General features: G+C 46.3%; 2 protein-coding genes across 4 annotated transcripts; one reads left to right on the plus strand and one right to left on the minus strand.

The window, feature by feature from the left end:
- Positions 1-8202: 8202 nt before the first annotated feature.
- On the minus strand, positions 8203-52393 carry RNF169 (ring finger protein 169). Of its 3 annotated transcripts, none has more exons than XM_068264668.1 (5): positions 52353-52393; positions 20479-20607; positions 17613-17725; positions 15360-15462; positions 8203-11657 (listed from the first exon to the last, which is right to left on the minus strand). In XM_068264668.1, exons 1-5 carry the CDS (start codon positions 52365-52367, stop codon positions 10542-10544), a joined length of 1476 nt encoding a protein of 491 aa, XP_068120769.1. In that variant the 5' UTR covers positions 52368-52393; the 3' UTR covers positions 8203-10541. The 3 variants fall into 3 exon arrangements, with proteins under 3 accessions (XP_068120769.1, XP_068120771.1, XP_068120770.1); XM_068264670.1 differs by lacking the exon at positions 52353-52393 and adding an exon at positions 24232-24270; XM_068264669.1 differs by lacking the exon at positions 52353-52393 and adding an exon at positions 23994-24221.
- A 67331-nt stretch (positions 52394-119724) lies between these two features.
- Positions 119725-127619, plus strand: LOC137543275 (protein kinase C theta type-like). Its single transcript, XM_068264671.1, has 4 exons — positions 119725-119930; positions 123283-123371; positions 124608-124873; positions 126955-127619. The coding sequence occupies exons 3-4, from the start codon at positions 124656-124658 to the stop codon at positions 127616-127618; spliced, it is 882 nt and encodes a 293-aa protein (XP_068120772.1). The 5' UTR covers positions 119725-119930; positions 123283-123371; positions 124608-124655; the 3' UTR covers position 127619.
- The last annotated feature ends 16560 nt before the right edge of the window (positions 127620-144179 follow it).

The raw sequence follows: 144179 nt of genomic DNA on the forward strand, positions 1-144179 counted from the left end.
TGGCCCATACTCACGGGCTACAAATGTCGCCGCAACACGTGGCGCGCGCGTGTTGCAGCGACAGGTCGCCCGTGAGTATGCGGCGTTGCACGGGCGTGCACCCTGAACCGTCGCTGATGTCAGGCGATTGAACCGCTCAATCGCCTGGCGACAGTCGCCGCCGCAACTGTCGCTAGTCCGCGTGAGTACGCGGACTAGCGACAGCAACAAGATAAGTAATCCATTGGGCTTCCGGCGGGGGGAGGCGCAACAGCGACAGCTTCCGCCGCATCAGTTGCCAGGTCCCTCCGCTGTGTGTATGCGGAGGGACCTGGCGACGAGCTGTTGCCGGCCTGTCGCGCACACGCTCACGTGTGCTGGCGACAGGCCACTTTTATGGCCCATACTCAGGAGGGACAAAGGTAAATGGGAAGAATATTTTATATGCATCAGCCAGTAAAGTGTTTCACAGAATGGTGTACCCCTCCTCATCTTTACTTCTGGGAGACTCCGCCTCTCTGGGATGCTTTTTTTCCCTCCCAATCATGTTGCTAATAAATTCAATTAGCGTAAGATGTTCCAAAAGTGTTTATCTGAAGCATTACACAACTTTTATACACCTGAACAGAGAAGATGCTTGGTGCAGGTTTCTACAATAATCACCACAGGAAGCAGGTTTATTTGTGTGCAATTCAGGTAAGATTTATTAACCTCACAAAGAAAAATGAAACCATATAAAAATAACAGTTCAAACATTGAGATCTCTTATCGTTCAGCCAACACCCCACCTCGATTAGTGTTCCGAAATCTGCTAAATAAGAGGACTTTACAGAATATCCGCATCAGACTTTCAGTTATAAAAACACATCCATGGCACTCCGAGGAAATGATGAACTGGGCAGTATACATTCAAAAGTCAGTTTATTCTGATACCGCTAAACAAAAAACACAAGCCACAAACCTCAGATCTGCAATGCTACCTCCCTGAATGGCTTCTGCTGGTCTTCAGAACAGCGCTGGAAATGGACCAATCGGGCAGCCTTACCAGAGGCCACGCCTCTGCAAACCATGAGCACTATTAACGGACCTACGTAACGGGACGGGAAGAGGAGGAGCTACTTTTGTCATCCACTTCTTGCCGCAGCAGTATTGCCAAGCAGTTGCACAATAATATTAGCCAGAGAAAGCAAAACAAAAAAAATGGAATAAAACAACCTATCCAGAGACAAAGCTGTAGTATGAAAACCAGCAGTAAACTGTGAAAATTCTCATTCCACAAATATGCTGTCATGGATAACGGAAGTAAAGTGTGGATTTGGTGCTTAGATAACCCTTTTTGGATCAAGAATGGCTTAAAGCAGGGGTCCCCAACCTGGGGGCCGCGGCCCCCTTGGTGGTCCCTGGGCAGTTTTTCTAAGGGGCCGAGTGTATATACTACACTCACAATCGGGGGAAAAAAGGCAGGAGGGGGACTGCCGCCGCCACTAACCACGACCCCCAAATCCCCGCCCCCCTCCCCCGGGCCCCAGAGAAAAGTTTGGTCGGTATAGGGGGCCCCGGGCTCAAAAAGGTTGGGGACCCCTGGCTTAAAGGACCACTATGGCGAAAAAAGGAGGCAGTTCTGACAGAACCGACAGGTTTTGGGCCAGTCCATTTCCTCATGGGGGATTCGCAGGGTTCTCGGTTTTTAACAGCATTTCCTGAACAGCAGTTGCTAAGTCTAACCGACAAAATCGTATGCAAGTGATTAGGGAGGCTGGCTGGTATCTTACTATTTTGGCGTTTAACCACTTGAGGACCACAGGCTTACACCCCCTAGTGACCAGGCTATTTTTTACAATTCTGGCCACTGTAGAATTAAGAGCTTGCTGCAGGGCCGTACGAATTAGCACACAAATGAATCTCCTCCCCCCCCCCCCCCATTTCTGCCCACCAACAGAGCTTGGACTCTGATTACTGCTTTAATGTTTTTTTTTCTGTTTTGTTGTCTTTTTTAAATAAAAATAAATTTGGCTATTTTTTTACTAACTCCCTTCCTCCCTCCCCCCGCCAGCCAATCACAGCGATCGGCTCTCCTAAACATCAGCCTATGAGAGCCGATTGCTCTCTGAGCCTCAGAGGGGGACAGCCGAGTGTCACGGCTATAGATCGCAGCGCTGTACAGTACCAGTCTCCTAGCTGCAATCGCCGCAGGCAGACTGATAACGGAGCTCTGCTCAGTCATTCAATCGGGGATGCGCACGCATCAGAACGCGCAATTCCCTGCAATCGCCGCCCCCAGGACTTGACGCCAATTGGCGTTAGGCGGACGTTAGGTAGTTAAACTGCTTTTCAGGAAATGCTGTTGAAAAAGAAAATCCTGAGAATCTCCCATGAGGAGATGGACTAGCCCTAAGTCTTTTTTTTCACATTTTAACTGCCTACTTTTTTTGTGGAAGTGGTCCTTTAAAGTTCAACATAGAAAATAAAACTGACGCCCCCAAGCCTGTCTCTTTCTGCACATAAATTAAAGCAGGGCTAGGCAAGGCTCCTTAAAGTGAACCTCCGGACTAAAAATCTACTCAGCAGCACTGAAAAGGCTTGGTGTTTCTTTAATAGATTCACAGCATCAGAACTTTGTTTTTCTTACCAAAGCATCATTTTTAGCTGCATTTTAGCTAAGCTCCACCCATCAAAGAAAAAAAAAGCCCAGGCTTTTTTCCCCTGATGCTGTGCAGAGCATGATGGGATTTCCTATGTTGTTATTCACGTTGCCTAGCAACTGGGAGAGGTGCTCAGCACACAGGACAGTTGGAACTGTGTCTCATGCTCCCTGTCGCCTCCTTCCAACCAAAAAGATGGCTGCCCTCATGAAAACAAACATTTGCCTGTTCTTTTAAAACAGGGTGGGTAAGAGATTATATTACCTATTTTAATTAACATAACTAATGTAACTTAATGACAGTATGTTTGTTTAGGCTGGAGTTCCCCTTTAAAAAGTACCCAGGAACAGAAGTGACCAGCACTCAGGCATAGAGGCATTACCCTCAATCGGCATATAGCGGTGTATCCACTACCGTGCAACCGCCATACAGATGCACTGAAATGTCCAAGAAGAAGAACAACAGGGTGGGCACTGGTCTAGCATCACCATGAAAATGTAGTGCATGAGGTTGAGTAACATCAGAGGAGGCCCCCGGTGGAAACCGCTCCTCCCTACTTTAGAGTGGTTATCCAACCTCATACAAATACATATTCAAGATGATGCTAGACCAGTGCCCGCCCGGTTGTTCTTGGACATTCCTTAAAAAGTACATCTGGCACTTAAATGTCACCTGACCTGAGGCAAGGCTACTTAAAGTGGACCTGAACTATTGAACAAGAAAGAAGGAAAACAAGAAATGCATCCTGCATGTTTTTAGAGAGAAGAGCCTGTTTAATTTACCCTCATCTTCAAGCAATCACAATAATTAGTAACTTGATTTCACAGCTGTGTCAGCACAGAAATTCAGCAGTGCTAGGCACACACGGCTAATATGTAAACACAGGGTGTTAACCCATTGTCTGCTTCCATCAAAGCATGAAGTAGATACACTGCAGATTTATTGCAGGATTTGTATCAAGCTGTAACAAAAATGTTTTTCTTTAAAGGTGATTATGCCGTTGCTTATCTTTTAGAGCAGAGAGGAAGTTCTGAGTTCAGGTCCACTTTAAAGTGGATCCGAGATGAACTTTTACTCATTACATAATTGTGTTCCTTTCATATAGTTTATAGGGCATTCCTCAAGCCAAATACTTTTTTTTTTCGTTTTAATACTCTAATTCCCTATAAACTAAACAAGCCTTGCCCACAGCTTCTCCAAAACGCCAAGGCACTCAGACCCATGTAGCAAGGGCTTATGGGAGCTCAGTCTGAGCAGGAGGAGGAGGAGGTTACTAGCCAGAGATTTCAGAGGCAGAGGGGAGGGGGGAGTGAAATTTTCACAGGCTGAGGGGTGGAGATACAGTTGCAGATTACCTGTGTAATGATGACAAACAGAACATGGCTGCTCTCATTGTCTCACAGGATTAGAACACCATAAACTATTAAAGCTGTTTGCAGCCAGATTTGCTGTGTAATCTAAACTTTAGATAAGATATATAGACAAGTTACTTGTTATAGTTAAGGGGCCCATACACTTATACCATTTCCCGCCGATATACAGCAGATTCAATCACTGTGATCATATCTACTGTGAAATCGTTGCGCAAACGCCGACCGAACGATTTCCATCCAAAATCGATAGTTCCCGTCCATCCGTTCGGAAGATTTCGCTCGACCGCTGGCGGGTCGGGAGTGCGCCGATAGCGGCATTCAAATGTCCGACGCTAGCAGCAATACATTACCCGATCCGGCCGGCGCGTGAGACACTGTCACTGCTGCTTCTTCTCCGCTGGGTTCTGGCAGGTTTCACTTCTTCCTGTCCCGGAGCCCTGGAGCTGAGTGCGCAGAAGAGGACAGCGGAGACCGGGGGAGTTGCGCCGGCCGGATCAGGTAATGTATGCGGGCAGGGGGGGGGAGCGGCGTCAGCTCCACAGATTGTGATTTGGTTTCATGCTGAAATCGATTCACAATCGGTTTGCGGTAAAGGCAGCCACACGATCCCTCTCTGATCAGATTGGATCAGAGAGGGATCTATCTGTTGGTCGATCTGATTGCAAATAGACCAGTGTATGGCCACCTTTAGTTTTTCATCTCGGATCCGCTTTAAAGGAGTCATCAGGGAATATTTAAGAAAATGAGTGCTACTTACCGGGGGCTTCCTCCAGCCCCAAGCTCCCAGGACGTCCCTCGCTGCAGCTCTGCCTTCAGCAGTTCACCGCAGCTCCGTCCCGGTCCCCAGCGATGACGTCAGGGCGACGTCTAGGTCGGCCTGTACTGCGCCTGCGCGAGCGGCGCTGTCAATCACCGCCATGTGGGCCGGAGCGGACTGCGCAGACGCCGGGGACCGGGAGCGAGCTGCGGCAAATGGCTGCGGGGAGAGCTGCGGCGTATGACATGCTGGAAGCTGGAGGAAGCCCCCGGTAAGTAGCACTCATTTTCTTAAAGATCCCCTAATGACTCCTTTAAAGTAAATAAATATGTTCACGATGGATTGGCAAACCTCTGTGGGTTGTCCGTTCTTCCTTTCCCCCGTAATCACTCCTTGAAAAAGGTTACTTTTTGCTAAAGTTTTCAGACAGGAAGCAGCGGGCTTTCTGTGATGTTCCCTCCTATTCCCACCTCTTACGGGGGAGTGGAGGGTGATGGGAGGAAAAATGACTGCCAGCCTGCTGCTTCCTGTCTGGAAACTGGACTTTAGCCAAAATTAACATTTTTCAAGGAGTGATTACAGAGACTGGAGGGAACGAGGAGAGCAAAGGATAACGCCCAAAGATAGGTGGATCCAGCATGTGCTTAGCTCAGGTCAGATATGCTTTACACCGTGAACTATACAATGGACCATGCTTCTAAAAATGCCATACTGACTCCTGAATTCCATATTCATTTGTCCAGCTCGGATTTCAAGGATTCGTATACATCAGAAAAAGCAGGGAAAAGGGGATTGAGACTGGGATAAAACACTTATGTGACCCAATGGGCCCGAGGCTCAGAAACGATAGGATTTATATACATCATTACTGGTTAAAAAAAGTTCTAAATGAGGAGCTGATCATTAATGCAAAATACAAAGGTTTTAAAATACGGGGCAAATGATTAACATTGTCTCCCAGTAAGAAGACTCAGCATTAGTCCGGTGCTGAGTGTAAGTGCTACCGAGATCTGCAAAGAGCTACAACATTCAAGCAAGAAAAGAGAAGGTAAGGAAGCCGGCCTCCTACCTGCAAAGCCCAGCATATCCGTATGGGCCGCTCCTATATAGCTCATATGCAGCTAGTTTACCATCACTGCAAGCACATAGTAACATACATCGGATATACTGAGTGCGACATGCCTGAATTATAAATGAGGGCAAAAGAAATAACACAAGTATGTTGCATGACTGATCAGAGCCCCGTTTTATGCACACCAGTAAAAGGACTCCAAGCCAGGAGAAACTCTAGTGAGGCCGAAGACCCACTAGGAATCGCTGCAGCGCTTTTTAATTGTGCTAACGCTATGTGCAGAGATTCCGATTCCTGGTGTTTTGAAGCATTGTACAGTAAACTGTACCATCTAATTAAACTTTATTATACTTAAAGGGGCACTACAGCGAAAAATTGTAAAATTTAAAATATGTGCAAACAGACAAATGGGAAGTACATTTCTTCCAGAGTAAAATGAGCCATAAGTTACTTTTCTCCTATGTTGCTGTCACTTTCAGTAGGCAGTAGAAATCTGACAGAAGTGACAGGTTTTGGACTAGTCCATCTCTTCATAGGGGGTTCTCAGCAAGACTTTTATTCTTTATAAAGATACTCCCTAAAAAGGATTTAAACAATGATGCTGGCCAGCCTCCCTGCTCGCTACACATTTTTTTTTTGGCAGTTGGACAGAGCAACTGCCATTCACTAAGTGCTTTTGAAAATAAATATATCCCTGAGAATCCCCTATAAAGAGATGGACTAGTCCAAAGCCTGTCACTTCTGCCAGATTTCTACTACCTACTGTAAGTGACAGCAACATAGGAGAAAAGTATTTTGTATGTTTGCACATTTTTTAAATTTTACAGGTTTTCGCTGTAGTCCCCCTTTAACCCCCTTGGCGGTATGAAAAATACCGCCAGGGGGCAGCGCAGCAGTTTTTTTTTTTTTTTTTTTTTTAAATCATGTAGCGAGCCGAGGGCTCGCTACATGATAGCCGCTGCTCAGCGGCATCCCCCCAGCCCCCCGATCGCCTCCGGCGATAGGCGATCAGGAAATCCCGTTCAAAGAACGGGATTTCCTGGAGGGCTTCCCCCGTCGCCATGGCGACGGGGCGGAATGACGTCGGGACGTCATTGGGAGACCCGATCCACCCCTTGGCGCTGCCTGGCACTGATTGGCCAGGCAGCGCAGGGGTCTGGGGGGGGGGGGCGCGCGCCGCACCGGATAGCGGCGATCGGGCGCGCGGCGGCGGCGATCGAGGTGCTGGCGCAGCTAGCAAAGTGCTAGCTGCGTCCAGCAAAAAAAAAAATTACGTAAATTGGCCCAGCAGGGCCTGAGCGGCACCCTCCGGCGGCTTACCCCGTGTCACACACGGGGTTACCGCTAAGGAGGTTAACAGATGTCTGGTTTCCGCCTGTAGCCCCACCCCAGCACAAGAGATCATAAGGTCAAGAGGTCATAAGCGATTCTCTAGCTCCAATCAGTGATGACTAGGGGATGGGAAGTCAGATGTTAGAACACTTGCAAAGTATAAAACTTACACACACAAAAAAAATAAATTAAAAATCGCTGCAAAATTGCTTTGAAAAGAGTTTCAAAGTTTGATTTTGCAGCACGTCTACATCGCGTTATCGTGCAGTCACACTACTGGGTTCTCCACCACTCAAATTACACTGGCAAAGTATTTTTTGGGGGAGGGAATCTCCGGTGATCCAAAAATGCGGCCAAAATTGCTCTTGTGGATCCCAGCCCTCAAAAAGTCAGATCACGCAACAGCCAAAGATCATCAGTTCAGGGCCCTGCTGGCTGCCAGTGGTAAAAATGAGACACTTGTGTGCATAATTTACTAAAGCAAACCCACGCTGGATAGAACATTTACGTTCTAAGGAAGAAATCCACACTTAAAAAAATGGGAACAGGCACAGAACATATGCGGCCGTTATCACACAGGGTCAGCAGCTAATGCTTTAATTTTAGCTTTCAGAATATTACTGGTTTATTTGCTAAAAAAATACCTTGTTAAAAAGGTAATGCATTTTTTTTTTCTATTTTATGAAAGGGAACCAGAGATGAACGAGGGGTGAAAAAAGGCAAGGATTTTATACATACCTGGGGCTTCTTCCAGCCCCATAAGCCTGCATCGCTCCCACGCCGCCGTCCTCTGCTTCCTGGATCGGCGGTTCCGTGTCCCGTCACTTCCGGCGGATGCGGCCAATTGTCCGCATCACAGGGGCTCCCTCCATACATGTATGCATGCGGCTGCGCAGTAAGCAGCCACAGGCGTATCTGTATGGGGAGAGCACCCTGTGATGCGGAGAATTGGCCGCGTCCGCCGGCCGACTTGCGGCAATGACGGGACCCGGTGGCGGCGGATCCAGGCAGCGGAGGACGGCGGCGTGGGAGCGATCCGTGCGTATGGGGCTGGAGGAAGCCCCAGGTATGTATAGTTCATCCTCTCTGGTTCCCTTTAAGCTTTGTATTAAAAATAAAAGTTCTTTTAAAAAGCCTTTTTTGGCACAGAGAAAATATGAAGTATCACCAATGAAAAATGTGCCTGTTTAGAGTCGCACCTGCTAGTTTTGCACGTCTGAGGCCTGTTTTTTTTCTTTTTTTCTCTGCAGTGCAGTAAAGAGAAAATCGCTCCATGAAGAATGGTGAGACATAGCTATGAAAGTCTAGGGAGTTTGCTTTTAAGATGTTAACCTCCCTGGCAGTAACCCTGAGCTGTGTTCGGGCTAGCCGCCAGGAGCTCAATGCACAGCAGGCATTTTTACTCACCTCCCAGGGGATCCAGACACAGGCAACCATTCTACTTCCTCTCCACGGAGGCTCTGAATCACTCCGAAGAGATCACCGTCAGCGATCTCACTACAGAGTTACAGCGCCACCCGAAGTACGTAGGGAAAATTGCAGCGCTGGAGCCCAGGGAGGTGAGTGAGTGCTGGGGCTGCTGCAGTCATTCTGGCGGCATGATTTTTCCCTGGTTTTAGGGTCTCAATCGTTCGGAAGAGAGACCCCAATACCTGGAAATAATCACACCGCCAGGAGGTTAAGAAATCTTTTTTTCGGTTTTCAAAAAACAAAACAAAAAAAGATAGACTATGAACCACCTTCATACGACAATAGTCAGTAGGGTGTCACACTAGCCAGCTGTGTCTTTCAACCCAATGCTTTAATCATTCATTTTTTTCCACAGCTGCTGCTTTCTGCAGCCACTAAAGACCCTCCCAGTATATAAGCTATTCTATGGGACACCTAGCCTGTCTACCGACTGGTGACCTCTACAGGCTGGGGAAAGCCACCTAATTATACAAAAAGTTCCTAAGGATTGCACACCTTCAGCAAAGAACCCACTGATGCTGGACCTTGAGAATGGCCACACGTGCAGTAGCAATAACCTGCTCGTGCACAAGCCGCTATATGGTTTACTGCGCAGGCACAGCCGTACACTTGCACAGACGCAGTCAAGTCGCGCTCGTGCGTGAAGCGGGCCGCGATTAGAAATACAACAAGCTCTTGTTGACTTCTTTAAGGTGGGCCAGAGGATGGTGCGGGAAGGCCCTGCAGGATTCTGAGGCTGCCCTTTTCCTAGGTAAGGATTGATTTTTCCACCCTTAGCTTTGCCTCGGATACACTTTAAAAGGTAACCCAAGACGAAGGATATAAAAGACTTTATACTTACCTGGGGCTTCCTCCAGTCCCACGACCACTGATGCCTCCCTCGCCATCCTCCCGCTATAGGCCCCGGTAATAGTCTTTCAGTTGTGTCAGTCAGGCTCTTCTGCCACGCCCATTGCGTTCTGCGCCTGCGCAGTACGCCCGTTGACATGAACACGATGGGGTTGCACGGATGCAGAGAAGAGCCTGATTGAAAGAAGATTACCAGGCTGATAGCGGGCAAATGGAGCCACCTGGGAGGACAGCAATGGTGGTCATGGGGCTGGAGGAAGACCTAGGCAAGTATAAATTCTTTTACATCCTTCGTCAGAGGGTCTTTTTATGGCAGAGGTCTAGAAACCACCACCTGTTAGTGACCACCAATAACCAGACTGAGAAGCAGACCTACATGTTCAGTGAGTGAATAAGTGAATGTTCTTGTGCAAGTCTTAAACATACTGCTGCAAGTAAAACATTTTTTAGCGAACCTTAGTTAAAAAAAAAAAAAAGTTATAGTGGCTTGTATTTAAAGTTTAGCGGCCTTTGAACACCACAAATAATAATCCTTAAGCCGAAAAGTTGAAGCAGAGGAACATACTAGAGCAGGCAGAAGCAACGCGAGGCCCTCTTTTCCCAAGAGCTGTAGAGGAAGTCAAGTTCTTCAACACTGTATTAACCCCTCTCCCTCCCGAAAAGCAGTGACACCTTAAATAGTTGGAAGATGAACCGTGAGAAAGAAGCATTATACATAGAAACACTGCATAGTAATGTAAGAAGCCCTTCTTAGTGAAACGGGAAGAAGACTCAGCAGCTATAAAACAGCAGCTATTGGAGGAGATCTAGCACAAGCGTCCGGTAGCGGTTCAGCATCTTATTTGCCATCCCATGTTCCCATCAGGAATGGCCTCTCTCTCTCCCGCCCGTTCCACCAAAGTTTCACTCTTGCAAAAAACACGATTACCTCATCCAATCCTGGTAGTTCAAAAATAGAAAAAAAATTAGAGGAAAAAAAAAATAATTCTCTGGTTATAGAGGAATTTTGATATTTTACAGTCTAAAAAATGAAAACAAAAAGGAAACCAAAAAGGCAGAAGGAAGAGCTAGTTTACACCAGCTGTGCTTTTCGAACGCAATGGATATTCGTCCCTGCTGCCCTTGCAGCGGTTGACCGCCCGGCTCTCTTTGTCGAATATCTGTTGAAGCTTCATGGCTAGTTTTCGATCCTCCTCCTCCTGGTACAGCTTCTTCTTTGCTTCCCGCCAGAGCCTTTCGAATCTGGCCTGGCCGCTCCGACAGGTCACCCTCAGCCGCTTGAGGTTGCCATTCTGTTCCACGTGTTTGGTTTTACAACGTCTCTTTTGTCCTCTGCGCGGAGGGAATGGCAAGCCCGGTTCTTTGAAGATGGAGCCGTTCTGTAGACCAGAGGACTGGGATGTCTTCTTGTGAACGCGTTTCAAAGAAGGTTTCAAAGAAGGTTTCACAGGCTTGGCTACCAAACACTTGCACTGGGACATAGTCTTTCTGCTAGAGGTTAGGCGAGCAGTCAGCCTGGTGGTTGCGCCAATGTGTGAATTGGTGTCTGCAAGGCCCGTGACTGTTACAGGTGCTGAGTTTTGGCCTGAGTTCTGGATACAATCACTGCAAGGAATGGGCTGATTTTTAGAATCACAAACACCTGGCAAGGCTTCCTCTTTACTGCAAGATGGTGGCAGTGCAAAATCTCCAGCTATTTGACGGATAGCTGGTTCTTTGCCAGCAGTCTCCTGTTTTTTGAAAGACAGGCCATCTTCAGCAGAGGTCGTCAGCGTGCCCTTGGAAAGAGTCCTCTTCATCTGGCGATCTTGGAAGACCTGTTCCCATTTCTTTAATATCATGGGGCTGGCCTCGTAGGAGGTAGGCTTCTGCAGGTTTCTCCTCAGATTTCTGGGCGTGGATTTGACGATGACAGGACTCAGGACTCTCCCATCTGGGAGCCTCTTGGGCGGCGTGCAAGGTGAACAGACGATTGGCTTGAAGTGGTTGAGCTCCTCTGAAATGCTGTCGTTGCTTTCTGGGCTGATGGATCGTTCGGGTTTATGCAAAGGCGTGAAGTAGTTGAGGGAGCTGATGACGAGACGTTTTTCTGAAGTGAGGATGGGGGCGGAGAAAGAACGGCTATTCTCTGTAGATGACAATACACCAGCGATGCCTGCCAAGCTCCCGACACAAGGGGGCACCTAGAAACATCAAAAATATGGTGTTAGTAAGGCAGTTTCTTAAAGCTTCATTCTAATGGGGTGTAATGAAGAGAAAATACAAGGGGAAACTGCACCCGGAATATTACTTGCTGACTTTTGTATAAAGTGTATAGACAAGTTTACCAATTTTTTCCTACTTCTGCTCTGCTGTGTACATTTTATATAAAACAAAGAGAAGGCAAAAGGTTGGCACTACAGCGGTATAACATGCACTTCTCAGCTTCAAAGACATGCAGTATGCACAGGAGGACTACAAGTACACCTCTTCTCTGGAACCTCTCCAGCGTGCTCAAGCAGAGAAATCAAACAGCAAGCGAATGAATAAAGCAGGAGAGCTGGCACTGCTGCAAGTGTTCAATTTATTGTAGCATTAGTAAAGTGCAAACATGCAACATCTAACAAAATTGCATAAAGTGAAACACACCCTTATGAGAGGAGGCGTGGGTGGTGGTGGGTGCTGGGCACAGGATGCATATAGGCATCATGTGCCCAGCACCCACCCACGCCTCCTCTCATAAGGGTGTGTTTCACTTTATGCAATTTTGTTAGATGTTAAATGCTACAATAAATTGAACACGTATATTTTATATAGTTTGGCGGGAGATATGCTAATAGTAATAGTATTGATAATATCACATTATACTATCTAGTGCTCATAAAATACATACCCAGCCTTGGCTATACTTGGTTGGAAATCTGTTCTGTGAAACATGCACCCCAAATACTATTCTAAGTTTCTGGTACCATATACGATCACACTAACCCACTACCCCTACGCCCAACGCTAACCTTCCTACCCCTACGCCCAACGCTAACCTTCCTACCCCTACGCCCAACGCTATCCTTCCTACCCCTACGCCCAACGCTAACCTTCCTACCCCTACGCCCAACGCTAACCTTCCTACCCCTACGCCCAAGGCTAACCTTCCTTCCCCTACGCCCAAGGCTAACCTTCCTTCCCCTACGCCCAACGCTAACCTTCCTTCCCCTACGCCCAACGCTAACCTTCCTTCCCCTACGCCCAACGCTAACCTTCCTTCCCCTACGCCCAACGCTAACCTTCCTTCCCCTACGCCCAACGCTAACCTTCCTTCCCCTACGCCCAACGCTAACCTTCCTTCCCCTACGCCCAACGCTAACCTTCCTTCCCCGCTAACCTTCCTTTCCCTACGCCCAACGCTAACCTTCCTTCCCCTACGCCCAACGCTAACCTTCCTTCCCCTACGCCCAACGCTAACCTTCCTTCCCCTACGCCCAACGCTAACCTTCCTTCCCCTACGCCCAACGCTAACCTTCCTTCCCCTACGCCCAACGCTAACCTTCCTTCCCCGCTAACCTTCCTTCCCCGCTAACCTTCCTTCCCCTACGCCCAACGCTAACCTTCCTTCCCCGCTAACCTTCCTTTCCCTACGCCCAACGCTAACCTTCCTTCCCCTACGCCCAACGCTAACCTTCCTTTCCCTACGCCCAACGCTAACCTTCCTTCCCCTACGCCCAACGCTAACCTTCCTTTCCCTACGCCCAACGCTAACCTTCCTTCCCCGCTAACATTCCTCTCCCTACGCCAAACGCTAACCTTCCTACCCCTAAGCCAAACGCTAACCTTCCTACCCCTAAGCAACCTTCCTACCCCTAAGCAACCTTCCTACCCCTAAGCAACCTTCCTACCGCTTTGCGCAACGCTAACCTTCCTACCCCTACGCCCAACACTAATCTTCGTACGGCTATGCCTAACACTAACCTAACTATATTTACACATAAGCGATCGCCGCACCAAATCTTAATTCGCCTACACAGTAAACACTGATCGTGTTATACCACTGCAGCAGGCAGCAGGTCTGGTCTCTTTGCCATGGTCAGCTCAACTGCTTGTTTGTCAAGCAGTTCAGCCACAAGCTCCATGCAGCCGAATACATGAAGCCGACTTACACGTGGCGGCAAAAAAGTCTCACAACGCATCTGAGCATGGCAGCCACCCTAGGGTACATGAGAGTTGCAGCAACAAGTGTGTAGCTGCCGGTAGTAGAACTCATCAAGGAGAGGTTCAGAATTCTTGCATTCTTGCAAATTTAAAACTAAGTGTATGCAGCTCGGAAATGGGCCAATCGGATGTACTTCCTGGTGATTTTGATTGTCCCAATCAGAAGCAGCATACAATTTGTATTACACTCGCATGTGAGCCAGAATTATTTCAGCGTCTACTTGACTACATCAGAGTCCCCGTTATCCAGAACTTAGGCAACCGAAGTCTCAACTAACCGGCATGCCTGATGAATAACAGGGACTTTCTTTTTGGGGTGTGGGGTGGGTGTTTGGTGCATTTAAAATACTAACCGAGCCTCCAGCGACATGCAGCAGCCTTCCCTTTGCTCCTAGCAGCTTCTGTGCATGCAAGAAGGCGTGTCGCATGATCCGATGCAGGTCAGGTGACACGCCGGCTTCTGTGCACAGGGGAAGCCGGAAAGCCGCTAGGACCAAGAAGAAGGCTGCCGCACGTCGCTGGAGTATTCATTGAGTATTTCAGGGGGGGGGGGGGGGGGAGGTGTGTGCTATTTTAGCGAGTTGCTCAAGCAACCTGGTAACACGTTTCCGGTAAATTGTGCTGGATATTGGGGACGGTGCTGTATTTCTAGTCAGCAGGTGTAGCAGAGAATATTAGCTGCAACTGCTGGGTAACTTACACCAGAAACAAGTCACAGCTGTCACATGGGCTCTACGACTGACTGTGAACACTGAAAGCACATGACCTAAATGGGCGTAACTAATCGATTAGCATGGTCCCGCCCGCCGTCTTTATAAAACGTCCCTGAAGGTGACTCTGTGCTAGAGAAGGATCATCAGTTAAAAAACGTTGTTTACAGAAAGTAATGCTGCACTTTCTAAATGATAATGAAACAAATGGGTTTCTTTATCAAGCTGGAATTTCCCTGCATTCCCGGCAAAGCCTTCATTGAGGGAAAGAGAAAGGATTAAAGCGGACCTGAACTCAGAACTTCTTCTCTGCTCTATAAGATAAGCAAAAGCATAATAACCTTTAGGGCCCATTCACACTAGAAATCGCTAAACGCAATCACAAACGCTGGGCGATTTTCTGGAGTTTTCCAGCAATTTTTTCCTTGAGATTTTCCAGCAATTTTTCACTGTACAGAAAGCGTTTTTTCAGCTATTAGCGTTTTGCGATTCCTAGCTTAATAAGCTGTGTCTAAGTCTTCCATAAACAGGAAATGACATCTGCACAGGAAAAAGAGGTGTTTTGTGGGTAGGTAAACTGCAAGGTTTGATGGGTAAAAAAAAAAAAAAAATGTGGATTGTGACCAGGCCAGCGTTTCCAGAGCTATTTACCGGCGCTCCTATACTTAACATTGAAACGCGAATCGCTCATAAAATGCTGCAGGCAACGTGTTTGCGTTTCAGAGGGTTAGAAAGGTTAAAAGACAACTGACGTGAGAGGGATACGGAGGCTGCCATATTTATTTGCTTTTAAACAATACCAGCTCCCTGGCAGCTCTGCTGCTCTATTTGCCTGTGGACATGTCTGAATTAGGCCAGAAATAAGCATGGGGGGGGGGATCCAGAAAAGTGATTGGAAAAGGTGATAGAAATGCTGGTTGAAGCTTCGCTGATCACTCCTCTTCTTGCTGAGACATTCTCACTGGGTAGGTTACACACAGGACTTCTCACCTTGGCTTTTGTGAGTTGAGCAGCTCTGCGTCTGCCCAGGGGGAGGGCCTCGTTCACGGTATCGCTGCAGCTCTGGCTGCGCTCCAGCTTGGACTGGATGCTCCTGGAAGACACAAAGTCACAGTGGAAGGTAAACCATGTCCTGGGCATCAGAGCTCAGTCACAACAACATTGTTGCAGGAACACTTCTCGGCAGTTTACCCTGAAGAAAGCATCTAACTCTTTCTAATGCTACATCGGACTATCTCCACCATTGGCCTTTCCCTGCGGCTTCAACTAAATGGCGCGGTTGCCATATAAAATTCCAGCATGGCGTCAGCCCCCATAGATCCAAGTGTCACGCGAAGGCCTCGTTCACATCTTCTGCGCTGAGGAACGTGTGAAAGCGCGCGGTAAATATGCATGAGCTTGTGCGTGCTTTAGTGCACGTTTCTGTGCGTTGCACTGCGCTTCTTTAAAGCACGTTTTGCTTAATGTAGCAGTAGTCAATAAATCTTTGTTTTTCTATGTAAATACACGCACGCGCTTCTACGCGCTAGAAAAGCGCACCCCTTCACTTGCATTGATGTGCGCTTTACAGTTCAGCACACAGAAATGCATGCAACCCTACGTGTTTGTAACTCTGCTCAGCGTAGCGCATAGATGTGAACCAGCTACATGGGAAAATAAATACCTTGCTGACCGCACAGGGCAGTGCGCTGAGAAAAGCGCACAGAAACGTCCCTGATGTGAACGAGGCCTTTAACCTCCCTGGCGGTAAGCCCGAGCTGAGCTCGGGCTATGCCGCGCAGGGGGAGATCTCAGTCCCTGGTGGGGCGATTTATGTGCTGTAAATTGCTGTGCGCGCAGCCAGCACTTTGCTAGCCGCGCGCACAGCTTGATCGCCGACGCTCTGCGGCGATCGGCCGCACGCAGCGGCTGAAGAGGGCCCCCGCCAGAGCCCTGCGCTGCCCGGATCAATGAGTTCCGGGCAGCGCTATGGGCTGGATCGGGTGTGCCTGACGTCAGGACGTCGGCTGACGTCATCCCGATCGTCGCCATGGCGACAGGAGAAGCCAAACAGGGGAACGCGTTATATACGCGTTCCCCTGTTTGCTATAGATGGCGGCGACGATCGGACTAGAGGGCCACATGCGCCCTCTAGTGGTGTTTCATGTAGCTACCACTCTGGTAGCTTTACATGAAACAAAAAATAAAAATAAAAAAAAAAAAAGGATTTTTTTAATAAGGAAAAAAAAAATTAACCGCCAAGGAGGTTAAGTCAGACACTTTGATAGTCACCGACCCCATCCTCTGATCACTGATGAGCATGGCAATTGCCTCTGGAATGAAACCCTCAGGGCCCTTTTCCACTTGCAATCGCTAGTGTTCACGCTGAACGCTAGCGATTGCTGAATCGCAATTACCGGCGATTCCCCGACGTTCGCCGCCGCGATTTTGCTATGCTATGCACTGCATAGCAAAATCGCGGCAAATATCGCTCCGCCGCGCGTTCGCGTTCCTGACAAAAACGAATCGCGGTAGTGGAAATGACCTACCGCGATTCCTATGTTAAAAAGCAAGCTGTAGCGATTGTAAAATCGCTAGCGGTTTGCGTTTTTGCGATTCAGCCAGCGCAAACGCGCTGGTGGAAAAGGGCCCTTAGGGTTATATCATTGCCTCTCAGTGTTGCGCACCTCCGAGCAGCCCCCCCCCCCCCCCATAACCCAAACAACAACAAGAAAATTAAAGGATTAGCCGTTAGGGCTGGTTCACACTCGGAACAAAAACCACCAATTGCAACCGCGAGGTTGTATTGAGATTTTGCTGCAATTGGCGTGATTCTTGGTCAATTGAACAACAATCCCATCACAATCACCCCTAAAATGCTGCTCAGAAAACCTTCACTTTGAGGGGCTCTTCGGTTGTTTTTTCCCCGCTCTGGACGACCTGCAGGTATCTCAGACTCTCACCACTATGTACCTAAGCCTGGTAGACACTTTCAATTACGACTGTCCAATCACTGACCAATTTTACCGCCACCATGTACTATGAGGCACAACACATATGGAATCCTGTGATCAGATCGTGCAGGTAAACCCTCATACTACATGGAAGTGGTAAAATTGGACAGTGAATGGCCATTCGAAAGTGGTGTAGCAGGCTTTATAGTTTATTTAGTATATTGAGTTCAACAGAGCAATACAATTAAAGCTTAGTCAACAATAAATGCGTATTTCTGGGTGGAGTAGCCTTTTAATAAAATGACCTTACCATGTAAGAGACGTGAAGGAACTTGCGTTGTTCTTCGAGACAAAAGCGGACCTGTAAGGTGCTTTCCCCAGGAACGGCTCCTCGTTCTCAGAGTCCGACAGAGGCTGTGGGTGCTGAACAGAGATACGGCAGCATTAGACAGGAATTCTCACCCACGTGCAATCGCACTATTAGCGGCTGAAAGACCAACCAAGTCCCAAACTGACCAAGGCAAATATAGCAACCGGAAGACTGACAAGCAAATAGAAAACAGCGCACTGAGGCAAGGTGGTTTACTGAAGTGGACAGCACTGTCGCCTTCCAGTGATACAGATTGCCCAGCAAGCTCATGGTGAACCAGAAGTCCCTTTCAGCCCCTCACACTAGAGTTGGGCGAACTGTTAGCGCAACTGCAGCCGAACTGTTCGGCTGCCCAACCTGTCATGTGGCTGTGGCTATTACTACTTCCGGGTCGCAATGACACGGAGTAGTACGTCTGCGCTGGCCCGGCGGCCCCTCACTCATGACATCACACACATGCGCAGAGAGTGCCCGGCAGCGGGAGCGCGATCTAGGACGCGCTCCGCCGGGCCAGCGCAGACGTACTACTCCGGGTCATTGCGACCTGGAAGTAGTAAGAGCCACAGCCACATGACAGGTTGGGCAGCCGAACAGTTTGGCTGCAGTTGCGCTAACAGTTCGCCCAACTCTACCTCACACACTCCTAAGATTGTGTGAGGGGCTGAAAGGGACTTCTGGTTCAATGCGTCATGCAGACGCGCTTTATGGCTCTTAACGACGGGGAATGCAAAAGAAGATGACGCTTTGCCCGAGGACGACTGGCAGTCGGCCGAAAACAAAACTTAGCCGCGGAGGGAGACCGGAGGGCACCGAAGGACCGGCGCGGGCACAGGACGGCTGCAGGAGGCTTGGGAAAGCCCCCAGGTAAGGGAATTTTTTTCCCCCCACAGTTAAGGTTCCCTTTAAGCATCAGGCGTGTGGCAGTTCGTGTTTTGCAATGCTAATAAAACATGAATGAACTTGGCAAGTGTGAACCCTGTCTGGGCTTTCCTCCCTTGCAGTTTGAACAATGGAGATGATCCAGGTATCAACATAACATGAATTAAGGTGGCCATACACTTATAGATTTGCAGCAGATTCGATCATCAGACCGATTTCTTTCAGATGTCTGTTAAGTCGAATCTGACAGGAATCTGATGTGTGCCACACACTAGGAATAGATTGCCAGTAGATTCCAGAATGAAATCTATTGGAAATTATCTAAATGCATTACTGGACCATTAGATCCAATGCAACTCTATGGGCCATTGATCTGCTGCCAGCAGCCGATCCACCTAGATTTTCCATCCTGTCAGATAGATCAAATCCATTGAAATCGATCGAAATCGGCCACAAATTAATCAAGATTTGAAAGAATCGATTTCTGATCGATCGAGATCGATTCTATAGAATCGATCGATGGCTGAAATCAACCAGTGTATGGGCCACTTAAAGCTGGCCATACACTTGCCCGATTTACAGCCGTTTCGACAGCAGATTCGATCACTGGGATCGAATCTGCTGCCAATCGTTCGCGCTACACGCCGAATTTCGATCCATTTCGTCCGATCCCGTCAATCGCGCCGTGCGGAAAATAACCGTCGATCGCCCGCGGGTAAAGAGCGCATCGCTAGCGGCGTTCGAGTGCCCGACGACCGACGCAATAGAGCCGCATACATTACCTGCTCCGCCGGCGCGACTGCCCTCGCTCGTCTCCGCTCTGGTCTCCGGCATGCCTTCACTTCTTCCTGCCCGGCAGGAAGTTTAAACAGTAGAGGGCAGTTTACGGCGGCAGCAGCACCACCACCACAGATTGTGATCGGTTTCAGGCTGAGATCGGTTCACAATCTGTTTGCAGTAAAGGTGGCCATACAATCCCTCTCTGATCAGATTTGATCAGAGAGGGATCTATCTGTTGGTCGAATCTGATGGCAAATCGACCAGTGTATGGCTACCTTAACACTCATCTGTCTCTGGCCATATGATCAAAATCTCAAGGCCAGATTTTGAGCTGCAGAGTTGTAATTTAACACAAAAAGGCAACATATAAGCAAAAAACTATTAGATGGTATTTGAGATCTGTAAAGTGAGGACAGCTATAGGTTTCTGAAACCAGGGAGTTGAAATGAAGCTACACAAACAAGGGTAGCCATGATCATCCTACTAGGGCAGTGATGGCTAACCTTGGCACTCCAGCTGTGACAAAACTACAAATCCCATCATGCCTCTGCCTCCCCGAGTTATGCTTAGAGCTGTCAAAGTATTGCAATGCCTTATGGGACTTGTAGTTCCACCACAGCTGGAGTGCCAAGGTTAGCCATCACTGTACTAGGGCATGGAAAAGGTAAAAACAGGTGATGTGGGCATTTTACATGCAAACGATCATTAACCATCACGCAAAACACTTGCTTACAACAAGCTGCAGCAACTACGGTAAGTAGTCAAAATAGAGGATTTTTTTAGCTTCGAAAATGGACTGCAGTGTTTCTGAGCTAAGCTAACTCACCACAAGGCAGTCCCTGACGATAGTCTAGTTTGGGGACTCAGCAGGAAACCTCATAGGGAAATTCAGCTAATGGGATTGGGTGAACAGCACCCTCTAGAACTGCTCAGTTTCAGATAGGCTGTTGTAAACCACGCCCACACTATTCAGCCAATCACAATGCTTTGTGCTGTAGAGGGTGCTGTGATTGGAGAACTTCTCTCTATGACGTTTCCTGCTGGGTCCCCTAAAGTAGACTAGCGCCCAGACCCCTCCTTAGGTTGGGAGCGGGTGTTTTAAATAAAGCTTATTGAAAGACCAATGAAAGGCAAACGTATCACCTACCTCCATAGGACACGCTTTATTAGACAATCTGTCATCCACCTCTGTAGTCCCCTCCACCACATCCCCAATTGGGAGCAGTCTTTGACTCATTTGTTCAGGTACCTTGCCCTGTGGTTGGTCACCATCTCCCTGCAGGAGAGAAAAGCATCACGTATATGGCCAATGTCTGCACCACTAACACCAGCATTAGTGACTCTACAGAAAGCTATTCTCAATCAGCCCTATAGCACATCAGTAGAAAGTTGTAGGAAAGTGGTCTATGGCTCAAATAGAACAGTCTGTTACAGTGTACTGGTTACAGGCACTGGCCTATGACATGGGAGACCAGGGTTCAAATCCTGGCTAAGGAGTCCTTGGGCAAGACTTCCTAACACTGCAGGGTGGTCTCGAGTGCTATAGGCCCAACAGTAGAAAAGCACTATACTAATGTTAGGCTTTTTTTATTATTATGGGGAATCGGAAGTGAGAGAAATATGGAGACTGCCATATTTCTTTTCTCTTAAACATTACCAGTTGCCTGGCAGTCTTGCAGATCTCATTGGCTGCAGTAGTGTCTGTATCACACATCTGACACAAGCATGCAGATAATCTAGTTAGACACCTCTGATCTGCATGCTTGCTCAGCATCTATAGATTAGTACACACTGTTGACTGATGCTGCCGTTGGGGGATCTGGACCAGATCCCTTCGTTGACATCGCTGGACCGGGAAGAACAGATGCAAAATCAGCTGTATAGCTGACAATGCACTCTGTTACTATGCAAGGAGGCAGAGGGACGCAGGAATCAGAATCATCTTTATTATCGCCAAGCACACCAGAGGTGTACCCGGAATTGCTTGTGGTTCACATGGCAAGAGTAAAACCGGAACATATAACAGCACGTTTGCAAACATAGCGGAGGCAAGCAGGACATACATACATTTAAAGCATCTTAGTTTCAATTAGAGTCCTGGGGGGGGGGGGGGGGGGACAGGGATTGCTGCTGTGGGGGTCCATGTTTCAGTCCGAGTTTACAGCTGGGAGGAGGGAATGCCTGGGGCTAAAGTGTCCCAGGCTTGCAGGGATGGAATCGATGACATACAAACAGCGAGTCATGCAGAGGGTTGCAGGTTCACCTGACCGCTGGCACACGTCTTGTGCGTTTCTCCATTGCTGCCAGGGGTGCCTTTACCCTGTGACCTTGCCGCATGTACTGATGTCAGGTACACGCAGTGAGGTCATGGGGTATGGGGAGGGGCCTATAGTAATTACTGTAGCAACAGAGAAAGACGCAGGACACAAGAGGGGGCATGCTAGTGGACAGCTGAGCCTGCAACATTCACCACAGGGCCCCCCAGGGGTACATGGAGGGAGACCTGCATGGGGTCCGTTTCACACCTGACCAAGCAATTTCGAACGAAATCTTTCCAGCATGCCGAGTCAATCGATTTCGGACAGGGTTAGTTATCAACTCTGTGTCTACCGGCAGGGAACAAACTTGTTGAAAATTGCATGCGATGGCACACATTTAAAGGATACCCGAACTGAAATGTGACATAATGAGATAGACATGTGTATGTACAGTGCCTAGCACACAAATAACTATGCTGTGTTCCTTTTTTTCTTTCTCTGCCTGAAAGAGTAAAAATATCAGGTATGTAAGTGGCTGACTCAGTCCTGACTCAGACAGGAAGTGACCACAGTGTGACCCTCACTGATAATAAATTCCCCTTTTTTACCTCTTTCTTGCTCTCAGAAGCCATTTTCTGCTAGGAAAGTGTTTTATAGTTGGAATTTCTTATCATATTAAAAAAAAAAGCTCAAGGGGGAAGGGGAAAGTCGGGGAAGAGGAAAGTGGGGCACAGTCTTGGAGTCAAGAAGCCTCTGGGTGAGGGGGAAGGAAAAGGGGCACAGTTACAGTATTTACACATCAGGGGGGGGGGGGGAAGAGCAGAGGTCACAATCAGGGTAAATACGCCTGGGGAGGTTGCAGGGGCCACAGTCAGGGGGTAAATACACCTCTGGGGGAGAAAGCCTGGTAAGGGGTACATATCAGGGTAAATAAGCAACCTGCGGGAAGGACAGGGGACCCAGTCAGGAGTAATTAAGTATCTGGGGGAGGAAGAAGGGCAGGGCACAATCAGGGTAAATAAGCCCGTGGGGGGAGGGCAGGGGGGCACAGTCAGGGTACATGAGCCTGGAGGGGGGGGGGCACAGCCAGGGTACATGAGCCTGTGGGGGGAGGGCAGGGGGCACAGTCAGGGTACATGAGCCGGGGGGGGGGGGGCAGTCAGGGTACATGAGCCGGGGGGGGGCACAGTCAGGGTACATGAGCCTGTGGGGGAGGGCAGGGGGCACAGTCAGGGTACATGAGCCTGTGGGGGAGGGCAGGGGGCACAGTCAGGGTACATGAGCCTGTGGGGGAGGGCAGGGGGCACAGTCAGGGTACATGAGCCTGTGGGGGAGGGCAGGGGGCACAGTCAGGGTACATGAGCCTGTGGGGGAGGGCAGGGGGCACAGTCAGGGTACATGAGCCTGTAGGGGGGGGAGGGCTGGGGGCACAGTCAGGGTACATGAGCCTGTAGGGGGGAGGGCAGGGGGCACAGTCAGGGTACATGAGCCTGTGGGGAGAGGGCAGGGGGCACAGTCAGGGTACATGAGCCTGTGGGGAGAGGGCAGGGGGCACAGTCAGGGTACATGAGCCTGTGAGGAGGAGGGCAGGGGGGCACAGTCAGGGTACATGAGCCTGTGGGGAGGAGGGCACAGTCATGGTACATGAGCCTGTGGGGGAGGGGGGAGGGCAGGGGACACAGTCACGGTACATGAGCCTGTGGGGGGAGGGCAGGGGGACACAGTCAGGGTACATGAGCCTGGAGGGGGGGGGGGGCACAGCCAGGGTACATGAGCCTGTGGGGGGGGGCACAGTCAGGGTACATGAGCCTGTGGGGGGAGGGCACAGTCAGGGTACATGAGCCTGTGGGGGGAGGGCAGGGGGCACAGTCAGGGTACATGAGCCTGTGGGGGGAGGGCAGGGGACACAGTCAGGGTACATGAGCCTGTAGGGGGGAGGGCAGGGGGCACAGTCAGGGTACATGAGCCTGTGGGGGGGGGGGGGCACAGTCAGGGTACATGAGCCTGTGGGGGGGGGGGGGGGCACATGAGCCTGTGGGGAGGAGGGCAGGGGGCACAGTCAGGGTACATGAGCCTGTGGGGAGGAGGGCAGGGGGCACAGTCAGGGTACGTCAGCCTGTGGGGGGAGGGCAGGGGGCAGTCAGGGTACATGAGCCTGTGGGGGGAGGGCAGGGGGCAGTCAGGGTACGTCAGCCTGTGGGGGGAGGGCAGGGGGCAGTCAGGGTACATGAGCCTGTGGGGGGAGGGCAGGGGGCAAAGTCAGGGAAAGGGGGCGTGGCACCAGTCAGACTCTCCGGTGGTCAGTAATAGGAAGCAGCGGCTGTCGGTAGACGTGTCGGACGGGACGGGCAACGTAAGAAGGGGCGGGTCAGCAGCACTCGGTCAGACTTTGCCCGTTACTCACCGAGCGGGAATCGCCGCCGCAGATCACAACGGATATCCGCCCGCACCACCCGTGACGTCACCCCGGCAACCGGACGTCCGTTACTCGATGTGCAGCGTCACCAACACCCCAATCTTCATGGCAAATCGATCGCCCGTGACGTCACGCTCGCCACACGGACCGTCACGTAAAGGGGCGTGTCGGGGCGGTGACGACGCGAAAGAAGGAAGCTTCGGTGGAGATTCCCGCCTTTCCTCACCTCGGGCCACGCCCACCTGGCATTCTTGGCTTTTTGGCGCGCCGCGGCCATCATGTGACAGCTTGACCACGCCCCCTTCGAAGACAAGGGCGTATTATAGTCACGTGGTGCTCGTACATGTGTCGCTTTCATGTACCCCGCCCTACATTGCTACACGTGCTGGATGTGCGCCTAGCTGTCTGCGGGAAACATGGGCGCCTGCGGCCAACTATTATTATTTCGTATTTATATGGCGCTGGCATCTTCTGCAGCGCTGTACAGAGTATATTGTGTTATTTGTTCCTCAGAGAGACTCACGATCTAATCCCTACCATAGTCGGGCATAGCAGAGGTAGCCACCATAATGAGGCCAGAGGGAGACCGCAGTTCCCTCCCTCAACTACAGTATTAGCTCTCTATTGGTCCTGTGCTCATAATCACTTCTATAGATACTTTGACTAGTGGTAATCATTAACAAACTGTTCCCCATTCCCTTCTTGCACCTCCCCTCCCCCCCCCCCCCCCCCATTGTAAAACTTACATCGGGGCCCACAGCGCCTTAGCTATCCACTGGCCATAGTCATGCTGTGCTGTCCATAATTATTCATACCCCTGACAAATTTTACTTATATTCAACCAGAAAGTAATTTTTTTTGAGGGGAAATGACACAGGTGTCTCCCAAAAGATAATAAGACGGTGTACAAGAGACAGTGGCGTAGCTACGAACCTCTGGGTCCCGATGCGGAATGTGGATGTGGCCCCCCCGCAACACCCGCAGCACACATATCCAAATACCTATACCTGTGCATGGCATGGCTATATTCAATTCAGCTTTGAAGCAGCATGGGTGCCATGTTCAATTTGCAAACATACTCAGCACCCAGAGGAAATAGGGCAATTAGTAGCAAGATGCCAGTCAGAAAGAAAATAATCGCTATGTGCGCAGCATTCACCAGAAAATAATCGCTATGCGCAACATTCACCAGAAAATAATCGCTATGTGGGCAACATTCAACAGAAAATAATCGCTATGTGTGCAACATTCACCAGAAAATAATCGTTATGTGCGCAGCATTCACCAGAAAATAATCGTTATGTAGGCAACAGTAACCAGAAAATAATTGTTATGTGGGGAGCATTCACCAGAAAATAATCGCTATGTGAGCAGCATTCATCAGAAAATAATCATTATGTGAGCAGCATTCATCAGAAAATAATCATTATGTGCGCAGCATTCACCAGAAAATGATCGCTATGTGCTCAGCATTCACCAGAAAATAATCGCTATGTGCGCAGCATTCACCAGAAAATAATCGTTATGTGCGCAGTATTCACCAGAAAAGAATCGCTATGTGCGCAGCATACACTAGAAAATATACCTGTACAAAAAAAAAATTCACTCACCTGCCAGCCTCTGACCTGCAGCTCCCCGACGATCCTCCTGCAGCCAGTTTCTCCCACGCTGACAGGCAGAGCAGGGCTGCGGGAAGATGGCGACCGAAGCCCTGTACTGGAGATAATCGTTATGTGCGCAGCATTCACCAGAAAATAATCGTTATGTAGGCTACAGTCACCAGAAAATAATCGTTATTTGGGGAGCATTCAACAGAAAATAATTGCTATGTGCGCAGCATTCACCAGAAAATAATCGCTATGTGAACAGCATTTACTAGAAAATAATCATTATGTGCACAGCATTCACCAGAAAATAATCGTTATGTGCGCTGCATTCACCAGAAAATAATCGTTATGTGCGCAAGCAGTCACCAGAAAATAATCGTTATGTGCGCAGCATTCACCAGAAAATAATCGTTATGTAGGCTACAGTCACCAGAAAATAATCGTTATGTGGGGAGCATTCACCAGAAAATAATTGCTATGTGCGCAGCATTCACCAGAAAATAATCGCTATGTGAACAGCATTTACTAGAAAATAATCTTCATGTGCGCAGCATTCACCAGAAAATAATCGTTATGTGTGCTGCATTCACCAGAAAATAATCGTTATGTGCGCAAGCAGTCACCAGAAAATAATCGTTATGTGCGCAGCATTCACCAGAAAATAATCGTTATGTAGGCAACAGTCACCAGAAAATAATCGATACGTGGGGAGCATTCACCAGAAAATAATTGCTATGTGCGCAGCATTCACCAGAAAATAATCGCTATGTGAGCAGCATTTACTAGAAAATAATCATTATGTGTGCAGCATTCACCAGAAAATAATCGTTATGTGCGCTGCATTCACCAGAAAATAATCGTTATGTGCGCAAGCATTCACCAGAAAATAATCGTTATGTGCGCAGTATTCACCATAAATTAATCGCTATGTGGGGAGCATTCACCAGAAAATAATCGCTATGTGCGCAGCATTCACCGGAAAATAATCATTATGTGCGCAGCATTCACCAGAAAATAAACTTGTACAAAAAAGAGTTTCTCCCGCGCTGACAAGTAGAGCAGGGCTACGGGAAGATGGCGACCGAAGCCCTATACTGGAGATAATCGTTATGTGCGCAGCATTCACCAGAAAATAATAGTTATGTAGGCAACAGTCACCAGAAAATAATCGTTATGTGGGGAGCATTCACTAGAAAATGATCGCTATGTGCTCAGCATTCACCAGAAAATAATCGCTATGTGCGCAGCATTCACCAGAAAATAATCGTTATGTGCGCAGTATTCACCAGAAAAGAATCGCTATGTGCGCAGCATACACTAGAAAATATACCTGTACAAAAAAAAAATTCACTCACCTGCCAGCCTCTGACCTGCAGCTCCCCGACGATCCTCCTGCAGCCAGTTTCTCCCACGCTGACAGGCAGAGCAGGGCTGCGGGAAGATGGCGACCGAAGCCCTGTACTGGAGATAATCGTTATGTGCGCAGCATTCACCAGAAAATAATCGTTATGTAGGCTACAGTCACCAGAAAATAATCGTTATGTGGGGAGCATTCACCAGAAAATAATTGCTATGTGCGCAGCATTCACCAGAAAATAATCGCTATGTGAACAGCATTTACTAGAAAATAATCATTATGTGCGCAGCATTCACCAGAAAATAATCGTTATGTGCGCTGCATTCACCAGAAAATAATCGTTATGTGCGCAAGCAGTCACCAGAAAATAATCGTTATGTGCGCAGCATTCACCAGAAAATAATCGTTATGTAGGCAACAGTCACCAGAAAATAATCGATACGTGGGGAGCATTCACCAGAAAATAATTGCTATGTGCGCAGCATTCACCAGAAAATAATCGCTATGTGAGCAGCATTTACTAGAAAATAATCATTATGTGTGCAGCATTCACTAGAAAATAATCGTTATGTGCGCTGCATTCACCAGAAAATAATCGTTATGTGCGCAAGCATTCACCAGAAAATAATCGTTATGTGCGCAGTATTCACCATAAAATAATCGCTATGTGGGGAGCATTCACCAGAAAATAGTCGCTATGTGCGCAGCATTCACCGGAAAATAATCATTATGTGCGCAGCATTCACCAGAAAATAAACTTGTACAAAAAAGAGTTTCTCCCGCGCTGACAAGTAGAGCAGGGCTACGGGAAGATGGCGACCGAAGCCCTATACTGGAGATAATCGTTATGTGCGCAGCATTCACCAGAAAATAATAGTTATGTAGGCAACAGTCACCAGAAAATAATCGTTATGTGGGGAGCATTCACTAGAAAATAATCGCTATGTGCACAGCATTCACCAGAAAATAATCGTTATGTGCGCAAGCATTCACCAGAAAATAATCGTTATGTAGGCAACAGTCACCAGAAAATAATCGTTATGTGGGGAGCATTCATTAGAAACTAATCGCTATGTGAGCAGCATTCACCAGAAAATAATCATTATGTGCGCAGCATTCACCAGAAAATAATCGTTATGTGCGCAGCATTCACCAGAAAATAATCGCTATGTGCGCAGCATTCACCAGAAAATAATCGTTATGTGCGCAGCATTCACCAGAAAATTATCGCTATGTGCGCAGCATTCACCAGAAAATAATCGTTATGTGCGCAGCATTCACCAGAAAATAATCGTTATGTGCGCAGCATTCACCAGAAAATAATCGCTTTGTGTGCAGCATTCACCAAAAAATAATCATTTTCGCAGAATTCACCAGAAAATAATCGTTATGTGCGCAGCATTCACCAGAAAATAATCGTTATGTGCGCAGCATTCACCAGAAAATGATCGCTATGTGCTCAGCATTCACCAGAAAATAATCGTTATGTGCGCAGTATTCACCAGAAAATAATCGCTATGTGGGGAGCATTCACCAGAAAATAATCGCTATGTGCGCAGCATTCACCGGAAAATAATCATTATGTGCGCAGCATTCACCAGAAAATAATCGCTATGTGCGCAGCATACACCAGGAAATGAACCTGTACAAAAAAAAAATTTCGCTCACCTGCCAGCCTCTGACGTGCAGCTCCCCAACGATCCTCCTGCAACAATCCTCCTGCAGCCAGTTTCTCCCGCGCTGACAGGCAGAGCAGGGCTACGGGAAGATGGCGCCCGAAGCCCTGTACTGGAGATAATCGTTATGTGCGCAGCATTCACCAGAAAATAATCGTTATGTTGGCAACATTCACCAGAAAAGAGTCGTTATGTGGGGAGCATTCACTAGAAAATAATCATGTGCGCAGCATTCACCAGAAAATAATCGCTACGTGCGCAGCATTCACCAGAAAATAATCGCTATGTGAGCAGCATTCACTAGAAAATAATCATTATGTACGCAGCATTCACCAGAAAATAATCGCTACGTGCGCAGCATTCACCAGAAAATAATCGCTATGTGAGCAGCATTCACTAGAAAATAATTATGTGCGCAGCATTCACCAGAAAATTATCGCTATGTGCGCAGTATTTACCAGAAAATAATCATGTGCGCAGCACTCACCAGAAAATAATCGTTATGTGCGCAGCATTCACCAGAAAATAATCGCTATGTGCACAGCATTCACCAAAAAATAATCGTTATGTGCGCAGCATTCACCAGAAAATAATCGTTATGTGTGCAGTATTCACCAGAAAATAATCGTTATGTGCGCAGCATTCACCAGAAAATAATCGCTATGTGCACAGCATTCACCAGAAAATAATCGTTATGTGCGCAGCATTCACCAGAAAATAATCGCTATGTGCGCAGCATTCACCGGAATATAATCATTATGTGCGCAGCATTCACCAGAAAATAATCGCTATGTGCGCAGCATTCACTAGAAAATAATCGCTATGTGCGCAGTATTCACCAGAAAATAATCGCTATGTGGGGAGCATTCACCAAAAAATAATCGCTATGTGCGCAGCATTCACCGGAAAATTATCATGTGCGCAGCATTCACCAGAAAATAATCGCTATGTGTGCAGCATTCACCAGAAAATTATCCCTATGTGCGCAGTATTCACCAGAAAATAATCATTATGTGCGCAGCATTCACCAGAAAATAATCGTTATGTGCGCAGCATTCACCAGAAAATAATTGTTATGTGCGCAGCATTCACCAGAAAATAATCGCTATGTGCTCAGCATTCACCAGAAAATAATCGTTATGAGCGCAGTATTCACCAGAAAATAATCGCTATGTGGGGAGCATTCACCAGAAAATAATCGCTATGTGGGGAGCATTCACCAGAAAATAATCGCTATGTGCGCAGCATTCACCGGAAAATAATCATTATGTGTGCAGCATTCACCAGAAAATGATCGTTATGTGCGCAGCATTCACCAGAAAATAATCGTTATGTGCGCAGCATTCACCAGAAAATAATCGTTATGTGGGGAGCATTCACCAGAAAATAATCGCTATGTGCGCAAGCATTCACCAGAAAATAATCGTTATGTGCGCAGCATTCACCAGAAAATAATCGTTATGTAGGCAACAGTCACCAGAAAATAATCGTTATGTGGGGAGCATTCATTAGAAACTAATCGCTATGTGAGCAGCATTCACCAGAAAATAATCATTATGTGCGCTGCATTCACCAGGAAATAATCGTTATGTGCGCAGCATTCACCGAAAATAATCGCTATGTGCGCAGCATTCACCAGAAAATAATCGTTATGTGTGCAGCATTCACCAGAAAATAGCGCTATGTGCACAGCATTCACCAGAAAATTATTGCTATGTGCGCAGTATTCACCAGAAAATAATCATTATGTGTGCAGTATTCACCAGAAAATAATCGCTATGTGGGGAGCATTCACCAGAAAATAATTGCTATGTGCGCAGCATACACCAGGAAATGAACCTGTACAAAAAAAAAATTTCGCTAACCTGCCAGCCTCTGACGTGCAGCTCCCCAACGATCCTCCTGCAACAATCCTCCTGCAGCCAGTTTCTTCCGCGCTGACAGGCAGAGCAGGGCTACGGGAAGATGGCGCCCGAAGCCCTCTACTGGAGATAATCGTTATGTGCGCAGCATTCACCAGAAAATAATCGTTATGTAGGCAACATTCACCAGAAAAGAGTCGTTATGTGGGGAGCATTCACTAGAAAATAATCATGTGCGCAGCATTCACCAGAAAATAATCGCTATGTGAGCAGCATTCACTAGAAAATAATCATTATGTACGCAGCATTCACCAGAAAATAATCGCTATGTGCGCAGCATTCACCAGAAAATAATCGCTATGTGCGCAGCATTCACCGGAAAATAATCATTATGTGCGCAGCATTCACCAGAAAATAATCGTTATGTGCGCAGCATTCACCAGAAAATAATCGTTATGTGCGCAGCATTCACCAGAAAATAATCGCTATGTGTGCAGCATTCACCAAAAAATATTCGTTATGTGCGCAGCATTCACCAGAAAATAATCGTTATGTGCACAGCATTCACCAGAAAATGATCGCTATGTGCTCAGCATTCACCAGAAAATAATCGCTATGTGCGTAGCATTCACCAGAAAATAATCGTTATGAGCGCAGTATTCACCAGAAAATAATTGCTATGTGGGGAGCATTCACCAGAAAATAATCGCTATGTGCGCAGCATTCACCGGAAAATAATCATTATGTGCGCTGCATTCACCAGGAAATAATCGTTATGTGCGCAGCATTCACCGAAAATAATCGCTATGTGCGCAGCATTCACCAGAAAATAATCGTTATGTGTGCAGCATTCACCAGAAAATAAGCGCTATGTGCGCAGCATTCACCAGAAAATTATTGCTATGTGCGCAGTATTCACCAGAAAATAATCATAATGTGCACAGCATTCACCAGAAAATAATCGTTATGTGCGCAGTATTCACCAGAAAATAATCGCTATGTGGGGAGCATTCACCAGAAAATAATCGCTATGTGCGCAGCATACACCAGGAAATGAACCTGTACAAAAAAAAAATTTCGCTCACCTGCCAGCCTCTGACGTGCAGCTCCCCAACGATCCTCCTGCAACAATCCTCCTGCAGCCAGTTTCTCCCGCGGCAGACAGGCAGAGCAGGGCTACGGGAAGATGGCGCCCGAAGCCCTCTACTGGAGATAATCGTTATGTGCGCAGCATTCACCAGAAAATAATCGTTATGTAGGCAACATTCACCAGAAAAGAGTCGTTATGTGGGGAGCATTCACTAGAAAATAATCATGTGCGCAGCATTCACCAGAAAATTATCGCTAAGTGCGCAGCATTCACCAGAAAATAATCGCTATGTGAGCAGCATTCACTAGAAAATAATCATTATGTACGCAGCATTCACCAGAAAATAATCGCTATGTGCGCAGCATTCACCAGAAAATTATCGCTATGTGCGCAGTATTTACCAGAAAATAATCATGTGCGCAGCACTCACCTGAAAATAATCGTTATGTGCGCAGCATTCACCAGAAAATAATCGCTATGTGCACAGCATTCACCAAAAAATAATCGATATGTGCGCAGCATTCACCAGAAAATAATAGTTATGTGTGCAGTATTCACCAGAAAATAATCGTTATGTGCGCAGCACTCACCAGAAAATAATCGCTATGTGCGCAGCATTCCCCAGAAAATTATCGCTATGTGCGCAGCATTCACCAGAAAATAATCGCTATGTGCGCAGCATTCACCAGAAAATAATCGTTATGTGCGCAGCATTCACCAGAAAATAATCGTTATGTGCGCAGCATTCACCAGAAAATGATCGCTATGTGCTCAGCATTCACCAGAAAATAATCGCTATGTGCTCAGCATTCACCAGAAAATAATCGCTATGTGCTCAGCATTCACCAGAAAATAATCGTTATGTGCGTAGTATTCACCAGAAAATATCGCTATGTGGGGAGCATTCACCAGAAAATAATCACTATGTGCGCAGCATTCACCGGAAAATAATCGCTATGTGCGCAGCATACACCAGGAAATGAACCTGTACAAAAAAATTTTTTCGCCTCACCTGCCAGCCTCTGACGTGCTGCTCCCCAATGATCCTCCTGCAACAATCCTCCTGCAGCCAGTTTCTCCCGCGCTGACAGGCAGAGCAGGGCTACGGGAAGATGGCGCCCAAAGCCCTGTACTGGAGATAATCGTTATGTGCGCAGCATTCCCCAGAAAATTATCGCTATGTGCGCAGCATTCACCAGAAAGTAATCGCTATGTGCGCAGCATTCACCAGAAAATAATCGCTATGTGCGCAGCATTCACCAGAAAATAATCGTTATGTGCGCAGTATTCACCAGAAAATTATCGCTATGTGAGCAGCATTAACTAGAAAATAATCATTATGTGCGCAGCATTCACCAGAAAATAATCGCTACGTGCGCAGCATTCACCAGAAAATTATCGCTATGCTCAGCATTCACCAGAAAATCACTATGTGTGCAGCATTCACCAGAAAATAATCGTTATGTGCGCAGTATTCACCAGAAAATAATCGCTATGTGGGGAGCATTCACCAGAAGATAATTGCTATGTGCGCAGCATTCACCGGAAAATAATCATTATGTGCGCAGCATTCACCAGAAAATAATCGCTATGTGTGCAGCATTCACCAGAAAATTATCCCTATGTGCGCAGTATTCACCAGAAAATAATCATTATGTGCGCAGCATTCACCAGAAAATAATCGTTATGTGCGCAGCATTCACCAGAAAATAATTGTTATGTGCGCAGCATTCACCAGAAAATAATCGCTATGTGCTCAGCATTCACCAGAAAATAATCGTTATGAGCGCAGTATTCACCAGAAAATAATCGCTATGTGGGGAGCATTCACCAGAAAATAATCGCTATGTGCGCAGCATTCACCGGAAAATAATCATTATGTGCGCAGCATTCACCAGAAAATAATCGTTATGTGCGCAGCATTCACCAGAAAATAATCGTTATGTGCGCAGCATTCACCAGAAAATAATCGTTATGTGGGGAGCATTCACCAGAAAATAATCGCTATGTGCGCAAGCATTCACCAGAAAATAATCGTTATGTGCGCAGCATTCACCAGAAAATAATCGTTATGTAGGCAACAGTCACCAGAAAATAATCGTTATGTGGGGAGCATTCATTAGAAACTAATCGCTATGTGAGCAGCATTCACCAGAAAATAATCATTATGTGCGCTGCATTCACCAGGAAATAATCGTTATGTGCGCAGCATTCACCGAAAATAATCGCTATGTGCGCAGCATTCACCAGAAAATAATCGTTATGTGTGCAGCATTCACCAGAAAATAGCGCTATGTGCACAGCATTCACCAGAAAATTATTGCTATGTGCGCAGTATTCACCAGAAAATAATCATTATGTGCGCAGTATTCACCAGAAAATAATCGCTATGTGGGGAGCATTCACCAGAAAATAATCGCTATGTGCGCAGCATACACCAGGAAATGAACCTGTACAAAAAAAAAATTTCGCTAACCTGCCAGCCTCTGACGTGCAGCTCCCCAACGATCCTCCTGCAACAATCCTCCTGCAGCCAGTTTCTTCCGCGCTGACAGGCAGAGCAGGGCTACGGGAAGATGGCGCCCGAAGCCCTCTACTGGAGATAATCGTTATGTGCGCAGCATTCACCAGAAAATAATCGTTATGTAGGCAACATTCACCAGAAAAGAGTCGTTATGTGGGGAGCATTCACTAGAAAATAATCATGTGCGCAGCATTCACCAGAAAATAATCGCTATGTGAGCAGCATTCACTAGAAAATAATCATTATGTACGCAGCATTCACCAGAAAATAATCGCTATGTGCGCAGCATTCACCAGAAAATAATCGCTATGTGCGCAGCATTCACCGGAAAATAATCATTATGTGCGCAGCATTCACCAGAAAATAATCGTTATGTGCGCAGCATTCACCAGAAAATAATCGTTATGTGCGCAGCATTCACCAGAAAATAATCGCTATGTGTGCAGCATTCACCAAAAAATAATCGTTATGTGCGCAGCATTCACCAGAAAATAATCGTTATGTGCACAGCATTCACCAGAAAATGATCGCTATGTGCTCAGCATTCACCAGAAAATAATCGCTATGTGCGTAGCATTCACCAGAAAATAATCGTTATGAGCGCAGTATTCACCAGAAAATAATTGCTATGTGGGGAGCATTCACCAGAAAATAATCGCTATGTGCGCAGCATTCACCGGAAAATAATCATTATGTGCGCTGCATTCACCAGGAAATAATCGTTATGTGCGCAGCATTCACCGAAAATAATCGCTATGTGCGCAGCATTCACCAGAAAATAATCGTTATGTGTGCAGCATTCACCAGAAAATAAGCGCTATGTGCGCAGCATTCACCAGAAAATTATTGCTATGTGCGCAGTATTCACCAGAAAATAATCATGTGCACAGCATTCACCAGAAAATAATCGTTATGTGCGCAGTATTCACCAGAAAATAATTGCTATGTGGGGAGCATTCACCAGAAAATAATCGCTATGTGCGCAGCATACACCAGGAAATAAACCTGTACAAAAAAAAAATTTCGCTCACCTGCCAGCCTCTGACGTGCAGCTCCCCAACGATCCTCCTGCAACAATCCTCCTGCAGCCAGTTTCTCCCGCGGCAGACAGGCAGAGCAGGGCTACGGGAAGATGGCGCCCGAAGCCCTCTACTGGAGATAATCGTTATGTGCGCAGCATTCACCAGAAAATAATCGTTATGTAGGCAACATTCACCAGAAAAGAGTCGTTATGTGGGGAGCATTCACTAGAAAATAATCATGTGCGCAGCATTCACCAGAAAATTATCGCTAAGTGCGCAGCATTCACCAGAAAATAATCGCTATGTGAGCAGCATTCACTAGAAAATAATCATTATGTACGCAGCATTCACCAGAAAATAATCGCTATGTGCGCAGCATTCACCAGAAAATTATCGCTATGTGCGCAGTATTTACCAGAAAATAATCATGTGCGCAGCACTCACCTGAAAATAATCGTTATGTGCGCAGCATTCACCAGAAAATAATCGCTATGTGCACAGCATTCACCAAAAAATAATCGATATGTGCGCAGCATTCACCAGAAAATAATAGTTATGTGTGCAGTATTCACCAGAAAATAATCGTTATGTGCGCAGCACTCACCAGAAAATAATCGCTATGTGCGCAGTATTCACCAGAAAATAATCGCTATGTGCGCAGTATTCACCGGAAAATAATCGCTATGTGCACAGCATTCACCGGAAAATAATTGTTATATGCGCAGCATTCCCCAGAAAATTATCGCTATGTGCGCAGCATTCACCAGAAAATAATCGCTATGTGCGCAGCATTCACCAGAAAATAATCGTTATGTGCGCAGCATTCACCAGAAAATAATCGTTATGTGCGCAGCATTCACCAGAAAATGATCGCTATGTGCTCAGCATTCACCAGAAAATAATCGCTATGTGCTCAGCATTCACCAGAAAATAATCGCTATGTGCTCAGCATTCACCAGAAAATAATCGTTATGTGCGTAGTATTCACCAGAAAATATCGCTATGTGGGGAGCATTCACCAGAAAATAATCACTATGTGCGCAGCATTCACCGGAAAATAATCGCTATGTGCGCAGCATACACCAGGAAATGAACCTGTACAAAAAAATTTTTTCGCTCACCTGCCAGCCTCTGACGTGCTGCTCCCCAATGATCCTCCTGCAACAATCCTCCTGCAGCCAGTTTCTCCCGCGCTGACAGGCAGAGCAGGGCTACGGGAAGATGGCGCCCAAAGCCCTGTACTGGAGATAATCGTTATGTGCGCAGCATTCCCCAGAAAATTATCGCTATGTGCGCAGCATTCACCAGAAAGTAATCGCTATGTGCGCAGCATTCACCAGAAAATAATCGCTATGTGCGCAGCATTCACCAGAAAATAATCGTTATGTGCGCAGTATTCACCAGAAAATTATCGCTATGTGAGCAGCATTAACTAGAAAATAATCATTATGTGCGCAGCATTCACCAGAAAATAATCGCTACGTGCGCAGCATTCACCAGAAAATTATCGCTATGCTCAGCATTCACCAGAAAATCACTATGTGTGCAGCATTCACCAGAAAATCACTATGTGTGCAGCATTCACCAGAAAATAATTGCTATGTGCGCAGCATTCACCGGAAAATAATCATTATGTGCGCAGCATTCACCAGAAAATAATCGCTACGTGCGCAGCATTCACCAGAAAAATATCGCTATGTGCGCAGTATTTACCAAAAAATAATCATGTGCGCAGCATTCACCAGAAAATAATCGTTATGTGCGCAGCATTCACCAGAAAATAAACGCTATGTGCGCAGCATTCACCAAAAAATAATTGTTATGTGCGCAGCATTCACCAGAAAATAATCGTTATGTGCGCAGCATTCACCAGAAAATAATCGCTACGTGCGCAGCATTCACCAGAAAAATATCGCCATGTGCGCAGTATTTACCAGAAAATAATCATGTGCGCAGCATTCACCAGAAAATAATCATTATGTGCGCAGCATTCACCAGAAAATAACCGCTATGTGCGCAGCATACACCCGAAAATGAACCTGTACAAAAAAAAAATTTGCTCGCCTACCAGCCTCTGACGTGCAGCTCCCCAACAATCCTCCTGCAACAATCCTGCAGCCAGTTTCTCCCGCGCTGACAGGCAGAGCAGGGCTACAGGAAGATGGCGCCCGAAGCCCTGTACTGGAGATAATCATTATGTGCGCAGCATTCACCAGAAAATAATCGTTATGTGCGCAGCATTCACCAGAAAATAATCGCTATGTGCGTAGCATTCACCAGAAAATAATCGTTTTGTGCGCAGTATTCACCAGAAAATAATCGCTATGTGGGCGCATTCACCAGAAAATAATCGCTATGTGCGCAGCATTCACCAGAAAATAATAGTTATGTGCGCAGCATTCACCAGAAAATAATAGTTATGTGCGCAGCATTCACCAGAAAATAATCGCTATGTGCGCAGCATTCACCAGAAAATAATCGCTATGTGCGCAGCATTCACCAGAAAATAATCGCTATGTGCGCAGCATTCACCAGAAAATTATCGCTATGTGCGCAGTATTCACCAGAAAATAATCATTATGTGCGCAGCATTCACCAGAAAATAATCATTATGTGCGCAGCATTCACCAGAAAATAATCGTTATGTGCGCAGCATTCACCAGAAAATGATCGCTATGTGCTCAGCATTCACCAGAAAATAATCATTATGTGTGCAGCATTCACCAGAAAATAATCGCTATGTGCGTAGCATTCACCAGAAAATAATCGTTTTGTGCGCAGTATTCACCAGAAAATAATCGCTATGTGGGCGCATTTACCAGAAAATAATCGCTATGTGCGCAGCATTCACCGGAAAATAATCATTATGTGCGCAGCATTCACCAGAAAATAATCGTTATGTGTGCAGCATTCACCAGAAAATAATCATTATGTGCGCAGCATTCACCAGAAAATAATCATTATGTGCGCAGCATTCACCTGAAAATAATCATTATGTGCGCAGCATTCACCAGAAAATAATCACTATGTGCGCAGCATACACCAGAAAATAAACCTGTACAAAAAAAAAAATTTGCTCACCTGCCAGCCTCTGACGTCCAACTCCCCAACGATCCTCCTGCAACAATCCTCCTGCAGCCAGTTTCTCCCGCGCTAACAGGCAGAGCAGGGCTACGGGAAGATGGCGCCCGAAGCCCTGTACTGGAGATAGTCTCCAGTGCAGGGCTTCGGCAGCCATCTTCCCGTAGCCCTGCTCTGCCTCCAGGAGGCAGTCCCCGCAGTGGGCTGCGGGGATTTCAACACCTGGTGGGTCCAGTCCCTCGGCCCCTCCCCCCGCCTCTTCAGGAGCCAGGCCCAGTTGTGACGGCGACCTTTGCGACCACGGGCCCTACGCCCATGACAAGAGGCATTGTTGTGGAGAAAAAAAACCACGTCTCAGCTTTTATTTACATTTGATCAAAAAGTGTCCAGTCCAAAAGTATTCATACCCGTCTCAATAATCAATAGAAAAGACTATATTGGATACTAGCTGATGACCCGGCGTTGCCCGTGTAGGTATTTACCAAGTTTGTGAGCTTTGGGGTCTTTGGCATCAATAATGTGTATATTCCCACTGAAATTAAATCAGATTGGCTGTTTGTGGCTCCTCCCCTCTCCAGCATTTGAACCCCAGTCACGCAATGACCAACTGTAGCAGGTTTGAGGCATTTGCTATTAACAGTGTAAAAATGGCAGCAATTTACATATTCCCCCTGAAAATCAACAGGTTAATTTTGATTGACTATTATAGGCTCCACCCACTTCCCTGAATTATAATCTCAGTCACCCAGTGACCATCTGGGCAAAGTTTGAGGACGCTGCCATTAACAGAGTAAGAATGGCTGCAGTTTATATTTTCCCAGTGAAATGTTTGGCTCCGCCCACTTTTTGTAACCTGGACACACAGTCACTCAATGACCAATTTTGTGAGCTTTGGGATCCTTAGCTTCATAATTTGTATTTTCCCAGTGAAATGAATCAAATCTGATTGCCTGTTTGTGGCTCCGTCTCCTTTTCTGAATTTGAACCCCAGTGACCCAATGACCAACTGTAGCAGGTTTGAGGCTTGTGCCATTAACAGTGCAAGAATGGCAGCAATTTTAATTTTCACCTTGAAAATCAACAGGTGAATTTTGATTGTTTTTTTTTGGGTCCACCCCCTTTTCTGAATATTAATCCCAGTCACCCAGTAACCATCTGGGCAAAGTTTGAGATCCTTGCCATTAACAGTGAAGAAGGGCTGCAGTTTACATTTTCCCAAGGACATTTGTATTTGATTCCACCCAGTTTGTGTGACCTTGACCCACAGTCACTCAATGACCAAGTTTGTGAGCTTTCAGATTCCTGGCATCAACATTGTGTGAATGGAAGCAGTTTATCCAGCAAAGAAATATGATTGGCTGTTTGTGGCTCCTTTAGTGAATTTGAACCCCAGTCACATAATGACCGACTTTAAGGTTTGAAGCCTCTGCCATTAACAGTGTAAGAATGGCTGCAGTTTCAATATTCCCCTTGAAAATCAATAGGTGAATTTTGATTGGCTGTTGTAGGCTCCACCCACTTTTCTGAATATTAAACCCAGTCACCCAGTGACCAACTGTGTCAAGTTTAGGAACCCTGCCATTAACAATGTAAGAATAGCTGCAGTTTATATTTTTCCATCTAAAAAGTTAGTTGTTTTTGGCTCCACCCACTATTTCTAACCTTGACATACAGTCACTCAATGACCAAGTTTGAGCTTTGGGGTCCTTGCCATCAATAAGTTGCATTTCCCATTGAGAATAAACAAATCTAATGTGTTTGTTCCCCGCCCCCTTTTCAGAATTTAAGCCCCAGTCTCCCAGTGACTGGCTGTACCAGATTTGAGGCCTCTGATACTAAGAGTGTAAGAATGGCAGCAATGTAAATATTCCCTTTGAAAATCAATTGGTGGATTTTGATTGGCTGTTGTAGGCTCCACCCACTTTTCTGATTATTAAGCCCAGACATCCAGTGACCAACTGTCAAGTTTGAGAACCCTGCCAGAATGGCTGAAATCAATCTAACAAATCGAATTAGCTGTTTGTGGCTCCACCCCTTTAGTAAATTTGGACCCCAGTCACCCAATGACTGACTATGAGTTTTGAGGCCTCTGCCATTAACAGTGTAATAATAGTAGCAATGTAAATATTCCCCTTGAAAATCAATAGGTGGATTTTCTTTTGCTGCTGTAGGCTCCACCCACATTTCAGAATATTAACCACTTGCCGACCGCCCACAGCCCATGGGCGGCGGCAAAGTGGACGCCTAAAGGACCGCAATACGCCTTCAGGCGGCGCGTCCTTTAGGCATGCCGGGGGAGCGATCGCGTCATTGATGACGCGCGCTTCCCCCGGCAACTGGCTCCGCCCACCCGCCGTAACATCCCGCCGGCCATACGGAAGCGCCGGCGGGATGTTAACCCCGCGATCGCCGCTACAAAGTGTATAATACACTTTGTAATGTATACAAAGTGTATTATACAGGCTGCCTCCTGCCCTGGTGATCCCAGTGTCCGAGGGACCACCAGGGCAGGCTGCAGCCACCCTAGTCTGCACCCAAACACACTGATCTGCCCCCCCCCGCCCACTGATCGCCCACAGCACCCCTCAGACCCCCCCCCTGCCCACCCCCCAGACCCCTGTTTGCACCCAATCACCCCCCTAATAACCCATCAATCACTCCCTGTCACTATCTGTCAACGCTATTTTTTTTTTTATCCCCCCCCTGCCCCCTGCCCCCTCCTGATCACCCCCCCACCCCTCAGATTCTCCCCAGACCCCCCCCCCCCTGTGTACTGTATGCATCTATCTTCCCTGATAACCTGTCAATCACCCGTCAATCACCCATCAATCACCCATCAATCACCCCCTGTCACTGCCACCCAACAATCAGCCTCTAACCTGCCCCTTGCGGGCAATCTGATCACCCACCCACACCAATAGATCGCCCGCAGATCCGACATCAGATCACCTCCCAAATCCATTGTTTACATCTATTCTCTCCTCTAAACACCCACTAATTACCCATCAATCACCCATCAATCACCCCCTATCACCACCTGTCACTTTTACCTATCAGATCAGACCCTAATCTGCCCCTTGCGGGCACCCAATCACCCGCCAACACGCTCAGATTGCCCTCTGACCCCCCCTTATCAATTCGCCAGTGCATTAATTACATCTGTTCCTCCCTGTAATAACCCACTGATCACCTGTCAATCACCTGCCAATCACCTATCACCCATCAATCACCCCCTGTCACCCCCTGTCACTGCCACCCATCAATCAGCCCCTAACCTGCCCCTTGCGGGCAATCTGATCACCCACCCACACCATTAGATCGCCCGCAAACCCGCCGTCAGATTACCTCCCAAATGTATTGTTTACATCTGTTATCTTCTCTAAACACCCACTAATTACCCATCAATCACCCATCAATCACCCCCTATCACCACCTGTCACTGTTACCTATCAGATCAGACACTAAGCTGCCCCTTGCGGGCACCCAATCACCCGCCCACACGCTCAGATTGCCCTCAGACCCCCCCCCCCCTTATCAATTCACCAGTGCATTAATTACATCTGTCCTTCCCTGTAATAACCCACTGATCACCTGTCAATCACCTGCCAATCACCTATCACCCATCAATCACCCCCTGTCACTGCCACCCAACAATCAGCCCCTAACCCGCCCTTGCGGGCAAACTGATCACCCACCCACACCAATAGATCGCCCGCAGATCCGACATCAGATCACCACCCAAGCGCAGTGTTTCCATCTATTCTCTCCTCTAAACACCCACTAATTACCCATCAATCACCCCCTATCACCACCTGTCACTGTTACCCATCAGATCAGACCCTAATCTGCCCCTTGCGGGCACCCAATCACCCGCCTACACGCTCAGATTGCCCTCAGACCCCCCCTTATCAATTCGCCAGGGCATTATTTACATCTGTCCTTCCCTGTAATAACCCACTGATCACCTGTCGATCACCTATCAATCACCCATCAATCACCCCCTGTCACTGCCACCCATCAATCACCCGCTGTCACTGCCACCCATCAATCAGCCCCTAACCTGCCCCTTGCGGGCAATCTGATCACCCACCCACACCAATAGATCGCCCGCAGATCCGACGTCCGATCACCTCCCAAGTGCAGTGTTCACATCTGTTCTCTACCCTAAACACCCACTAATTACCCATCAATCACCCCCTGTCACTGCTACCTATCAGATTAGACCCCTATCTGCCCCTAGGGCACTCAATCACCCGCCCACACCCTCAGAATGCCCTCAGACCCCAGCCCTGATCACCTCGCCAGTGCATTGCTTGCATCTATTCCCCCCTCTAATCACACCTTGAGACACCCATCAATCACCTCCTGTCACCCCCTAGCACACCTACCCATCAGATCAGGCCCTAATTTGCCCCGTGTGGGCTCCTGATCACTCGGCCAAACCCTCAGATCCCCCTCAGACCCCCTTCCGATCACCTCCCCAGTGCATTGATTGCATCTATTTTCCCCTCTAACCACCCCCTGAGACACCCATCAATCACCTCCTGTCACCCCCCTAGCACTCCTATCCATCAGATCAGGCCCAATACAACCTGTCATCTAAAAGGCCACCCTGCTTATGACCGGTTCCACAAAATTCGCCCCCTCATAGACCACCTGTCATCAAAATTTGCAGATGCTTATACCCCTGAACAGTCATTTTGAGACATTTGGTTTCCAGACTACTCACGGTTTTGGGCCCGTAAAATGCCAGGGCGGTATAGGAACCCCACAAGTGACCCCATTTTAGAAAAAAAGACACCCCAAGGTATTCTGTTAGGTGTATGACGAGTTCATAGAAGATTTTATTTTTTGTCAAAAGTTAGCGGAAATTGATTTTTATTGGGTTTTTTTTCACAAAGTGTCATTTTTCACTAACTTGTGACAAAAAATAAAATCTTCTATGAACTCGCCATACACCTAACGGAATACCTTGGGGTGTCTTCTTTCTAAAATGGGGTCACTTGTGGGGTTCCTATACTGCCCTGGCATTTTAGGGGCCCTAAACCGCGAGGAGTAGTCTAGAAAACAAATGCCTCAAAATGACCCGTGAATAGGACGTTGGGCCCCTTAGCGCACCTAGGCTGCAAAAAAGTGTCACACATGTGGTACCGCCGTACTCAGGAAAAGTAGTATAATGTGTTTTGGGGTGTATTTTTACACATACCCATGCTGGGTGGGAGAAATTTCTATGTAAATGGTCAATTGTGTGTAAAACAAATCAAACAATTGTCATTTACAGAGATATTTCTCCCACTTAGCATGGGTATGTGTAAAAATACACCCCAAAACACATTATACTACTTCTCCTGAGTACGGCGGTACCACATGTGTAGCACTTTTTTACACCCTAAGTACGCTAAGGGGCCCAAAGTCCAATGAGTACCTGAGTACCTTTAGGATTTCACAGGTAATTTTGCGACATTTGGTTTCAAGACTACTCCTCACGGTTTAGGGCCCCTAAAATGCCAGGGCAGTATAGTAACCCCACAAATGACCCCATTCTAGAAAGAAGACACCCAAAGTTAGTGGAAAATGACACTTTGTGAAAAAAACAATAAAAATCAATTTTCCGCTAACTTTTGACAAAAAATAAAATCTTCTATGAACTCACCATACTCCTAACGGAATACCTTGGGGTGTCTTCTTTCTAAAATGGGGTCATTTGTGGGGTTCCTATACTGCCCTGGCATTTTAGGGGCCCTAAACCGTGAGGAGTAGTCTGGAAATCAAATTCCGCAAAATGACTTGTGAAATCCTAAAGGTACTCATTGGACTTTGGGCCCTTTAGCGCAGTTAGGGTGCAAAAAAGTGCCACACATGTGGTATCGCCGTACTCGGGAGAAGTAGTACAATGTGTTTTGGGGTGTATTTTTACACATACCCATGCTGGGTGGGAGAAATAACTCTGTAAATGGACAATTGTGTGTAAAAAAAATGAAAAAATTGTCATTTACAGAGATATTTCTCCCACCCAGCATGGGTATGTGTAAAAATACACCCCAAAACACATTCTACTACTTCTCTTGAGTACGGCAATACCACATGTGTGGCACTTTTTTGCAGCCTAACTGCGCTAAGGGGCCCAAAGTCCAATGAGCACCTTTAGGCTTTACAGGGGTGCTTACAAATTAGCACCCCCCAAAATGCGAGGACAGTAAACACACCCCACAAATGACCCCATTTTGGAAAGTAGACACTTCAAGGTATTCAGAGAGGGGCATGGTGAGTCCGTGGCAGATTTCATTTTTTTTTGTCGCAAGTTAGAAGAAATGGATTCTTTTTTTTTTTCTTTTTTTTTGTCACAAAGTGTCATTTTCCGCTTACTTGTGACAAAAAATAATATCTTCTATGAACTCACTATGCCTCTCAGTGAATACTTTGGGATGTCTTCTTTCCAAAATGGGGTCATTTGGGGGGTATTTATACTATCCTGGAATTCTAGCCCCTCATGAAACATGACAGGGGGTCAGAAAAGTCATAGATGCTTGAAAATGGCAAAATTCACTTTTTGCACCATAGTTTGTAAACGCTATAACTTTTACCCAAACCAATAAATATACACTGAATGGTTTTTTTTTTATCAAAAACATGTTTGTCCACATTTTTCGCGCTGCATGTATACAGAAATTTTACTTTATTTGAAAATTGTCAGCACAGAAAGTTAAAAAAATCATTTTTTTGCCAAAATTCATGTCTTTTTTGATGAATATAATAAAAAGTAAAAATCGCAGGAGCAATCAAATAGCACCAAAAGAAAGCTTTATTAGTGACAAGAAAAGGAGCCAAAATTCATTTAGGTGGTAGGTTGTATGAGCGAGCAATAAACCGTGAAAGCTGCAGTGGTCTGAATGGAAAAAAAGTGGCCGGTCCTTAAGGGGTAGAAAGACTGTGGTCCTCAAGTGGTTAATCCCAGTTACCCAATGGCCAACTGTGCCAAGTTTGAGAACCCTGCCATTAACAGTGTAAGAATGGTTGCAGTTTATATTTTCCCATGTAAAAAATGTAGTTGTTGGCGCTGCCCACTTTTTCTAACCTTGGCATACAGTCACTCAGTTATCAAGTTTATGAGCTTTGGGGTCCTTGGTATCAATAATTTGTATCTTCCCATTGAAATTAAACAAATGTGATTGTCTGTTTGTTTCTCCGCCCCCTTTCTGCACTTGAACCCCAGTCACAGAGTGACCAACTTTACCAGGTTTGAGGCTTCTGCTATTAATAGTGTAAGAATAGCAGCAATTTAAATATTCCCCTTGAAAATCAACAGGGGAATTTTGATTGGCTGTTGTGGGCTCCACCCATTTCCTTATTATTAATCCCAGTCACCTAGTGACCAACTGGGCAAAGTTTGAGAACCCTGCCATTAACAGTAAAGAATGGCTTCAGTTTATATTTTCCCAGTGAAATGTGTTTTTGGCTCCACCCACTTTTTGTGACCTTGACATACAGTCACTCAATGACCAAGTTTGTCAGCTGTCAGGTTCCTGGCATCAAAAATGTGGGAATGGAAGCAGTTTATCCAGCAAGGAAATCTGATTGGCTGTTTGTGGCCCGCCCCTTTAGTGAATTTGGACCCCAGTCACCCATTGACCGACTGTAGCAAATTTGAAGCTTCTGCCATTAACGGTATAAGAATGGCAACAGTTTAAATATTCCCCTTGAAAATCATTAGGTGAATTTTGATTAGCTGTTGTAGGCTCCACCCACTGAATATTAATCTCATTCACCCAGTGACCAAGTGTGGCAAGTTTGAAAACTCTGCCATTAACAGTGTAAGAATAGCTGCAGTTTACATTTTCCCATTTAACCACTTTGTCCTCCTTGACATATAAAAACGTCAAGGAGGACAGGCACGCTCCCGCGGCCGATCGCGCGCGTGCACGCGCACTCCCGGCCGCGGAGTCGGTAGCCACGGAATCAATGTATCGGGCTGGGGAGCCCGATCATTGATTCCTCTCCCCCGCTGAAAAAGCGACAGCTTCTCTCGGAAGCTTCGCTCTTTCTGAAGCTGTGTCTCTCTAAGCGTACATTGTACGCTTAGAGTGACGTCGTGTAAAAAAAATCGAGATTGCCATCTTGTGGCCAAAAAGTAAAACTACAAGTAAATTCCCAAAAACATTACAATACACCAATATTTCCCCAAATAAAACACTTTTATATCCCACCCTCCCAAAAATGCCCACATAAAATGTTTAATAAAAAAAAACAAAAAAACATTACTATAAAAAAAAAAAACATAAATATTTACCTAAGGGTCTAAACTTTTTAAATATCTATGTAAAGATGAAATATTTCTCTCTATTTTTTTTTTATAAGCTTGTAAATAGTGATGTATGCAAAACGGAAAAAATGCTCTTTTATTTCCAAATAAAATATTGTCGCGATACATTGTGATAGGGACATAATTTAAATGGTGAAATAACCGTGACAAATGGGCAATAACAATACGTGGGTTTTAATTATGGAGGCATGTATTATTTTAAAACTATAATGGCCGAAAACTGACAAATAATGAATTTTTTCATTTTTTTTCTTATTCTTCCTGTTAAAATGCATTTACAGTAAAGTGGCTCTTAGCAAAATGTACCCCCCAAAAAAAGCCGAATTGGTGGCGGAAAAAACAAGATATAGATCAGTTCATTGTGATAAGTAGTGATAAAGTTATAGGCTAATGAATGGGAGGTGAACATTGCTCGGATGCATAAGCTGAAAACGACTGAGATTTTAAGTGGTTAAAATGAATGGCTGAAATTTGAATCTGTTTCATGCTTCGCCCACTTTTCCTGGATTTGTAACCTCTGTCACCAAGTGACCAAGTGTGCCAAGTGTGGGGACTCTGGCTTGATTACTGGGAGAATGGCAGCCTTTTACATTTTTTCCGTTGACATGAATGGGTGAAATCTGATTTGCTGTTTGTAGCTCCATCCAGGTGTGCAGGGGGGACACGAAACCCCCAGAACATATCCCAGGTAGTAAGGGATCTGTATACCAAGTTCAGTTCAAATCGGTCAAGCCGTTTTTGAGTGACACACACACACACACACACACACACACACACACACACACACACACACACACACACACACACACACACACACACACACACACACACACTTCCGATTTTATATATATACAGTGGGTTGCAAAAGTATTCGGCCCCCTTGAAGTTTTCCACATTTTGTCATATTACTGCCACAAACATGAATCAATTTTATTGGAATTCCACATGAAAGACCAACACAAAGTGGTGTACACATGAGAAGTGGAATGAAAATCATACATGATTCCAAACATTTTTTAAAATCAATAACTGCAAAGTGGTGTGTGCATAATTATTCGGCCCCCTTTGATCTGAGTGCAGTCAGTTGCCTATAGACATTGCCTGATGAGTGCTAATGACTAAATAGAGTTCACCTGTGTGTAATCTAATGTCAGTACAAATACAGCTGCTCTGTGAGGGCCTAAGAGGTTGTCTGATGGCCCATACTCATGGGCTACAAATTGTTGCTGTCGCTAGCACACGGGAGCGTGTGCGCGACAGATAGGCGACAGCTCGTCGCCAGGTCCCTCCGCATACACATGGCGGAGGGACCTGGCAACTGATGCGACGGAAGCTGTCGCTGATGTTCCTCCCCCCGCCGGAAGCTCAGGGTATTCCCTGCTGGTTGCTGCTGCTAGTCCGCATATACATGCGGACTAGCGACAGTTGCGGCGAAGTTGCGTGGCAACTGTCGCCAGGCGATTGACCGCGCCAACCGCCTGGCGCCCCGAGCGACGGTACGGGGTTTGCGCCCGTGTTGCGCCTCATACTCACGGGCGACCTGTCGCCGCAACACGCGCGCACCACGTGGTTGCGGTGACAATTGTAGCCCGTGTGTATGGGCCATAAGAGAATACTGGGAGCAACAACACCGTGAAGTCCAAAGAACGCACAAGACAGGTCAGGGATCAAGTTATTGAGAAATTTAAAGCAGGCTTAGGCTACAAAAAGATTTCCAAAGCCTTGAACATCCCACGGAGCACTGTTCAAGCGATAATTCAGAAATGGAAGGAGTATGGCACAACTGTAAACCTACCAAGACAAGGCCATCCACCTAAACTCACAGGCCGAACAAGGAGAGCGCTGATCAAAAATGCAGTCAAAAGGCCCATGGTGACTCTGGACGAGCTGCAGAGATCTACAGCTCAGGTGGGAGACTTTGTCCATAGGACAACTATTAGTCATGCACTGTACAAAGTTGGCCTTTATGGAAGAGTGACAAGAAGAAAGGCATTGTTAACGGAAAGCATAAGAAGTCCCATTTGCAGTTTGCCACAAGCCATTGTGGGGGACACAGCAACCATGTGGAAGAAGGTGCTCTGGTCAGGTGAGACCAAAATGGAACTTTTTGGCCAAAATGCAAAACGCTATGTGTGGCGGAAAACTAACACTGCACATCACTCTGAACACACCATCCCAACTGTCAAATATGGTGGTGGCAGCATCATGCTCGGGGGGTGCATCTCTTCAGCAGGGACAGGGAAGCTGGTCAGAGTTCATGGGAAGATGGATGGAGCCAAACACAGGACAAACTTGGAAGAAAACCTCTTGGAGACTGCAAAAGACTTGAGACTGGGGCGGAGGTTCACCTTCCAGCAGGACAATGACCCTAAACATAAAGCCAGGGCAACAATGCAATGGTTTAAAACAAAACATATCTATGTGTTAGAATGGCCCAGTCAAAGTCCAGATCTAAATCCAATCGATAATCTGTGGCAAGATGTGAAAACTGCTGTTCACAAACGCTGTCCATCTAATCTGACTGAGCTGGAGCTGTTTTGCAAAGAAGAATGGGCAAGGCTTTCAGTCTCTAGATGTGCAAAGCTGGTAGAGACATACCCTACAAGATTGGCAGCTGTAATTGCAGCAAAAGGTGGTTCTACAAATTATTTACTCGGGGGGCGAATAATTACGCACACCCCACTTTGCAGTTATTTATTTGTAAAAAATGGAATGATGTATGATTTTCGTTCCACTTCTCACATGTACACCACTTTGTATTGGTCTTTCACGTGGAATTCCAATAACATTGATGCATGTTTGTGGCAGTAATGTGACAAAATGTGGAAAACTTCAAGCGGGCCGAATACTTTTGCAACCCACTGTAGATAAAAGTGCATTTTTCCATTTTGCATCCATCACTATTATTAAACATTTTATTTGGGTATTTTTGGGAGGGTGGGATGTAAATAGTAATTTTTTAATGTGAATATGTGTTTGTTTTATTTATTTTTTTACATGTAGATGTAGTTTTACTTTTTGGCCACAAGATGGCAACCTTTAGTTTGTTTACATGACATCATTTTAAGCGTAAGATGTACGCTTAGGGGGACGTAAGAGGCAGAAAAAGCGAGGTTTCCGAGAGAATGGGTCGCTTTTTGTACCGGGGAAATGAATCCGTGATCAGGCACCATGTCCCGATTCATTGATTCCTGGGGTATCGATCCACGTCCTGGAGCACGCGTGCACGCACACGTTCGGCCACCGGAGCGCACATGGCCTTCTGGACGTAGCCTTTACGTCCAGAAGACTTAAATGGTTATTCAGTATAGTAACTGCTTCAGCTGTGAAAAATGAGAATGATATGCTAGTATCTTAAAATGGAACTAAAATAAATAACTCAAGTATATTGCATGATGAGTCAGGGTCTCACTTTAAGGGCTCGTTCAAACTAGAGGTGTTTTGGGGATTTTTTAAGCGCAGGCGCTGACAAAAGCTCTGCATGTACCATTTTCAGGACGATTTGCCCTGAATGGAAAGTATAGGGAAATCACAAAGCCCGGGAAAAAGCGATTTGTATAGCGATTTCCCCAGCGCTTTAACGAATAAATACATTGTATTTATTCATTCCCGGGGGGGGGGGGGGGAGGAAGTAAATAATTGCTCTGCTAAAGCGCTTATAAAAGTGCCTATAACACGCAGAGCAGAGTGATTTGAATAAAAAAAAGTTTGCTCAGTGCGGGCGGTAGCGCAAGCGCAACACAATGTGAATGAGGCCTAAGAGCATCTGAGTACCAGTAACACTTTAAGATTACACTCACAATGAAATGTTTGCCCTAATGCATTATACACAGTAAAAAATGAATCCGAAACACTACGTATATGGCTGCTCTGTCATTTCAATACATATTTACACCTCACTGAAGCTCACGGATATGATTGCTGTTTCCAGGGTAAATTATCAGACACCTCATTAAGGAATTGATGAGCAAATAAAGTAGAGAAAGTTATCTGCTTCCCCCCTGGATACAACAGGAACTTTTCTATCTTGCTAACTTCCAAAACAATCTGAAAATGCTGGTTGGCAGGTTTTAACCCTTCCAATGCCTTGAAATATAGTTTTAGCGGTTATTTTTGTTTTTTATGTGTTTTAAGGTGGCCACACATGATACAATAAAATGATCGATTTTACAGCAATTCGATAAATATGATCGGGTCTCCCAAAAAAATCAAAAGCTTTTTTTTTTCATTCGACTGAAAAATCCAATTGGATTTCCCATATTTTTTTTCGATTGTTAGCAATCCGGAATGCTGGAAATGTTTCTTCAATTTTTCTAAAGATTGTATGGTGTGTGCTAGATCGTCAATTTATTATTATACACCCCCTAGCAATTTTCTCAGAGTTTTTAATCATTTTTATCATAACTGGAGAAAAATTGAACATAGGTGTGTGGTACATTGGTCATATTTATAAAATGTTACAATCAGGCAGAAAAATTGATTGCAATTCTTAAATTGAACAGATATTTAAAAAATTGTATGGTGTGTGCTCACCTTAAGACCATTGATGAAAATTAAGTATAATACCATTTTAAAGCAGGGAATACACTAACTGCGATTGTGCGCTTTTTGCCGCAGATGGCAAAACTCGCACCACTCCACAGACTATTGAAGTCAATAGCTTCACCCGGTAGATGCTCGTTGTGACCGTTCGTTTGCATTCTGCGTTCGTGATATTCTGAGCATTTTTAGATCTCACAGCTTACCGCGTTTTCCCGCACAAGGCGGGCGTTTGCAGTTACAGTATTCTACCATTAGTAAAACATACCTCCCAACTTTTGGGATGAGAAAGAGGGACACTTAAAGAGAACCCGAGGTGTGTTTAAAGAATGTTATCTGCATACAGAGGCTGGATCTGCCTATACAGCCCAGCCTCTGTTGCTATCCCAAACCCCACTAAGGTCCCCCTGCACTCTGCAATCCCTCATATATCACAGCCGTGCTGTGAGGCTGTGTTTACATCTGTAGTGTCAGTCTCAGCTGCTCCCCCACCTCCTGCGCAACCTTTAGAACGCCTCCAGCCGCGCCCGACGTACGCTTCAGGAGGATGCCAGGAAGCACTACGCGGCTGGAGGCGGGCTAAAGGCTGCGCAGTCGCACTCGCGTCAAAGTGTACTGCGCAGCCGCGGATCAAGGCAGCGGCCATCTTAGTGGTGGAATGGATGCGACCCGTTCGGTGGGGTCGGGCAAAGCCCTGGGGGAAGTGAAAGCTCTAGATTGACGGCGGAAGGGAGCGGAGGACGAGCAGGGCGTCCTCCGTGGATTCTGATAATAAAAAGGTAAAGTGTCATTTTAGTAATTTTGGCCTCGGAAGTCCTTTAAGCCATGCTCCTGCCACACCCCTGATCACACCCCCGTCGCAACCCTAATCACGCATACCATAAAGATTTCATAAGAAAAATATGTTGTTTTATAATTCAAACCACACTGGTCCTTTCTATCCTGCTTCATTTTCCTTCATATTAACATTTTAAAATTAGTAATATATCAATTTAAAGGATGGGAATAAAGCTAGAGTCAATCAAACACATTTTTCAGAAGAGAAATATATATATTTACATAGAAAGAGGGACAAAGTCCTGAAAGTTGGGACAAATGAGGAGGAAAGAGGGACAGTGTGTCCCTCTGTCCCTCTTTCCTCCTCATTTGACCCAACTTTCAGGACCAAAGAGGGACTGTCCCTCCAAAAGAGGGGCAGTTAGCTATGTTAAAGTGACACAATCAGGCTGAACTATCAGTTCCAGTGAAACACACAAGAGAGCGACTTACCTGCAGTAGTGTCATAGTGCTGAGAGTCGCAGGCAGACAGAGCAGCTGAGGCTACTGCAGCGAGTCTATGTTAGTAAGGAGAGGTACATGCCAGCACATGTCCAGCAGGGGAAATCCATAGTCTCAGTCCTGTCACTCATTTCCTGCGCTGCCGATATCCTCCCATGTGCAGCACATCACCGCTTTCTGCACTGGAATAGAGGGGAACCTTTACAATGCCAGTGCACACACCCTTGCCTTGCCACAGATTTCATCATACAGTACAATTCATCATCCTCGAGTTTTACTGCAATTCAATGAAAACAGTCGGGTGTACAGGCATTTTCTTAATCAGCTGCCCGACCAAGTTTCATCTAGCATGTGTATGGAGCGTAAAGGACCTCTGTGGCGAAAATCTTACAATGTAATATATAAGTAAACACATACAATTAAGGAGTATGTTTCTTCCAGAGTAAAATGAGCCATAAATTGCTTTTCTCCTATGTTGCTGTCACTTACAGTAGGTAGTAGAAATCTGACAGAACCAACAGGTTTAGGACTAGCCCCTCTCCTCATGGGGGTTCACAGGGATATCTTTATTTTCAAAATGCACTAAGGCTGGTTTCACACCAGGACGTTGCGTTTTAGGGGACGTTAAGGTCGCACAACGTGCCCCTAATGCAACGCCTGGTGCTCTCTGCTTTGGACATCAGAGTGAGCCGCGTTGTGCAGCTCACTCTGGCGTCAGTGATGCCGTGATGCGTACTCTTGGACACATGCGGCATCACGTGGTCCCGCCGGCCAATCGCCGCACAGAGCGGCCGCTCCAGGAAGTAAACACTGCACGTCACTGAGTGCAGTGAATATTAATTAGCCATGTGCCTGGCCGCTCTCGGCTCCTCCCCAACGTTACTGAGCATGTGCAAACAGTATAACGCGGCTCTGCCGCTTACAAAGTACTGCATGCAGTACGTTATATTATGGCGCAGCGTTACTAAGTAACGCAACGTGGGCACTGTGAACAGCCCATTGATTTTTCATTGCTGTGCGGTGGGGTGCGTTACAGGCTGCTCTAATGTGCGCCTGTAACGTCCCACTGTGAAACCAGCCTTAGTGAATGGCAGTTGCTCCATCCAAGTGCCAAAAAAGTGTGCAGCAAGCAGGGAGGCTGGCCAGCATCTGTGTATAAATCTTTTTCAGGGAGTGTCTTTTTATAGGCCTCGTTCACATCTAGCTAGCGCAGGTGGCCGTGCGATCCGAATGCAACGCATACGATCGCACGCCATCTGCGCCGCTGTGCTGCTGATCCCATCCATTGACAGTGATGGGTCAGCTCTGCGCTTCCGGGCAAAATGCAGGCAGCAGTACGTAAGCGCTTCCTAGTGCATCGTACTGTGCAGCGCAGCGCAGTAGATGTGAACAGTAGAAGGGCTGTCTATGCCCTTCTGCCATTCCTGCTTTTCAGCACATCATACCCGCTTCCATATGCGCACGGAAGCGCGTATGATGTGAACGAGGCCTAAAGGCCATGCTGAGAATCCCCTATGGAGAGATGGACTAGCCAGAAATCTGTCAGTAATTTCAGATTTCTACTACTAACTGTAAGTGACAGCAACATAGGAATTAAGTAATTTATGGCTCATTTTGCTGAGGAAGAAACGTACTTCTTATTTGTATGTTTTAAATTTTAAGATTTTCGCAACAGTTTCTCTTTAAAGGACATCCGAGGTGAAAATGAACCTATGAGAAAAACAATTGTATCTGTTCTCCTTCTCCTAAAAATGACTTTTTTAGATATCCCACAGTTTTATTTTATATTTAAATCTAGTTTTTAAGTTTTTACTGCTTCATTGTCTCTGCTTAATGACATTTTCATTGAAGTATGCCAGAGCTCAAATCTATGAATTATTGACCCTTTTTATCTCTTTTCTGCTTCCAGAACCCATTTACTGACAGGAAAGTGTTTTATGGCTGTAATTACTTATCAGTGAGGATTATGCTATAGTCTGACCCCGTCCCAACCCGGACAGAAACTGTCACTTTGTTACCTGATATTTAACTCTTTCAGGCAGAGAAAGGAAAAAAAAGAACACAGTATAGTTATTTGTGTGCTAGGCACTGTACATACCCATGTCTATCTCATCATGTCACATGTCAGTTCGGGTGTCCTTTAAGGTTGTTGAATATGAAATAGACCTCTAATCAGTAAAAAAAAGTTATTCTTTAGGTGATTGACCTTTCTGTGCTTCTGTATCAGAAAATGCAACCCAATCAAACCCTATCCTCACACAGGGCCCCCCTCCCTTGCTGAACTAATAACCCCCCCTGGAGGGAAGAATCCCCCCATGTTGCTCAACTAATAACCCCCCTTCTTGCTCAACTAAGAACCCCCCCCCCCTCCCTGGAGGGAACAATTCCCCCTTCTAGCGCAATGCGATCATGGTTGCAAAAAAATGACAGGCGTGTTAACAGAGAGGAGCCACGCCTACACAGTCATACACTGTGCTCTATGGCAAGTTGCAAAATATGATGGGTTGCAAAATCTTTCATTACACCAGCATTGAACGATGAGGACGGATACCGGCAGCCGTCTGTCTGAACCGGCCCATGGAGATTACTCTAAGTATTTGTAGTTATTTAATATATATATATATATTCTTAGCGGTATGGATAAGCCTGACATAAAAAACTAGCTAGTAGCAGTAAGGATGAGTCAGGCTTGTCCAGCAATTACTATTACTCACCTGTGGTGTCGCTGGCGTGCGCAATCCCTCACCACCACCTCGCGGCTTTCCTGCCAGCGCATTCCATGCATCTTCTCAGCGATCCTCGCCGGTGATCTCTGTTCTTCAGCGTTCTTCACTTCCTGTCCCTCTGCGATCACATGACCCCGGCATGTCCATCTGATGACGCAGCATCATCAAATTTACATTTTTTTTGTATTGTTTGCAATAAAAAGATCTGATTAGGATCCAATATGAAAAATTATTCGTAGCACATTAACCACTTAAAGGGGAACTGAAGAGAGAGGTATATGGAGGCTGTCATGTTTATTTCCTTTTAGACCATACCAGTTGCCTGGCAGCCCTGCTGATCCTCTGCCTCTAATGCTATTAGCCATAGCCACTGAACAAGCATGCAGCAGATCAGGTGTTTCAGTGGTTCAGACTTATAAGTCTGATCTGACAAGACTAGCTGCATGCTTGTTTCTGGTTTTAATCAGATACTACTGCAGAGAAATAGACCAGCAGGGCTGCCAGGCAACTGGTATTGATTAAAAGGAAATAAACAGGACAGCCTCCATATACCTCTCTCTCCAGTTCCCCTTTAAAGAGGAACTCCAGTGAAAATAATGTAATAAAAAAGTTCTTCATTTTTACAATAATTATGTATAAATGATTAAGTCAGTGTTTGCCCATTGTAAAATCTTTCCGCTCCCTGGTTTACATTCTGACATTTATTACATGGTGACATTTTTACTGTTGGCAGGTAATGTAGCTGCTGCATGCTTTTTTGGCAGTTGGAAACAGCTGTAAACAGCTATTTCCCACAATGCAGCAAGGTTCACACACAGTTAACTGCCAAGAGTACGTACTTTTCTTGTTTCTTGTGGGAGGGGTTTCACCACAATATCAGCCATACAGCGCCCCCTGATGGTCTGTTTGTGAAAAGGAATAGATTTCTCATGTAAAACGGGGGATTAGCTACTGATTGGGATAAAGTTCAATTCTTGGTCGGAGTTTCTCTTTAAAGGATACCTGAAGTGACGTGTGACATAATGAGATAGACATGTTTATGTACAGTGCCTAGCACACAAATAACTATGCTGTGTTCCTTTTTTCTTCCTCTGCCTGAAAGAGTTAAATATCAGGTATGTAAGTGGCTGACTCAGTCCTAACTCAGACAGGAAGTGACTACAGTGTGACCCTCACTGATAAGAAATTCCAACTATAAACACTTTCCTAGCAGAAAGTGGCTTCTGAGAGCAGGAAAGAGATAAATAGGGTCAATAGTTCATAGATTTTACCTCTGGCATACTTCAATGTATGTGTCATTGAGCAAAAACAATAAAACAGTTACAACCTAAAAAGTAGATTTAAACATAAAATAAAACTGTGGAATATCTTAAAAAGTCATTTTTAGGAGAAGGAAAATAGACACAATCATTTCATTTGTTTATTATCACTTCGGGTGTCAAAAAGTAAAGATCCTGTCCACATTGTATAAAGTAAAAATTATTCCGGTTCACCATGAGCTTGCTGGGTAGTCTGCCTGACAGCTGTAATGTGTGATCCTCACCACACCCTCTGCAGCCAGAGGGAATCCTCCTGGGGGAAACCCCATCCCTATACAAGTCTGGACATGCCACACAGTGCTGCTCAGCACAGCTGCCTATGCCATGCTGCAGAACCCTGACCAGAGCATGTGTTAAGGCAGAACTCTAGAGACTAAACTCTGGTACACACCTTCAATTGAGATTGGCCGATGTTACCACTTCCATGTAGCATGAGGGTCAAGAGATTTTGAGTAGAATGAAGAGATTGTGCAGGTAAACTCTCAGGCCTGGAAGCTCTCAGCACTAGAGCGCTTTTTTGAACATTTAGGGAGCTCTTTATATCGCTATCGATTTCCCTAAACGCTCTGCCAATATAAATCAATGTAACAAATTCCACAGTAGCGATTGGAATTAGCAAAATTGCAATCGCCGGACATGCAGCATTTGGGGAGCTTTTGTAAAGTATTGAAGCGCTGGCAAATCGCTTAGGAATCGCTACACATAGTAATTTGTGTGCGATTTTAAATTACTGCACAACTGTAAAAAAATTAAAAAAATGAAAGGACCAATCAGAATTAAAAACGCTAATCGCAAATCACTATCACAATCGCTGCCAAAAAGTTTACACTTTTTAAAATCGCTCCCAAAATCTCTAAAAAACGCTCATGAAATCACTTACAAAACACTAATTAAAAACGCTAGCGATTTTGTAGTGGGTTTCATGCCTCATACTGTATTGAGATGGTAAAATTGGTCAGTCATTGGCCAATCAAAATTGGATGCGTGTACCGGGCTGTTGTTTATCAATATATAGTACATGTTACCTTAGGGGGTACTTTTGTTGGGCTCAGGCGATGCTTAAACTTTTTGCAGTCAATTTACTACAGCACGTTTGCAAGTAACAAAAAAAACAAAAAACAAAAAATCCAAAAACAAATCATATGAAATAGTAAAAATTATATTTCATGTTTGTAAAAAGAGAATGTTTGAAAAGCGTTAACATAAAAGTATGGAAAATTCCTTTTAACAAAAATATATGTGTCAGTGGGTACTTGAGATGATGGTACATGCAATAGCCCACTCTGTGCGTGTCATATGAATGTTAAAGAGCACCGCCCAAAACCTTACAGTGACACTGTAGTAACATATAGTAGAATGCAGTAAATTACAAATTATTCAGGATACACAATTTTCCAAGTTTCAGTATCACAAACACTTCCTACATATCCCCCCCCCTCCGCCTTCCTGAGCATTCTGCAAAAACTGGTATATTGTCTACTGGCTTTAGAACTCTCAGTAAGGGCTGGTGCACACCAAAACCCGCTAGCAGATCCGCAAAATGCTAGCAGATTTTTAAACGCTTTTTTAAATTTTTATGAGGCGTTTTGCTAGCGTTTTGCGGATTGCTGCTGCGGTTTTCAGTATAGTAGATTTCATATATTGTTACAGTAAAGCTGTTACTGAACAGCTTCTGTAACAAAAACGCCTGCAAAACCGCTCTGAAGTGCCGTTTTTCAGAGCGGTTTGCGTTTTTCCTATACTTAACATTGAGGCAGAAACGCATCCGCAATCCAAAAAATGCCTCACCCAGGCATTTTTCGTTTCTGCAAAACGCCTGCCGCTCTGGTGTGCACCACCCCATTGAGATACATTGACCAAGCAGATCCGCAGCCGCAAGCGGATCTGAAAACGCCCAAAAAGCCGCTCGGTGTGCACCAGCCCTAAATGAACATTCCACAGAGATCACCTGCCAGTACTAGAAATATTGCTGTCTGTGATACATTTCAGAAAGTAAATTGGGGTGAGGAAAGATTTTGCAATGGGCAAACATTGACTAAGTATTTTAGGAGGGCTTGTGCACACCTAGGGCATTTTAATGTTTTTTTTTTAAAATGCCGCGATTTTCTAAATCGCCCTGAAAGCGCTACAATGATTCCCTATGAGAGAGTTCACATCTAGGCAGTTCATTTCCAATCCGCTCAGCAAAACGCTGCCTGTGCCATTTTATGAGCGTTTTGGCTCAATGGAAGGTATAGGGAAATCGCGAAGCGCTTTGTATAGTGATTTCCCCAGCACTTAACCACCTGATGACCCAGCCTTTACCCCCCCTTAAGGACCAGCACTGATTTCTAAGATCTGTGCTGGGTGGGCTCTAATGCCCCCAGCACAGATCAAATACCAGGCAGAGCGACCAGATCACCCCCCTTTTTTCCCCACTAGGGGGATGATGTGCTGGGGGGGGGGGGTCTAATCGCTCCTGCCTGCGTGTGGCTGGCGGGGGGGTGGGGCACTTCAAAGCCCCCTCCACTGCAGGATTCCCCCTCTCCCTCTCCTCCCTCCCTGCCCCGGAGATCGGAGGCTGCACAGGAACGGATCTGTCCTGTGCAGCCTCTAACAGGCTCCTGGATGTCATGTGACAGCGATCCCCGGCCGCTGATTGGCCGGGGATCGCTGATCTAGTACAACGCTGCTACTGTTAGCAGCGTTGTAAAAATGTAAACAAAGCGGATTATTTCCGCTTGTGTTTACATTTAGCCTGCGAGCCGCGATCGGCGGCCCGCAGGCTATTCACGGAGCCCCCCGCCGTGAATTGACAGGAAGCAGCCGCTCGCCCGAGCGGCTGTTTCCTGATTAATTAGCCTGCAGCCGGCGACGCAGATGTGCGTCACTAGTCCTGCAGCTACCACTTTGCCGACGCGCGTTATGAGTGCGCAGTCTGCAAGTGGTTAAAGAATAAATACATTTTATTTATTCATTTCCGAGTGAAAGAGTTCACTTCCTGACTGCCACCAGGAAGTGAAAAAACAAATCGCTCTGCAAAAAACGCTTAGAAAAGCGCTTAGAAATGTGCTTAGAAAAGCACTTTTCTACGCACAAAACGCAGGGAAAAGTGGAGAAAAAAAAACTCTTAGGGCCTGAGCCCAGTAACGCAGTTGAGCGCAGTTGTACGCAGTGGTGTCCGCTTTTCAGTATCTGTAACATTGATGTGTTTCTGAAAAGCGGACACCACTGCGCACAACTGCCTTAGTGGGCTCAGGCCCTTAATAAATCGCTCAGCGCTTGTGATAGCACTGGCGATTTAGAATGTGAACAATGCCTGAATGAACTAGCTGATGACCAGGTAGGTATTTGGTTGTTGTTGGCTCTGCTCACTATTACTAACCTTGACACACAAACACTCAATGACCACATTTTTGAGCTTTGTGGTCCTTTGCATGAATTATTTGAATTTTCCCATTGAAATAAACAAAATCTGATTGGCTGTTTGCGGCACCTCCTTTACGGAATTTGAACCCCAGTCACCCAATGACCAACCGTACCAGGTTCAAACCTCAAGGCCTCTGCCATTAACAGTGCAAGAGTGGCAGTAATTTAAATATTCCCCTTGAAAATCAATAGTGAATTTTGATTGGCTTTTGTTCACCCACTTCCCCGAATATTAATCCCAGCCCCCCAGTAACCATCTGGGCAAAGTTTGAGAACCCTGCCATTAACAGTGCAAGAATGGCTGCAGTTTATATTTTCCAGTGAAATTTGTTTTAGCTCCGCCCACTTTTTGTAACCTTGACACACAGTCACTCAATTACCAAGTGTGTTGGCTTTCAGGTTCCTGACATCAAAAATGTGTGAAGGGGGAAGGGGGGAGGCATGTCCTAAGATGGCCGCGTAGTTTCAGAGCTCCGTGCACCCACCTGCTATAAAAAAAACCTCCAAAGCCATGCCAGCCGAAACGTCGAGCGACCTGACCCTGGTGGACAAGCCGATGGATTAGGAGGCATCCAAATGACTGAATTCACAAATTACCTAAACCTCCTCATATTCCTGACCATGTATCTCATACTAATGAAGACCTGCTCATGTTTGTAAAACAGGAAGGCTCACATTTACCTGCCAGATTGATTTTTTTCAACATGTTCGATCTTAATTTTGATCCATTTTCCGATCGGTGTACATTCACTTCTATGGAAATCGATCGGAAAATCGATCAGAAAATTGATCAAAATTAAGATCGGACATGTTGGGAAAAATAGATCTGGCAGGCAAATCTAACAGAAAATTGTATCATGTGTACCTAGCATTAGACTACTCTACGAACCCACAGATTATTGATTCCGATCACTAATGCCCTCAGAGGCGGTAATATACCCTATAGATGGGAATTAGAGATGACCCCAACAGTTCGTCGGCAAGCAGTATTCTGCAAACAAAGGCCTGTTCACCGTTCATGTGGAATCCAAATTTTTTTTTAAAAAAAAAATTCACGTTCGCATTTTTTCCCATAGATTTTAAAGAGACACTGAAGCGAAAAAAAAAATTCTCATATTTTTATTTTCAGTTATATAGTGTTTTTTATAACATTGCATCATTCTCTAATATTTGCAGTTTACACACGACTCAGCATTCTAAATGTTTTTACAGAGCAGGCTAGTGAACTATTGACCTGTCCTCTGGAAAGAACAAGAAGATGTAATGACTGACACTTGAGATAATAAGCTTCAGAAGACAGCCCTCTCTGTGACTTTGAAAGTCATGGAGCTCAATGGCTCTTTTGCATAGATAACAACTGGAGTTTCTTAACTCTTCCTGTACTGGAAACAATATTAGACTTCTGTCTATGCGCCTAATGTTTTATTACCTAGCTGTACTACACATACGAATCCGGAGCAACGCTTTGGCCAGGGATTGCTATACAACCGTAATATGGCTGTATAAAGACCATTAGCAAATTTTTTTGGTATTTTTTTTTTTTTTAATGTTCAGAGGAAGGGAAATTAAAAAAATCCACGTGGGGTACCCTCTACCGAGCATCTTTAACCCCTTGTCCCCCATGCAGGCCGGGATAGCCAGAATGCGGAGCCCCGGCTGAGTGGGGCTTCGCACTCTGAACTATACTAGCCCGCATGGTCCATGGTATGGGGGGAGAGGGGCGGCCAAGCCTTCCCCTACCCCCCCCCCCCCCCCAGAGCCCTTGTCCAATCCATGGACAAGGGCTCTTCCGCACCCAGGAAGAGGTTCATGGTGGCGTCTGGGAGTCCTCTTTAAGAAGGGGACCCCCAGATGCCCACTCACCTCCCAGGAGAAATGAGTATAGGGGTACAAAGTACCCCTTACCCATTTCCGTAAAGGGTTAAATGAAATAAAAACAACAACGAGTAAAGTCCTTGTGAGAAACAGCGGAAAAGCCGCCGCATGTTCTGCCAGCAAGGCGGCTGATTCTGCGTCTGATGCGGCGGTTTGTCCGCGTCAGCATGCGTCTGGTTTGTCTGGAGCTGGTGGTGCCCATGGGCAGAGTGGCGTGGGGGCCGCCGCAAGTTCTGACGGCAAAGCGGCGGATTCTGCATCCAGTGCGGCAGGTTCTCCGCAACAACATGCGTCTGGGTTAGCTGGACCTAGTAGTGCACACAGATGGAGAGCTAGACATGCTCTTTATACCAATAGGAGGAAGATCAGCTGATCGGGACGGTCAGCTGATTCCTGCTCGGCTATTGATTGGTTGATGGGAGCTGGGCGGCGCTGTGGGGTGCTTTACTATATATATCTCTTGCTGTTCAGTTGCTGGTTGTCTGGCGTTGCGAATGCTTATGTGTTAGCACTCAGACCCTAGTCAGATCTTCCAGTGTGGTGGAACCAGGAGGACCTGGGAATCCACACTTAGCCAGTTACTGTATATCTTTTGTGTTATTCTCTAGCATAGTTCCAGGGTGTTGAGGTCACGGCCCTCACACCCCAGACAAGGAATACTGTATATCATCTGTGTTATTCTCTAGCATAGTTCCAGGGTGTTGAGATCCCCGCTCTCACACCCCAGACTAGGAATACTGTATATCATCTGTGTTTTTCTATAGCATAGTTCCAGGGTGTTGAGATCACGGACCTCACACCTCAGACTAGGCCTTGTTCTGATATCTGTTATGACCTGCAGCTTTCCTGACTATTCTTCTGATCTCTGATTTGGTACTTTGCATATCTGATACTCTGTTGCCGACCCGGCCTGTCTGACCTTCTGGCTGTCACCCTCCGCAGGGTGTCCAGCCTTTCCGCAGGGGTCCCCTGCTCTTCAGAGGGGACACTGCTCATTATCAGTCAGGGACTCCCTCTCCAGGTGTCCTTGACTGCAGTAGAGTCTTCTCTACTTATTGGACCACCTGCTACCCTGGTGGTCCAAAGGTTACTGTTGCACCAAAACACTTACACACTCAGGTGTCTAGAGGTTAGACATATTTGATTATTGGCGATTCTGCAGATCCCCAATAATCAGGTATATCTGTATTCTTGGGGATACTGCAAATTGCCAAGAATCAGATTCTCTCTCTGGTTGCTGACACCCATCGTTACAGAACGCCAGACCAAAACAATATGGACGCACTTAGCACTCGTCTGGACACACTCACCACCTCGGTGGAAAATCTCATCAGAGTGATGGACAGTCAGCAGGCCCAGATCTCTGCCTTATCTGGGTCACTACAAGTCCTTCAGACGACTGTAAATTCAGTGCGATCCCCTCCAGTCACAGACTTGAGAATGTCTGTACCTGAAAAGTTTTCTGGCCATAGATCTGACTTTAAGAATCGTGTAATGTCATATTTTGAACTGAGGCCTAATTTGTCAGGGACAGAGGCACAGAGAATTACTTTTATTAAGACTTTACTCTCAGGGGATGCTCAAACCTGGGCGTATAATTTACCAACAGGGCATGAAGCACTTAGGTCAGTTGAAGAGTTCTTCAAGTCCATGGCCATAATTTATGACGACCCAGACATTGCTTCTACCTCTGAGCGGAAACTAAAAACCTTGCGTCAAGGCAAGGATCCAGTGGAGGTTTATGCGGCTAAGTTCAGGAAGTGGTCAGTGTCGGCTAAGTAGGGGACTTTTGCACTACTGGATTGTTTCTTATTGGGGTTATCAGACGCAGTTTCTGGACTGATGTTGGGATACCCCGAACCTAAAACACTTGAGGAAGCAATCACTCTAGCAGTACGTGTTGATAGACGGTTACGATACCAAAAGCAAACCCGTGGTAGGGACAGGGTTAGATATGTCTCTTATGCCACTTCTCCACCTGCCTCACCGCCACCTGAGCCAATGCAGATTGGTCACTCCAAATTAACTCGTTTAGAGAGGAATCGTAGGAAAACTGAGCAGCTTTGTCTATACTGTGCAGAGGAGGGTCATATAGTGCGGAATTGTCCCAAGAAGTCGGGAAACGCTGCCGCCTAGGTGTAGTCAGAGGTAATACCCTGGGCGCGCAGTCTTTACCTCTACATAACGATCGTCTGTTACTCCCTTGTTCGGTGATATGGGAGGGTCAGACTGCTTCCACGGAAGCCTTTATTGATTCTGGTTCAGCAGCTAATTTTATCGATTAAGAGTTTGCAAAGAAATTGGGTATACCCATGCTTCCCTTGAATCAACCGATCTTGGTCACTGCGGTAGATGACTCTCCTCTGCAGAGTAAACGCCCCTTGTCCCGCACTCCTAATGTGCATAACAAGATTGGGGTATTACATGAGGAGAGTCTGCAATTTCTGGTCTTGCATATGGCAACCTCTACCATCATTCTTGGCATGCCCTGGTTACAAATTTACTCACCTCAGATAGACTGGGGGTCAGGTCAGCTAACGAGCTGGTCGTCCCATTGTGATCATCATTGTTTAGCGAAAGTAACCATGGGTAATACCAACATTCAGTTTGAAGGTGTACCAAGACAATACGCAGAATTTGCAGATGTCTTTTGCCCAAAGTCTGCAGACAAACTGGTCCAGATGGAAAAAGGTGGTTCACTACCAGATTCGTCTGAAGCATTCAGCAGTTCCTCTCAGGAGGGTTTTTCAGATCCAACAGGAAACCAGGACGGATGCGGCGTGGCGGCCGAAAGAGGAGAGGGAGGAGGCGGCATGAGAGACCGATTGCGGTCACGCCAACCGAGACAACCAAGGAAATAATAGTAGTTAACATATCCTCAGTTGCACTGACCTCATCTCAGCTATCTGCCCTTAATTATGGCCTTTCCTTCTCACCCACTAACTTTCCAGACCCATTGGAAGTGGACATTGAATTACAACGCTTTTTTCGGTCCATCAAGTTGAAATATTTCTTTTCAGCTCCCAGGATAGCCGATAATACTTTGCGTGGTACCACGCTGCGGAATAAGAGCAAGTTTCAGCCCTCTTCCTGCCAGATGATTGATATCTATATCAAAAAAGTACAAGATGAAGTTGACACCTTGATGAGACAGCCCACTTATGAGGGAATCCGAGTACGATCTAATATCAGTAAATCAGAAAGATTGGCAATTAGGGAACTGATGAATGATCCGAATATTACAATTAAACCTGCCGACAAAGGCGGGGCCATTGTGGTCATGGACACTAAAGATTATCGGAAGGAGGTCCTAAGACAACTTGCTGATATTACGACCTATCAACTGATACCAAATGATCCTACAGCAGAGATACAGGGAAAGATATTAGAAGCTGTGACTTCAGCCAAGGCCCGGAGTGTCATTGATGACAAACTTGCGGAATATTTGATACAGCCATATCCAGTTGTCCCAGTTATATACATGTGTCCAAAGATTCATAAGAGATTGGACAATCCACCTGGTCGACCAATAGTCGCCGGGATAGATTCGGTTCTGGCCCCTATATCCAAGTATTTGGATCAAATTCTTCGACCTTATGTGACTTCTTTAAAATCATATTTGAAAGACACTCAAATGTTTCTGAATATACTAAAAAATCTACCACCTGTTGAGGATGGGTGGTTGTTAGTTACAATGGACTTTGTAAGTCTATATACTGCTATACCGCATGAAAGGGGCCTTGAGGCAGTTAGTTATATGTTAGAAACGGAGTCGGATTATTCCAGGGAGCAGATACGGTTTATCTGCTCCTAGTTGAAAATGGTACTTAAATACAACTATTTCAGATATGAGGAACAGTTTTACATGCAGGTTAGGGGCACAGCTATGGGGTCGAATGTGGCCCCGTCCTACGCAAATATCTATATGGGAGTGTACGAGGAGATGTTTGTTTATTCTAGTGAACTTTTTCAAAAACATGCCATGCAATGGTTTCGTTATATAGATGATGTTTTTTTGCGTGTGGGCGGGGCCACATTCGACCCTTATGGAATTTGTTAATTATTTGATGACTAGATGCCCGGATATTAGGCTTACGGTACACAGCTCAGAGAAACAGATCAGCTTTTTGGATACACTGGTGATGTGTAAGGATCAGAGACTGGTTACGGACCTCTATGTTAAGCCCACGGATGTGAACTCAATGTTACATTTTGGGAGTTTCCATCCGTGGGCTACTAGGAGATCGGTCCCGGTCGGGCAATTTCAGAGAGTACAGAGAATTGTGGGTGAGGATGAGGTCAGGACACAGAGGATGGAACAAATGCAACAAAAGTTTATTAATCGAGGTTATCCTGAGGACTTGGTCCAGGGGGCCAGGTCTAGGGTGACACATGGCACTGTGGGAGTCAGGAGAAAGAGGGGTGATGTTCGGGAGCGGATACCATTTGTCACTAGATTTAATACGCAAAGCGATTGTATAGCAAAAATAGTTAAGAAACATTGGTATCTACTTTCGAACAGCTTCCCTGATATACAATATTTTAAGAATCCTCCACTTATCTCCTATAAGAGGGCCCCTAACTTGCGGGATCGTTTGGTTCATGCCGATTCAACCTTGAGAAGTCAGTCAAAATCTAATCGCAAAGGCACGTTTCCGTGTATGCACTGTGTGCACTGTAATTCAGTAATTAAGGGTGACCATATTGTACACCCACATAGAGGTACCAAATTCAAGATAAATGACTGTTTTACATGTGATTCTAGTTATGTGATATATGCGTTAAAATGCCCGTGTGGATTATTATATGTTGGGCAGACACAAAAAATTAAAAACCGGCTGTCGTCGCATAAGCATGCGATTAGAGAATCCCTGACTGACCAAGCGGTAGCCTATCATTTTCAGCAGGCCCAACATCATGTTAGTCAACTTAGATTTATGATCATTGAACAAGTTGGCCCATTGAGGGGGCGATAGAGTTAGGAAATTGTTATATAGAGAAGCATTTTGGATCAAAAAGCTGGACACAATGGAACCGAGGGGTCTTAATAGAGAATTTGATTTATTACCTTTTATTTGATTATTTGACCTCTGTCCCACTGCGTCCAGCTTTGAGCTTGATGTGGGGTATGTTTGCCCAACATTTTGTTCATTCTATAATATGCTATATGAGATATTAAGAATTATTGTGCTGACTCCTGACAGTGCCCTGTTCTTATATGATATATGTTGACTATCTTTAAGTTATGGCTGACTCTGCCTGCGTGATGTTTGCATCCAGCGCTAGCCTTTGAAGGTGGTGATGAGATATGGAATGTTATATTATGCCCTCACAGCCCCCCCCCCTCTTTTGGCTATTATCTGCGCTATGTCCACAAAATATTGTTAAGCGATATTGTATGCTGCAGGGTCCTTCTTTATGTATTTACGTTTAGCATATGGGAGTCCCCTCCCATTGGCTGCCTCGGCCGGCGCCCCTTCCCTGTTACATCTACAGCGCAGAGCGGCGTTGGCAACGCCGCCTGCGTCTGCTGTTGCTGGGTGACGCGGAAGGCGGAGTTTTTTCCGCATTCCGCGTCACGTTAGCCAGTTCCCCAGCGGCGGCCTGGTGGGAGCGGCTTTCAGCATAGGGCGTGCGCCGGAATGGAGACGTCCGTTGGTGAGATGGGTGAGGCGGGGAATGCACAGTTTGAATCCTCCAATAGCAGAACCAGAAACACAGTCACCCATCAGGTCCGCATAAGGTAAGGCTACAATGATTGGTTAGTTTGATAGAGGGGTTTACTGATTGGCTGTTCTGGTGGGCTGCTGGGGTATATAAGGATGGTGATATCCACTGATAGATTGTCTCTTGTACAGCATAGCTTGATAAAGGGGCGGTTGCCCTGAAACGTCGCTTTTACTGCTGTTATGCCCTTGAAGAGCTAATAAAAGAGCTTTATTGCATACTGAATGGATGGTGCCGGTCTTCTTGCTTTCTACAATTGAAGGACTGGAGTGCAGCTGGCCTAACCGTGGCACATCCGCATTGCACTTGAGGAGTGCTCCACAACTACTTTTCATAAGGTCCCCGGCTGTTAGAGGGATGAAAGCCATATCACTGACCAACCCATACGGGCGAGTCAGCCACTCTTAGAGGTGAGAACACTCCACGGAGAGGCCTTTTTATTATGTCATATTGAAATGGAGTGCGCTCTCCCCTATTTGCCTTTTCCCCTCCCTGTTCCCGTCTATAGAGATGTTTATATAACCTCAGTGAGAGGCCACTACAGAGCAGCACCGCCCATCCATCCTTGTACCCCTTTATACCGGATTTACATTACCAAATCCACATCACTCCTCCTGTAATAATAGGAGTAATATATACCCTTCAGTATAGAGGATCATTTTCCTCAAAATACATTGCTGATAAGTATGAGAGGATCCACTGTGACAACTGGACAATTGGGGAATGCAAAGACCATCAAAAGCCAAGCTCATGTGATCCTTACAGCCAGTAGAGGTTATTGATTAGCATTACATTACTGCTTAAAGGGAACCTGTACTGAAAATTAAAAGTCAAAATCACCATACACAAGTCATACTTACCTGCTGTGTAGTCTACCCCTCCATCTCTTTCTCCTCTCCTGTGTCCTGTTTGTCCACTGTGATCAATTGAATTCTCCGTCCTCCATTTTGAAAATGGCCAGTACCCCATAACAGCTTCCTGGTCAGCACACAGTTAAACTGTAACATCGCCCACTTGAGTCATAGGGAAACATGGACACATCAGTTCTCCTCTCAGCTGTAACTGACAGCAACTGATATATAACTGACAGCAACTGATATATTTTAGTTCTGACAAAATCTTGTCAGAACTGGAAGGGATCACTGTAAGAAGAAAATGGTGAGCTTCTGAGAGGAAGTGATGGCAAGGTAACTATGTAATGTTCATTTGAAGTTACCTCATGTGTTTATTTTAAATCATTTTACTCAGTACAGGTTCTCTTTAAAGTGAACCAGAGACAAAACGAAAACAGTAAATTCGGGCGCCTGAGGCAAGTGGACAAAAAGGGCGCCGCCATTCACTCCCATAATAAATATCGTTTAAAGAGACTCTAACATTCAAAAGATCCCCTGGGGGGTACTCACCTCGGGTGGGGGAAGCCTCCGGATCCTAATGAGGCTTCCCACGCCGTCCTCTGTCCCACGGGGGTCTCTCCGCAGCCCTCCGAACAGCCGGCGACTGTGCCGACTGTCATTTCAATATTTACCTTTGCTGGCTCCAGCGGGGGCGCTGTGGCGGCTTTCCATTCCGAACTACACGGAAATACCCGATCTCATTCGGGTCCGCTCTACTGCGCAGGCGCAGGAAACTTGCGCCTGCGCAGTAGAGCGGACCCGACGGCGATCGGGTATTTCCGTGTAGTTCGGAGCCGACAGCCGTCAGAGCGCCTGCGCAGGAGCCAGGAAGGTAAATATTGACGTCACCGCTGCCCGGACTCCACGGAGGGCTGCAGCGAGACCCCTGACGGATGGAGGACGGCGTGGGAAGCCTCATTAGGATCCGGAGGCTTCCCCCACCCGAGGTGAGTACCCCCCAGGGGATCTTTTTATGTTACAGTTCCTCTTTAATGGGCGCCCAACAGGAAAAAAGGGCGCCGGAGAATAATAACGTTTTACAAGCGGCGCCCGGAGACTTTTACTGTTTTATAACTGCTTCTCATGATTACACATTATTTAATGATTTATAATTTTTTAAACATTATTTTTAAACGAAAAACAGTGCAATCTTTTTTAAAACATTATTTTTAAACGAAAAACAGCACAATATTTTTTTCAAACGTTATTAATGCTTATCACAGGGGGGTCTTAGGTTTAAGCACCACCAGGGTAGTCTTTACACCCTCGCCCTGGGTAAAATTTGGCCTAGAAACTGCCCTGCCTGAAGACAAAGATTGTTCACCATCATGGTTTAGGTGAAGGATACAGAGAACTGTCTTAGAGATTTCAGCTGTCTGTTTCCACAGTTAGGAACATATTGAGGAAATGGAAGACCACAGGCTCAGTTCAAGTTAAGGTTCAAAGTGGCAGACCAAGAAAAATCTCAGATAAGCAGAAGCGACAAATGGTGAGAACAGTCAGAGTCAACCCACAGACCAGCACCAAAGACCTACAACATCATCTTGCTGCAGATGGGGACTGCCCATGCTGCCGCTTTCACACACCTCTCTCCCCTCGTTCCCAGGCAGCAGAGACTGAGCTGTGCACCACCCCCAATGCCTATGCATGCAGCTCCTGCTGAAGACTTGCAAGTTGCAGAGCTGCGAGCAGGCAAGAAGGAATACGGTAGGTGGGATGAGAGAGTGTGACAGAGTCACTAGCCTGGGTGTTACTGCTTGTGGCTAGCTGCGGAGCATGAAGCGGCCACCAGAGCGTGACGTAAGTGGGCGAGGGGAGTAATTGATCCGCATTTGATAGTGAAGAGGGACATTTGGGGAGCCGCCTTTGCCCCATAAGGCGCTTGTAGGCACCTGCCTGCAGTGCCGAATGGTAAATCTGGCCCTGATATAAGCAGTTGCCAGGCAGCAGAAAGCAATTGTGTGCGTTTGGCAGTGTTTTCAGTGCCTATCAACTGCTCATGAAAAAGGGCCCTTAGATGGTTCTTGGGGTGGGGCGGCCAATCCCATGATACATTGACGGGATATGTGGCTGGCAGATTGTCTCATCCGTCTCCTCCCCCCCCCCCCCCCCCCACTCCATGCTGCTCTAGGTCACACCATTGGTCCTCCTCTCCCCTCCATAGCAGCAGAATGTGTCTGTACAGAGGTCAGCCAAGGACTGTCGCCCAATGTTTCAAGTCCCAATTCTTGCAGGCGACATTCTTCGTATGTATGCAGGTAGTTTAACCTCCTTGGCGGTTATCATGAGTCAAGCTCGGGGTGGAAAAAACAAGCCAGGAGCGATAATCACAAGCGTGACTCATGGTAACCGCCGGCAAGACAGTGCAGAGCATGGAGCACAGCAGGTGTTTCACTCACCTCCCGGGGGATCCGGACGCCGTTCTCCTTCCTGTCCTCCGAGTCTCTGCATCCCTCGGGTGAGATTGCCGTTTGATGTCGGCAATCTCCCTGCAGGGTTACAGCGCCACCCAGAGGACGGAGGGAGATCTGCAGCGGTTGATCCCAGGGAGGTGAGTAAGTTGAGGGGCTGCTGCAGGACTCTCTGCGGTGTGATTTTTTCCCGGTTTTAGGGTCTAAAAGCCTGCAAAAAAATTGCAATGCTTTTAGACCCTAAAATCTGGAAAGAATCAGACCACCAGGGGTGGTTAAACCTCGTACTAGCCTCACCTTGGCTTTCAACCTTTCCTTCCTCCTCACACTTGTAGTTGGAGTTTATTTATATGTTCACCCCATGTGAGTGGGTTTCCCCCAGGCTGTCAGGTTTCCCCACACAAACAATATAGTGGCTGCACCCAACTTCATCCATTTTCCTGATTACATTTTGACTCTAACCCTGAGTCTGACCCTTCACCTGTCTTGAATCTTAGAGTGTAACTCCAGCTAACTTTATTTTGGGGAATAATTATTGGCTATATCCTTTGTGGGGATTTTAATACCGTCTGTGTTCCTGTTGCAGAGATTAGCTTAGTTCCTGTTTTGTCGCTTTGTTTTCTGGAAATGAAACAAAGGAAATCTCAATTGAGAGAAGAGCAGCAACAAAAACATAACAGATTATTTTTTGTGTTTTCCACCCAAGTAAAACAAAATGGTTTTATTGTTGACATACCTCCACCTCACTTCCTGTTCTCTGCGACGCTGTCATGTGACAGGAAGGAAGCAGAAATCTGCCCATTCAAACCCTTTTAGCAAATGATAACCTCCTGCTGGTTCTCAGGCCTCGTACACAGGACATAACACTTGCATTTTCGGATGTGTAGCATGTACAGTGCTACGCCTGAGGCATGTGGCCACGTACAATACATCCGTACAGTGGTGTAGCTAAGAAGCTATGGGGCCCGGTGCAAGTTTTACATGGGGCCCCACTAAGCACTCTATACTTTTTTTTTAAAGATAATTTTTTATTATTTTATAATGACATTGAAAATACAACCCCAGGTGACTCCCAGTTACAACATTCTGGGGCCAACCTGGAAACAGAACATAATACAACAACAACTTACAACCTTGTCGGTGGGTGTGGTCTTCACCCTAGAGGGGGGGGGGGGGACAATAGATCCTAGCGACCTAGTGGAATTAGTAGTATCGGTGTACACCTAGTCTATTGAGATGTTATAATGCTTAAGCCATCTGGCCCATACCTTGTTAAATTTTTTGGGTATTTTCCTTTGTTCATATACCTGTTTTAGAATCGGAAGTTCTGTTCTTATAATGGATTCCCAGTCTTGTAACGTAGGGGGGAGGGTTTGGTTCCATTTAAGCACAATAGCTTTGATAGCGTAATATGCTAGATTTCTAAAGAGAAGTCTTGTTGTTTCTGTTCCAATCAGCAGGGAGGGAAGGGATGCAGGCGGGGACTGGAGTTCTGCAGGAGGCGGGGAGAGCAGCAGACTGACACTATAGAGATAAACACAGCCAGCTCTGACAAGCTGTTTGTCAGCAGCGTGGCTGTGATTTATGAGGGATTGCAGAGTGCAGGGGGACCTTAGGGGGGTTTGGGATAGCAACAGAGGCTGGGCTGTATAGGCAGATCCAGCCTCTGTATGCAGATAATATTCTTCAAACCCACCTCGGGTTCTCTTTAAGCATAATAAGTTTATCTCTTGCTGAAATCCTGGCTTTTATTGAGAAAGCAAGAACTTCCTCCCAGTCCTCCTGGTCCCAATCAGGGTCCAGTGTTTGCCATTTAGCTAGCAACTTGTCCATTTTGGGGGTGGATTGTGGTTTAATGGCTTGGTATAGGTCCGACAGCGCTTTTGGTACATCTCCAGTGGCTGCTGTTAATTCAATTTGTGTGGACTCAATCTTAATTGGTAATGTGATTCCCCCAAATTGGGCCGAGAAAGCATGCCGGATCTGGAGGAATCTGAAGAAACCCTTATTATTAATTCCATACGTCTCTTTCATTTGATCAAAGGTTATTAACCCTTATTGGCCCTTCACCAAATCGCGTAATCTAGTAATCCCCAGGCTCACCCAGAATTCAGGATCTGGGACTGTAAGAAATTGTGGGAGTGGTCTATTATTCCAAAGCGGGGTAAACAGTGAGTACTGCTGTACTGAGGATTGGGATTTCTGAGCCAACTCCCACACCTGTATGACTGTTTTCATTGTTTGGGTAAGTTTGGGAGAACAGTTTCGGCCTCTGAAAGGAGCACTGGCCAAAGCATTTGGGGACCCTATTATTGCCGCTTCAAGTCTGTTAGCTGGATTTTCAAGGGATTGAGAGAACCGCCACCTTGTAGTTACCAGCACTGCCGCCCAATAATAAAGTTTAACGTTAGGTACTGCTATACCTCCTTCCTCTTTTGGTAGTTGCAGGGTTTGTAAAGCAATTCTAGCAGTTTTGGAGTTCCATAGACAGGAGGATATGTTTGAGTCAATTATTTTAAAGATAGAGTTGGGTATTGTTACTGGAGTGTTACGGAAGAAATAGTTAAATTTTGGAAGTAGATTCATTTTGACCGCATTTGCCTTCCCAATAAGGGTTAGTGGAAGACCTTGCCAGGCTTTACACTTGGCCTTTAAATTCTCCAACACCGGGAGTATATTCAGTTTTATGTATTCCTTGAGGTCAGTAGTGAATCTTATTCCAAAGTACTTTATCTCTTCAGCACATATTAAGGAACTCAGCGAACCTTCCAGTGGTGGGATGGGGTCTACAGGTAGGATTACAGATTTGTTCCAATTAATTTTTAAGCCCGAGTAGCTTCCAAATGTGTTAATAGTCTTGAGAGACTCCATCAATGAGGACCCCGGGTCCTCCAGGTACAGAAGGATGTCATCCGCATAAAGGGATATAGTTTCAGTTGTGTCCCAAACTCTCAGCCCCTTAATTCCCGCATTACTACATATGGCTATTGCCAGAGGCTCTATAGCTAGAGCGAATAAAGACGGTGGTGATAAGGGACAGCCTTGACGAGTGCCCCTCCCCAGAGCAAATGGTGTAGATATACTCTGGGTCGGACTGGGACACTAAGGGCCCACCAAGGAAGTTTCAGCCTGGGGCCCGCCCCCCTCTTCTCCTTCCCCCCCCCCCCCCATTTTGGGCTCACATACACATGTACTCTAGAAATTTTGCATGACTTTATGGTAGGGAATAGATTGTGAGCAATTCTGAGGACAGTCTCCAATAGGGATATGTCTAAATGCGAGACTAAATGGGTGTCGCCACGCACTGGAACATCGGCGTGGTCATGATGAGTCATGGGCAGACTTAAAAAAAAAAATACAAAACACAAAATAAGTAGCGGTGTTATTCACAGAGATTAGGTCTGACCAGATACATTTTAGATAAAATATTCAAGTAGTTACATGCCTCATGATAATTCATCAAGTAGTCAAATGGCAGCAGATACCCCCACAAAATGCAATCAGGTTGCCAGCAGATGCCCCCACAAAATGCAATCAGGTTGACGGCAGATGCCCCCACAAAATGCAATCAGGTTGGCGGCAGATGCCCCCACAAAATGCAATCAGGTTGGCTGCAGATAACCCCACACAATGCAATCAGGTTGGCTGCAGATACCCCCACAAAATGCAATCAGGTTGGCTGCAGATACCCCCACACAATGCAATCAGGTTGGCGGCAGATACCCCCACACAATGCAATCAGGTTGGTGGCAGATACCCCCACAGAATGCAATCAGGTTGGCTGCAGATACCCCCACAAAATGCAATCCGGTTGGCTGCAGATACCCCCACAAAATGCAAACAGGTTGGCTGCAGATACCCCCACACAATGCAATCAGGTTGGCTGCAGATACCGCCACAAAATGCAATCAGGTTGGTGGCAGATACCCCCACAAAATGCAATCAGGTTGGCTGCAGATACCCCCACAAAATGCAAACAGGTTGGCTGCAGATACCCCCACACAATGCAATCAGGTTGGCTGCAGATACCGCCACACAATGCAATCAGGTTGGCTGCAGATACCCCCACACAATGCAATCAGGTTGGCTGCAAATATCCCCAAAAAATGCAATCAGGTTGGCTGCAGATACCCCCACACAATGCAATCAGGTTGGCTGCAGATACCCCCACAAAATGCAAACAGGTTGGCTGCAGATACCCCCACAAAATGCATTCAGGTTGGCTGCAGATACCCCCACACAATGCAATCAGGTTGGCTGCAGATACCCCCACACAATGCAATCAGGTTGGTGGCAGATACCCCCACAAAATGCAATCAGGTTGGCTGCAGATACCCCCACAAAATGCAATCAGGTTGGCGGCAAATACCCCCCCAAAATGCAATCAGGTTGGCGGCAGATACCCCCACAAAATGCAATCAGGATGGCTGCAGATACCCCCACAAAATGCAATCAGGTTGGCTGCAGATACCCCCACAAAATGCAAACAGGTTGGCTGCAGATACCCCCACAAAATGCAATCAGGTTGGTGGCAGATACCCCCACAAAATGCAATCAGGTTGGCTGCAGATACCCCCACAAAATGCAATCAGGATGGCTGCAGATACCCCTACACAATGCAATCAGGTTGGTGGCAGTCTGGCAGATACCCCCACAAAATGCAAGTCCCCCCCCCAGCTTGGAAGGGGGGGCAGCGGGCACAGATCAGCGGGGAAGCCTCCCCCCTCCCTCACCTAGGGGCCCCCCCTTCCGTGCACCCCCCTCCCGCGCACCCCCCTCCTCCAGAAGTGCAACCAGCAGCGAGCAGAGAATAGCTTACCGAGCTTTAGTTGATGCTACATTGCTAGCTGCGCGCATACCGCTGCTGCCCTGCTGGTCTCCGTCTACTGTAGTGACGCTGTCCAATCATGCTCTCGCAGTACTTCCTGCGAGAGCGTGATTGGACAGCGTCACTACAGGAGACGGAGACCAGCAGGGCAGCAGCGGTATGCGGAGCTAGCATCATCTGAAGCTCTGTAGCTATTCTCCGCTCGCTGCTGGCTGCACTTCTGGAGGAGGGGGTGCGCGGAAGGATGGGGTCCTAGGTGAGGGAGGAGGGGGGAGGCTTCCCCCCCTACCCACCGCTCTGTGCCCAATTTCCCCCCTTCCAAGCTGTGCCCCCCTCCCTCTTAGCTCTGGGGCCCCCAGGAGGCGGGGCAGTCGGGGGCCACCGATGGGACCATCGGTGGTTCGGTGGCTCAGTCCGAATCTGGATATACTGTATAGTTCCCCCGTTTTGATTCTAGCTATTGGTTGTTGGTATAGCGCTTTTACCCAATTGATGAATTTAGGCCCAAATCCGAATCTGTGAAGTACCTCCCACAAATACAGCCACTCCACAGAGTCGAAGGCCTTCTCTGCGTCGAGTGAGGCCACAATCCTTGATCCCTTATTATCATGTTCTACCGATAGGTTGGTAGAAAGCCTTCTAATATTTATGTCAGTTCCTTTCCCAGGTATAAAACCTGACTGGTCAGGATTAATTAGCTTAGTTATTATCGTATTGATTCTGAGGGAGAGAAAGTTGGCTAGTATTTTATAGTCCTGATTGAGGAGCGAGATTGGCCGGTAAGAGGAGCGCTCGTCAAGGCTTTTACCCGGTTTCGGGAGGACCACTATAGATTTAGGCAGTCCGTGGCCTAATTGAATCCTCTGAAATAGAGAGAGCAGTTTTTCTGACAATGATTGGCTGTATTTACGTTAAAAATCAATAGGGAGGCCATCTGTACCTGGAGATTTACCCGTCGATATTGTGCCCATAGCTAATTCTAGTTCTTCCTTGGAAATATCTCGTTCGAGCATCTCTTTGTCAGCAGTGCTAAGGCGTGGGATGGTTACAGTGTCTAAATAAGATTGGAGTTGCTCTAGAGAGTAGTCAGTCTTGGTACTATAGAGTTTGGAATAATAATCCCTGAAGACTTTATTCATTTGACTGGTAGTATGAACTAGTTCTCCATTGTGGTCTCTAATTGAAGATACAGGGCAGATCTGTCTGTCTTTCCCAATCAAATATGCCAGCATCTTCCCCGTGTTGTCCCCTTGTTAATAGATTCGGACTTTTTGGATCTGACATAGCCTGGACGTGACATTCATTTGTTTACTAGCTAAGTTTGTTAATGCTGCCTTCCATGCAGAGTAATTCGATTCTGTTTTATTTATAATATATTCATTTTCAGTTTTATTTGCCTTATTCTCAGCATTCGTTAGCAGCATTCTGTATTGTTGCCTTGTCGTCACAACTGCAGAGGTGAAAGCTCCTCTCGCTACAGCTTTGTACGCATCCCATACAGTTTCAGGGGGGGCCACCCCTACATTCTTCGCCCAAAAGTGTGTCAGGGGTGCCTTCGTTTCGGCCTGGACAAAAGTTTCATCTAGCCACCCAGGGGATAATCTCCATAATGGTCTAGTTCTTTGACCCTCAAGGGTTATTGTTAGTTCAAGGGGTGCATGATCAGAAATCCCCCGAGGGAGAAGCGTGCTACTAGTGACCAGAGATGCTAACTCTGAACAGGCTAAGAAAAGGTCTATTCTTGAGAGGGAGTGGTAGGTGGATGAGTGACATGTAAAGCCCTGGCAGCCCGGGTTTCTCAAGGGCCATGTATCTACTAACCCCTATGAGTCTATCCAGCGTTGAAATATTAAATTGTCCTTTGGGGAGGGCGTTAGCCTATCTTTGGTAGGAGAGAGGACCATATTGAAGTCTCCTGCTATCAGAGTTTTGGCTACTGGCCATTGAGCAGTTGTCATCATAATTTCGTTTAGTACAGTAATATCTGCCGGAGGGGGGAATATATACTGCTATTATTGTCATCAATTCATTAGAGACCTTGGCCTGCATAGCGACATATCTCCCATATATATCCAATTTAAGATGGATTAGTTGAAAAGGCGTTTTTTTATTTACCAAGACTGAGACTCCTCTGGCATAATTCGAATAAGTTGCATGAGAGTATGCGGCTACCCACGGCTTTTTTAGTGCCATTATTTTGCTTCCCATAAAATGTGTCTCTAGTAGTATGCATATATCAGGTTGATAATCTTTCAAGTAGTTAAAGACAAGCAACCTTTTGAATCCAGCATTGAGACCTCTTACGTTCCATAATATACATTTTAACGTTGACATAGAGATATCATCATAATATACATTTTAGGTGCACATTTAAATTTACAGTTCTTCCACTTCGTTTGAATCCCCTCAGGGTGAGAAATAAAGAAACATAGACCACATCCATCGACAACTACAACCTTACAACCTAACCCCAAAACCCTCATAATACCCTAGCCCACCCTGCTACTCTTACAACAGGTAAGGTAGCTTGTACCCTAAACCAACCTTCCCTTGGTACTAACCAGGGAGGTCTCTAAATATAGGTATGCTCACTTATGAGCACCTCGTACGGGGCAAGTGGCAGCGGGGGACGAGGGTCCTCTACCCAGCGACTCCCAGCGAGCTGGAGGATATCATTACTTATGAGCCCATTATTTATACTTGCTTATTATTTCGGAACCTTATTACTATTCGTTTTAAGGATAGTCAACTGGTTAGCGAAATAGTAACAAGGTTTTACATAATGAATGATGATGATTAGTGTTGGGCGAACACCTGGATGTTCGGGTTCGGGAAAGTTCGCCGAACATGGCCGCAATGTTCGGCATGTTCGGGCCGAACCCCGAACTCCCCGAACATCCCGCTTTTGGGGGCCCTATGGGGTCGCAGGCATAAGGGGGGAGCATGCCCCGATCGCGGGGGGGGTCAGAAATTCCCCCCACCCCCTCCGCTAGCGCTCCCCCCTCTGCCCGCTTCCCCATTCAAAAGTTAGGAAGTGAAACTGTACCTGTGCGGCCGGTAGTGGGTGACTGGCAGTGGGCGGCACTATGGAGAGACTGAGGAGGAGGAGGAGTCCGGAGAGTGACGCGTTGAGGGAGGCCGGGCAGCGGGCGGATCAGCAGTAGTACCGTACTACTGCTGATCCGCCCACTGCCCGGCCTCCCTCAACGCGTCACTCTCCGGACTCCTCCTCCTCCTCAGTCTCTCCATAGTGCCGCCCACTGCCAGTCACCCACTACCGGCCGCACAGGTACAGTTTCACTTCCTAACTTTTGAATGGGGAAGCGGGCAGAGGGGGGAGCGCTAGCGGAGGGGGTGGGGGGAATTTCCGACCCCCCCCCGCGATCGGGGCATGCTCCCCCCTTATGCCTGCGACCCCATAGGGGGCCAGTATTCGGGCGAACAGGGCCCTGTTCGTGCCGAACAGGGGCCCTGTTCGGCCAGGCAATGAGCCGTTCGGGCGAACCCGAACAGTTTGGCCGAACACCACCAGGTGTTCGGCCGAACGCGAACATCACCCGAACAGGGTGATGTTCTGCAGAACCCGAACAGTGGCGAACACTGTTCGCCCAACACTAATGATGATAAGGGGGGGGGGAGGGGGGGGAGAGGAAAGGAACCGCCTCTCCCAGGTAATTAGCTTAGACACTAACACAAAACATGTCCCATTTTTACAATTGTCTTCTAGGACATACTTTCTATAGCACTGGTAGCATTGATATCTGGCCATCTAGATGCTTGATCAACAGCCCAGGTCTGGCCTGAGAGAGCAAGGTTCTTGTGGTAAGGACATATGCTCCGTGGTAGATCGATCTCATAACTCTGCCTATAAACAAAACTAGTCCAAAGCTTGATGTATATATAACTTCAGCAGTTCACAGTCAGTAGTGAGATTAGCCGTTCTGTGTTATGCAAATAAAGAAATATTGCCCTGATTATAGACAGTACCTTCTACGCAGTTATATATTATGCTGTAGCTACTATTCAATTCAATCAACTCACATCTAACACAGACCTGGATTCTGCAGCGGCCGAGATGCCAGTGTATATAGCGCCATGTTACCTAAGATAGTGTGTCCTTTTTCAACCTCCTGAGACCTTGTCTTGCATTAAATAGCAGTGTCTTTATAATATTCTTTCATATATTGGATTTCATTGGATACCAGTACCCGGGTCCTGTTCTTTTCCAGGGAAGTATATCAGTTAGATTCAAGTCGGGTTGTTCGATGGAAGTGATTCCAGCCAAGTCGTAGCTTCAGATGGGGTTCCAAAGATTCTGACTGTTTCACCGTCTTGGACACGAAGTTTTGCTGGAAAAAGCATGGAGTAGGATATCTGCTTCTCTCTCAGCTTCTTTTTAACCTGTTGGAACGACTTCCTTTGTTTCTGTGTTTCAGCCGTGTAATCCGGAAAAATCATTAGCTTCGCTCCCTCATAGAAGACTTCACCTTCTTTCCTCATGGCAGCCAAGATGGCGTCGCGATCTTTATAGTTGAGGCGTTTAAAAATAACTGGTCTAGGTAATGCTCCTGGGGGGCCCCTTTGTGCTGGGATTCGGTGCGCTCTCTCTATTACAAAAACGTTCGAAAAAGTATTCTCTGGGAGCAGCCTTTTGAGTAAGTTCTTCATGAATGTCGGTACATTAGTGCCCTCCGCCCCCTCAGGGAGCCCCGGCAACCTCAGATTTTTGCGGCGGTTCCTATTTTCCGCATCCACTGATTTCGTTTCTAGCTGGGTGAGTCTTTTTTGCATACCTGGGATCACTACTCTGTGGTTCTGCAGCGTGTCTTCAGTATCGGTCGTACAGCGCTCTAATTCCGCTGTTCTGCCTCTTAAATTGCCCAAGTCCTGTCTAAGTAGGCTCAGGTTGGATTCCATGTGGTCTATTTTCAGTGTCAGCGTGGTCTGACACATTCGTATGGCGTCTAGCAGCTCTGCCGAGTTAGGTAGTGAGCCAGCGCCATTGCTTCCCTGCTGATCTGCATCACCTCCCTCCTTGTGCGGTTTCCCGCGGCCTGATCCGCGCTACTGAAGTGGGGTGCTGGGGGGAATTTCTGACCCTGCTTGGTCCTCCCCAGGCTCTTTATTAGTTTTACCTTCGGTGGCATTGTGGAATATGGAGCAGTGTGGTTCTGTGACCTGGGTATACGAACTGGGCCTCCGCAAGTGTCCCAGTCTGGTGAGGTCGTTTCGGGGTCGGCTCTATCTGCCGAATCCTCAAGCAGGGGATCACACCACGACTCCAGGGTGGTCTGCTGGTAAACAGCTACTCGGGTACCCGTTCCGGGGTGTTTACAGGCTCTCTCTCGTGCAGCAGGAGAAGCTGGGCAGCGGAGCTCTAGAAAAGACGTCCGTCTAGCCCGCCCTCTTGGCCACGCCCCAAGCACTCTATACTTAATGATTGATACAGCACACCAAAACCCGCCCTGGAAAACAGCTTGTTAATGATTACTACTATTCAAAGCATCTATAGAAGTTATTATTACCAGCACATGACCAATAGAGAGCTTATACTGGGGATGAGGGAGGGCCTTACGGGGCCCCTCTGGTCCAAGGGCCCCCGATGCGTTCGCAACCTCTGCAACCCCTATTGCTATGCCACTGTATCCGTAAATGTGCATGTTGTCCAGCAGGAGGCAGCATGCTCTCACATATTTTAACGCAAACACAAAAACACATTAGATGAGGAGGAGGAGGATTAGCTCTGTGCTTCAAATCCAGTTTGAATATTAAACCCCTTGCTGTAGCCCCCACCCACTCTTTTGAATGTCTGGCAGCCCAGCTCTCAGCTGGAAAAAAAATAAACATACTGCTTGTCTACCGACCCCCTGACGCTGGCTCAGCTTTTCTTAAGGATATAGCAGAACTTGTATCTTGCATAACACTGAAACACCCTAGGTGGATAATTCTGGGAGACTTTAACGCATGGGTCGATACACACTCTTCCCAATTTGGAACCAAGCTACTTCTCTCCATGAATGAACTGGGCTTCTCTCAAGCCGTCAACCTCCATACCCACAAAAAAGGACACACTCTGGACCTCATTTTCCATTCAGAACTCCTAATATCCAATGTGGAAATTGATCCAGTAGTTTGGTCAGACCACCACACTGTCCACTTCTTTACAGCACCGGCGACACCCCAACACCTTCAGAACAGCCTCAATCTCGGCGGACTGACAGATCACAATTCAGGCTTTGAATCCATGGTCCTTAAATATAACCACGATGTCTCAGCCGGTTTTGACGCCATAGCTCCCTTAAAGATTAAACGTTCCGCACCATTACATCACTCTCGCTGGTTTGACAACTCTATAAAGGAACTAAAGAAACAGGGACGCAGACTGGAACGAAGGTGGCGCAAACATCAGTCTCCTGATGACAAACTTTCCCTAATTGCTCACCGGAAAAAATTTAAACGATGATTAACAAAAAGAAGTCCTTATTCCTGTCTCACGAAATTGCAAATGCAGCCAACAGACCTGCCCAACTCTTCCGCACGGTTGACAGTCTCTGCAATCCATCTTGCAGGAAATCCAGCATCAGACCTTCACAGGAACTGTGAGAGAAATTTGCCCACTTCTTCTCAGACAAAGTCTCCTCCATACGATCTGCCATTCAATTCACAGCCCCAGTAACCCATCCAGAGCCATATAACAGGTGCAAAAATAGCCTACCACCATGGTCTGATTTTAAGGTAATCACTGAAAGAGACATCTTGGATATCCTCTCAAACCTTCGCCAGACTACCTGCGATCTGGACCCTGGCCCCACTAAGTTCATGTTGAAATGCCCTTAACTATTTACACCGGCATTCCACAAAATAGTCAACGGCTCCTTACACGAAGGGTGGTTTCCCTCTACTCTAACAGAAGCAATCGTCAGGCCTCTACTCAAGAAACCATCCTTAGACCCAGATGCTCTAAACAGCTACAGACCTGTCTCAAACCTCCCCTTTCTGGGAAAAGTTATTGAAAAGGCTGTCTACCTCCAACTTGAAGCCAGGCTCTCCAGAAACAACATTCTTGACCCTCTTCAATCTGGCTTCAGGAAATATCACATCTGTGAAACAGCCCTCACCCAGATTTGCAATGATCTGCTCATTGCAATAGACAAGGGTCAATTTTCCATCCTGATTTTGCTCGACCTCTCAGCGGCTTTTGACACAGTCGATCATGAAATCTTGCTCAACAGTCTACAAGAGTACTGTGGCATAGATGGCATTGTTCTCCGGTGGTTCAACTCCTTCCTGGCTGACAGAACACAAAGGGTAGCCTTAGGGCCCTTCCTCTCCAACCCTGTACCACTAAAATACGGTGTACCTCAGGGCGCAATATTATCCCCTTTACTTTTCACCATATACATGCTGCCACTTGGAGAAATCATACAAAAACATGGCCTGACATATCATTGCTATGCTGATGACACCCAGCTATATTTGTCATTCAAACCTGATGTCACGGACCCTACTCCACAAATAAACGCATGCTTAGCTGAGCTTCAGGAGTGGATGAATAATAATTGGCTAAAACTTAATGCTGACAAAACTGAGGTTCTTGTTATCGAGGGCCAGGGCTCAACAGCAAAGCAGCCCCAGTCTCAACCAACACCGCTAAGGATAGGGAGCTCAGACCTGAACAACTCAGACTGTGTGCGCAGCCTGGGAGTACTGATTGATGGGAAATTAAGCTTCAGGAATCTAATCTCAGCTGTTGTGAAACATTCCTTCTTTCACCTAAGGAATATTGCAAGGATTAAACACCTAATTCCTTCAGAGGATCTTCCAACCCTAGTTCATGCCTTCATCACATCAAGGTTAGACTACTGCAACGTCCTCTACACAGGCCTGCATAAGAAAGACTTACGCCACCTGCAATTAGTACAGAATGCCGCCGCAAGGCTGTTAACGAGCCAACCCCGCCATTGCCACATAACACCAACCCTGTGCTCACTCCACTGGCTACCGATAAAATGGAGAATTCTGTTTAATTAAGATTGGCTTACTGACATTCTGTGAAGGATTGCAGAAAAGCCGCCGCGTGCTCTGATGGCGCGGCGGCTAGTTCCGCGTTCAGCCCGGCGGTTTCTACGCGGCGACATGTGTCTGATGTGGTTCAGCCTTCCTGTGCACATAGGCTGAGGAATATGCGCGCGCCGAGAGGCAGAAGCTTTATGGGAAGCAGAAAGGGGTCAGCTGACTCTACTGGTCAGCTGATCCCAGAACGAACGGTGGTTGGCTGAAGGGGACTGGGCGGCGCTGATCTGCGCTGCACTATATAGCTGCTTGTCCTTCAGTCTCACGTTGTCTGCCGTTGCGAATGCTTATGTGTTGGAACACAGACCACAGTCAGATCCTACAGTGTGTTAAGAGCCAGGTGGACCTGGGGATTCACACTGAGCTAGATTACTCTTGTGGCTTTACTGTTATGCTTTAGACCAGTTCCAGGGTGTTGTGACTACGGACCTCACACCCAAGACTAGGATACTGTGTCAGTTCTATGTTATGCTTTAGACCAGTTCCAGGGTGTTGTGACTACGGACCTCACACCCAAGACTAGGATACTGTGTCATTCTTATGTTATGCTCTAGACTAGTTCCAGGGTGTTGTGACTACGGACCTCACACCCAAGACTAGGATACTGTGTCAATTCTATGTTATGCTCTAGACTAGTTCCGGGGGTGTTGTGATCACAGACCTCACACCCAAGACTAGGGTATTCGGTAGGCTAGTTCCAGGGTGTTGTGATCACGGACCTCACACCCAGAGCTAGGATTGTATTGTATGTGTATTTGCCTTAGCCTGATTCCAGGGCATAGAGAGTAGGGGCAGCACGGTGACGTAGTGGTTATCTCTCTCGCCTTGCAGTGCTGGGTCCCTGGTTCGAATCCCAGCCAGGGCACTATCTGTAAAGAGTTTGTAAGTTCTCTCTGTGTCTGCGTGGGTTTCCTCCGGGCACTCCGGTTTCCTCCCACATTCCCAAAAAAAAAAAACATACAGATAAGTTAATTGGCTCCCCCTAAAAATTGGCCCTAGACTACAGTACGTACACTACATAATATCAGAATCAGAATCACGTTTATTTCGCCAAGTACAACGGGGGTTGTACCCGGAATTATTTTTGGCACAGACAGGGTCGGAGATGGTACAAACACGTGCATGCAGTCCAACATATACAGTCAGGTACAGTAGTACAAGTAGCATATACTTATATACACAGCACTTATATATACAGCACACTAGCTATACTGACGGACGCGTGGGGAAGTCTGGAGAACTGTGTGAGGGGAGCAGCCGGTGGCCATCTGCCGGTGGCGCTCGCTCAGCTCCGCAGCAGCTCCAGACGCCCCGCCGTGTGTCCTGGAGAAAAGTGGACAGCGAAAGGAGCGAAAGAGAGAAAAGTGGACAGCGAAAAGAGAGAAAAGAGAAGGAATAGCTAAAAAGACTGAGGAAGGAAGAGAGAAGAGAAGGAGCCAGGGCAAGAGGAGAGAGACAGAGGCAGAGTCCCCCCCCCCCCCCCCCCAGGGCTGCAGGATAAAAAAAAACAGAGTCTGTCCCCATGGAAAGTCGCCAGGTGCCTGGCTGAGTGGTGGAGCAGGCACACCGCTGATCCTTCCGGCTGAGTGGTGGGCGATACAAGCTTCAGCGGTGGCGGATGACCCTGATGAAGGCTGGGGGCTGCGTCTGGAAAGGACCCCCCTACCACGTGGGAGACCCGGAAGGTAAGGTCTCCTGCACACATGGAGTGGTGGTGGCTCGAACAGCTGATCAGCTGTCGGCCCTCAGGCAGTTTGTGCGGCCGGGCGCACCGCTGGAGGCCTGCATGACATTTGTCCCCTGAGTGTGCGGAGTATGGTGGCCTCTCCCTAGGAGCCAAACCTGGTCGTCGGGCCTCAAATGCTGCGTGGGAGTCGGTGGCTCTGGCGCGGATGGTGTCCCTGATGTTCCGTGGGCAGCGGCGGCAGATCAGCGGAGCTCCGTGCAGCTAAGTTCCATGCTGCTCGTGGGCTCCCGAACAGCTGATCCTCTCTGCGGCGCGGATGGTGTCCTGATGGTCCGGGGGCAGCGGCGGCAGATCAGCGGAGCTCCGTGCAGCTAAGTTCCATGCTGCACGTGGGCTCCCGAACAGCTGATCCTCTGCGGCGCGGATGGTGTCCTGATGGTCCGGGGGCAGCGGCGGCAGATCAGCGGAGCTCCGTGCAGCTAAGTTCCATGCTGCACGTGGGCTCCTGAACAGCTGATCCTCTGCGGCGCGGATGGTGTCCTGATGGTCCGGGGGCAGCGGCGGCAGATCAGCGGAGCTCCGTGCAGCTAAGTTCCATGCTGCACGTGGGCTCCCGAACAGCTGATCCTCTGCGGCGCGGATGGTGTCCTGATGGTCCGGGGGCAGCGGCGGCAGATCAGCAGAGCTCCGTGCAGCTAAGTTCCATGCTGCACGTGGGCTCCCGAACAGCTGATCCTCTCCGGGCAGCTCACCGCTTCCTTGCCTTCCCACCCGCGGTCCGTAGCTGTTTGCGGGGCCAGACTGGTTCCACCGATGCCCTCCGCCTCTTACCCCAGCACAAGACGAAGCAAGAGGTGAGTGGAGAGAGAGACCTCCTCCGAGGCGTCCGAGTCCGGCGCCATCTTGATGACTAGACATATAGACATATGGCAATGGTAGGGATTAGATTGTGAGCTCCTTTGAGGGACAGTTAGTGACAAGACAATATATATATATATATATATATACACTGTACAGCGCTGCGTAATATGTCGGCGCTATATAAATACTAAATAATAATAATAATAGGCCCTCACACCTAGTTAGGGCAAGTCTGTTCATATTAGCAGCAGGGCTTCCTGCAACCCAGCCTGGGTCCCTCTCCTAAGGAGTCCACAGGCTACAGGAATATTCCCCACAGTCAGGGGAGTATTCCTCAAGTCACTCAGGCCACCGGGGTCCCTGGTGGTCTATGCTCAGAGTTGTACTGTTACACCAAACACTCACATTATACTGGTGTCCAGAGGACATACCCGGATTATTGGTGATACTGCAGATCATCCATAATCTGGTGTATATCTGCATTACGGGTGATTCTGCAGATCACCAGTAATCAGTTTCTCTCTGCGTGTAGACACCCATCGTTACACATTCAAATACTTGCACAATCTGGGCCCTGGATACCTGAAGGACTTGTTGAAACTGCATCACACCCCCCACAATCCTAGATCAAAAGGACGTAACACCTTGGTCACCCCCAGAGTCCACCTCAAAACCTTTGGAGACAGAGCCTTTTGTCATGCTGCCCCTACACTTTGGAACTCCCTGCCACACCCAATCAGGACATCTCCATCCCTGGAAGCATTTAAGTCTAAACTGAAAACCAACCTCTTCAGTTTGGCATTCATGAACATCTGACTATCTCCTCTGTAACACAACACAGCCTGCAACCCTGTATTAATCTGAGACACAGCTATGCGCTTTGAGTCCTATGGGAGAAAAGCGCTTTACAAATGTTATTGTATTGTATTGTATGTTAAGGAGCCCATTGAGTAACTCGGGCTGTCAGGTCTCATGCGTCCGCATGTTTGAATTACATAAAACCAACAGTATCACACATAGTGGTTTATTGCCAGAATATAACTCAAGAATCACCTGTGCTTATCTGTCTTGGCTTAAACGGACGCTATCGCAAAAAAATGTAAATGTGTGTGAACACATACAAATAAGAAATATGTTTCTTCCAGAGTGAAATTAGCCATAAATTACTTTTCTCCCATGTTGCTGTCACTTACAGTAGGTAGTAGAAATCTGACAGAACCGACAGGTTTTCAACTAGCCCATCTCCTCATAAGGGAACCTCAGGCTTTTGTTTTCAGTGGGATGCGAAAGTTTGGGCAACCTTGTTAATTGTCATGATTTTCCTGTATAAATCGTTGATTGTTACAATAATGAAAATGTCAGTTAAATATACCATATAGGAGACACACACAGTAATATTTGAGAAGTGAAATGAAGTTTATTGGATTTACAGAAAGGGCGCAATAATTGTTTGAATAAAATAAGGCAGGTGTCATTTTATTGATTTCAAAACCGTTAGAACGAATTATTGGAACTCAAATTTGCTTGGTAAGCTCAGTAACCCCTGACCTACATACACAGGTGAATCCAATTATGAGAAAGAGTATTTAAGGGAGTCAATTGTTAGTTTCCCTCCTCTTTTAGTTTTCTCTGAAGAATAGCAACATGGGGGTCTCAATACAACACTGAAATTACCTGAAGACAAAGATTGTTCACCATCATGGTTTAGGTCAGGCATGGGCAAACTTGGCCCTCCAGCTGTTGAGGAACTACAAGTCCCACAATGCATTGCAGGAGTCTGACAGCCACAGTCATGACTCATAAAGGCAAATGCATTGTAGGATTTGTAGATTTGTAGTTCCTTAACAGCTGGAGAACCAAGTTTGCCCATGCCTGGTTTAGGTGAAGGATACAGAAAGCTGTCTCAGAGATTTCAGCTGTCTGTTTCCACAGTTAGGATTAGGAACATATTGAGGAAATAGAAGACCACAGACTAAGTTCAAGTTAAGGTTCAAAGTGGCAGACCAAAAAAAATCTTGGATAAGCAGAAGCGACAAATGGTGAGAACAGTCAGAGTCAACCCACAGACCAGCACCAAAGACCTACAACATCATCTTGCTGCAGATGGAGTCACTGTGCATCATTCAACCATTTGGCGCACTTTACACAAAGAGATGCTGTATGCAAGAGTGATGCAGAGGAAGCCTTTTCTCCGCCCACAGGACAAACAGAGCCACATGAGGTATGCTAAAGCACATTTGGACAAGCCTGCTTCATTTTGGAATAAGGTGCTGTGGACTTATGAAACTAAAATTGAGTTATTTGAGCATAACAAGGCGTGTTATGCATCCAGGAAAAACACAGCATTCCAAAAAAAAAAAAACACCTGCTACCTACAGTAAAACATGGTGGTGGTTCTATCACGCTTTGGGCCTGAGTGACCAGTGCAGGGACTGAGAATCTTGTCAAAGTTGAGGGACGCATGGATTCCAATCAGTATCAGCAGATTCTGGATACCAATGTCCAGGAATCAGTGACAAAGCTGAAGCTGCACTGGGGCTGGATCTTTCAACAAGACAACGACCCTAAACACTGCTCAAAATCCACTAAGGCATTAATGCAGAGGAACAAGTACAATGTTCTGGAATGGCCATCTCAGTCCCCAGACCTGAATATAATTGAAAATCTGTGGTGTGAGTTAAAGAGAGCTGTCCATGATCGGAAGCCATCAAACCTGAATGAACTAGAGATGTTTTGTAAAGAGGAATGGTCCAAAATACCTTCAAGCAGTATCCAGACTCTCATTGGAACCTACAGGAAGTGTTTAGAGGCTGTAATTTTTGCAAAAGTAGGATCTACTAAATATTTATTTCATTTCTTCTTTGTGGTGCCCAAATTTATGCACCTGCCTAGATTTGTTTAAACATTGCCTCATTGGCAGGGGCGTTCCAAGGATGCTAAGAGATCCGGGGCACTTTTGGGCACTCAAGTGAGACCATGCACTAAATGTGGGTGTGGCCATGGGTGGAGCCAAATTTACATGAACTTAACAGCGGTCTAAGTAGACCTGCCCAGCAAAATGTTAGATAAAGAACCCTCTTCATTAACACAAAACAAAAATGCAGCAGATCACATAAATAAATGCCCATTGGGGCACCACAACTCACAGTCACAACACGCTCCTATAGAAGAACCACAGCTCCCTTTATGCCCCCATAAAGGCATCACAGCACCTAGCATGGCATCACAGCACCCAAAAGGCACCATAGCACCCAGCATACTCCCCATTGCTGTGTGCTGTGGTGCCATGCTGGGTGCTATGGTGTCTCTGTGGGGCACGCTGGGTACTCTAAGGCCATGTTGAGTGCTATGGTGCTATGTTGGGTGCTGTGTAGTGCCATGCTGGGTGCTGTGGTGCCTCTGTGGGGCATGCTGGGTACTGTTTGGTGCCATGCTGAGTGCTGGGGTGACTCTACTCTGCCTGGGGGACATCCAGGGCACCACAGAATAGATCCAGGACACGTGCCACTGATCTTTGGGGCTAGCAACGCCCCTGCTTATTGGTATAGAGCCCTTGAAAAATATACATCTACCTAGTGGAGAAAGGAATTAAAGATTATAAAGGGTCACTGGGGATGCACTTAATTAATGCAGTACGGATATTAATTGCTAGAAAATGGAAGTCCCGACAGGCCCCCTCCATAAAGGAATGGTTTACTAAAGTAGACCAAATTTACTCGATGGAAGAACTTTCAAGTATAATCAATGGAAAAGAGAATCGGGGCTGGGACAAATGGCGAGAATTTAGAGAAACAGAAGAGTATCGGAGTAGTGAGATATAGGACTAATGGTGGGCTGGGATATTTTCCCCGTGGGCAGGGAGACCTAAATGAATGAGATAAAGATGGAGGAATTGGATGGGGAATCTCGGGTAACTTTGAGGGACAGACTAGTGGGACCGGTTTGTATACACTTTTCGTGAATCTTAAACTCTTTGGGGGTGGACCTAACTTTCTCTTCAGTGACTTTTAGAGGGGACTTGTAACCAGAGGATGTGCTTTTAGTTTTGGCCCAATCCATAAGAAATAACCGAAGGAGACTGGACCCAGGATAGAATAGGAGTAGGAAGTGGGAAAAGAATGAGAACAGCCTCGGGAACAGTGGACATGGGTCAGATTTGGAGAAAGGGGATTCGGGGGTGAAGGGAGGGATACTCTCTGGAATACAACTGTAATGACGCACTTTTTTGTAAAAAATTGGAAATATATATTTTTGGCCAAATAAAGAATTAAAAAAAATATCATCTATTTGGAGTATAAATTTAGGTCACTCTATTACCCACTCCTAGATTACACAGGCTCTTAACTATTTCAAGACCACCCCACGCCAATGGGCGTGGTCGCGGCGGCAGCCCCAGGACCGCCTAATGCCAATTGGCGTCAGGTCCTGGAGGCGGCAAAGGAGGAGATCGCATGCAGGGTGCGCGCGCGCGCATCTCCTTCTTGGGGGGCAGAGCCCCGCCCCATCTTTAGTCTCTGAGCGGCCATCGCCACTCGGGAGACTGTTAGACGGTGTGATCGCCATCTATTTACACAGTACAGCTCTGCGATCAGCAGCAGCACTGTACTGGGGACAGCCGTGTGACATGGCTGTCCCCCTGGGGGACAAGAGAGCGGTCGGCTCTCATAGGCAGAAGCCTATGACAGCCGATCACCGTGATTGGCTGGCGGGGGGTGGGCGAGAGGGAGAGGAAAAAAAATTAAAAAAATATGTTTATTTAATTAAAAAAAATAGGAATAAATATTTGTATACCAAAAAAACAAACAACTGGGGGGCGATCAGACCCCACCAACCGAGAGCTCTGTTGGTGGGGAGAAAGGGGGGGGGAATCACTCGTTGTGTGCTGTGTTGTGCAGCCCTGCAGTTGCCAATTATGAAAAAAACAGCCTGGTCTTTAGGGGGGTTTACCACTGTGGTCCTCAAGTGGTTAAAATGGTCACCAAGAAATCTAAATGGGAGACTCATTGGGAACGCAATCAAAAGCGTTTTACTCAATGGTACTTAACCCCATGTAAACTAGCTTTCTTCTCTCCAAACTTGTCTCCCCTATGTTGGAAATGCTAAGAGGAAACAGGCACAATGATACACATGTTTTGGGAGTGTGGGGAAATTCCAAAATGTTGGTTAGATACAGAAAATTGGATTTTCATTTAGGATCCAGCATTAGCAATCTTACTGATAGGCGTAAGGGATGGTCGGAAATGCCAATTTCCACTTCCACGGAAAATCTGCTTTCCGCCATAATTGCCGATTACCGCTACCGATTCCGCTTTCCGCTACCGATTTCCGCATTCCGATGTGGATTTTCTATGGAAATTTCCGCCAACTTACTTTAACATCGATTTTCTCAAAACCTACAAGATCTTTTTGAAAATATGTTTCCTTCTTGTTCCCACTCTTCTGCTTAACATGCCCTGAAAATTTTGAGTTTCTAGCATCGTAATTCGGAAATCGGTAATACATGTGCGGTAGGTGAATTTTCACGGAAATCGCTGCCAACTTTAATATCGATTTTCTCAAAAACGTTGCTATTAACCGCTAAAGTTGGCGGCATACCGCATATCGGTACGGCGGATTTTCCGCATTTTACATTACAGTCAATGGTCGCTGACTTTAGCGGTTAATAGCAAAACCCCCGTAGGTGCTAGAAACACCAAATTTTCAGGGTATGTTAACCACTTGCCGACCGCCTTAAGCCGATGGGCGGCGGCAAGGGCTGGGCCCAAACGACCGCAATACGCCCATCGGCGGTGGCGACGGGTGTGGTTATGCGGCAATCGTGTCATTCGTGACGCGATCAGCCGCCAGCGACTGGCTCCGCCCCCCTCGCGCTGTAACCCGCCGGCCGTTCGGAAGCGCCAGCGGGTTACTAGCACCCGGATCACCGCTCACAATGCGTATAATAGGCTTTGTAATGTATACAAAGCCTATTATACAGGCTGCCTCCTGCCCTGGTGGTCCCAGTGTCCGAGGGACCACCAGGGCAGGCTGCAGCCACCCTAGTCTGCACCCAAGCACACTGATTTCCCCCCTGCCCCCTGATCACCCACAGCACCCCTCAGACCCCCCCTGCAAACCCCCAGACCACTGTTTGCACCCAGTAACCCCCATAATCACCCATCAATCACTCCCTGTCACTATCTGCCAAAGCTATTTTTTTTAACCCTAAACTGCCCCCTGCTTCCTCCTGATCACCCCCCACCCCTCAGATTCTCCCCAGACCCCCCCCCCCTGACCCCCACCTGTGTACTGTATGCCTCTATCCCCCCTGTAATAACCCACTGATCACCTGTCAATCACCCATCAATCACCCCCGTCACTGCCACCCATCAATCAGCCCCTAACCCGTCAATCAACCCAATCTGATCACCCACTCACACTGATAGATCGCCCACAGATCCGACATCAGATCACCTCCCAAGTGTAGTGTTTACATCTGTTCTCTCCTCTAAACACCCATTAATCACCCATCAATCACCCCCTATCACAACCTGTCACTGTTACCCATCAGATTAGACCCTAATCTGCCCCTTGCGGGCACCCAATCACCCGCCCACACGCTCAGATTGCCCTCAAACCCCCCCTTATCATTTCGCCAGTGCATTATTTACATCTGTTCTTTCCTGTAATAACCCACTGATCATCTGTCAATCACCTATCAATTACCCATCAATCACCCCCTGTCACTGCCACCCATCAATCACCCCCTGTCACTGCCACCCATCAATCAGCCCCTAACCTGCCCCTTGCGGGCAATCTGATCACCCACCCACACCAATAGATCGCCCGCAGATCCGACATCAGATCGCCTCCCAAGTGCAGTGTTTACATCTGTTCTCTCCTCTAAACACCCACTAATTACCCATCAATCACCCATCAATCACCCCCTATCACCACCTGTCACTGTTACCCATCAGATTAGACCCTAATCTGCCCCTTGCGGGCACCCAATCACCCACCCACACGCTCAGATTGCCCTCAGACCCCCCCTTATCAATTCACCAGTGCATTATTTACATCTGTTCTTCCCTGTAATAGCCCACTGATCACCTGTCAATCACCCATCAATCACCCCCTGTCACTGCCACCTATCAATCAGCCCCTAACCTGCCCCTTGCGGGCAATCTGATCACCCACCCACACCCACCCACCCACACCAATAGATCGCCCGCAGATCCGACGTCAGATCACCTCCAAAGTGCAGTGTTTACATCTGTTCTCTACCCTAAACACCCACTAATTACCCATCAATCACCCCTATCACCACCTGTCACTGTTACCCATCAGATTAGACCCTAATCTGCCCCTTGCGGGCACCCAATCACCCGCCCACACGCTGTTATGATCACTTCTGCAGCAGGTACTGCTGGCAGTAGTAGTGCTGCAGCTCAGGCAGTTCTGATCTCTTTCCGTGCAAGCTGCATAGCTTTGTCTGCCTTTTCCTGCTGTCAGCTTGTGACTGATTATCATTCACCTGTGTGGGAATCTGCATGTCTGCTCCCATTGGATGACCTCAGTATAAAGATCTGCTTCCTGCAGGGCTCCTTGGGCTATCATAGCTTCAGTTTAAGCCTGTCTTGCTGTTGCTTCAGCCCCAGATCGTGTTTCTTGTTCTAAAGATACTTTGCTGGTCTTGCATCATATATTGGTTAATTGCCAATATATATGCATACCAGCACGTTTATTATTTTCCTTGTATTTGTGTTACGTTGATACATCAGTGTCGTTGATGTATACGTACACGAACTGTTTATATCCTGTGTTCAGTTAGTCAGCTTTCCAGCACGTTTGGTAGTTTGCGCGTATCGTGATCACCCGTGCTGAGTTAGTTATCCTGCTCCTGGTTCTGTTTGTGGATTGCGTTCATCTCTGCGAAGAGATAATGAATCCTTCTGAATCCTGTTCTGTTACCGTTTGTGGATTGCGTTCATCTCTGCGAAGAGATAGCGAATCCTTCTGAGTCCTGTTCCCTGTGTTGCTCCAGTCCTAGTCAGTGTTCCTGCTTATGTCATATATCGGTTCATTGCCGATATATACATATGTTAGTCAGACGTTACAAATAGTTACATTGATAGCTGTAATTGTAATACGCTAGGGAAACATACTTATTGTATATTTGTCTGTGTTACGTTCATCTATCTCGATTCTGCTATTTCCTGACTATCCTGTCCTGTCCTTGTGAGGCACGCCATCGCTGCAAACACATTGGCTGCCTCACTCCAGTCAGTCTTGTTGTGGACGCTTGCTGTCACCAAGTAGCGGCTAGTTAGCAAGCGTTCATTCTGTCTACCTGTCCTGGTCTCCTCAGTTCTGGTTTATGTGCTCCGCGCTACCTTGCGCTGAGACGCTATCGCGAAAGTATTGTTTGTGGCTGTCGGATCTGCACCGGCTCTGTGCGCCACAATCTCCTGTTAGAGTCAGTCCTCTCCTCCACTAAACTGGGGATATCCTGATTCCTGGTGCTAGTGTGTGTACCTCCTGCACGTCAGCTCATGCGTTGCATGCTGACTGTGGAGAATACACCACCAAGCCTAACATTATGATAGCCCCATTACCAATCCCCATTGTGGGGGGGATTTCCAGAAATTATGACACTGTTCGTCAGGGGTCCTGCTCCTTTAAAAAATTTGAAAAGCTTGGCCCTGAAGTCACAGACACATGTATACCAGAATTGGTTAAGGTTTTGGCCAATCCCGACTTTCGGGCTTCTGCAATTTCTACCTGGTCTGATTGGATCGTTTGCGCTCTTTTTAAGGGCAAGCTTTTTGATTGGGCAATCGATGTTTTAGATCACACTCAGTTTAGACAAAGTCCTTTGCAATTTATAGCTTTTGTAATTCACAATTGGTTGCGCATAGATCCATTGCCTTTTCCTCTTAATGAGCTTTTGGCAGCAGGTCAATCAGCTGCTCCTTCAATTGCTTGCAAAAATAATCAGCAAGCAGAGAGTAGTTCTGATAATTTCCCTTCAGCTTTGAATAAATCGTCAAAGGCAGCAGGGTCTAAAGCCAAACGTAAACGTTCTAAGAAACGTGTACGATCAGCAGAGTCGTTATCCTCAGCGACTGTGCATCAGACCTGTAATGAGATTCAGCCATTAACAGATAATGAAATGCAATTGTCTTTCGGGGGAGTTGAGGGGACTTATGAAACTACTAATGAACTTTCATCACTGGACAAGGAAAATAAAGATTTTTGTCTAAAAGAATTATCTGAGTATGATTATGAAGAGATATTACAGAGTATTGAACAGATCAATTTGTTCGTGCAGCAAGGGAAATTTGCATACACTACAGTTCAACACTTGCTACAAGTATTGGAGATCCTTAGGAATAAGAAATCTGCCAATCGCCTGCTAAATAACCCTATACATGTTCCTGCCACAATCTGTGATCAGCCTGAATGTTCAGATGTTAAGTATGCATGGGATCCTCCATTTGAGAAAGGAGAGATGGAAGCCCTGGTCTGTGAATGGAAGCGTGATTCAAGTTCATTTTGTCAATTCTACAGTGCAAAAAGTGAATTAGTATTGAATGCGTGCATTAAGTCTGCCTATAACCTAATAAAAACTGGTATGTGTGGGTATGACTTTGTGGCTCCATTGATCGATGTGTGGGAAATGATTTTGGATGATTTTTATGTGATTCAGTCAGTTGATACCAGGGAAAGTACCCTGTCAGTTGGAGACTGTCCCACTTCTCCAGTTCCTGAGTCCCTACCTTGTCCAGTGAATTTTCCTGTAATTCCACCCTGTACCATGGATAACTCAGTGTTACTTCCCAGTAAAACAGAAGCTACTGATATTTCCTTAACCTTGCCCTGCACAAATTTATCAGCAGAGGTCCTGCTGACTTCTGAGTCCAGCCTAGCCAGTACTCATGAGTCTTTGTTCAGTGAAACAGACATCAGAAAATCTTTGCCTGCCTCTGCAAACACTTCTGTAGAATTTACCTGTGTTAATAAAGTTCAACTCCTGTCTGATCCAGCAGATGCCAAAAGATGCACTACATTAGTTTCTGAGTCCCAGCAATCCTGTCTAGAAACCTCAGAACCCCAGCATCTGAATTTCCCAATTTTACAATTAAATAGTGATTCAGATGTGCAAACATTGTGTCTTGATCTTCCTGTTTCTACACCTCGCTCTAGTTTCGTGAATAGCTCAGAGCATTTGCTATGTGAACCCGAAATCGCAGAATTATTACCTTGTTCAGAAAATGTTCCAGTAAATTTGCCCTGTACCATGAATTGTGCAGTAGATCTCTCCAATGAAGCTCAGGTCACAGAATCATTGTGCTGTCCAGCAGGTGCTTCCATGGTTTTGCCCTGCAATATGGACTATTCAGTGATCCTGTCCAGTGAAGCTGTGGTTGCAGAGTCTCATGCTTCACCCTGTACTTTGGATACTTCAGACCCTCTAGCAGAGGAGTCTGAGGCACTGCTTACTTCAGTTGGTGTTGCAGTAATATTCACTTGTTTAGCAGCTGTTTTGGAATTACAGTCTGCTCTAGTAAAACTTGATGAATATCTGCCCAGTGAAGCAGAAGCCATTGAAACATTGTCTTTGTCAGCAAGCGTTTTTGATACCTTGCCCTATACACAGTCTGATTTAGCTAATGATGTTGAGTCCCTTTCTGATATTACTGTAGCCAGGGAACTTCAGCCCTGTCCTCTGAATGTTTCAGAAGTCTTGCCCTGTAACATGGATGATTCTGATTCTCTGGAAAGGGTAATAGAAATCTCAGAATTTCAGTCCGGTTTGATGAGTGTTACTGAAACCCAGCCCTGTATCCTGAAAAATTCTGGTTCTCTGGCCGGTGTGGCAGAAGTTCCAGAGTCCCCTTCCTCTCTAGTGAATCCCTTAGTTTTGCCTAGTCCAGTGGGGGTTTCTGCAATACTGACTTGTTCTGCAGCCTCTCATGAGCTCCAATCCAGTGTATTAGATGAGTCTCTGTCCAGTCCAGAGGAAGTTGTGGAGTCCCTATCTAGTTCAGTGCGTACATCAGAAGAGTTGTCCTGTCTTATTAGTGCCCTGGAACCTGATTTGTTAATAACCTTGCTGGAATCAGCGACATCTAAGTCTGATCCTGCATTCTTTTGTGAGAGTCCAGTAGTTGCGAAGTCTAGTCATGATGGATTTTTTTTTGGCCAGTCCTGGTTTTGGTCCTATCTTGGCTGACCCTGAGGCTCACAGTTCCTTGACATGCCCAGAGGTTTCTCTTGTGCCAGTGTGCCCAGATGTGCTTTGTGTGCCAGAATGCCCAAGTGTGTCTAAGGTGTTAGCGTGCTCAGATGCTTCCTTAGGAGAGACATGTTCTGATGTTGCCAGTCTGCCTGCATGCCCAGAGATGGTTCTGGTCCTTGAAAGCCCTGATCTTGATATTTGTCCTTGTAACCCTGTCTCAGGAATTGCCCTAGGTTCCATAGGGGTTCTTGATAGTTCTCCATGTGAGCCTAAAGGGCGTTCTGACCTTTTGGGATCTCTGTGGAACTTCAAAGTGTTCTGGGTTTTGTGTTGGTAAGGACAGTTCCGGTGGGCATTGCAAAGGCTTTGGCATTTTTGGACGGTCCCTGGAAGGCAGTGGGTATTGCTCAGAGAGCTTCGGGGGGCTTTCTTCTGGAAATCATGGTTCTGATGGGTGTCACACTGGGGCTTGTAGTACTGATGGGCATGGTTCTGTAGGTTCTGGTTCTGATGGGTCCAGTCTTGTGATGACTGATTCTGGATTTTGGTCTTGCCGGGCTGTCCCCGTCATCATGAATAATCAGTTAGGTTATTTCCTTGGGAATGTCAGTTTTGAAAGGCGTCTAGTATCCGCCTTTAAAGGAGGGGGTACTATTATGATCACTTCTGCAGCAGGTACTGCTGGCAGTAGTAGTGCTGCAGCTCAGGCAGTTCTGATCTCTTTCCATGCAAGCTGCATAGCTTTGTCTGCCTTTTCCTGCTGTCAGCTTGTGACTGATTATCATTCACCTGTGTGGGAATCTGCATGTCTGCTCCCATTGGATGACCTCAGTATAAAGATCTGCTTCCTACACGGCTCCTTGGGCTATCATAGCTTCAGTTTAAGCCTGTCTTGCTGTTGCTTCAGCCTCAGATCGTGTTTCTTGTTCTAAAGATACTTTGCTGGTCTTGCATCATATATTGGTTCATTGCCAATACATATGCATACCAGCACGTTTATTATTTTCCTTGTATTCGTGTTACGTTGATACATCAGTGTCGCTGATGTATACGTACACGAACTGTTTATATCCTGTGTTCAGTTAGTCAGCTTTCCAGCACGTTTTGGTAGTTTGCGCGTATCATGATCACCCGTGCTGAGTTAGTTATCCTGCTCCTGGTTCTGTTTGTGGATTGCGTTCATCTCTGCGAAGAGATAACAAATCCTTCTGAATCCTGTTCTGTTACCGTTTGTGGATTGCGCTCATCTCTGCGAAGAGATAGCGAATCCTTCTGAGTCCTGTTCCCTGTGTTGCTCCAGTCCTAGTCAGTGTTCCAGCTTATGTCAAATATCGGTTCATTGCCGATATATACATATGTTAGTCAGACGTTACAAATAGTTTCATTGATAGCTGTAATTGTAATACGCTAGGAAAACATACTTATTGTATATTTGTCTGTGTTACGTTCATCTATCTCGATTCTGCTATTTCCTGACTATCCTGTCCTGTCCTTGTGAGGCACGCCATCGCTGAAAACACATTGGCTGCCTCACTCCAGTCAGTCTTGTTGTGGACGCTTGCTGTCACCAAGTAGCGGCTAGTTAGCAAGCGTTCATTCTGTCTACCTGTCCTGGTCTCCTCAGTTCTGGTTTATGCGCTCCGCGCTACCTTGCGCTGAGACGCTATCGCGAAAGTATTGTTTGTGGCTGTCGGATCTGCACCGGCTCTGTGCGCCACAATCTCCTGTTAGAGTCAGTCCTCTCCTCCACTAAACTGGGGATATCCTGATTCCTGGTGCTAGTGTGTGTACCTCCTGCACGTCAGCTCATGCGTTGCATGCTGACTGTGGAGAATACACCACCAAGCCTAACACACGCTCAGATTGCCCTCAGACCCCCCTTTATCAATTCGCCAGTGCATTATTTACATCTGTTCTTCCCTGTAATAATCCACTGATCACCTGTCAATCACCCCCTGTCACTGCAACCCATCAATCAGCCCCTAACCTGCCCCTTGCGGGCAATCTTATCACCCACCCACACCATCAGATTGCCCCAGACCTACCCTCAGATCACCTCCAAAGTGCAGTGTTTACATCTGTTCTGCCATCTAATCACCCACTGATCACCCATCAATCACCCATCAATCAGCCCCTGTCACTGATACCCATCAGATTAGACCCCTATCTGCCCCTAGGGCACCCAATCACCCGCCCACACCCTCAGAACGCCCTCAGACCCCAGCCCTGATCACCTCTCCAGTGCATTGCTTGCATCTATTTCCCCCCTCTAATCACACCTTGAGACACCCATCAATCACCTCCTGTCACCACCTGTCACCCCCTACCACAACTTCCCATCATATCAGGCCCTAATTTGCCCCGTGTGGGCTCCTGATCACTCGGCCAAACCCTCAGATCCCCCTCAGACCCCCTTCCGATCACCTCCCCAGTGCATTGATTGCATCTATTTTCCCCTCTAACCACCCCCTGAGGCACCCATCAATCACCTCCTGTCACCCCCCTAGCACTCCTATCCATCAGATCAGGCCCAATACAACCTGTCATCTAAGAGGCCACCCTGCTTATGACCGGTTCCACAAAATTTGCCCCCTCATAGACCACCCTTCATCAAAATTTGCAGATGCTTATACCCCTGAACAGTAATTTTGAGAAATTTGGTTTCCAAACTACTTGCGGTTTTGGGCCCGTAAAATGCCAGGGCAGTATAGGAACCCCACAAGTGACCCCTTTTTAGAAAAAAGACACCCCAATGTATTCTGTTAGGTGTATGACGAGTTCGTAGAAGATTTTATTTTTTGTCAAAAGTTAGCGGAAATTGATTTTTATTGTTTTTTTCACAAAGTGTCATTTTTCACTAACTTGTGACAAAAAAATAAAATCTTCTATGAACTCACCATGTCTTCTTTCTAAAATGGGGTCACTTGTGGGGTTCCTATACTGCCCTGGCATTTTAGGGGCCCTAAACCGTGAGGAGTAGTCTAGAAAACAAATGCCTCAAAATGACCTGTGAATAGGACGTTGGGCCCCTTAGCGCACCTAGGCTGCAAAAAAGTGTCACACATGTGGTATCGCCGTACTCAGGAGAAGTAGTATAATGTGTGTTGTGGTGTATTTTTACACATACCCATGCTGGGTGGGAGAAATCTCTCTGTAAATAGACAATTGTGTGTAAAAAAATCAAAAATGTCACATTTGCAGAGATATTTCTCCCACCCAGCATGGTTATATGTAAAGATACACCACAAAACACATTATACTACTTCTCCTGAGTACAGCGATACCACTTGTGTGACACTTTTTTGCAGCCTAACTGTGCTAAGGGGCTCAAAGTCCAATGAGTACCTTTAGGATTTCACAGGTCATTTTGAGACATTTGGGTTCAAGACTACTCCTCACGGTTTAGGGCCCCTAAAATGCTAGTATAAATGTTAGTATAGGAACCCCACAAGTGACCCTATTTTAGAAAGAAGACACCCCAAGGTATTCTGTTAGGTGTATGATGAGTTCATAGAAGATTTTATTTTTTGTCACAAGTTAGCGGAAAATGACACTTTGTGAAAAAAAAACAATTAAAATCAATTTCCGCTAACTTGTGACAAAAAAAAATCTTCTATGAACTCACCATACTCCTAACGGAATACCTTGGGGTGTCTTCTTTCTAAAATTTCCAATCGGAAATTCGGAAATTACATTTCCGCGGAACCTGAACGAACATCTCTAATAGGCATGAACTAATTCAGGATAGACATTCGTCCTTTGATTGGCCACACCTTACTAGCAGCTAACCATCTAATTGCATCCAACTGGAGGTTACAAGATGTCCCGTCACTTCCCCACCTGATCACTCTTGTTAGAAGAAATCTACAGTCAGGAATGTCTAGACATTTATACACCGTGTAAGGGCCTATTTCCACTACACGCAGATAGGATGCAGATTGGATGCAGAATGGATGCAGAATAACTGACTCCAATGAAAGCCTATGGGCCTGTTTCCACTAAACGCAATTTTTCGAATGCAGATTTTCCCATAGGCATACATTGGGGTCAGTTTTTCTGCATCCATTCTGCATCTAATCTGTATCCAATCTGCGTGTAGTGGAAACAGGGCCTAACTCATAAATATTGCTTGTATCAACACATACACTAAGCAATATTATTGAAATAATTATTACCATTAATTACAAACTGTTAACGTTCAGAGTAAGTATTGCTCTAAAGTACGAAAATTTAGGGCTCGGTCACCCTAGGGGCGTTTTCGTCCTTTTTTCAAGCACAGACAATTTTTTAAATTGCCCACAAAACGCTTGTGCAATGAATCTCTATGAGAAGGTTCATATCAGCGTGGTTAGTGTGCTGTGCGTTCAGCATAACGGTGCCTGGTCCATTTTTTATTTTTTTTTTTGCTATAATGGGAGGTATAGAAAGAGCGCTAAATGCTCACAAAACCGCTTTATGTGGCAATTACGTTCAAGATTTTTAGAATAAATACATTGTATTTATTCTTTTCCGGGTCACAGAGTTCACTTACTGACTTGCGTCAGGAGTGAATTACAAACCTCTCTGGAAAAGCGCTTAGAAAAGCACTTTTACCAGAAACGCAGCGCGCAGTGGAGCGCCGGGAGGGGGACAGAAAACCACACAAATACGTAGAATGCTTGTGTTTTGGATTTTAGGTGTGAATGAGGCCCAAGACCCCTGATATAGTTTACTAGGCCACGTTGGCTGATAGTGTAATGGTTAAGGGCTCTGCCTCTGACACAGGAGACCAGGGTTCGAATCTCGGCTCTGCCTGTTCAGTAAGCCAGCACTAATTCAGTAGGAGACCTTTGGCAAGTCTCCCTTACACTGCTACTGCTAATAGAGCGCGCCCTAGTGGCTGCTGCTCTGCTCTGGCGCTTTGAGTCCGCAAGGAGGAAAGCGCAATATAAATGTTATTTGTCTTGTTATGTGTTGTGTGGTTTTTATTATTGCTGGAAAAGTTTGCATCTTTCAATTAACAATGTTCCCTGTCTGCAAATGGAAGATCTTTGTAACCGGCACTAGATGCAGCTGGCAGCCTAGGTGGGGTTAGGTGGTTCACCTACTGTGCCTCCAGAAAACAGCGTATTCGTAGCTTCAATGGAAGGAGAGAGTCCGGGCACCAGAGGTGTTGCAAAATCCACTCATTTATTTCATCCCCACCCGGGATGTCTGAGGAAGCGAGCGTTAAGCTCGCGAAACGGCTGTCAGACTTAGCCCTATTGTGTGTTCGGTCGGGTGGGGATGAAATAAATGAGTGGATTTTGCAACACCTCTGGTGCCCGGACTCTCTCCTTCCATTGAAGCAATGTTCCCTGTCTGTTAGGCTTTCCAGTCTAGTCCCTTTTACTGGAAAAGATATTTACATTCTCATTAGAAGTTCAGCCCAAAGCGGCCATGTTAATGAACATTAGATGAGAAAAATGTCACATATTGAATGGACATTGTTCCTAACAACAGTTAGCTATGCTATATGTTTTTTTATATATATCATTGTTATTTTTTGTATCAGCTAAAGTATTCTCTTTATTCTATATATCACAGTATATTCTCTGTATGTTTTGTTGATCTTCAATAAAAAACAATTATATAAAAAAATAAATAAGTGTATCTAATTCAATTCAAAAATGCACTTGAACTTTCGCAAAACGACAATTTGTTTCTGCATTCCCACATACTTTCATGAAATATGAATTGCACATCACATACAAATCAGACCTGCAGCGTGAATTTAAAAGGCAAAACAAGCACACACAAAGAAAACAAGGAAAAATGAACCCCCCCCCCAAAAAAAGAACAAAACAAATGTGATGCCATTGAAATAAGTTGTATAACAAAAACAAAATCACACAAACGCAGAATGCACACTAATTTGGGGCCGAAAAGATTGTTTTCCTAGGTCCATTGGTGAAAGTTTTGAAATTTTTAAGTCACATTACACATTTTCTTTAAGGGTTTGCAGCCTGCTCTGCATTTGTTCTGTGTTTATTTGTGTTTTTATATTCTTTTGAAAGAATTTAATCCAATCCAATCCAATCCTTTGTATAGCGCTTTTCCCCTCTTGGGCTCAAAACGCTCGTATGCTGTATTTTACGACAATTTATCAGATGGCATGAAAACCCATTTTGCAGAAAACAGACAAAACCGCTATCCCAGTGGAACCTTTTGGCCTTGGGGAAAACAAAATCTAGAGGCCCTTTCATGGCAGCCCCAGTCCAAATCTTATTACGCATCCCAAATATAATAAGGATATTAATATTAATAATAAGGAGTTAATATTAAGGAATCTATAGTAGTAATGAGTGTACAGCAGGCAGAACAATAATGAAAGCTGATTTTACATTTTCTCATTGACTTTAATAAGAAAATATAATAAGCTGTCTTTCTCACAGTATTGAAGCCAGACTCCCCAAACTTGACACGGCCGGTCATTGGGTGACTTGGGTTAAAATTCAGGAAAAGTGGGTGGAGCCTAAAACAGTTTACCAAATGTAAGCCTTTCATTTTAAATAGGAAATTTTAAACTGAAGCCATTCTTAGACTGCTAATGGTCGGGTCCTCATACGACACAGTCGGTCATAGGGTGACTGAGCTCACAATTGAACAAAATCAGATTGGACCAATCAAATTGCCCAATTGGTCTAATGGTGGCCACTAATGTTCCAATCTTTTTCATCCAATCTGACATATTCTAAGTGATATAAGGGACTGCCTGAAGTATTCATTCAATATATTCACACTCAGTTTACCCTTCTACTACATAGATTTGGTAAGATTGGACAAAAAAGATTGTATCATTAGTAGCCACCATTAAGGTGACTAGTCCAGTCTGATTGGTCCAATGGATAGGGAACTGGCTAATGGACAGAAAACAAAGAGTTGTGGTCAATGGATCGTTCTCAAAATGGGAGATTGTTAGCAGTGGGGTCCCACAGGGGTCTGTTCTGGGTCCAGTGCTCTTCAATTTATTTATTAATGACCTAGTAGATGCAGTAGTGAGCAATGTTGCTATTTTTGCAGATGATACAAAATTGTGCAGAATCATCAACTCTCAGGAAGATAGTGTCATATTGCAACCGATCTGGATAGGATGGCTATATGGGCACATACATGGCAGATGAAATTCAATGTTGACAAATGGAAGTGATGCATTTTGGACGTACTAATGGTCTAGCACCATACAAAATAAATGGGATACAGTTGGGGACATCAAACTTGGACTTAGGAGTACTCATTGACAACAAGTTAAATAATCGTACTCAATGCCAAGCAGCTGCAGCTAAAGCTAACAAAATTTTGAGATGCATTAAAAGGGAAATAAAAACTCGAGATGCTAGCATAATATTGCCCCTGTTTAACTCTTAAGGCCACATCTGGAATATGGAATTCAGTTCTGGGCACCACATTACAAAAAAGATATTGCAGTTTTAGAGCAGGTGCAGAGACTAGCAACAAAATTGATACGTTGGATGGAAGGTCTCACTTATCAAGAAAGGTTAGATAAACTGGGTGTAACGATCGGTGTAACACAGAGAGGGTCTGATTACCGGTGAACTGCAGTATCACCGAGAATACAGAATATACCCGATTATTGATGATCTGCAGTATCACCGATAATCAGATATATCTACTAACCTCTGGACACCTGAGATAACAAGTGAGCGTAGAGTGCAACAGCAATATTGTGAGTACTGCACAGTAGAATGTTCCTTCCATTGGCCTAGACTCTCCCTGGGGAGGAGCTAGGCTGAGAGTAGGAAGGACAGAGTGTGAGTGACACCAGAGAGAGGGTGTCACTAACAGGTCTGGGAACTGTCTCTAACAGTAAGGCCAGTTCTCGAGGTCGGGCAAGCCAGGTCGTTAACACACAGACAGATAAGGTACAGATTTCAGGAGACAGATACGGAATCCAATGAACAGGCAGGGTTAAGCAACGGAGTATCAGAATAGCAAGGTGCCTTAATATTCTTGCTACCTGGCGTGTACGTAATAATAAATCTGAACCTTGAGAAAAACAGTGTCCATCGAGCCTGACGAGGGCTTAACCTTTTAGCCCCCTCGATGTATTCCAGATTTTTGTGATCCGTGTAAACCGTGATCGTATGTTCTGCTCCTTCTAACCAATGTCGCCATTCCTCAAAGGCTAACTTGATGGCCAGGAGCTCCCTGTTGCCTATGTCGTAGTTTCTCTCTGCCGGAGAGAACTTACGAGAAAAATAGGCGCACGGATGCAATCTACCCTGCAACCCTGACCGCTGAGACAGCACAGCCCCCACTCCGACCTCCGAGGCGTCCACCTCAACAATAAAGGGGTAAGAAGTGTCAACGTGTCTCAGGATGGGTGCAGAGCAGAACAGATCCTTTAAAGTGGAAAAGGCCCATAGAGCTTCTGGAGACCAGTGGGTGGTATCTGCTCCTTTTTTTGTGAGACTGGTAAGGGGTGCAATGATAGTGGAGTACCCCTTTATGAATCTTCTATAGTAATTCGCAAAGCCTAAAAAACGCTGCAAAGACTTTAACCCCACTGGCTGTGGCCATTCGAGAGCAGCGGAGACTTTGGCAGGGTCCATAGACAGGCCCGAGGTGGAAATGATATATCCTAGGAAGGCGACAGATGTGACCTCAAAGGTGCATTTTTCCAGTTTCGCATAAAGCATGTTTTGCCTTAATTTATTCAGCACGAACTTGACATGAGATCTGTGCTCAGAGAGGTTGTTGGAGAAAATAAGGATGTCATCCAGATAGACCAGGACGAATCTGCCCAAAACCTCTCTGAATACCTCATTAATCAGTTCTTGGAAGACGGCCGGGGCATTACACAGCCCGAAGGGCATCACTAAATACTCGTAATGCCCGTCGGGCGTGTTAAAGGCCCTCTTCCATTCATCGCCCTCTCTAATCCTCACCAGGTTGTATGCACCCCGTAAATCCAATTTTGAAAAAACCTGAGCGTCAGTAACCTGCGTGAATAAGTCGTCTATCAAGGGCAAAGGATAGTGATTCTTCACTGTGATCTTATTCAAACCCCGGTAATCTATGCAGGGACGCAGGCCACCGTCTTTTTTCTTAACAAAAAATAAAGCTGCGCCAGCGGGCGACCGGGACGGGCGAATGAACCCTTTGGCTTGGTTTTCACGGACGTATTCCTGCATGGCCACCTTCTCTGGCCCAGACAAATTATAAAGATGGCCCCTGGGAGGCATACAACCAGATCGGAGATCGATGGGGCAATCGAACTGGCGATGGGGAGGCAACTTATCTGCAGCTTTGGGACAGAACACATCAGAATACTCAGAATACTGCACGGGTACACCCTCCAAATGAACCCTGGTTTGGCCCAACTTCACCTTCCCTAAACACTGCTGAACACAATGATCTGACCAGCTAGTTAGCTGCCCGGTGGCCCAATCGATCTTGGGAGAGTGGAGGTGCAACCAGGGCATGCCAAGGATAACTGTGGAGGTTGTCATGTGTAACACAAAGAACTGCAATCTTTCTCTGTGCAGCACCCCTATAGTGACTCCCACCTCCGGTGTCTGAGATAACGGATGATTCCTCTGCAGGGGGGAATCATCCACAGCTGTAACCTGGATGGGTGGTTTTACTGGGGTGAGTGAAATTCCCAATTTCTTAGCAAACTCAAAATTCATAAAATTAGCTGCAGAGCCTGAATCAACAAAGGCTTCAGTGACCTTGGTTTTGTCTTCCCACGTAACAGTGCAAGGAAGAAGCAATCGTTTATCTTCTAGGGGTAAGAATCGGGCGCCTAGGGTGCTACCCCCTACAATTCCTAGGCGGTAGCGTTTCCCGGCTTATTAGGACAGTCTCGTACTCTATGTCCCCCTTCAGCGCAATACAGACACAGCTGTTCAGACATCCTCCGTCTTCGCTCCACCTGGGACAGCTTGGACCGACCAATCTGCATTGGCTCGGGTGGAGGCGAGACGGGAGGAGATGAGACAGAAGGAAGTGGTGTCACTGGTGTTGTGGCGTAAGACACTACTCTAGCACGATAAGTACCCCTGGTCTGTTTTTGATAGCGTAGCCTGCGGTCGATTCGTATGGCCGCTGAGATGGCCTCATCGACTGTTCTGGGCTCAGGCTGGCTTAGCATTAGATCAGAGACCTCATCGGACAGCCCTGACAAGAAACAATCTAACAGGGCATAAGTGTCCCACCGGGCTGTAACTGACCACCTCCTAAATTCCGCTGCATAATCTTCGACCGGACCTTTGCCTTGACGCAAAAGCTTGAGCTTCGGCTCAGAAGTCGAGGCAAGGTCCAGATCATCGTAAATTAATGCCATGGCTTTAAAAAATTCCTCCACCGAAGTAAGGGCTAGGTCTCCGGTGGGCAAACTGTACACCCATGTCTGAGAGTCGCCAGATAACAAGGTTTTAATAAATGTAACCTTTTGGGTCTCGGTCCCCGACGATCGTGGTCTAAATTCAAAATAGGACAACACTCTACTCCTAAAATTTCGAAAGTCAGATCTATGGCCAGAAAATCGTTCGGGTACGGGCATGCGTATGTCAACGCTAGGAGGGGATCGTACCTCATCCACTGACGTCTGGATGGTTTGTACAGACCCTGATAGGGCATCAATTAAGGCTTGGTGAGTACCCAGCACTTGGTTGATGTTATCCACCGAAGTGGCAAGTGCGCCCAGACGATCAGTGTGTGCGTCCATTTTGTTTTGGTCTGGCGTTCTGTAACGATCAGTGTAACACAGAGAGGGTCTGATTACCGGTGAACTGCAGTATCACCGAGAATGCAGAATATACCCGATTATTGATGATCTGCAGTATCACCGATAATCAGATATATATTCTAACCTCTGGACACCTGAGTAATGAGCGAGTGTTAGTGCAACAGTAATACTTTGAGTACACACCGAAGTATGTTCCTTCCGTGAGCCTAGACTCTCCCGGGGGAGGAGCTAAGCAGAGAGTAGGAAGGACAGAGTGTGAGTGACACCAAGGAGAGAGGGTGTCACCAACAGATCTGGGAACTGCCTCTAACAGTAAGGCTAGTTCTCGAGGTCGGCCAAGCCAGGTCATCAACACACAGACAGATAAAGTACAGAATCAGAAGGCAGATGCGGAATCCAATAACAGGCAAGGTTTGGCAACGGGAAATCAGAATAACGAGGTACAGAGTCAGCAGGCCAATACAGAGTCCAGGAACGAGCAGAGTTTGGCAACAAGATAACAGAATTAGCAAGGTACAGGATCAGAGTTCAGAAGAATAGTCAGGCAGGCAAAAAGGTCATAACAAATAATACAGATAATATTCCTAACGCTAAGGTGTAAACGCCTTGATGTCAACACCTTTGGAAACTATGCTAGAACACAGATACGAACAAGGTCTGAGTGCTACCACGTTGTGATCGCAACGCCAGACAACCAGAGAATGACCAGCACCCAGCATATATACACTAGTGCTCTCCAGCACCTCCCCTAATTGCTGGACCAATGAAAATTGCTGTGATTGTCAGCTGACCGGCCTGGTCAGCTGAGCCTTCTCTGACTGTCATAAAAGTTCTGCCTTTCCACGCGCACGTGCGTCACTCTGAACCTAGGTGGACTATCGGTCCCAGCCACCCTCGCACTGCCTTGCAATGTCTCTGCTGACCCATGCGCGGGGTTGGTCGCACCGCTATCCGCACCGGCGGCAGCCTCCCCGCACTGGGTCAAAATGTCAGCAGCAGGGCAAGAGCCCAAGAATCTCTGAAGAGATTTTAACCCCACAGGTTGAGGCCACTCCAGCACAGCAGAGACCTTGGCAGGGTCCATCGACAGGCCCGAGGTGGAAATTATGTACCCTAAAAAGGTGACAGATGCTACTTCGAAGATGCATTTCTCCAATTTAACGTAAAGCATGTTTTGCCTTAGTTTGTCCAATACAAATCGGACGTGTGTCCTGTGCTCAGAGAGGTTGTTTGAAAAAATAAGTATATCATCAAGGTATACTAACACGAATTTGCCCAACACCTCCCTGAATACCTCATTAATTAGTTCTTGGAAGACGGCCGGGGCGTTACTCAGCCTGAAGGGCATCACTAAGTACTCGTAATGCCCGTCGGGCGTGTTAAAGGCCGTCTTCCATTCATCGCCTTTTCTAATCCGCACCAGGTTGTATGCACCCCGTAAATCTAATTTCGAAAAGATTTTAGCGTTGGTAACTTGTGTAAACAGGTCATCTATCAGGGGCAAAGGGTAGCGATTCTTCACGGTGATTTTATTCAGGCCCCGGTAATCTATGCATGGCCGCAGGCCTCCGTCTTTTTTTTTAACAAAAAAGAACCCTGCGCCAGCGGGCGACCGAGAGGGGCGAATGAACCCCTTGGCTAAATTCTTATGAATGTACTCCTGCATGGCCACTTTCTCTGGCCCAGACAAATTGTAGAGATGACCCCTTGGGGGCATACAACCAGATCGGAGATCGATGGGGCAATCAAACAGGCGATGTGGCGGTAACTTATCAGCAGCCTTGGGACAGAACACATCTGAATACTCGGAATATTGTACTGGAACCCCCTCCAAATGAATCCTGGTCTGGCCCAATGTCACCTTCCCTAAACACTGCTGGAAACAATGAGTTGACCAGCTAGTTAACTGCCCAGTGGTCCAATTGATCTGTGGGGAGTGAAGGTGCAACCAGGGCATGCCAAGGATGACTGTGGAGGTGGTCATGTGTTATACAAAAAACTGTAATTTTTCGTTGTGTAGTACCCCTATAGTGACTTCCACCTCTGGTGTCTGAGACAGCGGATGATTACTTTGCAGGGGGGAATCATCTACTGCCGTAACCTGAATGGGTGGTTTTACCGGGGTGAGCGGAATACCCAATTTCTTTGCAAATTCGAAATCCATAAAATTAGCTGCAGCGCCTGAATCAATAAAGGCCTCAGAAACCTCAGATTTATCTTCCCATGTAACAGTACAAGGAAGAAGTAACCGTTTCTCATCTAGGTAGTAGCGTTTCCGCTCCACTTGAGAAAACTCTGACCGACCAATCTGCATTGGTTCAGGTGGAGGCAAATCGGGAGGAGGTGGAGTTTCAGGGGTCACAGCATGGGACATTATTTTCACATGGTTTCCACCCCGGGTCTGTCTCTGATAGCGCAGCCGGCGATCTATCCTGATGGCTGATGAAATGGCCTCATCGATAGATTTGGGCTCAGGCTGGCTTAGCATGAGATCGGAAACCTCATCTGACAACCCTGATAGGAAACAAACCAAAAGGGCAAAGGTGTCCCACCTGGCTGACACTGACCACCTCCTAAATTCAGCAGCATACTGTTCAACCGGACTCTTGCCTTGACGTAACAACTTGAGCTTCCGCTCAGAAGTCGAGGCAATGTCTGGATCGTCGTAAATTACAGCCATAGCCTTAAAAAATTCATCTACGGAGGTTAAGGCTAAATCTCCGGAGGGCAGACTGTATGCCCAGGTCTGAGAATCGCCTGATAACAAAGTTTTAATAAATGTAACCCTTTGGGCCATAGTTCCTGAAGAATTAAGTCTCAACTCAAAGTATGATAACACTCTACTCCTAAAATTTCGGAAGTCAGATCTGTGACCGGAAAATTTTTCAGGTACAGGCATACACATGTCTGTGCTAAGAGGAGATCGCACTGTTTGAAGTTCCTGAATAGCCCCAAATATCTGACATGTCTGGGTCTGTTGGTTCAAAACTGCCGCGGAAAGTTGATTTACCGCGGTGGTCAGGACTTCAATATGGCTATACAGTGCGTCCATTTGGGTTTTGGTCTGGCGTTCTGTAACGATCGGTGTAACACAGAGAGGGTCTGATTACCGGTGAACTGCAGTATCACCGAGAATACAGAATATACCCGATTATTGATGATCTGCAGTATCACCGATAATCAAATATATCTACTAACCTCTGGACACCTGAGATAACAAGTGAGTGTAGAGTGCAACAGCAATATTTTGAGTACTGCACAGTAGAATGTTCCTTCCGTTGGCCTAGACTCTCCCTGGGGAGGAGCTAGGCTGAGAGTAGGAAGGACAGAGTGTGAGTGACACCAGAGAGAGGGTGTCACTAACAGGTCTGGGAACTGCCTCTAACAGTAAGGCCAGTTCTCGAGGTCGGGCAAGCCAGGTCGTTAACACACAGACAGATAAGGTACAGATTTCAGGAGACAGATACGGAATCCAATGAACAGGCAGGGTTAGGCAACGGAGTATCAGAATAGCAAGGTACAGAATCAGGAGGCCGAGTCCAGGAACGAGCAGAGTTTGGCAACAGGATATCAGAAATAGCAAGGTACAGAATCAGAGTTCAGGAGGATAGTCAGGCAAGCAGAAGATCATAACAAATAATACAGTTCAATATTCCTAACACTAAGGTGTGAGCTCCGTGATCATCAACACCTTTGGAAACTATGCTAGAACACAGATACTGACAAGGTCTGAGTGCTACCACGTAGTGATCGCAACGCCAGACACCAGAAAACTGACCAGCACCCAGTATATATACATCAGCGCCTCCAGCGCCTCCCCTAAGTGCTGGACCAATGAAAAGTGGTGGAAATGTCAGCTGACCAGCTTGGTCAGCTGACCTTCTTCTGGCTGTCATATAAACTCTGCCTCTCAGCGCGCGCGCGCGTCATTCTGAACCTGTGTGGACTATCAGTCCCAGCCACACCAGTCACGCTTTGCAATGTCTCTCCTGGCCTGCACGCGGGGTAAACCGCACCACTATCAGCACATGCGGTGGCCTCCCCGCGCCTGGTCAGACTGTCAGTAGCAGGCCTGTGCGCGCAAACCGCCGCGGCGGTTTCTCCGTGTTCCGCTATGCCAGCCGCGGAAACAGCCACCTCATGCTGCGTCCATGCGGCGGCTTTTCCGCGTTTCTTCACACTGGGTTTATTTAGTCTAGAGAAAAGACGCCTTAGAGGGGATCTAATTAACATGTATAAATACATCAGAGGGCAATATAATAGCTTGGCGGATGAGCTTTTTGTCCCTAGGCCTTCTCAAAGGACTAGAGGACATGATATGCGCATGGAGGAAAAACGTTTTAGCCATTTATTTAGGAAAGGGTTCTTTACAGTAAGAGTGATTAAGATGTGGAATGCATTGCCACAGGAAGTCGTTATGGCAAACTCTATACCTGCATTTAAAGGGGGCTTAGATGATTTCCTTGCGTTGAAAGACATCCATGGCTACAATTACTAGGTAATGCCTAATGATGTTGATCCAGGGATTTTATCTGATTGCCATCTGGAGTCGGGAAGGAATTTTTCCCTTTAGGGGCTAATTGGACCATGCCTTGTAAGGGTTTTTTCGCCTTCCTCTGGATCAACAGGGATATGTGAGGGAGCAGGCTGGTGTTGTACTTTATACTGTTTGAACTCGATGGACGTATGTCTTTTTTCAACCAAAATAACTATGTAACTATGTAACTATGTAATTGTGCAATGTGATTGGTCTGATCTGATTGGACTAATTGTTCAATCTGATTGGTCCAACAGTGCAATATGATTGGTTTAATCTGATCAGTGCAATCATGCAATGTGATTGGTTGAAATTGATTGGTCTAACCTTGCAATGTGATTGGTCCAATCTGACTGGTCATATCATGCAGTCCGATTGGTCCAATCTGATTAGCACAATCATGCAGTGTGATTAGTATAATCTTAAGGTGCCTATTAACGGTACAATTTTATAAACAGATGCACTTTTCCAACACACTTTGTATAATCACAATGTACAGAAAACTGCACAGTGTGGCGCAAATTGATGTGAAACCATTCTTTGGTTGATTGGACCAGAAAATGTAATTGATCTAAAAGTTGGATTTTATGATCACATATGAAGAGAGAAAAAACTCTTACTGAACAAATGATAATTAACTTCCGCTTACTTGCGGTCTTAAAAGTGTGTCTCAAAAAATTGCATCTGATGAAAAAATTGTTCAGTTAATGGGCCCCTTTGATCCAATCACATTGATTTAATCATGCTATGTGATTGGTCCAATCTGATTGGTTCAATCAATTTCACAAGTAATGAACTCATCTCAGAGTTAGCAGGGGCACACTCCGGCTGTAAAGGTGGAAGTGTCAGAAGATGCAGGCTGGGAACGCACTAGGCGTTGCGTGAAAGGTTGCGTTTTGCTGCATATGTGTTTCTGCATTTTTTGTCATAAGGAAGTGCATTTGGAGTGCATTTGCGGTTCACAGAAGCGTTTCACACTTGTATTTGGTTGCGTTTTCCTGCGTTTGTGTTTCCCACATGTGAGTCACAAGTGTATTTTTGTGCATTTTGTTTGCATTTTTGATATGCATTTTATGCAATTTATGGGGAATGTGGCCAGTATGGAAAGTGCTGGGAGGTCCCATCTGCTTCCACCACGCCCCTCTGGTGACTTTCCATCAGATTTTATGTTATATGTGAACAAATAGATAAACATGCCTTTGTACACGTAGAACACAAATTCAAGGACCACTACAGCAAAAAAAAGATAAAATCTGTCAGAACCGACAGCTTTTGAATTAGTCCTTATGTGGGATTCGCAGGGTATTATTTATTTTCCAAAAGCATTAATGGCAGTTGCTAAGTCTAACTGACAAAATACTGTACAGGTGAGTATGGAGACTGGCTTAGAGGTTTTTTGGTAAAATTAGTCAGCGATTGGCCAATCATAATTGAGGCTGCTTCCACACAGGGACGTTACAGGCGCACGTTATTGCAGCCTGTAACGCTCCCCCAACGCACAGCAATGTAACACAAGTGGGCTGTTCACACTGCCCACGTTGCGTTACATGTAACGCTGCACGTTGTAGTGAAAGTGCAGCATGCTGTGCGTTCTAGCGGCTTTAGCCGCGTTAGACTGTTTGCACATGCTCAGTGGGGGGCGGAGAGGAGGCGGGGAGATGCTGCTACAGTAGTCGCGCACATGGCTACTTAATATGCACTGCACTGGCGACCGCTGATTGGCCGGCAGGACCACGTGATGCGGAGTGTCTCGCTCCGCATCATGTGGTCCCGCCGGCCAATCAGCGCCACTCTAGTAGTCCTTATGCGGATAGAGCCGCCTAACGCGGCTCACTCTACCGTCCTCTCCCGCACCACCATGCGTTGCGTTAGGGGTACGTTATGCGACCTTAACGTAGCACCTAACGCAACGTCTTAGTGTGTAAGTAGCCTGAAAGTGTGTACCAGACTTTAGTGAATTGAAACCAACGTAGAGGTAAAAAAAAAACAACCTTATCATAGAGTTTAAACAATGGTTAAATCACTTAGGTTGCCGCCTTCATTCTGATGAGGCCGCCGCCTACCGTTATGCTGCTCTCTGGGTAGGAACACACTAGGAAGAAACACTAGCATTGCGTAAAACAATAGCGTTAACGCGTATAATGTAAGTCAATGGGCCGCATGAAAAACCTCATTAATTTGTGTTCTACAATGTGCCTTTTTGTAATGCAGAACTTTCTGCATATTTTTCCAAAATGCATCTAAAACGCACATAACCTCAATTGTGACGCAGAGGTATAGCTTTTTATTGTATTTTTATTGCGTTTTTAATGTGTTTTTTTTTTTTTTAAACCAAGTTTGATAATGTGTTTCTGCTTCCTTTGAACTTCCTAGTGATGAGCCAGAGAGGACACTGAAAAGGTGTTTTTATACTGACCACAATGTGCGTTTTAGATGCGTTTTGGAAAAATATGCAGAAAGTTACTCTAGCGTTTTATGCAATGCTAGCGTTTCTGCCTAGTGTATTCCTACCCAGAGAGCAGCATAAGGGAAGGCGGTGGCCTCATCAGAAGGGAGGCTGCAACCTAAGTGAGATAACTCTTGTTTACACTGCATGGTAAGGTGCATATTGACCGCTACATTGGTTTCAGCTCACCAAAGCCCGGTACACACTTTCAGTTATGACTGACCAACCACTGACTAATTTTACCTGAAAAATAAATAAAATAAGCCAGTTTCCACACCCAACTGTACACTATTTTAGCAGTTTGACTTAGCAACTGCCATTAAGGAAATGCTTATGGAAAATAAATAATACCCTGCGAATCTCACACAAGGACTAGTTCAAAAGCTGTCGGTTCTGACAGATTTTACCTGCTTTATTTTTTTTGCTGTAGTGGTCCTATAATTTATGTTCTGCATGTACACATTCATGATTCCACATTCTAGGCCTATTATTTTGTATCTATTTGTTCACATATTTAACATAAAATCTGATGGAAAGTGCTAGAAGGTCCCATCTGCTGCCACCACGCCCCCTCTTGTGATGTCATAATAGAGCCTGTATACCTCTGGTAATGTCAGGGAAGTGATGTCATAATGGCAGCCTGTGTATATAAACAGGTGTTGAGCACTCAGAGGCTCACTTTTGTCTCCATTTGCTCAAGTGAAGACAATTGCTTTTGCTCTCGAGCGATTTACTCATTAGTGAGATTCTCATTAGTGAATTATGTTGCGCTGCTGTAAAAGGCGACGCAAACTGAACCTCAGGCTTGAGGTTCAGCAGCCTTCAGCACAGCCTGCGACTGCTACCCCAGGGCCCACACCACCGGCTAGGAGGAGCAGAGCCCACGCAGCTGTGCGTTCCATCAGGGCTTTCTTGGGCAGACTTTTCCGCTGCTGTAGACCTGCCCCTTCTACCGGGCGTTCTTCAGGAGCACAGGAATATCTGATATCGGATGATTTCGGTCATGTGGAGGAGGGAGTAGCTGGGAACCCAGCGCCGGAATATCAGATATCGGTTATTTCACCTTATGTGGTGGAAGCGGAAGAAGCTGGTAAGTACTACATCATTATATGTTATTACACATCCCAAATATATAGGTTAATATTGAGGAATCTATAGCAATGAGTGAACAGCAGGCAGACCAATAATGAGTGATGATTTTTACATTTTTCTCAATTAATTTAATGAGGATATGTAATAAGCTGTCTTTCTCACAGTATTAAAGCCAGACTCCCCAAACTTGACACAGTCAGTGGGTGAATGGGGTTAAAATTTTGAAAAAGTGGGAGGAGCTTAAAACAGTTCACCAAATTTAAGCCTTTCATTTTAAATAGGAAATTTTAAACTGAAGCCATTCTTAGGGCCTGATTCACAAAGCGGTGATAACTCAGTTATCACGCCTAAAAGACTTTAGGCATGATAACCTTTGCACCGCTGAGTTAGCACCGCTTTGTGCTGATTATCGCGCGCAAAGTCCCGCGCGCAAAAATTAAGTCCCATAGGGCTTAATGGACACTGCGCGCGAAGTGCGGTGCGGTGCACGCGCCTACGCGCAAACCGTTGCGCGCGGAAAATTCGCGCAAGTTTCTTCTTATCATGCCTAAACTGAGTTTAGGCGTGATAAAGGGCTTTTCACTGGCGTGCAAACACTTTGCACCGCTTTGTGAATCAGGCCCTTAGACTGCGAATGGTCGGGTCCTCATACGGCACAGTCGGTCATAGGGTGACTGAGATCACAACTGGACATAATCAGATTGCACCAATCAAATTGCCTAGTCCAGTCTGATTGGTCCAATTGTGCAATGTGATTGGTCTGATCTGATTGGACTAATTGTGCAATCTGATTGGTCCAACAGTGCAATTTAATTGATTCTGATTAGTGCAATCATGCAATGTGATTGGTTTAAATTAATTGGTCTAACCTTGCAATGTGATTGGTCCAATCTGACTGGTTATATCATGCAGTCCGATTGGTCCAATCTGATTAGAACAATCATGCAGTGTGATTAGTATAATCTTAAGGTGCCTATTAATGGTACAGTTTTTTTCAACAGATGCGCTTTTCCAACACACTTTGTATGGTCACAATGTTCAGAAAATTGCACAGTGTGTCGAAAATTGATGTGAAACCATTCTTTGGTGGATTGGACCAGAAAATGTAATCGATCTGAAAGTTAGATTTTATGATCACATCTGAAGAGAGAAAATACCCTTAATGAACAATCGATAATTAACTTCTGATAACTTGTGGTCATAAAAATGCTTCAAAAGATCTGATGAAAAAAATTCCGTTAATGGGCACCTTTAGACCAATGTGATTGGTCCAATCAGATTGATTTAATCATGCTATGTGATTGGTCCAATCTGATTGGTTCAATCAATTTCACAAAAAATGAACTCATCCCAGAGTTAGCAGGGGCACACTCCGGCTGTAAAGGCGAAAGTGTCAGAAGATGCAGGCTGGGAACGCACTAGGCGTTGCGTGAAAGGTTGCGTTTTGCTGCAAATGCGTTTCTGCATTTTTTTGTCATAGTGAAGTGCATTTTGAGTGCATTTACGGTTCGCAGATGCGTTTTACACTTGTATTTTGCTTGCGTTTTACTGCGTTTGTGTTTCCCACATGTGAGTCACAAGTGCATTTTTGTGCATTTTGTTTGCGTTTTGATATGCATTTTATGAATTTTTTGGGAATGTAGCCAGTATGGAAAGTGCCGGAAGGTCCCATCTGCTTCCACCAGGCCCCTCTTGTGATGTTATAACAGCAGCCTGTATACCTCTGTGATGTCAGGGAAGCTTAGCACCTGCTTACATGCACAGGCTGCTTCCACCACGCCCCTCTGGTGATGTCATAATAGCATGTAAGCAGGTGCTGAGCTTCCCTGACATCACCATAGGTATACAGGCTGCTATTATGACATAACCAGAGGGGCGTGGTAGAAGCAGATGGGACCTTCTGGCACTTTCCATACTGGCCACATTCCCAAAAAATGCATATCAAAACGCAAACAAAATGCACAAAAAATGCACTTGTGACCTTCCGGCACTTTCCATCAGATTTTATGTTATATGTGAACAAATTGATAAACAAATAATTGGCCTAGAATTTGGAGCCATGACTTTGTACACGTAGAAAACAAATTAAATGACCTCTACAGCAAACAAATAAAGCAGGTAAAATCTGTCAGAACCGAAATCTTTTGAACCAGTCCTCATGTGGGATTCGCAGGGTATTATTTATTTTCCAAAAGCATTTCCTTAATGGCAGTTGCTAAGTCTAACTGCCAAAATAATGTACAGTTCAGTATGGAGACTGGCTTAGAGGTTTTTTGGTAAAATTAGTCAGCGATTGGCCAATCATAATTGGACGTGTGTACCGGACTTTAGTGAATTGAAAGCAATGTAGAGGTCAAAAAAAACCTTATCATGGAGTGTAAACAAGGGTTAAATCACTTTGGTTGCCACCTCCATTCTGATGAGGCCTCCTCCTCCCTTTATGCTGCTATCAAATTTTAGCCATTCATTTTAAATAGGAAATTTTAAACTGAAGCCATTCTTAGAATGCTAATGGTAGGGTCCTCAAACTTGGAACAGTCGGTCACAGGGTTACTTGGTCACAACTGGACGAAATGAGATTGTACCAATCAAATTGCCCAAAAAAAGATTGGATCATTAATGGCCACAATTGAGGTGACTGGTCCAGTCTGATTGGTCCGATTGTGCAATGTGATTGGTCTGATCTGATTGGACCAATTGTGCAATCTGATTGGTCCAACAGGGCAATCTGATAGGCTCGATCTTATTGGTGCAACCATGCAATGTGATTGGTTTAATTTGATTGGTCTAACCTTGCAATGTGATTGATCCAATCTGACTGGTCAAACCATGCAATCCGATTGGTCCAATCATGCAATGTAATTAGTCAAAACTTAAATTGCCCATTAATGGTACAATTTTTGTTATCGGATACGATCTTTCTTTCGACACACTTTTTCTGATCAAAATGTACAGAAAACTATAGTCTGGGGTGAAAATTGATGTGAAACGATTGTTTGGTCAATTACAACAGAATATGTAATCGATCTGAAAGTTGGATTTTATGATGGTATCTGAAGAGAGAAAATGCCCTTATTGAACAATCGATAATTAACTTCCGAATACTTGTGGTCATAAAAGTGCGTCAAAAGATTGCATCTGCTGAAAAAATTGTTTAATCAATTTCACAAAAAAATACATTTTCCCGGAGTGTGCAGGGGCACACTGCTGCTGTAAAGGCGGAAGTGTCAGAGGATGCAGGCTGGGTTCACACTAGGCGGTGTGTGAAAGCTTGTACCTGTATTACTGAGCATACCTAACTATAGCCCATAATCGCATGATCATGTATCTTGCAGTGTTTGTTTGAATAACTTTGTTGTATGTTGTATAACCTTGTTACATCTGTCATTCTTGTATCATTATATATACTTATTGTCCAGTGCGGCGTAATATATTGGCGCTTTAAAAAATCAAAACATAATAATAAAAGTTGCATTTTGCTGAATGTTAGGCTAATCATTTTTTTTTATCTTTGTGTTCACAGGTGATTCTGGTCATGTGGTGGAGGTAGTAGCTGGGGATCCAGCGCCAGGATACCAGTTGTCGGATGCTTCACCTCGTGTGCATCTGGTGGAGGAGAATGAAGAAGCTGATGTTTCTGGTTATGTGGTGGAGGAAGTAGCTGGGACTCCAGCGCCAGGAAATCAGCTGTCTGATGCTTCACCTCATGTGGATGTGGAGGAGGAAGAAGCTGGTAAGTACTACATCATTATTGGTTATTATGCATCTCAAATATATAGGTTAACTTTCCTAGCGGAACGCAGTTTATGAGGCTGCGTCCGCGGGAGGGATTTTTAGAAAAAAATCTTGTTTTAAACTTCGTAGCTAGCACTAGGCTAGCTACCTGTGTCCCCCAAGTCTCCCGGCACCTATCTGCTCCCCCTGACCGCCGCGGGCAACACTCACCCGTCTGCGATCCCGTGAGAGCCGCAGATTCCCAATTAGCTTCAGTCGTCGCTATGGCAACGAACGGACATGACGTCATGACTTCATGCGCTGTCCCGATCCTCCCCATAGCAAAGCCTGGAGCTGATCGGGAGACTGCGCCATCGCGGGATCCCTGTGGGGTATGTATTGCGGCGGGGATCGGGGGGGAGAGCGGAGGCACTTGGGGGGCACAGGTAGCTAGCCAAGTGCTAGCTGAAGACTATGTAACAAATTTCATTTAAAAAAATTCTCCCGGGGCCATGCGATCCCTGCGGTGGCGAGCCTGACACTGTGTCGGGCTTATCCCCAGGGAGGTTAATACTGAGGAATCTATAGCAATGAGTGTACAGCAGGCACACCATTAATGAGTGCTGAGTCGTTGCTATTATCAAGGCGCATTACATTATATTTCTACACTTTCCAATGCAGCTATAGTTGTTCCCTTTGCTCCCCACATCCTAGATAGTGTTGTCCCCCAGGGCCCTGAGCCAGCTGATTGCCCCTCCCAAGGTATCCCCTCCAAGCTAATAGTGGTTATCCAGTGCCCTGCATTGATGCAGAATGGCAGCAGTGCACTCACCTTTCCAGTAGCCAGGCACCCTCCTGTGTCCTTTTGTCACCATCCCCTAACACTGGAGGCTGTTCTCTCTGAGCCGGCAGCATGCTATGTGAGTATGTACATGCTGCCGGGTCACCAGGGCCGGCCTTAGGTTTGACAGCGCCCTGAGCGTAACCAGATTTTGGTGCCCCCATTCATCCTACACACACGCACGCACACACACACACACACACACACTTTTATCCTGAGTTATCTTCTATGAGATAATTTTCATTTTCACTTTAAAATAACTTTTTAAGATTTCAGTTAAAACGCGCTAAGTGTGAAAGGAGCCATAGGAAAACATGGGACTTACTTTGAAAATCAGTTTTCTTTCAGTTTTAACTGAGAGCAACTGATTAAGTGTAAAAGGGTCCTAAGGGGGGATCTGCCTATATATACACTAAATGGGGGATCTGCCTACATATACAAGACTAGTAGCCTATATACACTAAGGGGGGATCTATTATAGGCAGATCCCCCCCTTAGTGTATATAGGCTACTAGTCTTGTAGGCAGATCCCACCTTTAGTGTATATATATATTAGGCAGATCCCCCCTTAGTGTACGGGTAGCACGGTGGCGTAGTGGTTAGCTCTCTCGCCTTGCAGCACTGGGTCTCTGGTTCGAATCCTGGCCAGGGCACTATCTGCAAGGCGTTTGTATATTCTCCCCGTGTCTGCGTAGGTTTCCTCTGGGCACTCCGGTTTCCTCCCACATCCCAAAAACATACAGATAAGTTAATTGGCTTCCCCCTAAAAAATTGTCCCTAGACTATGATACATGCACTACACATTACATACATACACATATGACTATGCTAGGGACTAGATTGTGAGCCCCTCTGAGGGACAGTTAGTGACAAGACAATATATACTCTGTACAGCGCTGTGTACTATGTCGGTGCTATATAAATACTTAATTAGTGTATATATAATACATACACTAAGGGGGTTCTGCCTAAGATATATATACACTAAAGGGGGGATCTGCCTACATATACAAGACTAGTAGCCTATATACACTAAGGGGGGGGAGGGGGATCTGCCTATTACAGGCAGATTCCCCCCTTAGTGTATATAGGCTACTAGTGTAGGCAGATCCCCCCTTTAGTGTGTATGTATATAGGCAGACCCCCACTTAGTGTGTGTGCATATATATATATATATATATATATATATATTTATACATACATATATACATACACTATGTATGTATATTACTTTTACTGGTGGTGTGGGGTCTGTCCAGTCATTTGGGGAGATGGCCAGCCCGAATCTCAAGGGACAGTCACACCCAGTCACCCACTGTCACACAGCCAGGTCAGGGCAGGGTGGCTGACACTGTGCCACTGGCTGGCACACCGCACGCTTCCAACCTCCTCCTGTCACGGGGCCAGCAGCACAGGGCGGAGCCTCTCATACTGCCTCCAAGAGGCTGCAGCAGTTGTTGCTGGTCTTCTCCCCCAGCGGCACCAGAGGGCGGAGCCAGAGAGGAAGACAGTTGCGCTCCGCTGCGCAGCCAAGCTGGAGCCCGCAGCAGCTGCCAGTGAGCATAAATTAACAATATGCGGCCGAGCGACAGGAGAGCGGCATGGCGCCACCCCGTGGAAGCCGGCGGCCGGAGCCCTGAGCGGTCGCTCCGGTCGCACAGGCCAAAGGCTGGCCCTGCGGGTCACATAGGACAGGCGCCAGTGTTCGGGGATGGAGATGGCAGAACATAGGAAGGGGGCGTATTGGCTGGAAAGGTGAGTGTGCTCCGCTGTAAGTACTGCATCAATACAGGACCCCGAAGGAGCGGGCACTATTATCTTGGGGATAGACCTGGTAGGGGACATCAGCCTGCTCTACGGCCCTGAGCATGAGCAATTGCCTAGTTCGCCACTCTAGAAGCACCGCCCCTGTGCCCAGTAAAGAGTGTTATTTCCTTGAGACAACAGCAATTTGATTGGTCCAATCTGATTTGCTCAATCATGCAATTTGATTGGTCAAATTTACCTATGTCTTTCTTTTTCCTACAGGAAAGATCATAGACAATATGTGGATGCTCTGATGATATGATAGATTTGTAGGACTTTTGATTGGCAAGTCACAGCCACATTGATCACATCTCACTTCTGTTTCTTTTGCATAATAAAAAGTGATACAGGATCAAAAGGATCCTGACCAGCTAATCAAAAGGTTCCTGCACTGTGATCACATGACCAGCCCATCACATTTCTCCATGATCTCTCCTTTGGGGGAAATTCTAGGGTAGAAGGTTCATCACTATTTCACAGAGTCCACATGCGGGAGAATGCTGGCTGACATATAGAGGAGTAGAGATAAGTGTGAGAAGGTCCCGGCAGGAAAGATGTGGATGAGCACAAGCAGATCTCTCACTACCTATTAATCTCAGCGAGACATCTGCCAGTGTAGGGCTACCTTTACAACCATGTATAGGCTTTGATTATGTATACGCTTTGGTTTATAGGAAATCTCAGTAGATGATGATATTAATGTGATTTTTCTTTCTCTTCCAAGGCCCGAGTGGAATCCAGACCATCAGGACGCCACTGACTGTGGACAGCTTCAAGTTCCATCAATTTCTCGGACATGGGGCATTTGGCAAGGTAAGTAATTAGATAGATTTCCCTAGGGGCGGGGTCAGACCAGATATGGCTTTAGATAGCCATCTTTATTGGTCTCAGTGGAACTAGATATAGACAGGTAGCAACTCTGGCCTGCAGCATTTTTGCATTGTAGTGGCTGGATAGTGTAATGGTCAGAGATGCTCAAATCCGAATTCGGGTGAGACCCGGATAGTTGCTATGCGGATTTCACCCAGTTACCTGTGCAGGCTGAACGGGGGGGGGGGGGGGGGGTCAAGCTTACCTATCCTCTTCGGTCCATCCCTCGGCGCCTCCCACGATGCGTTCCACACTCGTCACGTGAGTATAAACACTTCCTCCTTCAACCCGAAGGAGGAAGTGTTTGTAATCACATGACCGCCGCGTGGAACGCATCGTGTGAGGCGCCGAGGAACAGACCTAAGAAGACGTCAGATAGGTAAGCTTGACCCCCCTGCCCAGCCCACACAGGTCACATGATGAAATCCGAATAGTAACTATCCGGGTTTCACCCAAATTCGAATTTGAGTATCTTTGGTAATGGTTAAAGAGACTCTGTAACAAAATGTTCAGCCTTATTTCTTCTATCCTATAAGTTCCTATACCTGTTCTAATGTGGTTTGTCTTACTGCAGCCTTTCCTAGTTGCACAGTGGCTGTATTATCTCTGTTATATAATCTAATCTTCTTTCCTTTGACGGCTTTGCCGGGCTCAGGCAGGAATGTGCTGCTCTGCTGTTATAGGCAGAAGCTATACACACCCTCTACACACCCCCTGCAGGCTCCGTGTGAGTCACAGACTGAGCTCCTCTGAGCCTATAACATGCTGTTAGCAGCCATGTCTTTTGTTTGTAAACACTGCCTAAAACTGACAATTACAAGCCAGGATTGCAGGGAGTGGCAGAAACAGCACAGAGGGGCCCAGGAGAACATAATGAATAGAATAGTATGCTTTTTATTGTAAGAATTTTAAAGTACAGATTCTCTTTAAGGGCTCTGCCTCTGACACAGGAGACCAGGGTTCGAATCTCAGCGCTGCCTGTTCAGTAAGCTGCACATATTCAGTAGGAGACCTTAGTCAAGTCTCCCTAACATTGCTACTGCCTATAGAGCGCGTCCTAGTGGCTGCAGCTCTGCCGCTTTGAGTCCGCCAGGAGAAAAGCACGATATAAATGTTCTGTGTTTGTTATTGGTCCATCTTAACTATCGAATACTAAATATTCTCCTCTGTCTCTTCCAGGTTTACCTTGCTTCCCATCGAGCCAGTGACCAACAGCTGGCCATCAAGATGGTCAGGAAAAGAGCATTCCTGAAGAAAGACCCCGAGGTCATCTTTAGGGAGAGTCAGGCCTTGAAGACCCTTAAGAAGGGTCCCTTCATCACCCAGCTCTATGGTACATTCCAGTCGGAGGATTACCTCTACTTTGCCATGGAGTACCTGAGCGGGGGAGACCTGTGTAAACTTATAGATGATGCTGATGTTCCCTTTGACATTACAACCCTAAGGTAAGATTACATACCTCCGAACTTTTTGAGATGAGAAAGAGGGACACTTAAGCCACGCCCCTGCCACACCCCTGATCACACCCCGGCACACCCCTAGCCACACATACCATAAAGATTTTATAAAACAAATATGTTTTATAACTCAAACGACACTGGTCCTTTCAATCCTGGTTAATTTTTCTTCATATTAACACTTGAAAACTAGAAATACATCAATTTAAAGGATGAGAATACAGTTTAGAGTCAATCAAACACACATTTTTTTTCAGTAGAGAAATACCCATATTTATATAGAAAGAGGGACAAAGTCCTGAAAGAGGGACACGTGAGGAGGAAAGAGAGACAGAAGGGCAGGGCTCCCAAAGAGGGACAGTTGGGAGCCATGAGATGACTCTGCTGTTTTATAAAGCTAACAACTGCCCCTCAAGCCCCTGTAACCAGGCCCGGATTTGTGTCACAGGAGCTTATAGTCACAAATGTCTTGGCATCCTAGACTCCGCCCTCCTTGAGCCTACAAATCACTGCCGAACCACACCACAAGTGTGCTGGCTGTCCCAGCTGTCACTTCTCCCTTACTTCCCTTGCCCGCCATGGGTAGCTACAGGTGCCCCTTAGTATTAGGTAGCCAGAAGTACCCTCAATATTAAGTTGCATAGGGAAGGAGAGAGGGGGGCAGCTAGAGCAGCCTTTCTATCATCAGGCGCCTGTAGGCATGTGCCTACAGTGCTTTATGGTAAATACAGCCCTGCCTGTAACCCCTGTGACCTGAGGGTGCCACCTCCCCATCCCCAATATGCAGAGCAGCGCAGGGAGCAGAGTATGTTACCTGTTCTTGTGCCACTCAGCTGCCCTCCTCACATCAGCTGTGCATGATGCTGCATACCTGTCACATGACATGTAAGAGGAGCCAGTAGCCATGTGGAGGTGTGCAGCACACAGAGCCCACCCACTGTGGGGAGGATATCAGAGCAACATGGTGCTGCAAGCAGGGAGCATACACTTCTTCCTGCACTGCTCTGCATACTAGTGTGTGTGTGTGGGGGAGGGGGGTTATCTGCTAGTCTCCCTGTTACAACTATTCCATCTTGTAAATTACCCTTATTAGAAAAGGTTCTGGTAAAATGCTTTATTTACATCACATCAATGTGAGGAAGTCATTTTACACACTGAAATTTGTATTAGATCTTTAGAATGAGTCAGGCTGGGTGCACACATAACATAACGTGAAAAGGCTGCATTTTATGCCATGTTTTCATTTTAAGTTGTGTGCATTTTTTGTGTGTTTTTGCTGCGTTTGCGTTTTTTAACCGTTTTGTGTGCGGTTTTAATGCGTTTGCAGTTTGCATATACAAAACGCATGTGAGATTTGTATGCGTTTTTTATGGGTTTTAATATTTACATTTATGCAAATCACTAGGAAGACAACAGGAAGCGGAAATAATCAGATATCTTTATTTTTTTTAAAAAACGCATCAAAAACGCATACAAAACTTAAAGGGGAACTGAAGTAAGAGGTATACAGAGGCTGCCATATTTATTTCCTTTTAATCAATACCAGTTGCCTGGCAGCCCTGCTGGTCTATTTCTCTGCAGTAGTATCTGAATAACACCAGAAACAAGCATGCAGCTAGTCTTGTCAGATCTGACATTAATGTCAGAAACACCTGATCTGCTGCATGCTTGTTCAGGGGCTATGGCTAATAGTATTAGAGGCAGAGGATCAGCAGGAGGGCGTGGCAACTGGCATTGCTTAGATGGAAATAAATATGGCAGCCTCCATATCCCTCTCAGTTCAGTTGTCCTTTAATATATTGCGTTTCCATTGACTTTCATTATGTGCTTTTTTGATGCGTTCATGCATTATATGCAACAAAACTAGCGATTATAAAAACGCTAAAGTACAAACACACACCCATGCCTTTTTTATGCTGCCCATGGAGTAACATTGGTGCATAAAACGCAGCGGTTTGCAATGGTAGCGTTTCTGCTATGTGTGCACCTGGCCCCATGGATACATCTTTCTGCTTTATTTGTGTATTGAACATGTGATGCTAATAATGATTTTATTTCTCTTCCATCAGACTATTTGCTGCACAGATGGTCATCGGCCTGGAGTACATCCACTCCAAGGGTATAATCCACCGAGACATCAAGCCGGAAAACATCCTTCTGGACGGAGTCGGGAATATAAAGATCGCTGACTTCGGTCTGGCAGCACAAAATGTCTTTGGAAATGCCATGACTAAAGGATGTAAGGGGACCTTGTTCTATATGGCCCCGGAGGTGTTCCTAGAGATGGACTACAACCACACAGTAGATTACTTCTCTATGGGAATCGTGCTCTTTATCATGGCGTCCTTCAGGTACCCATTCCTGAAGGATGAGGAGGATAGGTTTGATTTTGACCTCAGATCCTCCATTTGCTGCACATCTCCAGACTACCCAGCGGAGATGGACATCATGCTGAAAGACTTCTTGAAGAAGCTACTGTGCAAGAGCCAGATAAGGCGTGAAAAACTGGTGAAAAACCTGAGGGAAGAGCCGCTCTTCATCCAGATAGACTGGAAGGACGTGGAGTCCGGAGAGGCACGGCCCCCATTCCATGTGGAACCACCACAGGAAAAACCGAGAGACACACTGACTGTGTTTGAGATCACCTATTCTGAGGCAAAGAGGAAGCCCAGATTGCGAGCTGAGCAGCAACAGCTCTTTAAGTCGTTCTCGTTTGCCAGTGAGGGGTGGTGAGTTGTGTGGAAGACCTGCCACCTTCCAACAACATCAGCCGTCTACTCACTTGGACAACAACATCAGCATCATCATACATCATATTTATAATAAAAAAAAAAATGTCAGTTTGTCTGTATGTATTAATGTTCTGAGATTGTAAATTAACGTACATAAGGTAAAATTTAGCAACAACAAACGGAAGGGCAGCCCCCACCAACAAGAAGTAGCAGACACGCTTGTGGTCCTTCATCTCTTTATCCAAAGAGGAATGGAGTACTAATGTTATAGAAGGGATCCAGCACTTTCTGAAAATTAAGAACCAACTTTTATTTGGAAAGTGTATAGTTGTAGACATAGCCCCTGATGATATGCTATGCAATGAAATGCATAGGGCAGAGCCAGCAGAGTGACGTCACTGGTGGAGAAGTGTAGGAGCGAATGAGCTGCGTCCAACATGTCAGCGTGCTAGCATACCTTGCTGGTTTAACGTTTTGACTGACAGCAGGGATTAAGGCAGCAGATGGTTATAGAGCGGCCACTCGGGAACTGGGCCTACCTGTACCTTTTTTGTAAGCCTATGAGACGCTTGCCAAACTTGCTGGAAAGTTTTTATTGAAGACTTTTATAATAAACGATCTGCACAATTGGAATCGGTTTCCCCCTTTTCCCTTCCTTCTTTTTAATTCACATGTGGATGTACATGGTGGTGATCTGAATTCTGAACTGGGAAAACGAGGATATATGGAGAAAGAAAGCAGCTTGCCAGAGAGGCGACTGGGGGGGGCATAAACCCCGGGGGCGTGATGTGGTCGGTCAGACCAGAGGATCTGGTGAGTTATACCCTGAAGGGGGGTCTGCATTGTGTTGTGCATAGACAGATTGAAGAGTCCGAGAGCGCAAACCATGAATATGTATAGTTGTAGACAGACAAAAAGGCTGAAGGCTGAGGCCACCCTCGGGCACTTTTTGCCTGCGATTTGCGCTTTGGTGATTTGTTGGTGACTAGCAGGAATAATCCTATGGGATTACTCACATTGCTCTGATTACGGCACGTTTGCAATTTCTGACGATCCCAAACCTGCTGAATGTAGCATTTTCCCCGGCGATTGTCTTGTGATTCTCATTCACTAGAATGAGAAGTGCAAAAACGCAATTGCCAAAAAAATTGCAATTGCTAGGCAGGCTAGGAAGTTTGCCAAAAGATACTAGTAGGGGAAAAAACATCAATACGTTGAAAAGTGAGATGTTAATTTATATACTACAGTATATAAATATAAATATCTATATATATAATAGAGTGCATGCGTGCACGTATGTTTTCTGCTTTCAACAAGACTTTGTATGCAGATTTCTTGCTGCCTGGGAGGATATGCTCTGGGGGTCTCGCGTACCCCCTACACACCTGGGCAGAACCACAAACAGCCAACCAGATGGCACACTTGGTCACTTAACAATAACAATAATATTTATATAGCGCTTTTCTCCCTGGGGACTCAAAGCGCTGTGACCCTGTATTATGCAGTCTCAAAGGCTAGGGAAAAGAGGTGAGTTTTTAGCCTTTTTTTAAAGCTGTCCAGAGAAGGAGCCTCTCGTACTGATTGTGGAAGTGAGTTCCATAGAGTAGGGGCTGCATAGGAAAAGGCCCGAGCACCAAATGTTAAGTGTATCCTGGGAATAACCAGCTTCATCTTGTTGGCAGAGCGGAGGGTGCGTGGAGGGGCATAAAGTTCCAATAGATCCGCTATGTATTTGGGTCCCATGTGGTGTAGAGCCTTGAATGTCAGCAGGCAGATCTTAAAATTGATTCTTCATTTTACTGGCAACCAGTGAAGAGTTTGCAGTACTGGGGTGATGTGTGAGCTGCGGGGGGCATTGGCTAGGAGTCTGGCTGCAGCATTCTGTACTAGCTGTAAGGGGCGCAGAACCTTATCTGTAGATCCGATTAACAGGGCGTTGCAGTAGTCTAGGCGGGAGGATACAAATGCGTGAACCAGGGCGGGTAGGTCTTCAGCTGGGATAAGGTGTTTTATTTTCGCTATATTTCTTAGATGGAAGAAGGAAGACTTGACGACAGCTGATACCTGCTGTCTGAGTTTTAGATTTCCATCCAGGATCACCCCAAGGTTTCGCACAGAGTCTTTATACTGTACAGTATCTCCCCCAATTGCTAGTTTGAGGTGGTGAGCGTTTTGAACTTTATCCATCATGTGTGGACCACCTACCACCAACACCTCTGTTTTGTCAGAGTTCAGCCTCAGCCAGCTGGTGTTCATCCAATTTTGTAAATCCACTAGACACGCATTTATGGATGCTGATGGGCAGAGACGGGACAAGGTCCTCCAGCACCCAAGGCTGAGACAGTAAAGTGCGCCCCTCCATCCCTCCCATCCCAGCCTTCACACACTGATTGCTATTAGACTAAGAGGCGCCACAGGGCCCCCAACCTCTCCAACACCTTAATCTCTAGTTATCTGGCTTGCAGTCACTGTCATGTATCCCCTTTTCTTATTTCTTTCTGCTTCAAACACAATTGTGAATGACAGCTGAATGAGTTGTGCGCCCCCTCCTACACTGCACCCTGAGGCTGGAGCCTCTCCAGCCTCTGCCTCGGCTCGGCCCTGCTGATGGGTCTTGGGTGCCAAGCTTGAAGGACAGATACAGTTGTGTGTCATCTGCATAACAATGGTATCCTAAACCATAGTTCTGGATTATTTTGCCCAGTGGGAGCATGTAGACTGCAAAGAGTAATGGTGATAGTACAGAACCCTGTGGAACTCCATAGGCAAGTGGCACTGGATTAGAGTAGTGTGTGCCCAGACATACTTGCTGTGTCCTGCCAGATAGGAAGGTCTGAAACCAGCTAAGAACAGTACCCCTTAGGCCACAGTAATTCTTCAGTCGCTGGATTAGTATTTCATGGTCCACAGTATCAAATGCTGCTGACAAGTCAAGAAGAATCAGAATTGAGCCCTTGCAGTAAGTAGATCATTCATTACTCGGACTAATGCTGTTTCAGTGCTGTGCCTTTTCCTGAATCCTGACTGAAAAGTATCAAAGATGTTGTTATCTGTAAGCCTGGCTTCTAGCTGGTTGGCGACTGCTTTCTCGATAACTTTTGATAGGAATGGTAAGTTCGCCACAGGTCTGTAGTTGGTTACAGAATCAGGATCTAGTGATGGTTTCTTCAGGAGGGGTTAGTGACTGAGGTCAAAAATACTTGGAAAGCGGGCGGAACATAAAACAGCCAATCAATTTGAGCAATTCATTTTCAATGAGAAAATGTAAACTGCAGCCATTCTTAGGCTGTTAGTGGCAGAGGTCTTAAACTTGTCACACTTGGTCACCAATCAACATTCACCTATTGATTTTCAAGGGAAATATTTAAACTGGTGCAATTCTTACACTGCTAATAGCAGAGGCCTCAAACCTCAAAAACGTCAGTCATTGGGGTTGATTGGGGGGGGGGGGGGGGCTGGGGGGAGACTGGGGTTCAAATTCAAATTCACTAAAAGAGGGGGGAACCACAAATAGCCAATCAGATTTTTTTTGCTCAATAAACTGCTTCCATTCACACATTTTTGATGCCAGCAATTCGGAAGCTCACAAACTTGGTCATTAAGTGACTGTGTGTCAAGGTTACAAAAAGTCGGCGGAGGCAAAATCCCAAATTTTTTACTGGGAAAATGTACACTGCAGCCTTACACTGTTAATGGCAGGGTTCTTAAACTTCGGACATTTTCAAGGGGAATATTTAAATTGTTGCCATTCTTACACTGTTAATAGCACAGGCCTCAGACCTGGTACAGTCGGTCAGTGGGTGACTGAGGTTAAAATCCAGAAAAGGGGGTGGAGCCACAAACAGCCAATTAGATTTCTTTGCTGGTTAAACTACATTCATTCACACATTTTTGATGCCAGGAACCTGAAAGCTCAGAAACTTGGTCATTGAGTGACTGTGTGTCCAGGTTACAAAAAGTGGGCAGAGCAAGAAGAAAACTTTTCCTGGGAAAATATAAACTGCAGCCATTCTTACACTGCTAATGGCAGGGTTCCCAAACTTTGCACAGTTGGTCACTGGGTGACTGGGATTACTATTCAAGAAAGTGGGTGGAGCCTACAACAGCCAATCAAAATTCACCTATTTAATTTCAAGGGGAATATTTAAATTGCTGCCAATCTTACAGTGTTAATAGCAGACCTCCTCCGCACACCTTACATTAATCCCCCCTCACATTGGGAGGACTACAAGTATAATCCAGCCCGGCCATCCTATCCAGGAGGACCAGCACGGAGCTACTTGTGCAGATCACGGAGTATCCTGGGGACCTAAGGAGGGACTCTGCGGAGGAAGATTACATCCACAGCCTGCCTCCCCGGCTGGTAGAGGGATGAAAGCCATATCACTGACCAACCCATACGGGCGAGTCAGCCACTCTTAGAGGTGAGAACACTCCACGGAGAGGCCATTTTATTATGTCATATTGAAATGGAGTGCGCTCTCCCCTATTTGCCTTTTCCCCTCCCTGTTCCCGTCTATAGAGATGTTTATATAACCTCAGTGAGAGGCCACTACAGAGCAGCACCGCCCATCCATCCTTGTACCCCTTTATACCGGATTTACATTACCAAATCCACATCACTCCTCCTGTAATAATAGGAGTAATATATGCCCTTCAGTATAGAGGATCATTTTCCTCAAAATACATTGCTGATAAGTATGAGAGGATCCACTGTGACAAGTGGACAATTGGGGAATGCAAAGACCATCAAAAAGCCAAGCTCATGTGATCCTTACAGCCAGTAGAGGCGATTGATTAGCATTACATTACTGCTTAAAGGGAACCAGAGACAAAACACCCTCATGTATTTTACCATACAGTATATATCAGTGGGAACATTAGAGAAAACACCTACCCTGCTCTCTGTTTCATTCTGCACTGCTCAGCTTGCTTGTTATCAGCCCTGATAAAACTATATACTCATATATATGCTATAGCAGCATAGAGGGTGATATAGCGGCTGGGAACGCGGAGAATCACTCGCGTTCCCAGCCTGTCGGCGGCTGTCGCTGAACCCGGAAGTAGTCGCCCGCTGGAACAGGACGATCGGAGCCAGGCAGGGCTAGGAAAAAAGGGGCAGTTGCCCCAGGGCCCCAGAGCCTGTAGGGGCCCCCAAGTTGTTCCTCCCCCATGTGAACTGTTGCTCCCCAGGGACACTGCAGAGTCTGTTAAAGAGACTCTGTAACATTAAAAAGATCCCCTGGGGGGTACTCACCTCGGGTGGGGGAAGCCTCCGGATCCTAATGAGGCTTCCCACGCCGTCCTCTGTCCCACGGGGGTCTCGCCGCAGCCCTCCGAACAGCCGGCGACTGTTCCGACTGTCAGTTCAATATTTACCTTTGCTGGCTCCAGCGGGGGCGCTGTGGCGACTTTCAGCACGGAAATAGACGGAAATACCCGATCTCCGTCGGGTCCGCTCTACTGCGCAGGCGCCAGAAACTTGCGCCTGCGCAGTAGAGCAGACCCGACGGCGATCGGGTATTTCCGCCTACTTCGGCGCCGACAGCCGTCAGAGCGCCTGCGCAGGAGCCAGGAAGGTAAATATTACGTCACCGCTGCACGGAGGGCTGCAGCGAGACCCCTGACGGATGGAGGACGGCGTGGGAAGCCTCATTAGGATCCCGAGGCTTCCCCCACCCGAGGTGAGTACCCCCCAGGGGCCGTTTTGTCGTTACAGTTCCTCTTTAAGTTAGGGGATGATTGGGGGAGGGTCAGCAGCCAGCTCAGGGGCCCAGGAGGGAAATTTGGCTGCAACAAAGGGCCTCTGATGACGCTTTTTGGTCAGGGTGGTGTCTGTTGGGGGGCCCCCCGGCTAATCTTGCCCTAGGGCCCTATTGTTACTTGAACCGGCCCTGGAGCCAGGCTGCGAGGGCACAATACAGCTTCGGCTGAGGGATGCCCCGGGTGAGTAAAAATCATTTTTTTTTCACTTAAGTATTCCTTTAAAGTGAACCAGAGACGAAACACCCTCATGTATTTCTACCATATATATCAGTGGGAACATTAGAGAAAACACCTGCCCTGCTCTCTGTTTCATTCTTTACTGCGCAGCTTGCTTCTAATCAGCCCTGATAAAATCCCCGACTGAGCATTCAGGCTAGCTTTGCTCAGGAATCATTATAGCTGAGTCTGTCTTTTATTACACACACACATACTGTACACACACACACACACACGCGCGCACGCACATGCACACACACACACACACATACAGGCACATGCACACACACACATATATACACACACACACATATATACACACACACACATATATACACACACACATACTGTACATACACACAAACACACACACATACACACACACACACACACATACATACATATATATACACACACACACACTGTACATACACACAAACACACACATACACACACACACATGCAAGCACACACACACTCACACACACACACACAAACACTCACACACATACACACGCGTGCACACACGCACGCACACACACACACACGCCCGCACATACATACACGCACACACACACACACACACGCACACACACACGCACGCAAGCACACACACACAAGCACACACACACACACACACACACTCATACACACACATACATACACACACACACACAGATATACACACACACACACACACACACACACACATATAATCTCCTTGACTGCCATGTGATGGGGGAAAGGAGGTGGGACTCACCTACACTCAAACACACACAATATTACACAGAAGCTGCAACAACCTCCACCCCCAAAACTTCATTTTTGCAAATCCTTGCTACCTGCATATCCAGAGAGCGAGCCTGCTCTAGCCCCACCCTCTCAGGCTCAAGCCCGTCCTCAGCAGAGTTCCTCCCACAGCAGGAAGCAGGGCACTCTCCCCAATGCGGCCTGGCTTCCTTCAGCGTTGCCTAGCAACGCTAATAACAGCACAGAGGCCCTTGTCTGTCATCTATTCAATGACAGTATGGGCTGCAGTGTTTAACACGGAGGACACCGCTGTCAGTACTGACCATGCTACCACTTTCACACATCTCTCTTCCCTCGTTCCCAGGCAGCAGAGACTGCGCTGTGCACCAGCCCGATCCCTATGCACGCAGCTCCTAGCCTATTGCTACGCCACTGTATCTGTAAATGTGCATGTTGTCCAGCAGGGGACTGCATGGTGTCAGATATTTTAACGCAGACACAAAAACACATTATAAATGTCAAAATAACCATACACAGGTTATACTTACCTACTGTGTAGTTTACTCCTCAATCTCTTTCTCCTCTCCTGCGTCCTGTTTGTCCGCTGTGATCAATGGATTTCTCCGTCCTCCATTTTAAAAAATGTCCATTACCCCATAACAGCTTCCTGGTCAGCACACTGTAATATCACCCACTTGAGCCATATGGAAACATGGATATTACCTTGCACATTCATTTGTAACTGACAGCTGCTGATATATGACTGACAGCAACTGGTATATTTCAGTTCTGACAAAATATTGGGATCGTTGTAAGAAGAAAATGATGAGCTTCTGAGAGGAACTGACTGTGAGCTTAGTATGTAATATTCATTTGCAGCTACGTCATGTGTTTATTTGAAATAATTTTCCTCACTTCAGGCCTGAGCCCACCAACACAGTTGTGTGCAGTTGTGTCCACTTTTCAGCAACACATCAGTGTTACAGATGCTGAAAAGCGGACACAACTGTGTACAACTGCGCTCAACTGCGTTAGTGGGCTCAGGCCCTTAGATGTGAAGGAGCCTATTGTGTAACTCGGGCTGTCAGGTCTCATGTATCCGCATGTTTGAATTACATAAAACCGACAGTATCACACATAGTGGTTTATTCCCAGAATACATCTCAAGAATTACCTCTGCTTATCTGTCTTGGCCATGTTGCTGTCACTTACAGTAGGTAATAGAAATCTGACAAAACTGACAGGTTTTCAACCAGCCCATCTCATAAGGGATCCTCAGGGTTTTGTTTATAGTGGGATGCGAAAATTTGAGCAACCTTGTTAATCTCCATGATTTTCCGGTAAAAAATCATTGGTTGTTACGATAAAAATGGTCAGTTAAATGTATCATATAGGAGACACACCCAATGATATTTGAGAAGTGAAATTAAGTTTACAATAATTGTTTAAAGGACTCACGAGGCAAAATACAAAAAAAAAAAGTTAAATACCTGCATGAAATTTGAATGCAGGGAGGACGCCATCCGCGCCCTCTGTGCCATTCCGCCAGGTCCCCGCTGTGCTCAATGTACCCCCCAGGCCGGCTCCTGACCCCACAGCCCCACAGCTTAGTGGAGGCAGGAGAGCCCGACCCGGGCTGTGGGGTCGGGAGCCGGCCTGGGGGGACATTGAGCAGCGGGGACCCGGCGGAACGGCACGGAGGGCGCGGATGGCATCCTCCGTGCATTCAAATTTCATGCAGGTATTTAACTTTTTTTTCGTATTTCACCTCCTGAGTCCTTTAAATAAAATTAGGCAGGTGCATAAATTTGGGCACTGTTGTCATTTTATTGATTCCAAAACCATTAGAACTAATTATTGGAACTCAAATTGGCTTGGTAAGCTCAGTAACCCCTGACCTACATACACAGGTGAATCCAATTATGAGAAAGACTATTTAAGGGGTCAATTGTAAGTTTCCCTCCTTTTTTAATTTTCTCAGAAGAATAGCAACATGGGGGTCTCAAGAGAACACTGAAATGACCTGAAGATTGTTCACCAACATGGTTTATGGGAAGGATACAGAACGTGTCTCAGAGATTTCAGCTGTCTGTTTCCACAGTTAGGAAAGAGAAAGAAAAATCTCGGATAAACAGAAGCAACAAATGGTGAGAACAGTCAAAGTCAACCCACAGACCAGCACCATAGACCTACAACATCATTTTGCTGCAGATGGGGACTGCCCATGCTGCTGCTTTCACACATCTCTCTCCCCTCGTTCCCAGGCAGCAGAGACTGAGCTGCACACCACCCCAATGTCTATGCATGCAGCTCCTGCTGAAGACATGCAAGTTGCAGAGCTGCGTGTAGGCAAGAAGGAATACGGTAGGTGGGATGAGAGAGTGTGACCAGGGCCGGATTTCTGGCAAGGCCACATAGGCCATGGCCTAGGGCACCAGAAATTTAGGGGCGGCTCAGTGAGGGACAGTAAAGCTGTTCCATGCAGCCATCCCTATCTACAAGGACAGCTTTAACCTTTGAACTCTCTGTCCTGTACTTGTGTCGTCCCTGCAAGACCTGTAAGCCCTATCCTACAGGTACACTTCAGCCTAACTCACATGGTGGCACAATGGGTTAGCAAACATAACATAAAAGTTCTTAAGGAAAATATAACTTATAATTTATAGGCTTATTTCTGAAATAGTTATTGTCTGTGACATCCAATGATGTAAGTAGAATTCTCATTGCGGCACACGGAGATAACAACCATACAGACGGTATAATTGGCCTTGGGCGGTAAAAAGTACAAATCCGGCCCTGAGTGTGACAGAGTCACTAGCCTGGCTGTTACTGCTTGCGGCTAGCTGCAGAGCATGAGGCGGCCACCGGAGCGTGACATAAGTGGGCGGGGGGAGTAATTGATCCGCATTTTAATAGTGAAGAGGGACATTTGGGAAGCCGCCTTTGCCCCATAAGGCGCTTGTAGGCACGTGCCTGCAGTGCCTAATGGTAAATCTGGCCCTGGTATAAGCAGTTGCCAGGCAGCAGCAAGCAATTGTGTGCGTTTGGCAGTGTTTTCACTAGCTATCAACTGCTCATGAAAAAGGGCCCTTAGATGGTTCTTGGGGTGCGGCGGCCAATCCCATAATACATTGACGGGATATGTGGCTGGCAGATTGTCTCATCCGTCTCCCCCCCCCCCCCCCCCACTCCATGCTGCTCTAGGTCACACCATTGGTCCTCCTCTCCCCTCCATAGCAGCAGAATGTGTCTGTACAGAGGTCAGCCAAGGACTGTCGCCCAATGGTTCAAGTCCCAATTCTTGCAGGCGACATTCTTCGTATGTATGCAGGTAGTTTAACCTCCTTGGCGGTTATCATGAGTCAAGCTCGGGTTGGAAAAAACAAGCCAGAAACGGTAATCGCAAGCGTGACTCATGGTAACCGCCGGCAAGACAGTGCAGAGCATAGTGCACAGCAGGTGTTTTCACTCACCTCCCGGGGGATCCGGACGCCGTTCTCCTTCCTGTCCTCCGAGTCTCTACATCCCTCGGGTGAGATTGCCGTTTGATGTCGGCAATCTCCCTGCAGGGTTACAGCGCCACCCAGAGGACGGAGGGAGATCTGCAACGATTGATCCCAGGGAGGTGAGTAAGTTGAGGGGCTGCTGCAGGACTCTCTGCGGTATGATTTTTATACAGGTTTTAGGGAGTAAAAACTTGCAAAAAAATTGCACCGCTTTTAGACCCTAAAATCTGGAAAGAATCAGACCGCCAGGGGTGGTTAAACCTCGTACTAGCCTCACCTTGGCTTTCAACCTGTCCTTCATCCTCACACCGGTAGTTGGAGTTTATATGTTCACCCCGTGTGAGTGGGTTTCCCCCAGGCAGTCAGGTTTCCCCACACAAACAATATAGTGGCTGCACCCAACTTCATCCGTTTTCCTGATTAAATTTTGACTCTAACCCTGAGTCTGACCCTTCACCTGTCTTGAATCTTAGAGTGTAACTCCAGCTAACTTTATTTTGGGGAATAATTATTGGCTAAAACCTCTGTGGGGATTTTAATACTGTCTGTGTTCCTGTTGCAGAGATTCGCTTAGTTCCTGTTTTGTTGCTTTGTTTTCTGGAAATGAAACAAAGGAAATCTCAATTGAGAGAAAAGGGCAGCAACAAGAACATAACAGATTCTTTTTTGTGTTTTCCACCCAAGTAAAACAAAATGGTTTTATTGTTGACATACCTCCACCTCACTTCCTGTTCTCTGTGACGCTGTCATGTGACAGGAAGGAAGCAGAACTCTGCCCATTCAAACCCTTTTAGCAAATGATAACCTCCTGCTGGTTTTCAGGCCTCGTACACAGGACATCACACTTGCATTTTCGGATGTGTAGCATGTACAGTGCCACGCCTGAGGCATGTGGCCACGTACAATACAATACATCCGTTCCATGGGCGTAACAATAGGGGATGCAGCCCATGCGCCTGCGGGGGCCCCTGGGGCCCGCTCATGGCTGTTTTGGGGGGCTGGAGGGGTCGCACCATGAGGGGAAAGCCTGCCGCTGCACGCCGCTCCACTGCACTTGTATAGCTATTGAAGCTGGAGGGGAGCACAGAGGGGAAAGCCTGAGGTGAGGGAGTGGTGGGACCATCACCCATCCCCGCCGAGTGTGGCCATAGCTTTCCCCTCATGGTGCGACCCCTCCAGCCCCTCAAAACAGCCACCTGGGGGGTGGGGGGCCCGCTCACAATTTCTGCAGGGGGCCCGGGGGCTCTTAGTTACGCCCCTGATCCGTACAGTGGCATAGCTAAGGAGCTATGGGCTCCCCCCCCAAGCACTCTATACATAACAATTGATACGGCGCACCAAAACCTGCCATGGAAAACAGCTTGTTAATGATTAATACTATTCAAAGCATCTATAGAAGTGATTATTACCAACACGTGACCAATAGAGAGCTTATACTGGGGATGAGGGAGGGCCCTACGGGGCCCCTCTGGTCCAAGGGCCCCCGATGCAGTCGCAACCTCTGCAACCCATATTGCTACGCCACTGCATCCGTAAATGTGCATGTTGTCCAGCAGGGGGCAGCATGGTCTCACATATTTTAACACAGACACAAAAACACATTAGATGTTAAGGAGCCCATTGAGTAACTCGGGCTGTCAGGTCTCATGCGTCTGCATGTTTAAATTACATAAAACTGACAGTATCACACATAGTGGTTTATTCCAAGAATATATCTCAAGATTTACCACTGCTTATCTGTCTTGGCTTAAACGGGCACTATCGCAAAAAATGTAAATGCGTGTGAACACATACAAATAAGAAGTATGTTTCTCCCAGAGTAAAATGAGCCATAAATTACTTTTCTCCCATGTTGCTGTCACTTACAGTAGGTAGTAGAAATCTGACAGAACCGACAGGTTTTCAACTAGCCCATCTCCTCATAAGGGATCCTCAGGGTTTTGTTTTTTTTGTGGAATGCGAAAGTTTAGGCAACCTTGATAATTGTCATGATTTTCCTGTATAAATCGTTGATTGTTACGATAAAAAATGTTAGTTAAATCTACCATATAGGAGACACACACAGTAGTATTTGAGAAGTGAAATGAAGTTTATTGGATTTACAGAAAGGGCGCAATAATTGTTTAAATAAAATAAGGCAGGTGTCATTTTATTGATTTCAAAACCATTAGAATGAATTATTGGAACTCTAATTGGCTTGGTAAGCTCAGTTACCCCTGACCTACATACACAGGTGAATACAATTATGAGAAAGTATTTAAGGGAGTCAATTGTAAGTTTCCCTCCTCTTTTAATTTTCTCTGAAGAATAGCAAGATGGGGGTCTCAATACAACACTGAAATTACCTGAAGAAAAAGATTGTTCACCATCATGGTTTAGGTCAGGCATGGGCAAACTTGGCCCTCCAGCTGTTGAGGAACTATAAGTCCTACAATGCATTGCAGGAGTCTGACAGCCACAGTCATGACTCATAAAGGCAAATGCATTGTGGAATTTGTAGTTCCTTAACAGCTGGAGAGCCAAGTTTGCCCATGCCTGGTTTAGGTGAAGGATACAGAAAGCTGTCTGTAAAGATATGTGTCAGCATGAACAGAGTTCTGATTATCAGATGATCTGCAGTATCACCTATAATACAGATATATACCTGATTATATGGTGATCTGCAGAATCACCAATAATAAAGATCTACCAGACAGCTGATGAGATAGCTAATAGCAAGTATAGTGATTGGTGCAACATTAGTACTGATAGGTTAGGCTAAACCTCACCAGAGGAGCTGGTGGGTACTAACAGTACAGCGCCCCTCACCAGAGTCAAGGGCCCTCTGGTGAGAGTAGAGTGGTCAGACTAATCGAGTTGGCAACAGACAGACAGATGCAGTACATAATCGGAAGGCAGAGACAGGAAGATATAACAGGCAGAGTCGGCAGCAAGATCAGATGGGCAGAGGTACAGAATCACTGAGCGGAAGAGTAGTCAGAACGAGCCAGAGTCATACACAGATAATAACACAGTAATGAAATATCTTAATAACCATCAACAATTCCTATCTTGTGTGAAATCCCCGGTTTCCTCCCAAATCAAAGCACACCGGAACTATCTAAGGTCTGAGCGCTAACACAAAGTATTCGCAACAGCAGACAAGTTGCGAGTGATTCAGCTAGGCTTATAAAGCAGAGGAGACCCCTTCGGCACGCCCCCTCCTATCAGCCAATGAGGAGTGGCGAGTTTCTCCTCTGACGCGCCTCCTCCCTGCATAAAGGTCCCGTCTGTGTGCGTGCGCACGCGACAGTGCGACCCTATGTGCGGCTGACAGACCCGTCCTCGGCGTGCTAGACGCCGAGGCCTGGATACATTGCTTGGCAGAGAGCTGAAGGCAGCTGCGGTGGTAGCGCTGATCACCGCAACTGTCTCTCCATCGTTTATTACACTGTCTCAGAGATTTCAGCTGTCTGTTTCCACTGTTAGGAACATATTGAGGAAATAGAAGACCACAGGCTAAGTTCAAGTTGAGGGACGCATGGATTCCAATCAGTTTCAGCAGATTCTGGAGACCAATGTCCAGGAATCAGTGACAAAGCTGAAGCTGCACTGGGGCTGGATCTTTCAACAAGACAACGACCCTAAACACTGCTGAAAATCCACTAAGGCATTAATGCAGAGGAACAAGTACAATGTTCTGGAATGGCCATCTCAGTCCCCAGACCTGAATATAATTGAAAATCTGTGGTGTGAGTTAAAGAGAGCTGTCCATGATCGGAAGCCATCAAACCTGAATGAACTAGAGATGTTTTGTAAAGAGGAATGGTCCAAAATACTTTCAACCACTATCCAGACTCTCATTGGAACCTACAGGAAGTGTTTAGAGGCTGTAATTTTTGCAAAAGTAGGATCTACTAAATATTGATTTCATTTCTTCTTTGTGGTGCCCAAATTTATGCAACTGCCTACATTTGTTTCAACATTGTCTCATTGGCAGGGGCGTTCCAAGGAAGCTAAGAGATCCGGGGCACTTTTGGGCACTCAAGTGAGACCATGCACTAAATGTGGGTGTGGCCATGGGTGGAGCCAAATTTACATGAACTTAACAGCGGTCTAAGTAGACCTGCCCAGCAAAATGTTAGATAAAGAACCCTCTTCATTAACACAAAACAAAAATGCAGCAGATCACATAAATAAATGCCCATTGGGGCACCACAACTCACAGTCACAACACGTTCCCATAGAAGAACCACAGCTCCCTTCATGCCCCCATAAAGGCATCACAGCACCTAGCATGGCATCACAGCACCCAAAAGGCACCATAGCACCCAGCATACCCCCCATTGCTGTGTGCTGTGGTGCCATGCTTGGTGCTATGGTGTCTCTGTGGGGCACGCTGGGTACTCTAATGCCATGTTGAGTGCTATGGTGCTATGTTGGGTGCTGTGTAGTGCCATGCTGGGTGCTGTGATGCCTCTGTGGGGCATGCTGGGTACTGTTTGGTGCCATGCTGAGTGCTGGGGTGACTCTACTCTGCCTGGGGGACATCCAGGGCACCACAGAATAGATCCGGGGCACGTGCCACTGATCTTTGGGGCTAGCAACGCCCCTGCTCATTGGTATAGAGCCCTTGAAAAATATACATCTACCTAGTGGAGAAAGGGATTAAAGATTATAAAGGGTCACTGGGGATGCACTTAATTAATGCAGTACGGATATTAATTGCCAGAAAATTGAAGTCCCGACAGGCCCCCTCCATAAAGGAATGGTTTACTAAAGTAGACCAAATTTACTCGATGGAAGAACTTTCAAGTATAATCAATGGAAAAGAGAATCGGGGCTGGGACAAATGGCGAGAATTTAGAGAAACAGAAGAGTATCGGAGTAGTGAGATATAGGACTAATGGTGGGCTGGGATATTTTCCCCATGGGCAGGGAGACCTAAATGAATAAGATAAAGATGGAGGAATTGGATGGGAAATCTCGGGTAACTTTGAGGGACAGACTAGTGGGACCGGTGGGTATACACTTTTTGTGAATCTTAAACTCTTTGGGGGTGGACCTAACTTTCTCTTCAGTGACTTTTAGAGGGGACTTGTAACCAGAGGATGTGCTTTTAATTTTGGCCCAATCCATAAGAAATAACCGAAGGAGACTGGACCCAGGATAGAATAGGAGTAGGAAGTGGGAAAAGAATGAGAACCGCCTCGGGAACAGTGGACATGGGTCAGATTTGGAGAAAGGGGATTCGGGGGTGAAGGGAGGGATACTCTCTGGAATATAACTGTAATGAGGCACTTTTTTGTAAGAAATTGGAAATATATATTTTTGGCCAAATAAAGAATTAAAAAAAAATATATATCATCTATTTGGAGTATAAATTTAGGTCACTCTATTACCCACTCCCAGATTACACAGGCTCTTAACTACTTCAAGACCACCCCACGCCAATGGGCGTGGTCGCGGCGGCAGCCCCAGGACCGCCTAATGCCAATTGGCGTCAGGTCCTGGAGGCGGCAACTGAAGGAGATCGCGTGCAGGGTGCGCGCGCGCATCTCCTTCTTGGGGGGCAGAGCTCCGCCCCATCTTCAGTCTCCGAGCGGCCATCGCCACTCGGGAGACTGTTAGACGGTGTGATCGCCGTCTATTTACACAGTACAGCTCTGCGATCAGCAGCAGCACTGTACTGGGGACAGCCGTGTGACATGGCTGTCCCCCTGGGGGACAAGAGAGCGGTCGGCTCTCATAGGCAGAAGCCTATGACAGCCGCTCACCGTGATTGGCTGGCGGGGGGTGGGTGGGAGGGAGAGGAAAAAAAATTAAAAAAATATGTTTATTTAATTAAAAAAAATATGAATAAATATTTGTATACCAAAAAAACAAACAACTGGGGGCCGATCAGACCCCACCAACAGAGAGCTCTGTTGGTGGGGAGAAAGGGGGGGGGGGGGAATCACTCGTGTGCTGTGTTGTGCGGCCCTGCAGTGGCCAATTATGAAAAAACAGCCTGGTCTTTAGGGGGGTTTACCACTGTGGTCCTCAAGTGGTTAAAATGGTCACCAAGAAATCTAAATGGGAGACTCATTGGGAACGCAATCAAAAGCGTTTTACTCAATGGTACTTAACCCCATGTAAACTAGCTTTCTTCTCTCCAAACTTGTCTCCCCTATGTTGGAAATGCTAAGAGGAAACAGGCACAATGATACACATGTTTTGGGAGTGCGGGGAAATTCACAAATGTTGGTTAGATACAGAAAATTGGATTTTTATTTAGGATCCAGCATTAGCAATCTTACTGATAGGCGTAAGGGATGGTCGGAAATGCCAATTTTCGCTTCCACG

Source organism: Hyperolius riggenbachi, chromosome 2, assembly GCF_040937935.1.
Source record: "Hyperolius riggenbachi isolate aHypRig1 chromosome 2, aHypRig1.pri, whole genome shotgun sequence".
Classification (NCBI taxonomy): domain Eukaryota; kingdom Metazoa; phylum Chordata; class Amphibia; order Anura; family Hyperoliidae; genus Hyperolius; species Hyperolius riggenbachi.

Excerpts from the sequence above, each read along its gene's own strand:
- RNF169 (XM_068264668.1), bottom strand. Across the intron at positions 17,726-20,478 it reads ATAAAGCGTGTCCTATGGAG|CACCCACAGCCTCTGTCGGA; the intron begins GTAGGTGATACG and ends ATCTCTGTTCAG. Across the intron at positions 15,463-17,612 it reads TCCTTCACGTCTCTTACATG|GAGCATCCAGTCCAAGCTGG; the intron begins GTAAGGTCATTT and ends TGTGTCTTCCAG.
- LOC137543275 (XM_068264671.1), top strand. The coding sequence starts at position 124,656 with ATGGTCAGGAAAAGAGCATTCCTGAAGAAAGACCCCGAGGTCATCTTT. Across the intron at positions 124,874-126,954 it reads TTTGACATTACAACCCTAAG|ACTATTTGCTGCACAGATGG; the intron begins GTAAGATTACAT and ends CTCTTCCATCAG.